Genomic DNA, 121,896 nt, shown 5'->3' on the forward strand with positions numbered 1-121,896 from the left:
AGGCACATCACTGCCACCTCACCTGTCAGTTTTAATGGCTTCCATGCTCCCTCACCTTCTCTTTCCCTGCTACCTCTCACCTCTACCACTGTATGTTGACATAATTAATATAGACAAACCTAAAATAGCTCAAAATTAAGATATTTCATCATATTTCTTATATTTTAATTTGCCCCCTTAACAACTGTCATTTTTATGAATGTATGAGGACTTTTTTTTTTAAATCATTGGAAATTAATAAAATCTTAAAATGTTTAAAATATATATCTTTTTCTAGTTATCTCAAGCTCTAATATATTTTATTGGGTAGAAATGGCTGATAAATTGCTATAGAGTAAAACAATATATACTGATCATAAACAGTGTAAATGCTGTAGAACGTTCAGTTAATGAAAGTTCTGGAATTTTCTGGAGTTCAATTATTAAAATATATAAATATTGTTCCACTCCTAGTTTATGAAAATAGAAAAGTTTGAATATGTTGGGTGCCTTCAAATAATGTCTTTGACTGACAACAGGGGTCCAGAAATCAAAAATATTGAGAACTGCTGGTTACATTTGGCTTAAACCAGCATAGGCTACTGTATAATACGCATTAATCTGACTGAATTTTATGCATTTTGTCGTATATATTTGGACAGAGACTAGCTTGACTATGCAAAAACCTGCTGTGGCTTGATTATAATTAGCCTATGCATGTAAACATGTGTGCTGCAGTGTAGAACCTGGATTTTAGAATTTATTAGCATTTATGTTTAGAGTTTCTTCTGTGAAGTTAATTATCTTTTGACAGGTGACAAAGCGACAACATTCTACAGCTTCTATTACAATTAAGTTAAACTGCTATACAGCTCACTCAGCACCTATTCAAAACAAACCATATTACCTCTATAATTTGTGGTAGACATTTCAGGAAAAACCTGTTGTGGTCAATGCCACATGAGTAAGAGAAAAGGTGTGGCGATTGCTGTAGAACTTTGTGGACCACTGATAAAGCTTATCTTGGAACCAGAATGACAGGCTTTCACACTTCTAATAACCCTCCTCCTAGCATGTTAGCATTGTAGCTCTGAGGTACATGAGATTATTTACCGAAATATTGTTTACATGTTGTATATTATATATGAGAGAGACAAGTACATACATTTTCTACACAAATGCTCTTACAAACCTGTAGGTTTTCAATTCAGAAGTCACTTAGTTTATAAAGTTGAACAAAACGTTGAATTATAACCCATCTTCCTGGAAATATATTTCTTTGTTGACATGCTGAATAAAAATGTATACCAATTACCACCTCCATCAAAGTGGGTGCCTGCAATACATGTTCCTAATAGCGATTCGATTTTCAAGGCCGTGGATGGCAGATTAGATTTATTTCCCGCACATAGTTAATCCACTCATCTCAGTGTCTCATGCATTGAGGAGCACTCATAATTGCAGCACGGCAAAGGTGCAAAAGTACCGGCTTACGTGCCTGTAAAGAAAAGGCCGATCTGCTGGAACAATGACAATATGGCTGGAGAATTAAACGCGTCACTGACCCAAGCTTTTTCCCTGTGCTCCTCGTCCCATTGTGCTAGGCTGATTGATTTTGACTGGGGTCACCTAAGCCCGTGCTGGGAGGCATGGTGCGCTGCGCACAGGGCTAAACGTTTACATGCATTCATTTAAACACACATGCACGGGCACATGCACACAGGCACGCGCGCATGCCAGGGCACACGGGGTCAGCAGCCTGCGAAGGGGTTTACTGTACACAATTTGTATGTGTTGTTTCGATTTGAGGGTTATTTGTGAGGTCAGTAATCTGGTCAGTGAGATAAAAAAACTAAAATAATTTGTATATATATATATATATATATATATATTGTATTGTAGTTCTTTGGAACTTTCTGAGCAGCACAACTGTAACATTGATAGTAAGAAGAAATGTTTTTTGAGCACTAAATCAGCATATTATAATATTGACTGAAGAATTATGTATGTGACACTGAATACTGGAATAATGCAGCTTTACCATCACAGGAAAACAAATACATTTAAAATATATTCAAATAGAAAATGGTTATTTTAAATTATAATCATATTTAGCAATATTCTCTATATTTACATATTACAGGACTTTCTTTTTGTTTTATTTTATTTTGTACCATATTGTACCTAATGTATTATATTATATTCATCCCCCTAAAAACACCCTACAGAATGTTTACTAGTACATTACAAAAGCCAACAAACAGCCAGGGTCCTTAACAAATATTAGAGATGCATGTGGGCTCCCCCCGCATTGATCTATTGATCTGAAATCAATAGAGGTGAAGTTTTCCAATAATTCATCATGAATTGCACACTTTCCTCACTGCAAGTCAAGTGAGAAAGACTACAAGAGATAACAAAATCTGTACCACTGAACAGCATTTTTTAAATAATATCCTGTTTTTTAATTACTAGTTTATAGTATTAATGTGCCTCCTTCATAAGTCACGAGGTAGAGATCTTCTGAGAAAGTCTGTGACATGTCTTAAAGGATGTGTGTGTGACCTGTCTTTGTTCCGTCCATTAGTCTTTGTCTCTTTCGAGGTCCGCAGCGCTGGAATAGAACACATGATCTTGGATGCAGTGGGCAGTTAAACTTAACAGTCACTGATGAATGTTTAATCCTTGTTAGAACAGTATAATTAACACCACAGGTCCAACTTGTTTACAGTTTTCAGGGAAATCCTCCCACAAATACTTGTCACTGCATATTAAACCGTGATAGGAGAAAGAAATTACACACTTAGCTTTAAATTACATTCATGGTTTTGATCAGCTATTTTCACTTTTCCCTCAACCATTCAAAAATGTGGGGTTGGTAAGATTTAAAAAAAAAAAAAAAATAATAATAATAATAATAATAATTCTAAACATGCAGTAATAGTGTGAAATATTTTAACATTTAAAATAACAGTTTTCAATTTAAATATATTTTATAATGTAATTTTTCCTGTAATGTCAAAGCTGAATTTTCAGCATCATAACTCTAGTCTTCGGTGTCACATGATCCTTCAGAAATCAGCCTAATATGCTGATTTGCTGTGCAAGAAATATGTTTATTATTATTGTGCTGCTTAACATTTTTGTGGAAACTGAGATGCAGAATTTGTTTACAGGATTCTTTGATGACTAGAAAGTTCAAAAGAACAGAATTAATGTAAAAATAGAAATGTTTTGTAACATTGTAAAAGTTGTTACGGTCACTTTTGATCAGTTTAATGTATCCTTGCTGAATTAAAGTATTAATTTATTGAAAAATAAAATAAAAATACAAACACATTTTCTGACCCCAAACCCTTGAACTGTAGTGTATTAAAAGCACCAAAAATTTGGGAAGTTTTTTTTTTTGCTATATGATGATGCCACTAGTGTATGGTATCTTTATGGCACATTTCAATTATTTAGTTAAATATAGCCAGTGAAAATGGAGAAAAAGTGTTGTAGCGTGGTCTTTAAGATGCAAGAATAACTGTTATCCTCCCCTTCACTAATTGCATCTCTATTGTGCCCACCGGTGCTGTGGCCTGCTGACTGACAGCTGACGGGCTGCTTTTGAAGAGATACCACATGGTGTGTCTTTTTAACAGAGACTGCAGTGCATCCCTGCAGCGTCCCATCCTGTCCTAATATAGCAACACTTTAGCAGCTTGCTGTTTAAATATTACTGCTTACTTAGATGATTGTTGTTGTAGTGAAGTGTGTAATAGCTTTTATCAGTACGTAGATGTCTTCATCTGAGTCTGCGATGAAGCCTTTTGATTTGTGTGCGCATTAAGTCTGTGAAAGTGCGCCGCAGCACGTTCTCGTGTGTGCTTGTGCATTTGAGTGACAGGACCGTGGGAGTTGTATTGAGTAGTTTAGCTAACTTTGGCACTCCTGACTTTGGAGCCCCTATTCATGCCCCGCCCCCCCCTCACACTCACACACGGCTCCACACGGACTCAAGGCAACACGCTTTGACTCACACGCTCATGCATAGGCGCACACTCTCACGCACGCAGAACCTTGGAATTCCAGTAGGGCCAGGAGGCAGAGAGGAGGCTGATGGGGGACAATGGGCAGGACATCTGTCATGCGTGGCTGCACTCCGTCCACTCACAATGGAGAGAGGGAACCGGCGAGTGGTGCCTTTCTTTCCTCTCTCTCCTTTCCGGGGAGACTTCTGCATATCACAATGGTCCTTTTGTCCCCTCGTTGCTTTTTTTCCAGCATTTAACCATTTAAATCTGCTCCTTTTCTGCCAGCCTTTCTTTTTTTATTCCTGAAAAAGAAAGCAAAATCAGAGAATCTCCCTTCAACTCCACTGCTCCGTACATGACATGCAGGGATATACATTTGTGTCTCTGAACTTTTAGAGAAAGAGAGGAAATCATGGCAGCATTATAGAATTACTTAGCACTTTCGAAATGTAGTTTTCAATTTTCAATGCAATTGTAATTAAATATATATTATTAGAATAAATATTTAGAATATTGATTCTGCTTTTCAAATTATGCATACTTTTTTTTTTTACTTTATTTCCAAACTCAAGGTCCATTAGATTTTTCTAAAGGATTTTCAAAAAAACCTTTATCCTTTCACATCGAGTATTCTCTCTCTCTCTCTCTCTCTCTCTCTCTCTCTCTCTCTCTCTCTCTCTCTCTCTCTCTCTCTCTCTCTCTCTCTCTCTCTCTCTCTCTTTCTCTCTCCCTCTCTCCCCCTCTCCCCCTGTCCCTGTCCCTCTCTCTCTCTCTCTCTCTCTCTCTCTCTTTCTCTTTCTCTTTCTCTCTCCCTCTCTCCCCCTCTCCCCCTGTCCCTCTCTCTCTCTCTCTCTCTCTCTCTCTCTCTCTCTCTCTCTCTCTCTCTCTCTCTCTCTCTCTCTCTCTGTCACTTTCTGTATTCCACCCTATTTCTCTCCATGGGAAGTCTCATTATAGACAAGCTTTCACACACTCAACTGTAGTCGTTTCTCCTTGGTTGATACCTTTCAGCTTATTGACCACCACATGCATATGAGCGACAGTCTTGCAGATAGCCAGAACTGTCCCGAGCACCATTGATTGGCCAATCCAGCAGCGTTTGTAGTGAGAGGCCTCTAATTACCAGCGGCCCTTCTCAGCTGCAGCTTTTAGCCTGTTTTCAACACACTGCCGCTCATGTAAATTGCAAATTGATTTCTCAACCGGCCTCCCTTTTTTAAGGACTTAAGGGGTTCAAGACAGTCCACCATTGATTTAAGTCAGACTGCAATGTTTTATTGCTGTCAGCCGTAAGGCTTTTCAAGGGGAAAACTTCAAGAAAGGCTTTTGGGTTTCGCATTCAAGGACTTTGGAAAAGTCTCAGAAACCTTTGTTCCTTACATCCAATTTGTCTGAAATGTTATCTAAAGCCAAACAAAGTGCGAGGTGAGCCACACAGGTGTGTCAGCTAATGAATGAATGCTTCTTTAAGAATTCGGAAGTTTGGAGTAAACTGAGGTAGATTGATTTACTACTTCAGCATGGACGTTGAGGCTCCCATGCTAGGCACTATAATACACTGACTGGCAACCCTTACTGCTGTGTACTGGGCCTGGCAGTTAATTGTTCCCAGCTGTTGTGGCTCAGGGAACAAAGACACTTTTGAAAAGGTGATCTGTTGATTGGGGCACCAGCCTGACTTCCTTTAATGGGATGTGGATCACAGGAAAGGTGGCATCTGTGTACAGCGTTGCTGGTTCATGTGGCCCAGGGCTAACACTCACACTGTAACAACAGTGGCCCATCTGTGTGTGTTTGTTTAAATCAGAGCGCATGTTTTTCATGTTTTAAAAGGCGAAAAACAAAGCAAGCAAAGAAGAGAAATGGAGTGATTCTGACGAACACTTTAACTTCTGGTGTGAAGGAGGGTGTGGTTGGGGGGGCGGTTTAGAAGTCAGACATGCAAGAGCCTTGTAAATCATGTGATTAGGGTTGGGGTTGGGTTTTGCAACCTTAACATTAGGGATGCACCGATAGGATTTTTTTTGGCCAATTCATTATGATATTTGTCACTTCCTCTATTATTTGTACTTTTGTTATTCAAATAGATTAGCGTTTTAAATGAGCAAAGTTCAAAAATGCATGCATTTTAAGGTATACAAGCTTATTGCTGCATAATCAAATAATTTCTAGTATTGAACATTAATTGGATCCATTTGACATTCAACTGGCCAACATAAATGCATAAATACAACAGAACAAAGATGAATAGTAAATAAACAGTGCTTTTCAGGTAGATCTAGTAGTATTCAGTTAGAAAAATAAAGCAATACAATGTAAAATATATACTTCATTGTATAAATTAAATATAAATTATTTAATACTTATTACATTTACAAAAGTAGTTTAGTCCAGAGTAGTGAGTGACACAGTGTTTTATTTCTCACCTGTTTACGTTCATTTAAGACATAACTGACAATGTTTTCAAGAATACTCGCCAAGACGGGCATTTTGAAATAATTTTGTTTGAATTAGAAGTGAAAGAGAGCTCAATTCAGTATTTGCGCACCATCTAAAACGCAGCTTTCCGGGCACGTGCTTTGAATGTGTGCACACACAAAATTTCTCACACCGTGAGTAGAATGGAGTTCTATTTCGCGTCTTGCCCTTGAAAATTTTAATTGATTTGGCAAGGCTTAATGCGTGCAAAGGATTTTTATGAGGATGCAGCACAGTGACAGTTTTGATAATTGTCCCGACTCATTATTGTCATTCACACTGGCACCAGGCAGTCTGTATTGTCACGCGGCACGCCCTGCTCTATTTTGTACAGCTTTTACTTTGTTTTAGCACGTATTTAATTATTTAATCTGTTATTCATGCTTTAGTTGATAGGCCAATGAAAACCATGCTTAAGTAAAAGTAGAGATACCTTATAGCTATTAGCCTACTTCATTACAAGTTACAAGTCACCAATTCCAAAGGCACTTGACTAAACGTTTCAGAGTATCTGCTTTTAACAGTAGGCCTGATTAAGTATTTTACTCATGAATCTTTCTCTTTTACAAGTGACACAAGCATGAGTATGGAAGTGTGTAAAAACAAAAAGATAAAGAAACATAAGACAGAGAACCTGAGTGAGTACAGGCAGACCCACAGAAGCACATGTAGAAAACATTCTGCTCACTTTTCTCTTCACACCAGGATAAATATTTAACAGGGCCTGTCAGCAAAACTTCACTCTGTCTTATCTCTCTCTGGGATGGAGGGAAGGAGTGGAGAAATGTTGGCTTTGTAGGAGAGAGGGATTGTCAGAGAGGAAGAAAAAGGGACAGAGAGAAAACCAAAGAAAATGAGACACAGAAAGAGAGAGAGAGTGACAGAAAGATTTCACATTCTAGACTTGTATGACTGGTTCATACTTCCCTTTGGGCCCGTGTTCACTATCAGACAGCCCGTCTGCTGCATGTCCTGACACGGCTGTGGCCTCCATTAGCTGTGAAGATGAAGCAAAGAACAGACATTAGCTGAAATGTTTTTACCATATGTTCATGTTCTTATAACTCTGAAGAAGTGCAAAAATGTTGCACAGATTATCAAAAACAAAAAATTAAACGTGTTTGTTTGTAACTGTAATTGGTGGCGCAATTGCTATTGTTTATACCTAGGGTTAGATATTTAGAGGCATATTTTCAGATGGTTTTTTTTTTTCATATTTTTCTTTCAAAATATACAAACATACAAGATTTTAAGATGTATTGACATATATTTTGTCACAATTTTTTCCAGAATAATATATTTTAATAGTACTGTCAAATCGCGATTAATCGATTCTAAAATAGGTTTGTTTATATATATATATATATATATATATATATATATATATATATATATATATATATATATGCATTCACACACATACATAATATATAATATATATATATATATATATATAGCCTATATAAATATAATATTATATATACACCAATTACACACATATTACACAACTTTTATGTTAGAATCGATTAATCACGATAATAATAATAAAAAATACATTTGACAAAACACTGAGGATGATTTTACTTTTTTTTTTTACTTTTACGGAGACAAGAATTGCTTTAAAAGAGGGACCGGAGGCATATCTATAGGACAGGAATATTATAGAGCCTGTACTTTGGAATGAAATCATTTTGGTTTTGAGCCAGTAACTGTAATCACCCCGAGCACTTTAGCAATATCAGACCACCTAGAATCATGGCAGTGAGTTTTGAATATGCATGTGGTTTAGTTTTACACTATGATGCATATCAGTATCATTATCTTTGCACAGTTTATTTGGATTAGCCTAACTATGTGCCAAGTATACTTTATCCCCAGATCAGTTTTACATTTTGAATTCATGATCGACATGAGTGTTACAGCTGATGGATGTCAGATAAGAAACTTCCCCATTGACTACAGAACCACACTTGCATAACAGTGAATATCAGTGTACCTCTACATTAAGACAGGCACATGACCTCATTCCAGACACCGTGCATTGTGTCGCTCCAGTTTAGACAGAGGAGGGATTTGAATGAAGTGGACCATTGCTGAAACTGAAACCGAAACCAGAGAAAGTAAGACAACACGAGCAGTCGGTCCAGGCTTGGGTGTCCGTATCCAGTATAGCTTATGGGTTTAAATAGGAACTGGAGCACTGGAATGGGAGCCAATGAAACAGTAGATCAGCAGGTGACTTTCCTCAGTATTCAAACACAGCCTGCGGGTTTAAGTCCATATTTCAGATTTTCTACATGATATCACAGTACTGCTTGACACAGTAAGCTTATAATAAAGTCCACTCTCTGTAAACAAATGCTAGAGCTATAGATTTATATTGCTGGCTCGATAGGAGGAATTGCAGTAAATGGATAACCTTGATATTAGAGGCATTGAGATGTGGTTAACAGTTGAAGCTGCCACAGCTGTGCTCGCCCAAAAGCAATTACGCTTTATAACATCTGCACAGCCACAGCTTCATAATAAAAAGTACTCACAACACCTGCGATGACCCCCTAGTCCCTCCCCCTTTCACAGGCCCATCCGGTGTGGATGCCATTCAGGGTCAGTCTATCCATGCTCTGTATTCAGAGTTATGTTAGGAAATCTCATAAACACAGCAGTCCTTTCTGACCACTGGTCATCAGATGAAGAGTCTACTTGAGAAACTCAAAAAGTCAGGGAGCTCTCTCAGTCTAGTTGCCTGTGAAAATCATTGCCTGACTTTTATTCTATTGTTCACATTATTTTATTTTAATGTGTTTATTTTAATTTACTCGTTTCTCTCCTAATGATGATGTCATTTTAAAAATGGTGAAATTAGAAGGTAACGGCAGCTTATTATCATTTGACCCGACTTGGTCGACCTGTAAAATGAGTTGTGCAATGTTATGTATATTAAAATATATATATATTTTTGTTGCATTCCTGTTGCTGCCATAATAATGGCCAATTTCAAAAGTTTATGTGATTTTTTCGCTATAGACGAGCGGTAATATTCTTCTTGTAAACGGTTTCCAGCATTTCACAAACAAGCCAATGTATTGAATATATCAAATACGTATATTAATTCTTTGTTTGACATAATGTGTGGCGGTCAGACACCTTTGACCTTGTAGATGTTTGTGACTGGACTTTATGCTGGCAGTTTAAGTGACTGACACGAAACTTCAATTTGTTTTTCAGTCGCACATTTTTTCTGCTTAAACCGTTTCCTCTTAAAAATACAAGGTTTGCAAAACAAAACAAAAAACAGTATAATAACGAATCTGTCAGAATAAAGGCTTTGTGTCTTGACAAACAGCAGGCATGAAGGGAACAAAAGTGACCCAATTTTCCATTGTGATGTTTGCCTGGCTACGGCTGTGTTGATTGTTTTCATGTGTTCAACGTTAGCCCTGTTTGTGCGTGTTTGAAATGAATGGTTGGCAATGAAGCTCAGTAATAAATACAAATAGAAATGGAATAGTTATTTTTCTTTCCCTCTTTTGAAAAACCCCATTCTCATATGGCCTTGTGTCAGTAGAATCAACTCATAGGCTTTCACTATGACAATTACAGTCACAGTCCTTTCTTCTCACAAGGCTCCAAATCCTCTGTTGTATTTGCAATTTCATCTGACAGTGCTCCAAACAGACCAGATCCCTTATAAATAGGAACAATAATATGGAAAATTACTTCTATGTTGACTCACTCCCCTGTCATTCTCTCCCTGCATGTTTTCTTCAATGTGGGGCCATTAAGCTATCAAGGACGAGGCTTGAGGCAAATGAAACACTGTCCAGAGCCGAAGGATTCCTGCGTGCCGAAGGGAGGACAGACGGAGGGAGCCCCTGTGATAGGATGATGAGGGGCAGACGCGGAGAAAAGTGTGCTATCAAAGCTGAAGGAATGCAGAAGTAGACTGATGCAGTCTGGAGTTCAGTCTGTCCTTTAAACACCTAATTACAAACAACAGGCCAGAGACAGAGAGACACTCTCCATACGATGACCTCCACATGGCAGGTTAGACACTGGGTAGAAATGGTCTCATAAGAAAATAAAATCAGGAATGAGAGATTTTTAATTTTGCAGTTCTTTCTCCAAGGTAGCAAAGAGATAACATCATTTGAGAAGTTAGCAGATAGTTCACTCAAAAATGTTAATTCTGTCACTCACCCTCATGTCTTTCCAAACCTGTTTGACTTTCCCTCATTTTGTGGAACACAGAAAAAGATATTTTGATATTTGAATGTGTGTGGTTTTTTTTGGTACTTTTGGACCCAAATGACTTTCATTTTATGGACAAAAACAGTTCTTCAAAATATCTTCTTTTCTGTTTTCTTTCTGTGCAACAATAATAATGCACAAGATTCATAAGCAGTTCTTTTAGCTGTTTGCTGCATATCTTCTTTTACCATTTATCTGGACAGGGCTTTCTGATCAGAAATGCAATGCTATTGTGAGTGCATTTACCCTTGCAATCTGCAAGTCTTATGAAAGAAAAACTGTTTTTGCAAATAAACCACGGTAAGTGTTTCAGGGTTAACCTCACAATAGGCTCATCTGAGCTGCTCTTCATACGAGGAACAAAACGTCCTTCAGAGAGAAAACGGTGGTCAAGCAAGGATTTTGCTCTTTTCTAGTATGCAGTGGGACGTGACTTAACAATGACTTTGAAGAGGTTAGTTAAAATCTAGAGTTGTATGGACTTTGTATGAATCTTTTATTGTACTTTTTGTAATTTTTAGAGTTTCAAAGCTATACTTTCATTTATTTATGTTCCATGGACACATTTTAAATGTCATTTTAAATAATGACAAATTTCCTTTTCAGGTAAACTATTCCTTCAATGAGCTCACCCTACCAATATAGTTTTTGATTTTTGTTTCTTTTACTTTACCAATGTTTTATTCTTGTTCTTCTCATATCTACTTTGCTTTTCTTCATGGTACTCTTCATGTTAAATCTTCATGGCCTTTTCTGTTTCTTTGACACCCACAGCCACCATCATGCATATATGCATCCATAATCGCGCGAGTGGAATCCGCATGCTGCCGCCTGTCGTTAGCTTGCCGGAATTTTGGGTTAGATTCACCGCCTCCATAGTGTGAGCGAGAGCAACATTCAATAATTATTGATCTGTGGACATACAACTTTTACTGGAGCGCCCATTTAATCACAAAAGCTGATTTATTGTTGCCTTTCTGACAATCCCATTAAAATGCTGTCTAGCTAATCAAGTCCATTCACTCTCCTGGAGGACTAATCTTTTACTGGGCTGCCAGAACAAATCCCTGTGGTAACAGGATTGCCGGGGAGTGAGGGGGACTGTTCATCTGCTTTGCCCCGTAAATGGGAAAATAGAGTTTACTAGAGTTTTGTGATTTCCCCCTCCGGATCCTGTTGAAGTAGCTACACAGTCATTGTTCTGTTATCATCATCAGTCATTATGCATTGGTTCTATCTACCATTCCTACATGAAGGATTGAAGAATTGTAAACCACATTTACAACTTGTACAACTAACTTTTCTTTCAGTCTATCGTATATATTTTTTTCATCAATTCAGTGCAACTATTGCACTCTCCCAGCTGATTTAGGTGTCGAGGCCCAGAATGTCTATTTTCACTCAAAACGAATGTCCTTTAAGAAAAATGTAATTCATATTTTAATTCTGAACAACTGACAATACTTATTGTTGCTTATACATTATCTAAGAAGCAGTAAGATCTCTAAGCCTTTGATTCAGTTGACCATAATCTATTGCTACTGAAACATATGTCTATAGGTATTAGCAAAACTGCACTAAAATGGTTTAAAAGCTATTGTTCTGAACACACACACAGTGTGTGAGTTTAGAAAATTATAATTCTCTTTTTGAGTTCCCCAAGGTTCCATTTTAGCTTCTGTTCTGTTTTCTATTTTTATCAATGATTTTGGCTTAGAAGTGGATTCCGCTAATATACATCTGTATGCCGATGATACAATTATTTATAAGCAGCATCTTCTTCAAATCAAGCTCTTTTGAACTTACAAAATGCATATGTCAGGTAATACAACATTCATTGTTACAACTGAAATTGGTTTTAAATAAAAAAAAGACAAAATAGATGTTTTTACTCATTCTAAGAAAACAGATTTCAACTTTAGATGGCAAATATTTTAAATGAGTTAGCTCTTATAAATATTTAGGCATATGGTGTTAGACGGAAAACTAGTTTTTAATGTTCATATTGATCATTTGCTGAAGAAGATTAAACCAAAATTTGGGTTCCTTTATCGCTTAAAAGAAATTGGTGGAGAGTACTTTTTTATCTATGGTTGATTATGGTGACCTTGTTTATATGCATGCGTCATCGTTCTTTATTAAGGAAACGTGAATCTGTTCATCATGTGGCTTTACGTTTTGTGTGAGGTGCAGACATATTTTTAGAATCTGTTTTAAAAGAGTCCTGTAAGTGGTTTTCTTAATCCTATTTTTATCAACTGTTTTGTTTGAGTATTGTTTTGTTCTTGTTTGTTGTGCTGCCATCTTGACCAGGTCTCCCTGGAAGAAGAGATTGTGATATCTCAATGGAATCTTCCTGGTTAAATAAAAGATAAATTAATTAATAAAAATAAAAAAATCAGTACACCATAGAAGGCTGTAAGCCAAAACATCTCTTGGCTTATTTTATCCTCTAATATGATTCAATAAGCTTTTCTTATTGAGCATTTTTCGAATTCAGTACTTTTTTTTTTTTAAATATATAGTTTTCTATTCAGTCATGCTATTGAATTATCTGTATTCGGGCCATTATGCAGACATTCTTATGTGGCTCATACATCATTGACAGTAAGCTGTCTTTGTGGCCGTTCTTTGACCTTGGAGTGTTTGTTGAAAAGCCTTTTTTGAGTGAATTGGTTTGAGGGCTTCCACGTTTGGACTATGCAGTATTTGCGCTCTGATAAGACGCTGTGCAGTGCTCTCCGTAATGGGTGTAGCAAACTTCACTGCACACGTATCTGGACCATATACATTCCAGAGTCATGCAGTTATCTGAACTATTTGGTTGGAGGCAGTGCAGGCTCAAATGTGCCGAGAGTTGTGCTTGTGTGGTTTTTGATCACTATACTGGTTTATAATTATGCATGTGCAAAACTGGTATTTTTTAAGAGCCTCCGGTTTGCGGTTAAAACGAATTGATGCTCCTGTTTGATATCAAACAAATTGATTCCAGTGGTGGCACACGAGGTCCTAAAGCTAGCTATAATGAAATTGTACTTTTAAAGCCTTCAGGTTCCTCCTGTGTGGATATATTCGAGGGGGAGCTGTGGTTTATGAGTTTTTCATTGTCTGTGGGGCTTCATCCACTAAATGAATTGAGAACCCAGTTGAGAGTGACAATGAAACGATGGAGATGCTTGGGCGAGCTTTAAAGCTTTACAGCAGAATTTTTTATTTAGCTTTGTATTTGAAATCCTTCTAAATAAAGATCGAACAAGGCGCATCTTAGGACATTAAAACTTTTACAAATCTATGAAAATGAAAAAGGTTTTGCATCTTAAAATCCTCACTTGAAAGATTTTAGCTTGTGAATATGTCTCACCGAATCGTTTGAGGTTATGAAATCACTGGAGTGAGATATAGGGCTATAAATCCAACTATGGAGAGCATATATTACACTGCCTTTTTCTTATGAAGACTAGGCCTATGTGATTTGTGCGTTGTTGGTGGTTGCACTTTTGTATTTCAGCTTCTCTGACCCACAATTCAATCTGATATGTCCATTGTTCTGATATGCAGGCTCTAGGGAGAGAGTTATTAAAGTAATGTGTAATATCGGCATTTTCCTACTGCCTCTAGCTGTGTTTATATTACATTATTTTATCTGAAGAAAACCTTTTCAGCCAATTGTGAGTGATGAAGTGAGTTCATATGTGCTTAGTGATCAATGCTTATTATAGGAAGAGGTATTGACTCCCTCTGCTCATTGTCACCTGATAGAAAGGTGATTGTTCCTCCTTCCATATGCATATTCTTCTGCCGATATTAGGGGTAAATAGCGAGAGATGATCTTTTAAAGGGAGGCATTTGTCCTCGGACTCAAGACATGGTGAATTATCGACCATCATCGCAGACAGGCATGTCGTGCTTCTTGTCTTGCAGAGATGCATACAAAGGCTGTCTCACGGGCCACTGCACTGACGTACTGCAACAAGCTCTTCATTAGAACGATATGCAGAAAAGCTGCCCATCTATTGATCTCACTGGTATTATAGTTCCTCTCGATGCTTGGATCTCATCTCCGGTGAAGCGTATCGTCAGCTGGCTGGTATTGTTACAGACAGGCAGTGGAACATGAGCTTACTGTCTCGACAGGAAACTGTCAGCCAAGCTTCCTCATTTTACCATTTTATATTAATTTCATTTGTTTTCTTACAGATCATCAGATTGTTGATATTAACGCGAACCATATAATTTGTCAATTGTTGCTTGCATGGTAGAATAAACCCAAGTAAATGTACCTCGCGATTTACAGCATGGGTTTCAGGCACTTGCTGCATTTACTTTCACTGCTTTGCACTAAAAGATTGTCAATCTGGGAATGGCCGCTGCCGTTGGAGTGCCAGTAAAGTCTTGTCGATTTCATTAAAAATGGGGACAGATGTTTGTCATTACCGTTATTGATAAGTGCATGGTCAATAGTGTGATTTATTCAGGAGGCACAGGCTAAGCTTTAGTCACAAGTTTTACTGTGGCTTGATCAATAGCGCACAATGAACAAGTACAAGAGCAGCAAGAGTGTAAGCGAAAGGTTTTGGTGCAGATCAGTCAGGGCCAATGACCGAGCTGCCTGGGCTATACATTATTAATAGTTTGATGGTCGTACAAGTTATAGTCAAGGAATAGCTTACTATTTGTACGTAATGAATTTGAAATGCTTACATCTGTCTCAAATAAACATTAAACAAAAGTGGATTAGGATTATGTTCAGTTTTTTGTATGTTAAATCAGACTCTTTAAGAATAGCTTAGTTGTCATCAGTCTAACTGGACACATTTAGTACCATGTCATGTGTTTACATGCTTCCCTAAGCCCTTCAAGCATGGTACAAAAGGGCTTTTGCTTGACATGAGTGACTCAGTCTAGTTTGTCAAGTCCAAAAGTAGATCAGAACTACATAGTGAAAATTTCCCAAAGACGTCACTGTGTTCAAGTGAATCTATTACACAATTCTTGACAGTGAAAATTGCTGGCGCCCCTTACCGCAGGCCCAAAGCTTGTCAGAACCTGTGTGGCCAGATCCAGAATAGAGCCTCAAGACACTTCAAAATGTAGGTCAGGCTCAGGTATAATAATGGCTTTAGTACATTATGAGAATAATATTCTCCAGATATTATGTCAAATTCATTTGACTAAAGGCCATTGCACTAAAGGCCTACAGACAGTAAATCTGTCTGAACCTACCCCTAAAACTAACCTTAACCCATGTTGTTACCTTATATTACCAGAACTTTCTTAGGCAAGTTCACTGTAAGTACATGTTAGTGTGCGTACTGTAAAATAAAGTTCAACCATATACTTGCATACTCTACCATTGAAAACTTTGGGGTCAGGAAAACTTTTGGACTTTTTTTTGGTGTGGAAGTAACGTAATACTTTTATTCAGCCTGGATTAAAAAAAAATTATCAAAAGGAACAGTAAAGACGTGTAGAGTTACAAAAACATGCGGTCACACTTTTTATTATCTGTCTTTAACTATACTTGCATTAGTATGGATACAGGTAAGGATACAGGTAAGGTTAGGGACAGGTTTGGTGGTATAGGTTTACAGGTTGGTTAAGGTGTAAGGGAAGGGTCAACCGTGTAAATGTAGATGTAGTTACAGATGTATTTATTTTTATTTTTATACAAGTACATTGTAAAAACATATATCTACACACAATAAGTGTGTTGCATCAAATAATGTAACTCGTAGTTAAAGTGGGACCATTCTTCTTTGATGAATAGAAAGTTTAAATGAATTTAAAACAATGTAGCACGATTTCCACAAACATATTGTTAAATGTAATTTATAATTTAAGTGCTTCTTGAGTAGCAAATCAGCATATTATAATTATTTCTAAAGGATCATGTGACACTGAAGAGTGGCGTAATGATGCTTTGACACATCACAGGAATAAATAACTGAAAATGGTTACTTTAAATTGTAATAATGTTTCACAATATAACTATTTTACTGTATTTTTAAACAAATAAATGTAGCTTTGGTGAGCATACGATAGTTCTTTTAAATATATATACATACATGTGATAGGGATGTTTTTGAAATAGACAAATGACATTATTGTCCTCATGAACAATGACTATTTGCTCTAAAGCAAATGTCTAGCGCTCAGTGTGCTGTGGGGGTGGCCACAGAGCCATCTGTTTGTCTGATCAGGTTGTTTCTGGATCCGCTGGACCAGTCTGACCAGAGACACATTCCTCTGACTGATATAGAGCCTGAAGATGCTGCATCTCTGGGTTCCAGCGCAAATGCAATTACGGCAGCCTTACAATGTCAGGGCAGACACGACCCTGACAGCGGCTAAAGAACGAGCAGTTTAAAGATTAAATTATCCTGCTGCAGCACCACTGCCTGTCTGGAGTGTGAGGGATGATGTAGAGCTGTCTAGAGCTGAGCTACATCTAATTTTCTCTCTCTCTCTCCCTTGCTTTTTCTGTGTATATCTGTGTGGTGAAATCTCTGTGACATTAATGTAAAATAAAGGGACAGTTCGGACAAAAATGTAAATGCTGTCATAGTGACCATGTCATTCATACTCGTATGCTATTTTTTTTCTAGGGAACCCAAAAGGAGACTTTTTTTAAAGAATCTTTATGCAGCTCTTGACAGTTTATAGTGCTTTGAGCAGTCCTAAAAAGATTATCCTTTAAAAATGCTTAATTTCAGTCTATTCATCATACATGGGCTATTGTAGAGACTTATTTTATGGTGGTGTTTTTTTGCTGTTGTTTTTCCCCCCGTCCCTTATAGCTTGAACGCTAAAGTCACTATAGCAAGAGCTGCGTAACATTTCCTCAAATATTCTCTACCATTAAAATATTTGGGCTCAGTTAGATTTTTTGTGTTTTTGAAAAAGTCTGTTATGCTCACCAAGGCTTCATGTATTTCTTCAAAAAAACAATTAAATTGTTAAATATTATTACAATTTAAAATAACTATTTTAAAATATTTTAAAATGTAATTTATTCATGAAGGCAAAGCTGAATTTTCAGCATCATTACTCCATTCTTCAGTGTCACATGATCCTTCAGAAACCATTCATTTAAATATAAATTTTATGCGTCTTGTATATAAATTTCTTGGAAAAATGTATTACAGACCCAATGCACTTGAATGGTAGTTAATTTTTTTATGTGCGTTCCACAGAAAAACATATCCTCTCGTAATTATTTGGAATGCAAAATATACAGTTAAATCCAATACAAAACATGTTTTACATGTAATACATTTAATACATTTTCCATATTTTTTTCCAAAATTTTTCTTGCTTCTTTTACCCTTTTACATTGATAGGACAGAAAGGAAGAGCCCATGAAATATGGCGAGAAGGGTTCACAGAATCAGGAAATGACTCGAGAGAAACTCTGTCCATTTGAGCCCAACACACATATTTTCCCAGTATATCCTGAGTTCTGTAAGCATTCTTTCTATTTAAAAAGATATTACTGTGATATGATTTGAGACAAGGCCAATTCCAGGAACCACCATGTTGTACAGAATTCAGTGCTAATGAATTTGCACCTCACCACTGACAGAAATCAATGGACATTTCTGTTTTACTGTCATATTCAGTATAGCTAAATGTATGGTTACGGTAAGAACCTCCTCCCATCCCCTGACTATTCTATAGTCTCTCCTTTACCTAATTTCATTCTCGAGTCTATACCTTACCTAAAGTCACTTTCAGAGATTAATTCATGTTAATGGCTCTTATAATGTTTGCAGTGTGGTGCACATGAGCCATGGGGCAGTCATGTAATGGAGGCTTATGAACTATTATTTCAATTGGCTGAAGGATAAAGGGACAAAGTGATCAGCTATATATCATAAGAGGCCCTTATGTAGAATATAGTGGTACAAGTTGAATGCTACAGGATCAAATCATGTCCAGCTATCAATCGGTGTATGCATGCTTTGGTAAGCAATGCGTAGTGACGACGATATGCAATTCTGTGTCTAGTTGGGGGAGGAGGGTTTGCTATGCATAATTGAAAATCATTCAGACAGTTGTACAGTTTAACCTTGAAACAGCACTGTCATGTGCAAGAAAACAGCATTAGTTGGTGCCTAAGAGTATGGGAGATGTCAGTGTGGTGTGCTGAGAGACTGGTCTTTTTATGTGAGATAACGTGCCTTTGTGAGTAATGCATTTGCTTTAGGGATCGCAATATTGATCGTATATAATTTGACTATTTATCAGCCTGTCTTATAATACTGAACTCGCAAGGCCTCACACTCACAGTAGATATCTTGTCTGCTCACCAAAGCTTTGCATTGTGTCATGCATATGAAGACGACCTTTGCTCAATATTTGCTTAGATTTAATGTGTAGAATCAATAGAAATATATAAGAGTAGTGAAAAACTAATTGAGGCAACCAGTGAAAATGCTTAATTTTAATGCTTTGCTTTTTTTGCAGTATTTCACTGTATTCTTAAATGTTGGTTCCACTCTTATTGCATCTATTTTTCTATTTTTATTTTTTATTTTATTAAGGGACTTTCCGAACTTTGTAGTATTTTAATATATTCTTAAATTTTGCTCTTACTCTTATTTGTTTTATTATTTTTTCATTTTATTTTAAATGAATTTCAGAATCTTGTAGTATTTGATTTTAGTATTAAATATTTCTTTTTGTGTTCTATTCATTTCTATATTGTCAGGTTTTTGACAGATGTGGTCTCAGACTTCTGGATCCCTCTGTATATTTAAAGCCATAGGCAATCCACTAACATTATCAAACATATTAGTGCTTCGAGAGATTTACAGAAGAACAGTTTGTTTTGCTTACTTCCAGGGAACATGGCTATGAAACATATTTCTAAATAGACTGGTAGTTAATGACTAAGACATTTTTCCCAGTTGTGTAAGCTTATGACAGAAGCTTAAAAGAACTGGACTGTAAGTTTGATGGCACTTAGGGGAGCTGATGAACAGTTTTGGGACCACTAATAGATTCTGCGCTCTGGCCAAATGGATCCCGTCTCCGCCCCGGCTTCTGTGTTGTCACTGTATTTTGTGGATCAAATAAATTATTGATGGATAGCTGATCGGGAACTCAATTACAGGCAGATTACTGAGGAAGGCGGACACTAGGAGACTGACGGCGTGATTGAATTAGCACCTTCGCACACAGAGAAAGTGTCCTTCAGACTCGGCCCTCCTTCCAGGACCGCATGGGGATCCCAAATGCCTCAAGCCATTTCTGCCCACCTCTTGTGTTCATTTCAGCACTCTGTGCAGGTTTGAGATGCAGTTTCTATAGTATAAGGACATTTGTTGGACCAATTATCATGTCTTTTGGATCAAATGGCCAACAGAAAGTTTTATTTTGATATTTTAAATGTGCATTTCCCCATATTTTCAGGCACATTTGCTTTGAAGGGCCTGCATTCATTGTGTCTATAATGGAATGATCTTACCAGAGGAGAGTTTTCAGAGGCATTAATGTTTGGATGTGTTAATAAGGAGCTATATATGTCTATGGATATGTTTACATACATTACTTGCACAGACCTTGGCACATCTGTTGAATATGTCTGTTGCAGCTGCTTCCATCTGAGCTTCAATAGGAGCACCAATGAGACAGACGTGGGCTGAAAATATATGTGCATAAGTATTGGCATTTATAGGATTCTCATTCATATAACATGAAATGTTGAATTGGAATCTTGCCTCCCAAGGAAAGAAGCTATTACAAAGTTAATGTGAGCTCCGGATAGAAAGCTAGAGGCTGAATTGGGTGCATTTATCTTTTCCGCTGGTCAGCAATTGAAAGGAGAAAAAAGTAAAAGAAAAAAAGGTTGCTGATACGAAGAAACACCTTTATTGAACAGATCAATTTGCTTCAGTCATCAGACCCCCCCCCCCCTTCTTCTAAGGAGTTCTATATCCCTTCAGAGTCAGAAATCCATTTGTATTTGTAGTTCATGCATTACGTGTATATGGCCTTTATTTCATCTAGATTTTAGTTTTAAAAAAATTTGTTGACATTTATAAATGCAAAAGCTAACATGTAACAGCAATGAACAAAACTTCAAATTCTATATACTAATGGATTTTTAATATTTTCAAATTGTATAAATTAATGTAATGAATTAATAAGCAATAATATCTATTTTTAAATGGCCTAGATTAGAAAATACTGTAAACTACAACGACAACAACAAGTTTAATACCTACTAAATATATTCAACTGAAATGTAACTTTTTTTGTAAAATGTTGCCAGAAAAACCTTGTAACCTTTTTTAAGCATTGTTAATCATCAATAATTTAAGTAATTTAATAATTTTTTTGCTTTCATTACTTTTAACTCTTTCTCTGCCATTGATGAAAATTTCTGTAAAAATGTCTCAAAAAATTCTGTCGTCACTGGCGGCGCGCAATGAATTCTGGGGTAGGCAAGGCCGCGAAGGATCTGTCTGTTGTATCCTTCATTTCATGGGAAATGCCACTTATTTGAAGCAGCCGTCAAATTAGGACAGTCATCGTCGTGTCGCGGAAATGCTATCGGCCTTTGAAGGATGCAGCCTCTGAATTTTTTTAATTTCTGGCTTTCCGTTTTTTCACTGTTATACGGTTGGAGAGAGAAGACAGAGAGAGAAGCTACACAAATGTGTATGAAGCCATAAAAGCTGCAAGCATAATAACTCAATTTAAACCAAAATGCTGTTTAAAGTATAGAGTATGTCATAATGCCAACTTCCCTAATTATTGAATACCTACTACCCATTTATCCTCATTCTAAATGTACTAGTCTCTTTTAGACTAGTTTTTACCTTTTGCCCTTGTTTCTCATTGTTTAAATTGCTAAGAAAATCCTAAATGAGGACTCCTGTTTGTGACATTCATTGTCATTGGAAATTCTGACATAGCTGGACAAGACCCCGGCTTTTGTTGCTACACAGTTGTGTCGGTGTTCTGGAATATCCTGAGACTTTCCTTGGTGTTTCTGTGCTTGTTCTTGGGCTAGATGGTGAACTCAAACGCAGTCTAGGGCCAGGGTTCTCAAGTTTTATCAAAAGCTTGGAGTGAGATCACATGCGGTTAGGGGAGGAGCCCTAATGGAGCCCCGCCCCCACCCCTCAATTTGACCCATTGTTCATAATTAACCAGCACAAATAGAAATTTTAACAATTGGTAAATCTGATAAATGACAGAGCAATTTATCACATCAAATATACTCTTTAATGTTATATTCAAAATTACAAATATACAAAAATGATAAAAATATAACAAATTGCTCCAAACTGTTTGGAAAAAACCAAATATTTTTGCAGTGTGTGTGTACGTACAAGAGTACACACTCCAGCTTATTTTGACAGGATATAAAATATTAACCAGAGCACTCTGCTTTAATACATGTAGCCTTGGCTTAATGTAACTAGAAAGACTATTAATACAGTATAATATACAATTTAAAATAAAATGAAGAAATACATTCACTCCTTCCTTAACATTTCCCTTAGTTTCAGATAACGTAAGCTAGCCAAACTGAGCCAAAGCTTCTGGCCAGGTTGCAAAGTAGTTGTAGAGCTTTTGACTGCATCAATAATAATGTATATGGGCTATATATTAAATGTTCTAGGCTAAAAATGTTACACAAGCTTTCTTCCAACTTACCTTCTCCATCACGTTGTGTGTCTGCGCCTTGTATACAACGTTATATATAAAGTTTACAGGACAACTTGGTTGGCATTGCTTTTTCAGCGTGAGAAATACACGATGTGAGCGTGTGAAATGGTTGAATTGCGTGTGTCTCACGGCCAATGCGTGAGACTTGAGAACCCTGCTATGGCATAGGATTCAAATACATACACATTTATTGATAGACTATAAAGATCATGCTGATGTCAGCTTTACTGACAGCCTTGGGCTAACAGGCACCAGCAATATGGCTCACCACCAAGTTTTCCACGCAGTGTGGGTGGGTTGTATCAGTGTCTCCGTCTCTCTCTCCAGACGCCATTCTGGCTCCAGCGACCCCCCCCCCAGTGTTTCAGCCTGTTCAATTTATTGCAGCTTCAGGCTCTCCGCTAGAGCATCAAACCTTCGTCTTGCTAGATATATTGTGCTCATGTCAGTCAAAATTTTCATATAGGTGAATGTTTTCAGCCACAGATTCTCTAACCATTGATCACTGCTGCTTAACGCTCTGCATCAGACAAACCACCTGACCGGTAATTTTTTTTTTTTGCAAACTGAAAAATATCCAATCAATATGTTGGCCGACTCGCTGCTCTGAAACTATCAATCACAGAGAAGCAGAAAGGAAATCAACAGTACTAGATAACGCTGCGTTTATGCCTTTTAAAGTCAATGTAAACAAAGTATGGACCTTGAATGGTAAACAGGCACTTTGTGATTTGCCAAGTACAATGACATTGATCGGATAAGTGGCAACTGTGAACTTCATGAATCATGCAAGTGAGAATCGGCTGGTGTGTATGCGAGCTGGAATGTGTCCATCTCTCTGTCCGTGACTCATCCGTGCCAACTCAGAGCTGCAGCTATATTTAGAGTTCCTGACATCAGGCGCTGTTGAGGGAAGAGCTGGTGGAAATGTTATCCCGGCACAATGGGCCAGTGGAGGTTTGAATGGACAGAAGGAGCTCAAGTGACACAGAGTTGCAGCCCAAAAGTTATTGTTCACATGTTGCCTAGGGGGGAAAAACTCAAATGTTTATGCGCCATGTTCTGTTGAGATTTGACGATTCTGACTGTTTTAGATTAGATTAGATTAGATTTCGAGAAGTGCAAAGAGCAATGTCTATGACATAAAATACATTAAAGTTCAAGGTTATGATGTAGAGAAAGTTGAGAAATGCAAATGACACACAGACAAGTGTGTGTATGTTAGAACTTTTTTCCTTTTTTTTTTTGAGACCGAAGATATAATAATTTTATATTTTTCAAAGAGGCCATTTGAAGTGTGTTATCAAATTTACTTTATTTTATTTTACAAAGTTTCTATTAGGGCCAGTGTTGGTTGATTTAGTTTTATTGAGATATACTTTATATATATATGTATATGTATATGTGTGTCTATATATATATATATATATATATATATATATATATACACATACATATATATAAATGTGTATAGTTTTAACTTAAGTTATTTTAGCACAAGTTAAACTAAATAAAAATAAAAATGTTGCTTTGGAAACTAGCTGAAATAAAATGAAATTTTATAAAAAAAAAAAAAAAAAAAAAAAAAATATTTATATATATATATATAATTTATTTCAGTGAACGTTTATTTTTAGTTTTAGTAATTACCCTGCCATTGACCAAATAACTTTTTTTCTGTATGACATTTAAATTGGTAGGTGAGTTATAAATGTACTAACATTTATATTATGTGAATAAACGAAATGATAGCTATATTTAATAGACACAGACTCTTAGTCACACATGAATGGCAACCATGCGAGTGGTTAGCCACAGTAACCAAAGTTGGACCCTGCAGCTAGTGGATTAGCCCACCTCTGTCTTTAATTAGAGGTCTAAAGCACTCTCATCTGACTCCTCTTTCAGCCAGAAGAGCATTTGCACTCTAATCAAGACCATTTAAAACCACATACTTCCACTGAAGTCTTTGTGAGTATAGTTTGCAATATTTCTGTAAGCTGGTTTCAACACAACTCTAAAAACACACAATATAACCAAATGTGACTAGTATCTCATGGATCAAATTGATTTAATTTATTTTTTTAGTTTACAATGACTCGTTTCCAAGGCTGCACCAGTCTAAACTAGACTGAGCATGTGTATTGTGTTTGGAATGGTAAAATCTAAATTCATCATAGGTGACCCATGTGCTGCCCTAAACGCCATGCCTGCTGCACTACACAGAAAGTTCATGTTTCTCCGTGGGCTGTCACATGTTCTCAGCCAGATTAGCAGCCTTGCATGGACGTGACTGGGCGTCTGTGGGAAAGGAAGGCGTAAAAATGTTAGAGTCCAGTTGCTTTTTCTGTTTCAGTCTGAAATGAATTCCCCCTGCTATTGCAGAAACTTGATACATTGCCATTATTCTATTAGACACATATTGCTTATTGGATAGTCTTTCATATTTTAGGATATTTCATGTTTTCAGTTATGTTGCAGATGTTTCTCTCTTTAAAAATAATTGGTCTTTATTGGATAATTTGGTCTTTCAATAATTTAAATAAATATTTATGTTTGAGTTCATACTGAAATCTTTGAATTTTGATGGCAGAATTTGTATCTTGTTGAATCTGAGCAGTTTGTGACATTTATTGAGATCACTTCTGAACCTTTTTATGACAGGAGTAACATTTGTGAATCAGGATCCTCTATTTTCTCTATTTAATCTCATTGCTGTCTATGATATACTGAGAAGAAATTGAGATATTAAAGAGATATCTTTTCTGTGTTTTTTTAACTGATAGAAGATCAGCAATGAAAGGCAGAAGTAAACAAAAAGAATCCCATTCAGCAGTTTCTTGCTTTCTATCTTCCTCCATTGACTCAAACCCCAACTGTGTGGTAGCACAGAGCATAAATAGCTGAGAAATGTCTTTTCTGAGGAGCCAAAGTGCTGGATTTAACCCCTCCGCACTGATCCCCCAGGCTGCTGCTTAATTCTTCAATTTTCAGCTGTTAGAGATAGAATAGGAATAATAAACATCTGAAACAGCCAGTAATAATCCATCTGACCCCTCTCCCCTCCTCTGTATGGCACAGAGGCCAGGCTAGAGTTTCAGTCCGTCCTAATCTCTGCCAAAGACTCTGCACTCGCCTGGCCGAATAATGACACCATATCACCAAACTTCAGCAGCCTGGGACTGATTATCACCACATTCATGTGCACACCCCCAAAAATCTCTCTCTCTGTCACACACACACACACACACACACACACACACACACTTTGAACTTTGACTACTGCGTATGTAGAACATGATAGCTTTTTGTATGAAATGATGTTCTACAAAATCATTAAATTCAGACTTGTCAAAATGTTTATTTTTTATGGATTTATTTATTCCCATGTGGAATTAAAAGTAACACAGTGTGTCATATCCAATGAGTTCTTCAAAAATTGTCTATTCACACTGATAATGTCATGCTATTGATCAAGTATATCAAACTAAATATGTTGTTTTTTTATCTTCATACATTTGTGTATAATCCTGACATTTTTCCAGTCTTGCCTTATGTAAGGCTTGTACTTTTTTCTTCTTCTTCTATTTTAAAGATGATTGCCTCTATTTTATATTTGTTCAGCTCTGGCAGAGAATGAACACATGTCTTCAGGAGAGGCATTCTCTCTGGCTCTAGAATGGCATTGTCTAATTATAGACTCATTTTATTTTAGGTGGTTGCTGGAAAAAGCATGACAATATTTCCTCTACCAGCCATGTGTACCACTCAGCAGTGTACAGCTGTCACCTAAAATGAGACCTGAAAATTAGCCATTTAAACAGAACAGTGCAGCAATAGCCAGGGTAAATCTGGCACACTCCCTAAAAGCTGTCACACACTCACACTCACACACTCAGATACATACACATATGAAGGTATTTAGAATTTCATACATCACAAAAATAGTTCTCTCTGATAAAAAAATGTCAGGATTTGCTGATGAATAGAAAGTGAAAAAACAGCATTTATTTGAAATAGAATCTTTTGTAACATAAATATAGTTGTCACACATGATCAATTGAATTCATCCTTGCATTTCTTTAAAAAGAAGGAATTATTCAAACTATTTATTTTTATTAAAAAAAAATTCTCTGCTAGAAATTGTTCTTTGTGAGGGTTATATCTTGTAAAATATTAATATATTTAAAATATATATACTTTTCTGCAATTACTAGGAATGTAATGGGAAAATGTATTGTCCATAAGGTGTGAGAACCCTGTAACACAGATGAGTGCAGCCTATTTTAGTTTAAAACTGAAAATCACTAGCATGTCATCTTCATTAAGGGGTTGTGCCGGAGTAGTCCTGCTCTTTTACTCGCTTAATGAGTACCAGCGGGGGAACACTGCAAGGCTTGCAGCTTCTCATTCAACCAAATTACTTATTACCCTGATTCATCACCGGGCCGTCATTCGTGCACCTGAACCCCCTGCACTGTACCGCCGGAAGATGGAAAAGCTGCTAAAAGCTGGCATGACCTCCAGCAATGAGGTCAGATTGAGATTTTCAGCGTTTTAGGTCATTAGTGGTGTTTCTCATCCATAGTGTTTGTTTTGGAGTCCTGCATTGAGTAAGCTCAGCTGCTCTGTTATTTTGTGCTTATAATCTAATATGCTCAAGATATCATGTGGTCGGCGAACATGTGGTGTTTGAGGTTGAACTGGGTGGTGAATTGTGCACACTTGAGGTTGATTTTATGAGTGACACCTGTCAAACTCACTCTATCCCTCTCTGTTCCTCCCTTTCTAGCTCTGATGTAAGACTGCTTTGTGGTCATTAGTGCCGCACTCAGCAGGCTTGCAGTAGCCAGACTGCTTGCCTCAGCATTAATGCTTCATTTTTTCTCTTCTGGTAGGCGATAGAGTGATGGGCCTGCATCCTCACAAGGCCCTGCCAATCTTCTCCAGTATACAGCCACTATCATATACCAATTATAGTCAGCCTGGGAAGAAGAACTGCACTGTTAATAGAGACTGGAGCACTGTTAATCGGTGTTTCCGCATGGCATTGTAAACGTTTGTATTTAGCATTTCCACTTTTTAAATGGTGGCTTGCGCACTTTTAAGCTACAAAGAGTTGAAATAAAAGGATGAAAATGGCCGTCTACCGTTTCACCCCGCGCTTTGTGCTGAGCTACAGTGATTTCCACTGGTGCGCCACTAAGAATAGTACCGGTTAAGGCTTTTTGTGAGGAAGTTTCTTTTGAACGGGGGTGGTGCTGAATGGCAGCATTATGGGGATAAAAGACCTTTGTTGGACAAAGGATAGTTTTATAGATGCTGATGGAGCAAGTTGCTGTGTAGAGTTGACTTGGTTACTGGTTGCACGGTGGGCTTTTTTCCTTAGGGGGTGTTGAACCTTTTAATTTTTTTTTTTTGCTCAAACAATTTCCCCAATGTTTTAAACACTGAAGTCTGCATGCGTTTTGTTTATAGGTGTATTCAGAGGCGATATAGTGATATGATGGAGATTTACACCACAAGTGCCATGCGACGCGTTACATTTGGATGCGACGGATTTGAGTGCACATTGCTAAACACAGTGCTCTAAAAACAGATCCTCAGCTGTGCAGAAATGCTCCATACACAACCTCACACACTCTTTACACTCCTCACAAATTGCTGATGAGCTCCAAAAATAAAAGCACAGGACTCTCCAGTCCACCTGTGAAAATGTGGGAGTCCATATAGAATGTAGGTTCCATTACTTCAGGCCTCTCCTATATGCTAACATGCTAAATGGTTAGTGTGGCAGCTGCAGTCATATCATGTGTTCACAGCACAAAAGCATTTGAGCTTTATGCTAAACTGAAACCAATTTCTAATGTTAAAATAAAATGATTCACTGTGATATTGAGTGAATTGAGTTGTTTCAGCATTTTCGTATATGTTGAAATAGGCGCTGAAGCTGAGCTGAATCGCTTGAGCATGTCAGACTGGACTTTGGTGTCAATAAAGTGTTCCTATAGCGGTCATGACCTTTGCTGATGCAAGTCCAGTTAACAGATACAAAAATGACAGTGATTGTCTTGAAATTTCAACCAAATTGAGGCAAATTTGACATAAAAGTATAAGAGTCTATTTGAAAGCTTCACGTATGCAAGTCTTTGATCTAAAATCCGCCTCACTTTAAGTTACAATGAATTGTTCTGTACTGATTTGAGGTGAAAATTATGCACTTTCATAATACAATGTTTTTATATATCTATAATTGTGAAAGTCCATTTAACAACTACTAAGTTAAGTCACTGATCAAGAAATGTCTACTAATGTGAAGCATAAGTTATACATTTTGATAATAGAATTTTTACCATAAACTACCAGTCAAAAGTTTTGGGTCGATAAGATTTTAAAAACAAATTTGAAAGAAGTCTCTTATGTTCACCATGTCCGTATTTATTTGATCAAAAATACAGTAAAACAGTCATATTGTGAAATATTATTACAATTTAAAATAACTTTTTATTATAATTTCAAATATATAACAAATTCTCAAGTCTTCAGTGGCACATGATACTTCAGAAATCATTCTAAAAGGATGATTTGGTGTTCAAGAAACATTTCTTATTATTATCAATGTTGAAAACAAAGTGTCTTGCTTAATATTTTTTCAGGATTCTTTGCTGAATAAGTTCAAAGTTAAAAAGAACAGAATTTATTTAAATTACAAATCTTTTGTAACATTATAAGTGCCCTTAGTGTCACTTTTGATCAGTTTTATGCATCTTTAGTGAATTAAATTAATAATTTCTTTTAAAAAAACACACTAAATTATGAGTTTGTGATCTTAAATAGTTTAGAAATGTCTTATTGGACTCACTTTAAGTTAGAATGAAACTTCCAGCAATAATTTGTGGCATAGTGTTTACCATATATATAGTATTGATCAGTATTTCAGAGTCGGGAGTAATTTTGCAATTTTCGACCAAAATAAACATCTTCACACTAATTCCCTCAGGGACTAGCCTAGCTCAGCCTCTGCCTTTCCCTCCACCACAACTAGCTTCTCTATTTCTCTCTCAGAAAAAGAATACAAGCCTGCACTCCAAGCATGATTGGTCAGCTGCCCCCACCCCATAGCCCTCCTCTCATTCTCTCTTTCTCTCTCTCTGCTTAAATAGTTTTAACAAAAAATAGAGAGAGAGGTAGGGAGAGGGGGATGGGGAAAGCTGGGGGAGGGTAATTGTGTATGTGTGTGCGTGCGTGTGTGTGTGTGTGTGTGTGGGTGCTCTGTTGTCACTGGTTGAGAGAGAGAGAGAGAGAGAGAGAGTTTAGTCGTGTCCCATATGTGGAAAAAAAGCATAGTACTGCACACACGAGCCTGTCTGCTCCAGGGATTATCTAACAGCTTTTGAATCTGATGTGGAAATGCAGGCATGAGTAGGTGAGTCTACCTTGACTATTAAACTGGACACTTTGCTGCTGTTGTTCTCATCTGAAGCTGTAAATGATTGAAAGTCTTAACTCTGCATGGCACTGTCCTCTACTTCTCCTGATAGCCTGTACTCTTCTTCTTCTTCTTCTTCTTCTTCTTCTCTCCGTTCCATTGCATTCTCCCTCCTTTAATGTGAAACAGCCTCTTCTGCATTCCCCGCACTGCATGCAGGTGTCGGTTTTTAGGCGAACGACTCTTGCTGTCTGCATGTGTGTGCATGAGTTTGGTATATAGATGTGTCAGGCTTCATTCTCAGCAAGTTTAGAGGTTGTTTATTTAGGATAGTATTTCAGTCAGTGATCAAATGTAAAAGCTTCCATGTCAAGTTTCAAATATTGTAAAAGCATCACCCTGGATTTAAGTTCCTTAGTTAATTTATCTCCTGAGTCTAACAATATTAGTTTCACACAATTTCTCATTTTTGCCACAAAACCAGTTACATGAAAGAGAACATCAACATACAAATATACTATATTAACTAAAGTTTTAAGCCATTTTAATTTTTGTATTAAAACCTATGCATGAACCTCTAAATAAAAATATACTAGGCTATATTAAATCAAATTATTTTGTGTATTATGTTGTGTACTCATTTACAGGTGTGTATATAAATGTAATAATGTAATAATAAACTGATCATTAAAACATTGGTGTGATTTAAAAATACATATTTACACATTTACAAAAAAAAATAATCATGTACACTTAAAACTATTTATTTAAATTTTAAGCATTATTTTGAAAAGAATGGTGTGTCAGTTGCCATTTCATTTCCTGAAAGCAGAGCTGGACGCCACGCTGTTTGACTAACATTATTATGTAATATTTTTCATTCATGTGTGAGCTATCCTACACGCTCACTTGAGAAGGAATGACGCTGTCCTTTGGGACACACCACACAAATTGTTCATGCTGCATTTTTAGATATACTAAATTCACTAGATATTAGATTTTAATTATTTATTTTTTTCAAATGTATTAATATTTGTGAGACATTTCAGAAACAGATTTTCGATCACTAATATGCTTCAATAATAAATAGATTATTGATATATTTTATAATAAATGATATATAATGCTATTTATTCATTAATTGCAAAATAATGCAATATGTATATATATGCGTGTGTGTGTATATATGTGATTGCCAATATATGGTAGTTGTTGTTTTTTAATATGTCTTCGGTTTAATATATCTTTTTTTTCTCATAGAAAAAAGAGATAATTGAGCCAGGAGAGTGTGTGGCAAGGGATGAAATGAGCTTAATTTTGTGAAAGCATGCTCTCTGGCTGCTGTTATGAGGCGAGGGGAACGGCTATGGTATGCATGGTGCTTTTTGTCAGGGAGATTTAGAAAGCCCTCTTTAGAAGCTGGACACGACCATACAATCAGCTTAATGCCTGTGTGCAGGCTCTTAATGAATACCCCTGTGTGTGTTCAGCCCACAGTGAGAGTCCCTGTGTCCGTGACTGTTTCACTCTTGCCTAAAATTGAGCCTTAGAGGCTCTTGATTGTAGGTTGCGCACTATGTTCGCATATATGCATCATAAACTTGTTTGTTTACATTTTAAAACAATCACATGGATTATGTAGTGCAGTGTATGCGTAAATTATGAACTTTAACCCCTCCTGAATTCTCCTCCTCCTCTCTTTTTTTTCAGGAACACGTTTTTTAGAGTCCCAATGTGAGTAGAGGCCAGAGATGGACTACAGCCGTACAGACGCTAACCTGGGTTTCTCCGCAGAACTGTTACCATAATCGAGACCAGATCCGCAGAATGCTGAGTCCCATTGTTCCCTATAGTAAGTGTAACCCTTTTGACGTCAAACCACAGAAAAGGCAATAAATAACCTATTGTCAACTTTAGACTAGTCAAAAATTCCCTTACGGCTACTTAGGTATTTGGTTTGTTGGTAAACCAGTTTGAACAATGCCACATTTTAAAAGATGTTCACCCCAGTGTCCTCATCATGATGTTTTAATGAAAATACCTAAAGTATATGTCGTGGTTGGTAGGACAGGTGTGGGGGTGAGCTCATGGCTCTACCAGCAGAAACCCTGTGGTTCTGCCAGTGTCATCTCACCATGATTACCCACCAGTGTCCAGCTTACTAGCATAGTTACTTCCTCTATCTCTGTCCTTTTCTGTCTTTCTTTCTCTTCTTTTCTGCCTCCCTTTCTCCAGCTCTCTTCCCCCTCCTCACTGTTCTCGACTGACCTAATAACTGACGTGTCCAGTTTTAGCCCCCATTCCTAACCCCCCTGCCAGGCTTCATTTGAGCTCCGCGCTGGCCCTCTCCAAAACAGCATTGTTTGTAGGCCAGCATGGGGTTTCTTCCCCCAGTTCTGCCTGAAGAGATGCTTTTTTCTCCACTCTTTAGCTCTTCTTCTCTGTGCTATATAGGCATGACAGTTACATGAAAAGAGGGAGGGAAATCAAACTAAAGGACCAAGGCACCTCAATTTGAGATGTAATCATGTATTAATGAGTCGCCAGCTTGAATACCTTTCAGCTGGCTTGCTAGGTTGTTGCAGCAACCGATTACCATTGATGTCTAATATGGTGTTATAATTCCATTTAGCGCGACATTCAGAGGACCTTTGTCATATGTGCCGATGGAATTACTTTTTGTGTCTGTTTTGATAAATTCATTTTGTCATGCAAATATTTAGAACTGCATTCTGTAGGCCTACATATGTTTAGAAGACAAGAAAAACTTGTTTTGATCAAAGGAAGAGCTTTTATATTTTGGGATAATCAGTACTTATCATAATTCCACATTTAGGTGGAATTCGGGTGAGTAAGATTAATGCAAAATAAGAAATTACTACTTTTATTCCGCAAGGATGCATTAAATTGATCAAAAGTGACAGTAAAGACATTTCTAATGTAACATAAGATTTCTATTTCTTGAAAATATTATCCTTAAAGAAATGTATCATGGTTTCCACAAAAATATTAAGCAGGTTAATATTTAACGTTAATAATAAACGTTTTTAACATTAATAATAATAAGAAATATTTTTGAAGGATCATGTGACACTGAAGACTGGAGTAATGATGCTGAAAATCAGCTTTGACTTTTACATTTTACAATATTCAAATAGAAAACGATTATTTTAAATTGTGATAATATTTCACAATATTTCTATTTTACTGTATTTTTCTTGTTAAATCATTTTTAAAGATTTCTTGTTAAATCATTTTTAAAAATCTTACTTTGACAGACAGTTTTTATATATAAATGATTTATTAATTTATATTTATAGTTTATTAAAGTTCTGCCTTTCCTTGTATGAATCAGTGATAGTTTCAAATCTGAAACTCTTTTCTGTCTAGTCTCTCTTTACGCACTTTATTTTCAAAAATGTCACAAAGCCCTGTCAGAATATTTAAAATTCTTTGAAGATCTAGAAAGTAGTTGTTTGTGTGTGTAATTTAGTGCACAAACCTCTTAACCACTGATTTGAGATGGCTAATGTCGCAGATCCTGATTTTCCAGTACTGCAGCTTGCATTTAGATTTTGGATGCATCTTTTTGTTTCTAAAGTTTAATGCTTATGGACTGTGCGTGCATATGTGTGTGTGAATGTTTCCCTGAGTGTCTAGTGTGATATTAGGACAGCACACAAAGGTGTTAGATATCCCTCAGAGTTTACCCTTTGAGTTTTTAAAGCCAGGGAAATTCCTTTTCCTCCAGGTCGTTCGCAGTCCCGATATGTCCTTTCTGTTCATTCTGCCTCATAATTCGTCTGTGCCGGAGCCAGGTGACTGTAGGGCAGCTTATGTGGTATATATGTGAATAGTGTCACATCCATGCTGGAATTTTCTTTGTGGAGCAACTGAGCATTTCTGACATCAGTGTTTATGTTGGAATCAAGAGGGCAGGCATGTTTGTACTCCAAATGTGCGTTTGAGCATTTTGTTTGATGTCTGTCACGTGCAATTACATATACTCTCATCGCATCCACAAACAAAAGTGTTGCATTGATGAGCATGTAGGAACCGTAAGCTGAAGAGGTTCAGAGTCAGAGCTGAAGGAAATCTGAGAGAGATTCCTGGGGCCATGGATACTCCTGGAGGGATTTGGTGCAAAGAATCTGTAATCTGCACTTCAAACACACCCTTAAATCAGTCCCAGGCCAGCAGGCCATGAGTGCTCTAACTCTTGTTGCTTGGGGGCCCTGCTGTCCAACATATTCCTTGTGTAAAGAGAAACAAGCATAGCCTCAGCTCGCTCGCTTTATGACCTCATTTCTTCCCTACTCCACACTAAAGGCCTGGGCAGATGAAGCACTCTAATTGCATCTGTTAAGTCATTAAGGCTTTGAGTTTGGTCTATAAGAAGGGGCGCTTTGGATGGCGCAGAAGGAGAGATTAACAACGAGCATCTAACACATCTATTCTAATGAGAGCGACAGGGTGAATACGCTTCTGGAGAGGCATGCGGACCCTTGAGTAAACAGGCAAGGTGCTGAAGTGTTTGTGTGAATGAGCGCGGGGTCATTAGCGTTGGGTGTGAATGGACTTTAATTAGGCCACAGTGCAGTCAGCGAGATGGAAAAGAATCTGCGGCCATAGGAAAAGCGGCTTAGCGATACACATTCTGCTTGGGACCCCCCTGCCTCAGCTCATCATCTCACCAACGTCGAAGACCGCTCATTAGGCCCGTTGCTGCCACAATTAGGCTTCCAATTAAGTCCTGGACCTTCTGAGGGTTATTGGGCATCAAGCTTGCAATCACTGCTCCAAGATATCACTTAAAGGGCTTGTCCATGGTTCTCTAATTAAAGGTATAGTTCACTCAAAAATGAAAATTGTGCCCAAACATGTATGTCTTAGGAGCACAGGAGGAGTTGTTGTTTTTTGCACATACAGTGAAAGTCCATAGGGTCCAATGTTGTTTTTGGACCCCGATGACTCTTATTACAGGGACAAAGCCGGTTGAAAACATTCTTCATAAAGCATTCCTGTAGCTCAAACAGTAGAGAATGGCACCGCAAAGGTCAACGATTCCCATGGAAAGCAAAAACTGATCAAATGCAAAGGAAGTCGCTTTGGAACGAAGGGTCTGTCAAATGCATAAATGTAAATATAAGGTCATACAGGTTTGGAATGATATGAGGGTGAGTAAATGACAGAATTTAGATTTTTGCATGAACTATCCCTTTAAGCTGGAGCGAGTTTTTTCAAATCAGGTATTTGCGTAACATACTTTATGTCCAGCGTTCAATCCAAGTCATATTTGTGAGTGTGCACACAGAACATCCCAACACGGTTGTAGGGTTATTAAATAAAGCGGCCAGGGAATTCGAGAGAAGGCACTGATACGCAGTCCGGACACTCCGTGAGGGGGCTGGGTGAAAAGGAAGGAGGGAGGGGGGGAAAGGAGAGAGATTGGAAGAAGGAGATGGAGGAGAACAGGGGGAGATGGAGGAGAGATTGGGTAAGAGGGACAGATGGAAGGGGGTGATTGGTCATCACAGAGCCTAAGGACAGCTGTTCTTTGATATATTAGTGGACACAATGACCTAAACCTGGCCTGCGGCCGCAGAAAATAGGAACCCTGTTTTTCTTAAAGGGGAGGGGTGCCAGGCATTTGGCCATTTGTGGACAAGAATTAGCTGGTCGGGGGGCGGGGATGTTGTTTCTAAAATTATGAGCATCTAATCATTCATTCAAACCACCAAGGCTATGGGTTTCTCTCATTTTCATTGCAAAATGAGCTAAAAAGTATTTATTAACAAATGAAACAGATATTGCACTTGACAACATCATGACACTTTTATGTATTATGTTTCATTTCCCCCCCGCATTTTTATTCTAGTCATCATTAACATGAACCCACAGATTGCAACTTACTGTGTCCCAAAAGGCAAAGCAAAAACACCTTCAAAGCTGAGAGATTATGGACTGCAGCTCACATGAATGACTAGAGAGAGAGAGAGAGAGAGAGAGAGAGAGAGAGAGAGAAGGGGAAAAATCAGATCATTCACTGCCACTCTAGCAGATAGGCTCCTTCCTCTTGGGACCCCACGGGGCCTGGCTGAAAAGAGCCACGGCGTCTGGCAGTGTGCAGAGGAGCAGGTGTGAAAACTCGTAAGGCCCACCGCCTCTTCTGCTATTACATCTTTTTAGGTCCATGAAAAGGGAGCAGATGAGCAGAAAGAAAGAGACAGAGAGATCATGTTAACCACACTGCTGTAACTAATGCATCACTTCATAAAAATTGTCATAGTTCTGCCCTGTTATGCATGCCTTGTAAATTATGAGGAGCTGCTGTCAGGATTTTTAAGGAAGGACCTCACACTACTTTCCTTATGTTCTTTATTCTTTATCTGATCTGCCTTCATCCAGGAACATAACAGATTTTCACAAGACATCGTAATTGATATGTTTTTTGTTTAGTTTTTGTTTTTGTTTAATTGGTATGCATCACCATTGCGCGCCTACAATATGCCTTTTTTCTGCCGCAAGGACAGAAATTTTTGAAAACTACATATTTTAAGTTTTTTTTTAATTATTATTATTATTTATATTGAAATATAGAATATCTCTTTATTTATTTGGATTTAAATGAAAATAAGAAGTACCAACACTGTACAGCCTGAAGAAAGAATGGATTTTTAAATAACTACCGTAAAGGCTTCGCATGACTCTAAAATGCCCAATGGGCTTACATCATTGACATTTTGCAGTTCCTCAGCCTAAAGCATTGATTCAGAGACGTCTGTATACAGAATACAAATCAGCTGATGATTAGAACGCTGGGTGCCATCTTATCTGCTCTGAGGTGATTAATTCATGTAAACACAATCCTCCCTCTGCAGTCTTTTCAACCAGATCTACCCTTTCTCTCCGTCTCTCTCATCTTTCTCCCTCTCTCTCCCTCCTTCATCTTTATTCTCTCTTGAAAGAGCCCTTCTTTTGTGGCATCTGCGTTCTTCAAAGGGAGTTCCACACATACCAGCACTGTGGGCTGAAGTTTCAGGACATAATTCCTAACAGGATGCTCACTGTTCACCCGTACAACTTCTTCTTTTCGGTTGTTTTGAAGTTTAACTGACAGAAAGTGGTAGTAATTAATCAAATACTCTGAACTGAGCAATCGTGTGTGTTGTTATTCCCGGTTGCTTCCCTCTAAAGTTGTCTCTTATTTCAACAGTGTTAGGGTAGCTGGATGTGTACTCTTTGCATTTGTCTGTGTGCTGTTTAGTGCAGTGCAGATGCACAGGGTCTCTTGAACAGTCTTTGTAGGATTTGATATTTGAATTTGCAATGAGGGGGGTGTCTTTAGTAGATAAACCTACTTAAATCTATGTGTGGGGTTAAGGGAATGGGTGTCCACAATAATACCTGATTGGATTGATTCAGCCTGCTCCTGTTTACAACTGGCCCCTGTGCAATCTGCCTGGTTTAATGGCCCCGTGTCCCAGAAGGCTTGTTGCATCCATGTAGGTTTTGTTCCTCAGGGCAGGAAAACAAAAGTGACGCGGCCTGAAAGTGCACACGGACCCCTGGGGAGCTGTGAAAAGCTGAGCATCCTCCGGCAGCCGGGCCTGCTCGGCTCTCACATTGCAGAACCTTCTGCTCCGACATCCTGCTTGTAGACGCATAGTGGCCGAGTCATAACTAATATTTTACTTTTTTAAAATCTAGAATGGTTTATTAAAACCCACTGATATTCACTGATTCCGTTTTTTTTATTTGGTTCCACATATATTTGTAAAATATCAAGATGGCGCTCACAAACAAACACACACGCACATCTCCAAAGGAACCCTCAATAAATCCCAGGACAGCACAAAGGCTGTCAGCGCACTGCTCCTGAATAGATTAATAAGATTTCCATAATTAGGCAGGCCTCTGACAATAGGATCCCTCAGCTTTTGTCTCAGGACCAACAGGATTGTCAGGCCAGGAGGACGTCTGCTGGATGGGCTGTGCAACAATGGACATACAGACAGTAAGGCGACCAGTGGAAACATCTGTCTCCCTGCCAGCCTCGGACCCGCACAGAGCCACCACGGCAAGCCACTCGTTGCTGCTCACACAAAGCAATGGCCAGGATTGCTCTATAGCTCTGTTTACGCATCTTTAGTTAATGATGTGTGATTAGAACTGGTTCTGTAGCTATAATTTAGGTTTATGTGTGTGAGAGGGAGACTGAAATGTTGTTGTGTCCATGTTGAGACACAAAATTGAGATAGAGCTGCACTTTTTCCAGCATTTCTTATACACTTGTGTTAATACTGTGTTTTGCCTTTTGGTTTATCGATCTTTATTACCTGTTCAATTCAGTCTCTCTTTTTAAAATAGTTTTTGTTTAAAGGTGCACTTGATCATTTATAGTTTAAACGGGGAATGATTTAATTATGGCAGTGGTTACTGAAAATTTAGCTTTAAAAAATTAGGTATCTGCTACTATAAAAATATATAAAAAATTAATAAAAAGTTTTTGCACTACTGATATTTAATTTGAGTAGTTAAAATGAATGTTATTAATATTAAATAATAGAATTAATCATGTATTCATCTTTATTTTATTTTGCATTGCATACTTTCTCATTATACATCAATACATGTTATGCTGCTAATGCTAAAGCAAGACAAATGTACAGTTTTTGTCATGCAAAAAGAACCTTAAAATGTAAATGGAGTTCAGGAGCTTGATGTTTGTCTAATCTTAATGAGAACATTCTTTGTTCTTACGTGACTGCTGCTATATTTATCAAAACGTATCATCTCACTCTCATTTGGCACATTTTATTAATAATTTTTTGGTTTGATACTGTCATTTATTCACTGAAATGAATATCCTTCAGTGGTCATTCCCACTCCTACCAGTGTAATTGGACCATCTATTCTCAAATGCCCAGAATGAGTTAATTTCAGCTGCTGTGGTGATTTAAATAGAAACACTTTTAACACATTTAAATCACATCTAGATTATTAGATAGTCCCTGCTGAGGCATAGCTCTAATTGCAGAACAGTTCATCTGTGGTTGATTTCATACTAAAGGGTAGTAGCCTAGTGTTGTCATGACACGTTTTCTAACTTCGATGATACCTTGAAAAATATTGATTATTCAATAAAAAAAACTGCCATATATGCTGTTATACGTTAGTGTTATTATTTCATAATTTGGGCAATTTTGTGGCAATAGCTTACACAGAGCACAGGGAGGCTTTATTTGAGACTTAAATTTACACACACAAAAAAGACAAGTGAACAGATACAGAACCGATTCTTATAAAATAAGAACAAATAAACAAATTGCAAATAAAATAAATACAATAGAATAAAATTAAATAAACATGGCTTTAAGTTTTTCAGGTGGGTCTACCAGTAGTATTTGGGTAAGAAATACTACAGAAATTAAATAAAGTAATCAAATGTAAAATAACACTGGATAGTTGTAAAAATGTTTACACTTCATTGTAAAAAATTAAATGCAGGTTGATGCTAAAAAATTAAAGTTAATTCAATCTAGACAAGTGAGTTTCTTTTTTGTCTTTTTCTTTGATAAACATGACAGACAGCAGCAGGTTTATTAGACTGCTGTCACTTTAAGAGCTTATGCACGGATCCAATATACTGTTTGTTACACAACATGCAAATTCTTTCTCAACTATTTACTTTCTCAAATGTGTTTACCTGAATACTCCCTAAGATGGCCATTTTGACATAATTTGATCGTTTAAGTGCAATAAACCACAAAATAGAACTCAATTTGGTAATCGTGAGCTGTTCGAAAGTTAGGTTTTATGTGCGCGCCACTTATATAGATCAGTGCGCCACTTATATAGATCAGTAGTGTGCGTGCTTTGGGTGTGAGCGTAAAAAACTTACAGGAATGAGTACATTTATGTGCAATTCCCGCAACCCACATAACACCAACACTATTAAACCGGAGCAAATGAGACGTGTTAGTTAGAAGAGGTGTGTATGTGCCAACTCGCCGTTGGAGGGAAGAGAGAGCGAGAATGTGCAGTATTGGGAAGTATTGGAATATTGGAATCGTTTCAGTTATTTCTGCATCGATACGTATCGGAATATCTATATTTGTGACAACACTAATGGGTAGCACTTTTAGCTGAATAGGACACTTAAAGAAAACTGTTCCTCTTGAAGAAGTCTTACCCAAATAGCACTTCCATTTCCAATTTGGAAACGGTTTCCCGTGTGTCTTGGTGCACACACACTCATGTATATTGATGGAGTGGACAGCAGTTTGGCCGCCTGAATGACCTCTCTAATGTCAAACCCCATCCTCTCACATAGACTCATGCGCGTGCATGCACATGCACACACGGCGGCCGGAGCGCCTGCTGTCCACTCCCCCTCCTCCTTTCCTACCCGTTGCAGGTTTTATGAGCTCCCCTGGGCTGCCATCCATCTCTGTCGCACACTGGCCCCATTATTGTGCTCCATACAGCACTTCACAAACCAGCCTGCAGATGGGATTGTCCTGCTGGATATACACTGTTTCTACTGACTGGACAATGACCAAATACTTTACCTGTGTTCACCTTGTTTACATATTCTGAGTCGTTTTTATGTTTTATCTTGTAGTTATATTAGAAATAGGGGTAAAGTGTTAGTTTGGACGTGGGGAACTTGAGGATCTAGAGATGAATATGAAGGACATGGTAATCCAATGGCCATCTGGTCTGTTGGTGTGATCTATTGGAATAAATAGCAGGCGTAATCTGAAGACACACATGGGAAGGTTTGGCTACGGGAGGGGTGAGAGTTTGAGAAACAGAAAGAGCACACAAAGGGGGAGGGCCAAGTTTTTGGGGGAAAACAGTAAGGGGGAACATAGCATACAGAACTGAGGCTTGATTTAAATGGCAATAAAGCAGCAGCTTGCATACTCAGCGAAATACACAGAAGCGCGAATAACACTTTCTCCTCCGATTCCAGCCTATGATGAAGATTTGCAGTTTATTCCATTTACTTCCCCATTTCCCCCTGTAGCCCTCACCCCAGGCTGATTCCTGACAGTTCAATAATGCCAAGCTATGTGTGGAATTTAGCTAATGCCTCTGGAAGGTGCAGTTGCAGACCTTAATGAAATGGCTGTTTTTAAAGCTCTGCTCCATGAAATTCTCAATACCAAGAACAAAATGCAATTCCAATTGAAGTATTAAGATCCTTTTACTATTAGAGACATTAATTATGCATAGACCTTAATAATTAACATTTAGATTTTTAATTGTTCATTTTAGAATTTCTTATGATTGCCTTTAAACTATGGTGCTGTTAATTGTATTGCAATTTTAGAAGCACAGAAAAGCTCTGAATAAAGGAATTTGCGTTATTAATGGACATGGCAGAGACTGGATGTGGAATTTTTTTTATTGAGGTTTATTTTCCACTCCTCATGTGCATTAAGACCCCCTTAGCATTAGGACAGCATAATTAATCACAGGAAAGCTGTCCTGGAGAAAGCCAGAGGACAGGGCATTCCACACTCCCAGTGCTTCATGGGAAGTGGCCAATGAATAGCACAACTATTTCGTCCACCCGTCCCAACCCCCCTTTTCCCCCATATTGGTCCCTCCCTCTCCCCCTCTGTTCCTTCTTCTCTCTCTTTCCCTCCTTCTGTCAAGCTGGCCATAGAGGCCTTTTGGAAAATTGCTTTGTGGATGAACTGTGGTGGTGGGAGGGGATGTATTGAGGGAAACATGCGCAGGGTGATAACAGTTTCTCCTTTGGGAGAACTGCAGATGGCAACATAAGGCTGCTACATGGCTTAGGGCTTGAAAGGAGAAAATTCACAGCCCTTCTCTTTTATACTTACTGCAGAAAAAAAAGACTCCCTCTGTGTGCATGCACACAATACCAAAAAAGTCATCTTGCCAATCAAAAGGGCAACAAAAAATCAGCCCCACAATCATCCATAATTTGCCATTAATCATTTTGACTTTTCTTTAAAAAATCACTATATTCATCTAATACTGATTTGTGAATGCTTGGAACATACACTTTTGTTATACAGCAAATTCTTGCATAATCTGACAAATTGCTATCTCCGGCAGGCCTATTGAAGATGCACTGGAACCCGGAGCATGCCCAGTCCCTGAGCCAGTGGCCTGAGCAGCATTTGGACGTGTCTTCCACCACCTCATCCCCTGCCCACAAGTCTGAGCTCTACCCCAGCCGCGGCCGTGGCTCCTACAGCTATGCCTGGGCAAATGACGACATCTCAGCCCTTACTGCCTCCAACCTGCTGAAGCGCTACGCTGAGAAATACTCAGGCATGCTAGACTCACCATATGAACGCCCTGCTGTGGGCGCATACCCTGAGCCTGGAGCCTTTGGGGCTCTCAACGGAGGCCAGAAAAGCGAATTGGAACCATGGCCTCTTACGCACAGCACTGATGGGGCATATTCCTTAGTGCCTCCTTCATCTCATGATGGTCTGTCTGGGCCAAAGGTGGTTCCCACATCAGCAGGCCCACCAGGCTCTGGCAATGTGTCAGCTGTTAACAGCAACCTTTCAGACTCAGGCTACAGTGGGAGCAGCTCCTGCAGTGGGCCCCATTCCAGTGACTACCCCCCCAGTTACAACGGCACCTACCTCTCATCAGCATACTGTCCCCAACCCAGTTCAGCACTTCCACCAACCTCGTTACATGCCCTTCAGCCTAACCCTACACTTCTCCCCAGTTACACACCTTCTGCGCCTGTGTATAACTACCCCCCTAGCACCTACCCTCACCAGACTAGCCTTGCTCCTAGCTACACCCACCCAACAGGCCCTTACATCCCCTCGGGTATAGCTGCCCCCTCTCCACTACCCTCAAGACCCACAGTGGTTGGTGGCAGCTATGGCTATCAGAACAGCAGTCTAGGGGGCTCAGAGCCTGGGGGCTCTCTGAAGAGAAAAGCATTTGAGATGACCCTGGATGAGGAAGATGGAGATAGTTCACGCTATAGGAAGTATAGCTATGACCCCATGAAAGCTGGGGGAGATTCTCCATATGGGGTTACTGATAAAGCTGAGTGCCGTGGAAATGGCTTTGGAACGGGCAGCACAGATCCTCAAACCTTTAAGCCTAGTAAACCTTCATCTCAGTCAAGCCTTGAAGGAGACGAAGTCGAAAAGTACAGTGGGCTAAAGCCCTTGGTTTCACCAACGTATGGAGCCGCAGGGGACTACAGCCCCCCAGCAGCCATGACTGGGGAGAACAGAGGTGCAGAGCAGGGCTTCTCCCAACATCGTTCTCAGAAGTGCTCAGATCCTATGAAAAGCATGGAGCCCCAAATGCTGGAGCTAGTAAGCCGAGAACTGCAGGATTGCAGTCCAGCTTTGCTTTGGAGTGAACTGGCTGGGAACTGTCACATCAAAGCAGCACTGGAAGAGGACCTGCTGTGGCCTGTCCTGCGACCCAACCCTGCCATCCGCCCACCCAGAACCGTCCTGCTGTTTGGCCCTCAGGGAGGGGGAAAAACCACACTGGCACGATCCATGGCATCTCAACTGGGTGCTACCTTCTATAGGCTGAGTGGTGCAACTTTGGCCTCTAAATTGAAAGGAGAGGCAGAGCAACTATTGATCACCCTGTTCTCGGTGGCAACGGCCCGACAACCTTCAGTGGTGCTGCTCAGTGAGCTGGAGTCCGTTGAAGAAGAAGGTCTCAGACAGCAACTGCAGGCCCAGCTTGATAAGATCCAACACGGTCAGAGCAGCCTGGTTCTGGTGGTGTGCACCACAAGACGGCCTGATTTGATCAAAGATCCCCTTCTGCGCTGCTTCTCCAAGCGTTATCATATAGGCCTGCCAGATGCGAGCACACGCAGACACGTGCTTCTGCAGGCACTGGTGCCCCAAGGCTGCAGTCTGGGTGAAAGGGAGATGTCAGCAGTACTGCAGCGTTCAGAAGGCTTCTCCGTCTGGGAGCTGTTGCAGCTCTGCCAGCAGGCTCTGGCATCAGCTTCTGCCTCGGCACCCGTGCCCTTGCACGGCCTCCCTGCATCTCTTTCTTCCCCTACCCTCCAAGACTTTGAAAATGCTTTCTGCAAGGTACGTCCTCACAGCACCTCCAAAGATCTGGACACTTGTATGGAGTGGAGCAAGGTTTATAGCCACTGAGAACCTAGTCAGCCACTGGTTGGGGACTGCTACAATTGTTTTTAAATACTTGTTGCAGCCAAAAGAGTGGAACTCGTTGAGAAATTACAGTTTATGAATGGGAGGCATTTTGGATTTAATGCATTTAATCTAGGGAACATGCCATTGTGTGTTGTTTTTCTATAAATATACATATACTTTATTTTTTTCCCAAAGAAATTAAATATTAGGCCTTTCTTGAAGGGGCATTTATTAGTTGCTTGGCTTATCTGATAGAATATCTGAATTATATTTTGGAATTTCACTGGAATTCCAATTAGCCTTGATCCTGGAATAAACCTGGAGGTTATAGATCACTTGACTTTTTCCTGAAAAAATACCCCCATTGATTGCAACTCTCAGGATCCTATTTATTGCCAGTCCACTCCAGTGGTGTTGTATCTTTTGCGTTGATTTACTTTAGAGATCATTTGGTGTTAAAGGGCTTAGGATTTATCAAAACTACTCTGTTTTTACCAAAAATGCTCAACAACATTATATTGTCCGAGTTACAGCATTCACCAAAATGTATTTACTGTTATGCAACCTCTTGGGAAAGAAAGCAACAGTATTTTGCAAAATTGATTGTTAGGCCGCGGTCATATCTTGTGCACTTTGTCAAAATGGTCATTTTACCAAAAGAGTATGCGTTGCTACTTGCTACCCAAAAAGTATTAAATTGCTAATCCATAGAAAGTCAGATAATAGAAAGAGACAGGCTTTTACTGCTGGTAGTGGTACACACTTCTTTCAGAACACTTTGTTAAAGGTAATACTTTTCCAAATACAATATCATGTAAACAACCCATCACATTCCTCACAATCTTGTGAGAGCCTTTGCTCTGGACCCTCAAACACACAAAAAGCAAGGGTCCATGAATGACTATTTCTCTCTTCTGCTTTACTCAGTTTATTTTATTAGTATATGTAGTCTTGTTTGAAAATACTCAGGAAGAATTTCTTTACCTCAGAAATGATAACTAAAGAATGTATGTAATCTTAGGGTCTTAGTAGTAAGCATTGAGGTTGGAGGTGAGCAACAGACCTGACACAGACATGTATACACACTGCATCTGTGCTGTTACCTCTTAGGTGAAACTTGAAAATGCTACCAAGACAAACAATGAATGTAATTCAGGTATTTCAGAGAATATCTGATGCCATAAATCCATGTTTTAACTCTATATGAAAACATTTTCCCTTATCCTAACCCTTTATTTTTGATGTAGATTTTTGATGGAGTGATGATTGTCTTCATGACGTGTTATTGTAGATGGCAAACCAGATGTTTGATTTTGTTGGACAAACTGTTTTTAGAGACCAAGGTACATAGGCCGTTTTTGAAGGACACTGACATATACTATGTAAGTACTCGAAGAGCAAAAAAATAATTCAAAAAACAACAACCCAAAGATCAGAATCAGATTGTTTTTTATAGCTAATCATGTCTAATCATAAATTGTGTTATTTGTATACATGTGTAATGTATACAAAATTGTAAACATGCTCATCAAATAGACAATCCAGATGGAGCAGCCTCTACCAATGTGAATTTTTTTTGCTTTTTCGTCTGTGAGGTACACAAAAGCTAGAGTTATCAAATGTCTTCAAATCACCACTGCTGACGAAACTGAGACTGAGTTCATTTATATTGTCTGTAGAATGGCTTTTGTGGATTGTTGAATTTCGATCAGCTGTGACATGACATAGCCTCTGATCACTCCTTTACCCCCAGCCCACCCATCTTAACACAATGGGTTGTCCCCTTGGTTGTTGGTCCTGTACAGCCTTGTGATGAGCTGATTTCCCACCCCCCATTCCTCTATATCACCACAGCCTTTTGGAGAAGCCATATTCTGATTGATGTCCAGTAACCCTATAGCACTGTTCGGCTCTTCAAGTACATCTGGTGGCTTCACTCATGCCATACAGGTCAATCAGAATGACCCCAGGAGCATATATTGATCAGTGCCGAAGAGACAGAAAACTACAGAACCTGGCAGACTCAGGGACACCCTAAGCACACAAATTCATTATCTTGTGTAGAAAAATTCAGCACCAATTTCTTATTCATAAAACCAAAGATACACCGGTTTTATTCAGAGATGATATAAGTAATTTATGTGTCTGATTTCAAACAAAAACACAAAAGATACTGAGCAATTGAACAGTTTGTCCAACGAAATTGTCATTAATTAGCTGTTTTGAAACTATTAGTACAGTAACTTTGTTCTTGGATCTTGTTCTTGTACATTTTCTGTAACCATTTCTACCTCATTTTTGCAGCATATTGTACATGAAAATATTTATTTCATGTCTTTTTTGATGTCTGTTTTAAAAATGTTCTTGAAATGTAATGGTCTACCTCAAAAAAGACTGTATTTTAAGAAAAAAGTATTACACAATATTAAAGAGAATATGTCAAAAATCTCTCATGGCTCAACTTCCTGTACATGTCAAGAAGTGGCAGATGGTAAGGGTGGATTGTTTTCTCTTACATGCACATGATCTCAAAATATAAGGTCAGTGAAACTAAGATTTGTGTGATAATGAGGGCCATGGCTATGAATAAACCACATACTGTAATAAGTACAATTATTTGAATGTAAGTAAATATTTACTCGTAGCTTCTACATGTTCAACACAGAAAGGGATCTTTTCCAAAGTTCATTACTATGTTGCTTAATTTCATTCAGTGTTTAACATTTAAATACTATTAAATGATCTTGATTGCTTCCAGTGTCAAATAAAGATGTTCAATCTGTGGTCAAGGGTTCAATACAGTTCACAAAGAAATGCATTTCAATCTTATGAAAAAAAGTCCATACAGATATGATGGGAATTGGTGTGTGTGTGTGTGTGTGTGTGTGTGTGTGTGTGTGTGTGTGTGTGTGTGTGTGTGTGTGTGTGTGTGTGTGTGTGTGTGTGTGTGTGTGTGTGTGTGTGTGTGTGTGTGTGTGTGTGTTCAAAGTAAAGGGAGATATTTTCTTTTAAAGAAATAGTTTTTTAAGGACTACAACAATGGCTGATAGGGACTACATGACATTACTCCCGGGTTAGTGACGTAATTTACATTTTTACATAAACCCAGCTACTGGGAACACGATTTATAGATTATCATGACAGAAAATGCTAATCAATGACTAAAAGATAACTACACATAACATAAGCTTCATAAATGCATATACTAACCATACATAAATGTCCTGTTGCATTCTATATGTTGTCACTTCTTCTTGAGTCCCTCCATCATTGTCTGACTCCGGTTTGAACATAAAAGGCTAAAAAAAAGTTTTAGAAACATTGCATGTGTGTGTGAGGTAAAAGGACACAAGCTCTTGTAGCTCCGCCCTCTGTGCCGGGAGCAGCATCGCATTTAAAGGTACACGCACAAAAACGGTGTGTTTTTGCTCACCCTCAAAAAGTGACAACTTTAACATGCTATATTAAAATATCTGTGGGGTATTTTGAGCTAAACGTTCACATACACACTCTGGGGACATCAGAGACTTATTTTACATCTTGTGAAAAGGGCATTATACCACCCCTTTAAACTATAAGGTATACATAAAAATGTTGATCCCCCATTATGACCCCCATTATGTCAAATATATTTTTGAAGTCTGGAGATTAATCTCAAATTTAATGTAAAGTGCTGATGTTTAAGTCTCTGATTAAGATGAATAATGCTTACACACAGTCCTTGCCCTCCAGTCTCTATTTGAAGGATAATTGTTCTCCAGCTGCCATAGAATAAAATAATATCCTTCTATTCATCCACTCAATAACACACTCACCTTGTTAAAGCGCTAAGGGTTAATAATATTTGAAGGTCAATAATTACCATGCACTGAACAAAATCTTCTGTGAATTAAGCTGTGGACTTATTAAAAAACATTTTTTTAATTATCCACTGAATATCTGAATACATTGCATTTAATTTATAATTAACTGGATGTGTTTTTAGAGTTCACTGGCAAGAAAAATATTTCTGCTGTAACTGAAAAGGGTGTAGAAAAAAAAAAGCTCAATTGATAGACTAAAGATATTTAGTTCAATATCAGTTGTATGAGCTCTAATAATTAAATGGCCATAATCAGTGGCAGTTAGACTAACACAGGAACAGTTTGCAATTTGTTAAAATAATGTTACCTAGCACCACATTTTTTTGTGAGTGTTTTGTTTCCTGTTGACTATTGGAAAATTTACTTGAGCAAGAAAAAATCCCCATCAATCCCTATATCTCTTCCACGATAACCCTCACCATAGCAACCATCCCTGCTGGTGTACTCTGAGTGATGTGACGTGGTCCGCTTGAACTCGACCTCTCTGACTCCAGAGCTAGAGCAGAATCTAAATTTACAGAATGACAAAGTGCACAGATTCAGCATTATGGAAAGGAAAAAAATAGCTGTTAATATCAGTATGTAAAAAAAACTGTCAAGAGAGACAATGGATGTTTATATCTAAGAGTGGTCTTGGCAAAAAGTAATCATGGGAGATTTTAAAGGTCAAGTAAATTTACCTCAGGTTGTCTTAAAATAGCTATATATATTTTGTACCATGCAAAACAGAGGAGTTTTGTCAATTATATGAAATGGCCACAACTATGGCACCCCAATATTTTTTTTATGAGTAAAATATATGAGTAAAGTATATTCCCATTAATATTTAGGAAATAATATTTAAATATGAGGAAACAAAAAAGGCCAAATTCCCTTAATCATCCATTACAATGAATAAAACCAAGGAATATACTTCTGATGTGCAGTAAAAGATTGTTGAGCACCACAAAATAGAAAGTGGCTGTAAGACAATAGGCTATAGCTAAAGCATTGATATAATGCTTATATTAATGCCACCATAAGGGCAATAATTAAGAAGTTCCAATCAACTAAAGATGTTACGAATCTGCCAAAGACTCTCCAAGGATCACAGATGAAGAATTGCAGTTGAGTCTTGGGGTCAGAAAACCTAAAAAAATAAATAAAATAAAAACGCTACATCATCACATGTGTTTTGGGAGGGTTTCAGGAAAAATCCTCCTTGATCATCCCAAAAAAAAAAAAAAAAACCTCCAGCATATTCAGTTGTCAGACACGACTGGAACTTCAAAAGGGACCGGATTTATGGTCAGATGAAACTAAAAAAAGAAATAGCTTTTTGGCAGACAACCCACCAGATGGGTTTGGTGCACACAAGGATAAAAAGTATACCATGCCCACAGTTAAATATACTGCTGGAACTTTAATGTTGTGGGCCTATTTTTTTGTTGGAGGTCCTTGACATCTTGTTCAGATACATGGTGTCATGGATTCTACAGATAAAAATAGATAAAAAAAATCAAAACCCGACGGCCTCTGCTAGAAATCTTATGATGGGCCGTGACTGGTTCTTCTATCAGGACAACGATTCAAAACAAACATCAAAATCAACACAAAATGTGTCACTGAGCACAAAATGAAGCTTCTGCCATGACCGTCCCATCCCTGACCTGAACCCTAGAAAATACAGTAAGTGGAGTGAACTGAAGAGAAGAAGCACCAACATGGATCTGGGAATCTGAAGGATCTGGAGAGATTGGAGGAATGGTCTCTGATCTCTTGTCAGTTGTTTTCCAAACTCATCCGGCATTAGGAGAAAAAAGGAGGTTGCAAAAAGTATTTAATGAAAGGTTGCCAATAATTGTGGCCAACGTGTTTTGGAGAAAAGCATTTATTTCATAATGTCATTTACCCCCCACTTTCAATTCTTTTACTTTAATGAAAGGTTAGATTTTTGCAACAAAAACATTTTTAATGGAAGATCACAAGGAAAACCGATACAGATTTATAGCCATCTTTGATCATATTTACCAGGGGTGCCAATAATTCTTACCACAACTGTACATTATATCTGGTTCAGATATGTTTTGCTGCATTTTTAAATGGCAATTTTCCTTCATGATTTCACATAAAGGTACAGAAAAGATCATGATGGAAACCAGAGGGTTCAGATGCAGAGCAGCGAGACTTCCCATAGACCCTGCCTATACCTCTGTTCATGACTGCTCGTGTCTTGCTCTCCTTTGTCCTGTCTAGCCTTGATACAGACAAGGTTGACATCAGAGGAGATCCCTGACACAGGGTGAGTTAAGGCTGCCAGCTGCTAGCAATCAAGTCTATTTAGGAGTCAGGGACACATGGACCCCCAGGGCCAAAACCGTAACTAGCCCAACCCTTAGCCCTAACTCCCCCCAAAACCCTCTAGTTACCCAGTTCGGCTGTATTGATTCCAGATGTGCTGCCATCAGTGCTGGGTCTTTACCTAAGAGGACCCTGAAATAATGACAAGCTGTGAAACAAATACAGAGCAAACAAACAATCTAGGTCAATCCACTAATAATTAGTTGATTTTTGACTTCTTTTTAAAATATGAATCTATTTATTTATTTTTACATAATTATGCTATTTAAAAAAAGATATAGACTACAATTTACCATTTTTAAAATGCCTCAATCCATTTCTGATAGCATGTCTGATAGGGTCTTAGAAAAGTATCTATTCCTTCGCATGTGTTTATTTTTTCCAGTTGTTACTTTTCAAAACAGCTGCAAATGGTTTGTTGTGATAGAAATTAAACACTTTGCACAACTATTATGGAATTTTTATTGATAACATTCGTTACTTCAGAATTCCATTTTGGGGTTGTCAAACTCTATCAGCGGGAGATTGATCAAGTCAACTCTGACTTTGTTTAAGTTAAAGCTGGAAATGAAAACAACCCCTGAAGCTCATACAGCATTCTGCTGACCTATCTCAACAGCCTCAGACAGGCCAAATGTATCATGATGGGTCAGGAAATGGGCTTTGATATGAGGAATGCCTGACAACCTTCCCTGCATGGCCGTGCTGCATATAAGATGTGTTTGGATTTAATATAATGTTTGAAACTTGTACATTTAGTATTATTTTACATCTAGTATGTTTTTCAGTTTTACCATTCAATTTTATTACATAACAACTTCATCAATTGCCCAACACAGATCACTTTTCACATTGGCTAATGACCCACTGCCCTCTAGTGGTAGCACAAAATAATGTTTTTTTTGTGTGTGTATCTTATGTTGTAATACTTAACTTAGCTACTGTTCTATACGCCTACTGATCTATTCTTTAGTCATAGTTCTCAAATATATTGGTGAGCAAAGGATAATGTTATTCTGTGTGTGAGAATTGAAATGATTAGTCGTAGCCTAGTATTGGCGATGCAGTTTCCTGACTTCAACGTTTCCTGATGTAAACGATGATCTGTTGCCAGATCCTCTACAAAACAAGCACTAAACGGATAAAACATAACCCCCAAAAGCGACGTTTCTCGCAAAAAGTACGCGTGAAAAAGCGATTTTATTTGTTTCTACGCTTCTTGGGAAGGGGGAACTATACAAAAAAAAAAACTTTAAAAAAAAAAAACTATTGCAAAAGAAGAAAACTATTATCGCTTAAGGGTCGGACATGGCAACATTTCACCTATTGTCGGGATCCAAAATTCATGAATTATTCAGAATTAGGTATATTGTCGAATACATTCATTGCTGTATTTGCTTATTTTAACGCCGTAAACATTGAATTGGTAGGCTATTTTTCTCAAAATCGCTAATTCTTTGGTCAAACATGCAGCACTGCCAGCTTTTATTTTTAGTGCATTAAAAATAAAAATATGCTTTGTAGATGTCTTTCCTGAGGACGGGCAAGAAGGAATTAGGCAAAAAAAAAGAAAAAAAAGAGCTTCTTTGAGAAGCGGAAACCTCTTACGAAACTCCTTACTGGAAATCAAGCGTTTCTAGCAGAAATGGCGTTGTTTCCCCGCCTACAAGTGACGTTTTCTCCTGAAATATAGGATCGCCTCTTTTGAACAAGCATATGATGCAAGAGATGTTGTCTTGCTAGCTCTCCAGGTTTTGAGACACAAATATATACTGGAGAGAGAGAGAGAGAGAGAGAGAGAGAGAGAGAGCGAGCAAGGCAACATTTTAGGCATCATATTTGTCATTGGTGATAAGCTAATGCAGTTGAATTTGTCCTTCTTTGGTTGAACACTAGTTTTCAGCACAATTTATTTTACATCATTAAATGTAAAAAAAAAAATTAGGCGAATTAGAATAGCCTATATACCATTTATAACGTATATATATATTCGTCGTTGGTAAATATTTATTCTTGGATATTTAAGAAGAGGATTTTCTCTCTTTCATTTTCTTTTTCCAAGTTCTTTAAGGTTTTTGCGACGCTAAAACATAAAGGCATACAAAGAGTGACAGGGAGAAGGAAAAAAAGCCTGTAAAATAAGTTGCTATTAGGCTAATGTTAAATAAAATCATTTCAATAAAAAAATAAAACAACATAATCTGAAAATTAATGAACATTCAGACGTAGCTACAAACGATTAAAATAGGGAGTATAAATAAAATATGAAGATATAAAAGTATGAAGATAAAAATGTGAACATTCGGATATAGAATTTTCGGTCACACGCATAAAACTGGATTTAAAAACAATTACATAGCCTATATTTTATGTATAGGTAAATAAAACAGACTAGATAATTATTTCAAATTCTGTCCAGCCGGATAAAGATTCTCATTCACCAGGTAACGTTAGAAGAGCTGCATCAGGATGGCCAATAGGCAGCAACTTCAGTGTAAAGTGAAAGTAGGTGGATAGAAAAAAAACAACAAACGCACACGGAAGGCGCAGACTTATATCTCTTTACGTGTGTTAAAACAACTGGCGTCGAAATCAGGTAAGTTATGTTCTCACATCATTGTATATTTTATCTATATAAACTACTTACAGTAAGTTTATCGCGACCTGAATTTGTATATCGCTTAATGTTATGAGGAGGGAACATGAGTTTTGTACTTTCCTCTAACGTTACTGTAACGTTACACGAAAATTCAAGCGAAGCGAGCAACCAGAACAAACAAAAAGAATCCATCAAAGTGTTCTATTACGACTAAAAATCCCACTTTATAATAATTTCATCTCAGTATAGTTGTGAAGTTGGTTTAACTATGACGTTATAGACTATTTAAACGACGCCAAAAAATTAGGCTGCATGGTCATGATATACTCCATGAAAAATACGCGAAAAATTGACTTAATGAGAATTCACATATTAAACAAGTTTCCTGTATCAGACAGAACTGAAAACAGCAAGGGAGGAAGGCCTACTGAAATGGCTAAAACCTAGTAGGCTAGACTGTGCGGAATGTCACGTTATATGGTGTAGTGAAGTGGAAAACGATGTAGCACGAGCACCTACATAAATTCACGCCCTGCTCTCTGTTCCCCATATGTATGTGGCATTGGTGTGTTATGTTCTTTTGTTCATTAGAGAGTGGTCTGGCCTTTACTAACTGTGCTCACTGTTGTTGTTGCAACATTGCATGTGCCAGTCTCAGTCTTAGGGATATATCACCCTCATGCTGTTATTTTTCATAAATATTATATGATTACTAATGGTGGCTTTGCTCTCTGTGGCCCTTTTACATGCATTAAAAAGGTTTAGTGACGTGTTTGTTTCTGTGCAAAGTAGATTAGATGGCTATCCATCTATCCATCTATCTATCCATCTATCCATCTATCTATCCATCTATCCATCTATCCATCCATCTATCCATCTATCTATCTATCCATCCATCTATCCATCCATCCATCTATCTATCTATCTATCTATCTATCTATCTATCTATCTATCTATCTATCTATCTATCTATCTATCTATCTATCTATCTATCTATCTATCTATCTAAAGTTTAATTAGGAAACTGTGAAATTATCTATCTAAAGTTTAATTAGGAAACTGTGAAATTACACACTTCTGCTCGAAACAAAAAAGTAGAATGTCTTTCCCTACTATCGTCTGAGGAAATAATAGCTACTTTTAAAGTTTTCAGTGAAGCCAGTAGTTCTCAGCAGTATTAGCATCAACAATGCTTTAAATTAATGACTAATTGCTTTAAATGCTTTAAAATACTATGTTAAGATGTAAGTGTAAATTTAAGTTTCTCTTAAGTGCAAGATAAAATGTGATAGGTGGTAGGCTACTGACAGAAAACTGCTAGTTTGTTCGTTTCTGTCATTTGTATATGACCTGTATGAATGCAGTCATCCATTCAATGAAAAGAGATAATAATGGGTAAAGTGGATGAGTGCTCCATGTGTCAGATGCCAACTGCTGTCAAAGTTTGGCTGGTTTGCTGTTGAGAATTTGAGGTTGAGAGATTGCTTTCTATTTTCCATTACAGCAAATTAACTTTATATAACTCTTTAAAGGAACACTCCAACTTTTTGGAACATTAGCTTATTGATAGCATAAATAGCAGATTTACGCGCGCAAAATATGCAGGCTTGCATGATTTCATAATCCCCGCATTTTCGTTGCAAAAAGTCACATATATCTTAGCAGAAAGTTGAAAAATGTTGCGTTTACTTCACACAAGCAGCCATTTGCCCTGTTTCCATGGGAACGTTATGAAGTGACGTAATTGCGCGACATCATTGAAAAGCTGTTTGACCACAGGCGGAAGTCGACGCTGGACAACCACTTTGCCACTGTCATTTTTACAGAAGTTTTAGCATATTCATTTTGTAAAGCTACAGAACTTGTTCGACTCATCAATGTTTTGTAAGTTTGAGCCATGTGTTTATTAAGGTCTGAAATAAAACAAGATGAGAACTTAAATATTCCCAGCACTTTATGTGATGTAGTATGCTTGCTTATCATAGGAAGTAATAAGAAATGACTCTTAACATTTCTCTTGGGGGAATTTTTCTTTCTTTCTCTTTTTCATCAAACCGCAGTTTTTGCAAGTTCCCGCAATTTTTGCAAGTTCCCGCTATTTTTGCAAGTCCCCGCAATTTCATCGCATAAAATTGCATAAATATCCTGCATATTCCATCGCATTTTTTAAGAAAACGTGCCGCATAATCAAGGATTTTTGCCCGCAACAATCACAAAAAAACTTCTGCGTTTTTCTGGAGGGACTGGTTATTTTGTCATTTATTGGCAGCAGTATGCTAGCTGGAGCCGTTTACCTCCAGTCTTTGTGCTAAGCTAGGCTAGCGGTGGGTGCGTCAGACAGAGTTATGGCACGCACGGAGATGAAAAGGGTATGGACTTATCTAACTCTGGGGGATACGGTCAATAAGCTAATGTCCCAAAAAGTCAGCGTGTTCCTTTTAATATTACATTTGCTTTTTCTTTTAGTCCAATAAGATTGAACAAAGAGCAAAACTCTTGCTTCTCAGATTTTTCCTTTAAGAAAAACACACCAGTATTCTCACACGTATTTCCTCTGTATTTTCAGAAATAATTTCAACTATGTCAGAAACTGAAGTGTGCAATCAATCATGATGAGACATTTCAATATGCACTAAAACCCATCTCATCAGATTTCTCCAAAACCCAGTTATCTGAGCTATCCCATTCATTTTAGATGCTTACAGTACAATTGTGCCTTTTTAATTTTTATTTCTCTTAATATAAACATCTGAGATCATGTTGATACCTTAATGAAACAGGACTATGAAAGAGCAGCCTTTGCAATAATAAAACAAAATGTTTTACTTGATTTTTCGTCTCTGCAAATACATAAAATAGGGCACTGATCTATTATTAAATACGATTTTTTTGAGAATATGACATTGCTTTGCAGCCAGTAGCACTAACAGTGCTGAAAAAGAAAGATTAATAAACATAAATGTAATAAGCTAAACATGAACAATTTCTATGTAATCCTTTTTTATGTTAGAGAAAGAACCGTTTTGTGTTCTTCAGATGATAAGTTATTACAGAATGCAGCTGTGACGCTTTGTCTGTGATCTGCTGCAGTGATCAAAGCAACCCTATAGACGTGATTTACAGGTGAAACTCGTGCGAAACTCGAAATATCGTGCAAAAGTTCATTTATTTCTGTAATTCAACTTAAAAGGTGAAACTAATATATTATATAGACTCATTACATGCAAAGTGAGATATTTCGAGCCTTTATTTGTTATAATTTTGATGATTATGGCTTACCGCTTATGAAAACCTTTTCACAATATTCTAATTTTGAATTTGGGGTTTTCATATAAGCTGTAAGCCATAATCATCAAAATAATAATCTATATAATTATTAGTTTCACCTTTTAAGTTGAATTACTGAAATAAATTAACTTTTGCACAATATTATAATTTTCTGAGTTTCACCTGTATTTGGCTACCCAATGATTAGCCTTAAAACCACTTCCATGAATATGCCATCTCTTATTTCCTCAAGATCTTTGTTCCTTCATTTATTTATTTTTCGCTCTATCTGCTACATAAATAAGCACTATGTTTTTACCAGATCAGTTTTTCCTGCACAGCTTCTGGTGTTCACACAATTGGAATCTAACACAACTATCTGTTGTCTCATACGTGATAGACTACATGTCATGCATGTGTACATTTACGAAAGAACTTGAATTTTCATAGGTCATCTGTTTGTTCTACATCCTGTAATAGCATGACATAGTTCCGTTAAATGGTTTATCTTCAGATATTATGTCTGCACATAGGTGTGGTCTTTTTTTTTCACCTACGCTGCACAAATCCCTTTGTCAAACATTAGAACTATAGTAAAACTTTGGAGCAAAAAACAACAACAAGAAGAATTGAGGAAATGCAGATAGGCTAGCCTATTATTTGGAACAGAGGGATTCCCAAATAAAGAGTCATGACCTTTAATGTCTTAATGAATGAAAATGTACACCTTATGACTTATTTAAAAAAAAAACTCTCAAAAGATCAAGGGATTAACCTAGTATTGAAGAAATCCCTGGAAAATATTTGTATACAATTTTCAGAAAACTGATATTTGATTTGGAAAAAAAGCTTTAAAGGAACACTCCGACTTTTTGGGACTTTATCCTATTCAACGTATCCCCCAGAGTTAGATAAATCCATACATACCTTTTTCATCTCCGTGTGTGCTATGAGTCTGTTTGACGCACCCACCGCTAGCCTAGCTTAGCACAAAGACTGGATGTAAATGGTTGCAGCTAGCATACTAATCCAAATAAGTGACAAAATAACGCAAACATTTTCCTATTTACATGTTGTGATTTGTATAGTCACAGAGTGTACAAAAAACAAAGTCAAATGAGACACAGACATATTTGAACCGTATAAATACTGGGAACTATATTCTCTGAAGGCGAAGCACTGCTACTTGGGCGGAGTGATAACCGCAGCACCTGAGACGCGCCGTGGTGAGGAGCAGAGAGTTCGTTCAGAGCGCGTCTCAGGTGCTGCGGTTATCACTCCGCCCTATATTCAGGGAATATAGTTCCCAGTATTTATACAGTTAAAATATGTCTGTGTTTCATGTGACTTTGTTTTTTGCACACTCTGTGACTATATAAATCAGAACATGTAAATGGGAAAATGTTTGCGTTATTTTGTCACTTATTTGGATTAGTATGCTAGCTGCAACCATTTACATCCAGTCTTTGTTCTAAGCTAGGCTAGCGGTGGGTGCGTCAAACAGACTTATAGCACGCACGGAGATGAAAAAGGTATGTATGGACTTATCTAACTCTGGGGGATACGTTGAATAGGCTAAAGTCCCAAAAAGTCGGAGTGTTCCTTTAAGAAAGTACAAACTGGCTATTTAAATAGACATATTGGTTTGTATTTTTGTAGAATTTTCATAAAACTAATTGGTTGGTTAAACTGATATTTAATTAGGAAAAAAAAAAAAGCTTTAGCAAAGTAAAAAAAATATATATATATATATATATATAGAGACATAGATAGACATATTGGGTACGACTGATCTTATCTTATGACCTTATGCGTTTTCCTTTATGGTGTTAAGGGATAGTCCACAGAATATATTTGCAACAAAAGTCAATGAATTCCAGTGTTTTGCATTTTTGTGTGAACTGTCCCTTCAAGTTTGAAAAAATCTTTTTTGTCCATTAATATTGTGTTGAACTGACACTAGTAGCTTGAAATCAACATAGATGCTATTGTAGAAATATTTTATTCATAAAGAAAGTGTGTTTGATAATAAGAGAAGTGAGTAGTATTTGGCTGGTCATGTGATCCCAATATGGCAGCCTCCATGAGGTGACCCACTTCATGTTACATGAAAAGCTTTTTTTTGTCTTATGATATAACTGTATTTATCTCATCTGAGTGTACATATTTACATGTATACACATTTAAACATTTCTAAAGTTCATTTCCTTAGCGATAAAGCTTTTCATGAAGCTCAAATGACTGAAAAAAAAAAAGCTTTAAGAAAGTACAAATCGGCTATTTAAATAGACATATTAGTTTGTACTTTTGTAGAATTTTCATAAAACTAATTGTTTGGTTAAACTGATATTTAATTAGAAAAAAAGAAAAAAAAAGCTTTAGCAAAGGCGAAAAAAAAGAAAGAAAAAAGACATAGATACACATATTGGTTACTACTGATCTTATCCTGTGACCTTATGCGTTTTCCTTTATATTGTTAAGGGATAGTCCACAGAATATATTTGCAACAAAAGACAATGAATTCCAGTGTTTTCCATTTTTGTGTGAACTGTCCCTTCAAGTTTGAAGGGGGTTCAAGTTATTTCATAACAAATGCTGATTAGCTGTTCAGTTTTATGACTTTTCTAATAACATTCATACACACAGCTTAAGCCTGGACCTAGTTTTTGAAAAGGTTGTAGTGTAAAAAATTCTGATAGTGATGCAAGATAAAATAAAAAGATATGTGATAGTCATATTTAAGACCAATCGACATCTTTTTCAGAAAGAAATGAGAAGTGACACAGTTATGGACATGATCCAGCATGCTTATGCCTGGGTACAGTTTGGTTTCAGTGCTTGAATCTAACACGCCACGTGTGCTTCAATGTATCCTGTCAAAATGATCTAATCTGTTCATTGGAATGTATGTTGGAATGAATTGTGTGTAAAGTATACACATATATTTACGGACACTGAAACATATAATATCAACATACTCACAGCACCTGTTTAAATCTTTTTGATGTTCGCAGAATATTATTATAAATTAGATTAATTATGTTTGATGGCATGATCACATTTATTTATTACAGTTAACACATTTCCCTCATATAACATTACTGGGTTTGTGTTTCTTAGAAGAAGGGTTTCCTCTTTTAGATCCTGACAATTTGCATTTCACCTTTAACTGTCTATCTAAACGTAGAAAAATATATGTGTTCATCGTATGTACAAATAATTAAGTTCCATTACAGAAGAAAAAAATTTAAGAAATGTTTTAGGTCAAGAATGACTAAGGTCAGAGGCATTATCATATTAAATTTGGTGTATACACCACAATAAAATATGTTCGAATCTTCTTACAATGCAGCATAGTTAATTAATGTGCTAAAATTACCATCTATGTAAGCAAACTTGTTATATTAGTGATGGTTGGGTTGCAGGGCTGTTGTTTTGTCAAACGTGCTGTGGTATACAGTGTCTTCTGTCCCCTTATGTTGGGGAGAGATAAGACAGACATGCTCTCTTTTCTCCCTTGCCCAAACAGAAGTCACACAGAGCAGTAATAACACACTCTGCTCTTTCCCCAACACATCTGCCTGTGCTCTTTACATGTAATTAAACCAGAAAATAACCTGAAATACAGCATGCTACAAAATGTTGAGCTTTATCTTGTGATCAGATGCTATTTATGAATTTCTAAAAATGACATTTGTTTTGCATAGAAGAATTCAGATTTCCAATTCAGTTTGTCTATCCCTAGAATAGGGAAGTTGTATATTTTCAATATATTATATCCACTGACAGTCTATAGAGGCCACATCTGTCAAGCTCCAAAAAGGACCACCTTAAATGTTGTCCGTACTGTTTGTAGTTGTATTCCAAGCATTCTGAAGCCACACAAGTACAACTATTTCTTTTACAAATTGAACTGAACCAATTCAGTGATCAGATGATTTTAGAAAATTTGGAATATAGAGGTTGACTGATGTGGTCATATGAACTGATCTTGAGAATTAGTAATCTTCATAGATTTCATTTTTAATGAACGATTCCTTCCCAAGGAATTGAAAATGCCGTTTTTTTTCAATGCGGTGGTAATGTTGTGATTTTTACTGTTGCAGTGTTTGCACACTATGGCGATGTGGGCGCAAATGTCCCCGCAGTTACAGTTCCTGCCAACTCAGATGCTGAGCGAACTCTATCCAGATACACTCCCTGTGGATGTCAGACATTATCTGGCCAACTGGATAGAGGAGCAGATATGGTATGACATCACTGTTACAAAAATCAAAATCATGCTTTTATTTTTATGTTGTATTACGCTTGACGCAGTACTTTTTTTTTCCATTAATTTTGTGTTGAACTAACACCAGTAGCTTGAAATCAACATAGATGCTATTGTAGAAATATTTTATTCATAAAGGAAGTGTTTGATAATAAGAGAAGTGAGTAGTATTTGGCTGGTCATGTGATCCCAATATGGCAGCCTCCATGAGGTGACCCACTTCATGTTACATGAAAAGCTTTTTTTTGTCTTCTGATATAACTGTATTTATCTCATCTGAGTGTACATATTTACATGTATACACATTTAAACATTTCTAAAGTTCATTTCCTTAGTGATAAAGCTTTTCATGAAGCTCAAATGACTGAGTGCACCTTTAAAATGTACTGGTGACTAAGTGAAATAAATAAATTGAAACTGAGTGACTACAGTGCTTTTTACAAGCTGATGCAAACAATTTAGTGTAGTTTAACTTCTTAGGAATTTCCATTAAGTGAAAGAGATAATGATAAAGCTGAATCATGTTCTGTCATAGTGACTCACAAAAGGAAGGAAGGTTGGAGAACAGCACAGGACAAGCTAGACTAGAAAGGCTTTCCTTGTCAGTTATATGGCCCTATGAAATCCGTTTTATTTTTCCCCAAATTACGTAATTTCTTTTTTTTTCAAAATTTCGTTTTTTTTCCTGTTTTTATTTTTTTGGACTAAATACAATTTTAGTAATCAAAAAGCATGTCTAATCAATCGAAATCATGAAACTTATACAATTTAACAACAATTTATTACAAGTTAAAAAGTACATGTTTAGGGCCCCATGAAATAAGTTTTATATATTTATTTTCTCAAATTGATTTTTAAAAAAACAAAACAATTCTGTGTTTTCTGTTTTAAGTTTTCCATTTTAATGGTTTAATTAAATTTCAATAATCAAAAGGCATGTCTAATTAATTGAATTCATAAATTCAAATCAAATGCAGGCATAAAACATTAATTTAATTTTTATCTTTTAATCGTATAAAGTTTTCACTTTTTTTTTCAAACAAGGTGCTGCACAACAGAGCTTTACTCTTAAAGTCTGCGTGAACCGGAAGTTGCAAACGACTTTTCTCCAGTGTTGTGACGTATTTCCAAGTGAAACAGAATATTGAACAGAGGGCAGGGTTTTACTTTAGCGCTCCTCCTCTCCATCTCTCCTCATAGCAGACTAACGGCTTGAGGGGAGCGTTTTCAACCCAAGCCGTCAAACCTACGTCATCAGAAAAGGAACGCCATTCCAGACCGGAAGTAACTTTTCAGACTTTGATTAAAGATTACCACGGCAAACTATTTTTTTCTTTGTATTAGCTAATTTGCACAGCTTAATCGTTCAACACAAGACTAGTAATATGCGCTAACAAAGTAAATAGGGTCCATTTTGATTTCATGTCGACTTTAAAATTAAAACATGGATGAAAAATGTTTATTCCTTACAAAATATATTTAAATATAATAAATAATGTATTATTATTATTATTATTATTATTACATTGAGACATAGCTAATCTCTACTGTACAACAGTAATATATTTCTGTCGCAATTTCTTTAAGTTAAACCAAACTTTTATTTTGGCGGGTTGCCGTGAAGACCTGTTTCTATGTGTTTATGATATGGCGATAGATTTTCACAAATGAAATGAATGGAAACTGAGAATTCTCTCATTAATGACTCACCCTCATGTGGTCTTTCGAAGGTCTTACTGGTCTGGAACGTAATTAATGACAGAATTTTCCTCTTTGGGTGAACTAACCCCTTTAAATGGTCTTTTTGCGGTTTAATATTCACAGACACTAATCTATATCATGATTTGATTCAAGTGTACTGTCCTGCTTTTTATTTATTCATCAAAAATCTGAGAAATTCCTTGAAATTCCACATTATACAGTAAAATTCGGTTTTCATGACTGGATTCTGCGACTGGACGTCCGCATTTTCTGCACCACGGAAATCATAGGGCCCTACAGTTACCAAAGATGACTTAAAAATGTCATGTCTGTGTTTGATTTAGGGAGAAATTTGATCTAGACAACATGGAGCAGGAGCCTCAGGCCCGAATACTGTTGGATCAGATGGTGCGTTTGCTGCAGGAGGTTGCCCAACAAAACCCTGATGTGGTGGAGAAGGTCAAACTACAACATCTCAGCAAGAAATTGGTGTGCACAACAATAATTATTAACACTCATAATAATTCATTAACACTCATAATTATTGCTGGCTTCATATAACTTATAAGCCAGTTAAAATAATGATCTTAAAACAGGAGTTTTCAAACTGGGGCCCTGGGGTGAGAAATGTGAGGAAAAAAAAGATTTTACAGAACTGCTCTGGAACAATATTTCTTGTGTCATTTTAAATTGAATTGGAAAAAGTTTCTCTTCATTTTTGTATATTTAACATTTCTCACTGCACAAAAAATACATCATGTACAAAATCAAAATTGTCTATATTTAATAATTTGCTTTGGCTTCAATACAGTAACAATATAAAAGGTAATTATTTATTTTTTACAAATAACAAAATGTCTTTAACAGCACACTTTTTCTCACACAGTGTAAATGGGTCCTTATACATGGAAATATATAGCTGCCATTATAGTTTAGGAGGAGAGTTCTTTCGCAGTACTCATATTTGAGAGCCCATGGCATCAAAAAGTGAAAACTCCTGCTTTAGATGATCTACATCACCATGTGGGATGTCCAGGACAGTTGTGTTATGTCAATACAAGGAGTTATTGCATTCCAAAAAATATAGTTTTTTTAAAAGATTCATTATATGCTATATAACATGAATCATGTTGATTTTCATTTCTTTTACATTGTGAACACTTATGGATCACAATATGGAAATACTTTTTACTATTGGCAGCCTGCCATGTTGACTTGTTTACATTGAACACACTGTTTGTATTTCTGACTATTTACTATGTAACCTCATGAATTATTCCTCCTCAGAGTGTGTACCAGACACAACCCATGCAACTTGTGAGGACAGTTCGAGATATGCTAAGGAAAGAAAGACAATTGTTAGGACAGGCAGTAAGCACAAAATAACCTTTAATTCTGAAGTATCAGAACATTTATGTGTTATATGTAATATAAATGTCCGTTGTGTCATTGCTCTTTGTGTCTGTGTGTTTGTCTATAGGGTATAGCCTTCCCACCCTTTCAGCCCATGTCTGTGGTTCCTCCAGCTGCCAATGGCACCCCACAACCTGTAAGGGACGATTTTAAGGCTGACGTGGACAATCTGGTGCTCAAAGTTTTGGAAATTCAGAACTGCAGACAATCTCTTCATCAGATGCAAATGGAAATGGAGCCCATGCAAGGTAGAAGATCCAAATCTGTTTTGAACAATGTCTAATAAGATAGCTTTTGGAAGGTTTCCATTGTGTGTCTGTGGGATTTTAGACGCCGGGATGGCGTCAATTCCCGGGCAAACGCCACCTTACTCCGAAACCCGGAGCCCGGCGTGACAATAGAGTACTTGCTTGTAGTTGAGGGAGAACAAGTACGTTTTGAAAATATAGTTTCAGCTTTACGCATGAACAAAACTGCTGTTGTTTTTTTGAGATCTGAATCATTGATTAACTCCTTATCAAGCGCCCCCCTTTTTTTGAATATACATGAAAATGCACATTCCGAACTTAAATGGTTGTAATTCAAGAATGCTTTGGAGTATAGATGTAAGATTGGTCTTTTTTTTAAGAAGACATTTGGCAGATTTTTGTAGAAGAGAAATAAATTAAGAAAGTTAAACAGCAAAAAAGTTATAGAAGTTTGAGTTTATGAAAATGTACAACGTTAAAAATTTTATTCATATTTTATATAAAATATATATTTTCAAAACCTGGAGGACTCTAAAAATGCAAAAAAATCAAAGGCACAAATCTGAACAAGTTGTGTTTAAAATTTTAGGTTGATATCTCAAAAAATAAGCTTTCAGTGAGATTTAGTTTGGGCGCAGTACCAAACTTTTTCACTAGTTGACATTACTGCCCATATAAGGGCACCTCCATTTCCATATGTTGTTTGAGGGATATGAACGTCTCGGTTACGTATGTAACCCTCGTTCCCAGCTGGTGATTGCACTGTAGTTTTTTTGCTTCGGAGCCAAGCCTGATAACCTGGCCACCCCGGCGGGCGGCAGCAGATGTGGCGACGGGACATACGTCTCCGTTCCCTCCTTCAGGGAACGAGGGTTACATACGTAACCGAGACGTTCCCTATCAGTCGGTCACTACGAGTATGTCGTGACCGACAAATAGGAATCCCTACCAAAGCGCCACAGCTGCTGCACCCCGTCCAGCGCCCTGTGCAAGCCTCTACACCTTCTTGCCTGGAAGGACGATAGGAGGAGGCTTACACAGAGTGAACCCGTCACTGTTGTTCTGTGATAACCCACACAGTGAGATTATTGGATAACACTGGGAAAGCGTGCCCGAACTGAAGGAGGGGAACGCTGCGGAAGCCACATTCTCAAGGAGTTAAGTGGAGATAACATATGGACTAACCCAAGGGTTGTACAGCATATGAGTAATGGGTGACTTAGCCCAAGGGAAAGACACGGGCTTCCGTTTAGGAGCAGCCGTGGAGAATATACACATATGGGATCCCCGTAGGGTCACACATATGGGACCCAGCCTATATCCGGTTCTCAAGGATTCAGCGGATACAGGCCTGGCACCGGACGCTCCGCCATGTCCGGGCCGAGGGTGTTTGGAGGACTCACAGGTTTTTCACACTGGAGAATAAGGGTGCACAGTAGGGTGCAGCAAGCCGACAGAGCCGGGCCTCTCAGTGCTTCTACCCGTCTAGGGTGAGAACACGGGAGGAGACCGGCTCTACACGTAGGCTATAGTATCTAGCGAACGTGTTAGGTGTCGCCCAGCCCGCAGCTCTACAGATATCTGTTAGCGAGGAGCCACGTGCCAGCGCCCAGGAGGATGCAACGCCTCTCGTAGAGTGTGCATGCAACCCGAGCGGGCAGGGCACGCCTTGAACTTGGTAAGCCAAGGCGATGGCATCCACTATCCAGTGGGCCATCCTCTGCTTGGAGACAGCCTTTCCCTTCTGCTGGCCTCCGTAACAGACAAAGAGCTGGTCTGAGGTCCTGACGCTTTGAGTTCTGTCCACGTACATACGCAGAGCGCGAACGGGACAGAGCAAAGCCAGGGCTGGGTCTGCCTCCTCCAGGGGCAGCGCTTGCAGGTTCACTACCTGGTCCCTGAAGGGAGTGGTAGGAACCTTGGGCACATAGCCAGGCCGGGGTCTCAGTACAACATGGTTGTCACCCGGCCCGAACTCTAGGCACGATTCATCGACCGAAAATGCCTGCAGGTCCCCTACCCTCTTGACCGAAGCCAGTGCAACCAGCAGCAAAGTCTTCATGGAGAGAAGCTTCAAGTCTGCTGATTGCAACGGCTCAAAGGGAGCATCCTGAAGTGCTCGAAGCACCAGGGAAAGGTCCCAAGAGGGTATGGAGGGGGGTCGAGGAGGATTTAATCGTCTCGCCCCTCTAAGGAACCTGACGACCAGGTCGTGCTTTCCAACTGTTTTGCCATCTATGTGGTCGTGATAAGCTGAAATAGCAGCAGCATGTACTTTGAGGGTGGAGGGAGACAGCCTTCGCTCCAGCCCTTGCTGCAAGAAGGAAAGCACGGAACCTATCGAACATCTTCGGGGGTCTTCTCGGCGAGAAGAGCACCACTCAACGAACAGGTTCCACTTCAGGGCGTACACACGTCTCGTGGATGGCGCCCTTGCAGAAGTGATGGTGTTAAGTACCTCTGGGGGTAAGTCACCTAGAACCTCCGCATCCCGTCCAGGGACCAGACATGGAGTTTCCAGAGGTCTGGACGCGGGTCCCACAGGGTGCCCCGTCTCTGAGTCAGAAGATCCTTCCTCAGAGGAATGGGCCAGGGAGGGACTGTCACGAGGAGCATGAGTTCTGGGAACCAAGTCCGGGTGGGCCAATAGGGAGCCACCAGAAGGACCTGCTCCTCGTCCTCCCTGACTTTGCACAAGGTCTGTGCAAGTAGGCTCACTGGGGGAAACGCATATTTGCGGAGGCCCCGGAGCCAGCTGTGTGCCAGTGCGTCCGTGCCGAGTGTTCCCTCGGTCAGGGAGTAAAACAGCTGGCAGTGGGTGGTTTCTGAGGAGGCAAACAGGTCTACCCGAGCCTCCCCGAACTCTCTCCAAATCAGCTGAACCGCCTGGGGGTGGAGTCGCCATTCTCCCGGGAGCACAGCTTGTGATAGCTCGTCGGCCACACGGTTGAGCACTCCGGGGACATACATGGCTCGAAGCGACCTCAGATGCTTCTGACTCCAAAGGAGGAGATGGCGGGCGAGTTGCGACATGCGACGGGAGCGTAGACCACCTTGTCGGTTGATGTACGCAACGGTCGCTGTGTTGTCCGTACGGACCAGCACGTCTCTGTCCTGTAGCGGCCTCTTTAGGCGGCTCAGAGCGAGATGTACTGCTAGCAACTCGAGGCAGTTGATATGCCAATGCAGTTGGGGAGCCGTCCACACCCCTGACACTGCATGCCCGTTGTACGTGGCGCCCCAGCCGGTGGCAGAGGCATCTGTGAATACCACAGCATGCCTGGACACCTGTTCCAAGGGCACTCCTGCCCGTAGGAACAAGGGATCTGACCACGGGCTGAAGGTCTGGCGGCACGCCGGTGTGATTGCCACCCGGTGAGTGCCGTGATGCCACGCCCATCTCGGGACTCGCCCGTGAAGCCAGTGCTGAAGCGGTCTCATATGAAGCAGCCCGAGCGGGGTTACCGCTGCTGCCGCTGCCATATGCCCCAGGAGCCTCTGAAAAAGTTTCAGTGGGACCGCCGTCCTGCCTTTGAACGTGTTCAAGCAGTTCAGCACCGACTGAGCGCGCTGCTCTGTGAGGCGCGCTGTCTGTGCGACCGAATCCAACTCCATACCGAGAAAAGAGATCCTCTGCACGGGGGCGAGTTTGCTCTTTTCCCAGTTGACCTGAAGGCCCAACTGGCTAAGGTGCCTGAGCACGAGGTCCCTGTGTTCGCATAACTGATCTCGAGAGTGTGCTAGTATGAGCCAGTCGTCGAGATAGTTGAGGAGGCGAACGCCCTGTTCTCTCATGGGAACAAGGGCCCCCTCCGTGACTTTCGTGAAGACACGGGGAGACAGGGACAGCCCGAAGGGCAGGACCTTGTACTGATATGCTCGACCCTCGAACGCAAAGCGCAGAAACGGCCTGTGTCGAGGAAGAATCGAGACATGAAAGTACGCGTCCTTCAGGTCGATCGCTGCAAACCAATCTTGGGGACGGATGCATCCGAAAATGCGTCTCTGCGTGAGCATTTTGAACGGTAGCTTGTGGAGGCTCCGATTCAAAACTCGCAGATCCAAGATCGGTCGTAACCCACCACCTTTCTTGGGTACAATGAAGTAGGGACTGTAGTGTCCTGACCTCATATCGGCTGGAGGGACCGGCTCTATCGCGTCCTTCGCCAGTAGGACTGCGATCTCCGCACGCAAGACATGGGCATCGGCTGCTCTCACTGTAGTGGAGTGGATGGCCCGAAACTTGGGGGGACGCCGGGCGAACTGAATCGCATAGCCTGATGGTCCGAATGAGCCAGCGAGACGGACTGGGGAGCGCTAACCAGGCTCGCAGAGACCGTACAAGCGGGACCAAAGGGACCGTAGGCGTACCCGGAGTGGGGCAGCGAGGTGGAACACAGGGGCTCGGTTTGGGAGGCTCTCTCTGGGAGGCGACCCGGAGCGGAGTGTGAGTGTGCTGCGCAACACTTACCTGGTTCCACGGGGCAGGAGGTGCAGGAGGCGGCTTGGCTGCGTTCTCGAACCGCACGCTGCTGCCCGCTGGCGATAGAGGAGGCGGGTGAGAGTGGTGAGGATTCTCTCCTCCCACTGCTCTCCGGGTCCTCTTCGGACCCAGAGATGTAAGAAACTGCTCTTTTATTGAAAATTTGGGTACCGCTGGTTTTGAGGCCAGCGGCAGAACACAAACAAAACGAAACTTCAAAACGATTTTCCATCCGGTCCTCTTCCGGGGGAGGGAGCGATGCGATCATCGTCTCCTGGAGAGCAGTCCCTTCCATCTCTGGGTCGCCCGTCCTAGGGCCGCTTTCCCTTGGACTTGCCGGCCTTCTTGGCGGGGCCCTGGACGGGCGGGGCGGCCTGTCTGCGACTGGCTCCACGGCGCCGTTTAGGTGGAGGCTGCTGCTGCGGCGCGGGAGCAGGGGCAGACGCAGGAGGACGCCCCCGGCGACGAGCAGACTGAGGGGCCGCGGGCGGTGGGGTGGAGGCAGCAGCTGACCGTCGCGGCAGGATGTGTCTAATGGCCTCAGTCTGCTTTTGTACAGCCGAGAACTGCTGGGCGAAGTTCTCGACCGCGTCGCCGAAGAGGCCGGCCTGGGACACGGGGGAGTTAAGGAACCGGAGCTTGTCGGTCTCCCGCATGTCAGCCAGACACAGCCAGAGATGGCGTTCCTGGACCACTAGTGTGGACATCGCACGACCCACTGACCGCGCAGTGACCTTCGTCGCACGAAGCGCGAGGTCCGTTGCGGTGCGAAGTTCCTGGAGAACCAGTGGGTCGTGACCACCCTCGTGCAGGTTCCTCAGTGCCTTGGCCTGATGAACCTGCAGCAACGCCATGGCGTGCATGGCAGAGGCAGCTTCTCCACAGGCCTTGTAAGCCTTGCCGGTTAGGTCCGACGAGTACTTACAGGCCCGGGAAGGAAGACACGGTTCTCCACGCCAAGTGGAGTTGGGGCACAGTTGCATAGCAACAGCCCGCTCCACTGGCGGGATACGCGTGTATCCCTTAGCTACCCCGCCATCAAGGGTGGTGAGGGAGGAGGAGCCACCAGAACGGTTTCTGGCAGTAAAAGGTGCCGTCCACGTCCCTGTGAGCTCCTCATGCACCTCCGGGAAGAAAGGCACTGGGGTGGGTTCCTGAGAACCAGCACGTGCCACCCCGAGATACCAATCGTCCAACCTCGAGGGTTCGGGACACGGTGGAGGGTTCCACACGAGCCCGACCCTGTTGGCGGCCCGGGAAAGCATGGCCTCTGAGGAGGATTGGATCGAGGCAGAGGCACGGGGACTCCGCCCCTTTGCAAGGACAAGAGTCTCGACCGAAGCTCCGAGATGGTCATCATCCCACAATGGGTACATGACTCATCCGCGAACGCTGCCTCCGCGTGTTCAATGCCCAGACACACGTGGCAGCGATCGTGACCATCCCGTGACCCCAGGTAACGACCGCATCCAGAAACACACAGATAGAACGACATCTTTTTTTTTCTTTTTTTTTAAAGACGCGTTCTATCTGTGTAAGCTCTTTCAGGGACTGCTCTCACTGGTGCTGAAACACGCAGGGGAGCAGTCACTGCGGACACAGACAGGAATGTGCACCTGTCTGTGCGCTGTCTCTCTCTCTCTCGCTGGCAGGTCTTACCAGCTGTGAAAACAGCTTTTTTTGTTTTGCTCAATACCAGAGAAAAAACTAACAAAAAGACAGATGAAGAGAGAAAGTAAAAAAAGACTGCTCGCGCTGCCGTGTTGTACCGCCCGCACCGGGAAGGAGAGGTCCAAGAAGAGGCTTGTATAAGTCACACTTTTCTGCAGATTAAGCATTGAAGTGCTTGGCTCCGAAGCAAAAAGCTACAGTGCAATCACCAGCTGCTCGTTATATACCCGCGCTGCGAGGCTGCGCAGCTGATGCAAATGATTGCACGCCAATGTGTATTGGCTTGTTAAGTTTCACTCGAAGTAGATTGGCCTCTCTAGCGAGATTCCTATTTGTCGGTCACGACATACTCGTAGTGACCGACTGATAGGGAACCATTATTTTTACAATTTTCATACAATTTATGAAGTAGAAATCCTATTCAGAAGTAGTGTTGGAAGTTTGGCAGGTTTTTAAATGAATTCAACCTCTAAGAAACACAAAAAGAACACGTATGTGCATTATAGCTCGCTGCCACGAATGGTGAATCACAAATGGTAAATCTATAATTTTTTTATTTATATTTAAAACATTTTCAGACCTTTTTTTCTAAAACAATTGAATGGATGCTATCTTTTGAACTCTTGGCATGAAAACAAACTGAGGTTTCTACCATTCTTTCATGATTTTTCATGTTCATCACTATTTCAAAATAAAGGTCTGAACACGCCTTAGGAGTATGAAAATATTCTTGTTGCAAATTGATAAATTACGGCTCCTCTGTAATGTATTTTAAAAATCAGTCATCACAAATGAAAACTAGAGATTTTAATCTTTCAAATGACATATAGTTTGTCAAGATTGGTTAAGGTTTAGTATAGGATATTACTGTTTAAAATATATAATGGCAGCGGGAATATGGGTTGAGGAAATGTTTGTTCCAGTTACCCCACTATACCACCTTTGATGTCATCACAAAAGAGTTGCTAAGATTTGGAAAAATAGCAAGCCCAGTGAGAATGATTCCTTTAGGCTGTAAAAACATAGCACTTAAACACATAATTTCTTTCCGCTGCTAAGTCTTAATGTTTTTGACTTCGCCGGAGCGTACTTTGGAAGTTTCGTTTCGAGTTAATCAAGGAGAGAACTCATACATGATTTACGCAAGCACTGAAAACCTGAAGTGCTTTGAATGTGGTGACCTACAGTAGGACACAAACGTTTCACATGCCCACATATGATCAGTGGCCGTCTACATTGCGTGGAGATGTTAACAATGCGAACCAATATCAACAGGATACAGAACAGAGAACTGAGACACAGTAGAAGCAGCCTCAGAAGAGGTGGGTGATATTCATTTTAATGCTGGGGGTATTCATACTGGTTTGCGTTGCTGAGACTGTAACTGATGTAACTGAGTGAAGCTCAGGGAGGTGATGAAGGATTGTGTGAACTCAAAGAAACACAAGCAGGAGTTTCTGAAGAAAATATGACTGATGAACTAGAGGAATTGTCCCAATGTACTGATGCTAGTTTGAGAAATGAAGAGCAGTGGTCAGATACATCTGATATGGCAAGAGTGGCTGAAAAAGATATGTATACTCTTGAACAGGTCAACTCTTTTTTTTTTTTTTGAAACAAAAGGAAAAGCAGGTGTAGAAGTCAGTGATTTTTTTTTTCTTCCAGATCTTAAAAAATGTATTGCCTCTAATGTATGGGCAAGGAAAAAAGTAGCCTTGAAGAGCTCTCACAGCAAAAGAGCTCCACAAAAAAACACATAACTGTTATTAGACATGGAAAACAAACAGGAAAAAAAAAACACGTATAACTAGGGGAAAGGCAAAAGAAAAACGCAATAATAATGATGACTGCTAATTATTTCTTTCTCTCCCTTTCTCATGGAAGTCTTGCAGGTGGGATCTCTAAATGTTAATGGGATGAGAGATGGGAGAAAGAATAGGTTACGTTCAGAGATTATACATTTGAAAGATATAGGTGTGTTTTGTTGTTACAAGAGACTCACAGTAATCAAAGCAATGAGGCTGAATGGGGGCTATGGTGGGAAGGAGAAAAAGTCCTCAGTCATGGGTCCAATTTGAGTACTGGAGTGGCAATACTTTTTCCCCCTATTGTTAAAGTGAAAATTGAGTTGGAAAGTTGATCCAGGGAGATTGCTGATTGTGAGGGCAGAAATTAGCAATCTTATTGTTCTTTTTGTGAATATTTATGCTCCAAATATAGGTGCAGCGAGAGAATACGCTTGTTCACTAAATTAGAAGAGTTTGTAAGACAACAACACGAAGGAGATCTCATTATATTAGGGGGAGATTTCAATTGTACTTTGGACTTTACACAGGACAGGAATAGTGAGCGTTGTGTGCATTGTGCTTAGCCAATGTGAATAAAAATCTAAACCTATCTGATGTATGGAGAGAACATAATCTGTTTACACGTCAGTATACATGGGTGAAGATTAGTAATGAGAAGGTTTCTGCTGCACGCTTGGATAGACTCTATATGTCACGTAACATGAGGAATAGAGTTCTAAATTGAACAAATTTTCCCACCTCAATGTCTGATCATAAATTTGTCACGAGTGTACTTCATTAAAAAGAATGCATAAAAGTGATTATTGCCATTTTAATGCTAAATTATTAGAAGATAATGTTGTTGTTTTTAAGTTATTTTGGGAGTCTTGGAAGAGTGAGAAGAATTGTTGTGAAAATTGCATTCAATGGTGGGAAATAGGGAAGGTACAAATAAGGGATTTTTGTCAACAATATTTATCTCATTCTTCGTTTTGTATTAAAAAAAAGTGTTTGGAATGTCTTGAAAAATAAATTATTGGTATTGAGCAAAGTAAGATTGCAAATGACTCTAAAAGATCTGTGGACTGAAAAGACTAACCTGCTGAGCTCAATTTTAAATGAAAGAGTGAAAGGAGCTCTTATAAGGAGTCGTTTTGTAACAACAAGAGATATGGATTCTCCTACTTATTTTTGTAACCTGGAGCATAAAAAAGGACAAGAGAAATTGATGTACTGTTTAAAAGACTGTAATGGTTGAGACACTTCTGATCAAACTGAGTTGCGTAAAATCGCTGTGGATTTCTATTCAAGTTTATACTCTGAATAATCAGGTGAACAATATAGAAAGCTGCTTTATGACCTTCTGGTTTTAACCTCAAAGAACAAACTTTTTTTTGTGACTGAACTTACCTATGAAGAAGTCACGGTGGCTGTGATGGGACTCTCTGCAGGCCGTACACCTATTCTTAATCAGCGACTGTAAAGTCACTCCTATTTACTGTATAAACGGCTACATACAGGTCTGACGTACTCTAGGGTTGGGGTGGGTGTGTTGGAGGACATTGGGGGAAGTTTGTGGCCCTGTGCAAACTACTGTGCACATGACATTGATGTGCATGAATCATGGTCACACACACATAGATATTGTAGCTATACAAGTTCTACTGCAAAATGTAACTGTACAATACATTTTTAACAAGCATCATCATACACTTAGCATTTTAGCATTTCCACAACCACTAGCTTTGGAAAACTGCTCAGCCACAAAATCTCTGGAAGTGCTGAAAATCTTATCTAGCGATCCTCACAGTGACTTCTGAAAATGAAATTGAAAATGAAAATGATTTTTTTTTTTTTTACTTTGACTACGCATAATGGAATTGAGACAGGAATTTAATTTTAGAATCATGTTGTCAAAATCAACCATTAAAAACCTTCAGTATGTGCAAATATTTACAATCCATTATACAACTCTTTTAACTTATAAAACGTCATCATTTGCTCCTCTAAAAGACTAACCTAAATCATTGATTGATTATCTTGCAATTGAATTGAATGATTAAAATAATTATCCAGTGTTTGTGATATCCAAGGTTGTGAAATGCCAAAACTGAAAGTCTGTAGTGTGACAATGCTTTTATATACAAAATTTATATAAACTGTTATGATGTTCTGCTTTTCCTAATTATGAGCCTTTAGCTAACAAAAAACATAATATTTGTCATTAACTACTAGTTGAACAGGAATAGCACTATGCTCATTTTCAGCTTCTGTCAGAGGTTGTTTATATTAGCATGTGGGCAATGGATGAAGGAAAGACAGTTTTGCTATACTTAAAACATGTTAGTGCTCCAGATTTTGTGTGTATTACTAATAACTTGAGATGTTATTAGAGTTATAGTTTTTTTTTTTGAGTTATAGTTTTTTTTTGTTACAGAAATGAGCTTGTAACATATAAAGTAAAATGTTGTGCTTATATTAATTGTTGATATGTACTGTATATGTTAATATTCAGTTTGTTTATTTATGTGCAGTGATGCAGATAATTGAGTACTCAGTTATTTATTACATTTATATCCAGTTTATTACTTTTAAAACGTATTCATTAATTAAAAGGCACTGTAATCAACTGTTTACCAAATCGAATGCAGAAATGATCATACTCCCTAAGATATAATCCCTTTCAGAATAATTTTGATTGGCCAATTAAAAGGTGCGCTTCCTGCCTGTCAACCATTTTGTGGGCAGTCCGTATATGGAAAACCAGAAGCGTGATAGATGAGCTTGGAGCAGTTGTTATGAGTTTGGAGGGTGTGAAATGCTTGCACAGCCCAGCCAAACATCCTAAAAGGGAAATGGAAGCAAAAAGCGATCGGACCAAAAGGTAGATTCAAGTAGAGAGTGAACATCTGTAAAGGTTTAATCTCTGGAGTGAGCTGAGAGTTTCAAAGTTTTTGATGCTTCGCTTGACAGATAAAATACCATGGTTATGCAAATACAAATTGGCTGGGTTGGAAAAACAGTGGCTCTGACAAAGCCCTACAACTTGTTAACATCTCTTGCAGCACCTCCAAATGTTCAGAATCACCTGTCCTTTAACCTTTTAGCGATCAATGCTCATACTAAATTCTCTGACATAATTAGGGGATAATTCACACTCTTTCAACCTTCATTGGCAGACCCAGATGCAATTTTCATGCCTTATGAGAGAGTCACTTGTTGCAATTTTATGATGTACAGGAAGTAAGCAAACACCACTTGTTTTAAACTGTACTCCGTAGTAGGTGATAACCAGAGATGACTAATTTACATAAATTTGTGAACATAAAATGAACACCATGAAGAACCGCAACACAAGTGAACTGTTCGTAACCTCTGGACTGGGTTATCATTATCAGGGCTTACATGCACACAGGCAAACAAGTGTCTCAGTATATCTAATGAATTTTTTCTTGTCTCCCTACAGATTCGGATCAAGCCGTTAGACCGAATCAGAGGAAACATCTTGAGTACAACTTTACAGTCTTTGCAAATGTAAAAAAGCTCAAATGCATGCTTGTACATCATAATAAGTTTATCAGTGTAAAGACAAAAGCAGTTATAATGGAGCTGTTTTTCACGGTTTGTATATCTGTGTGAGTTTACAGAAGCGTCTGGAGCTTCTTCGGGAGTCCGTGTACGCCCTGGAGCAGTGCCAGTCCTGTCTTATTCTCAGAATTAAGTCCTGGAGGTGGGAACAGCACCGATCAAGCATTGGCGTGCAATTCGATGACAACCTTGGTTCTCTGCAGACATGGTGAGGACCACTGGACCTTTTCGTTACAGTCGTATTACTGTATGAATGTTATCAGCTAAATCTTTCCCTGTAATTGAAGACCTTTCACCACCAAACTGGTTTTCCTTTTCAGTTAGTTTACTTTGGCTTCTTTTGCCATCTTGAACAGTGGGCTTTATGCCACGCATTGTTCCTTCAAGGTCACAGTATTTAACCACTTTTCACGTATTTGATGTTTTATTAAACGGTTTTTGAATCAATAAGTCATGCACTTTTGAAATGTGGACTATGATGAAAATAGTTCTCTTAGAGATCTAGTTTCACTTCAGGATTTAGATTAGATGTCAAGTGGGGACCCAACACAGTACCAAAACTGTTTATCATACAAAAGTAAACAGAAATGCCCTTACAACCAAATTATACATTTTTTAGTTAAATTTATTTATCACCATGAGCTGCTTAGGTCCAAGATTATGCAAAAGTTTTAATATGACATCAACTGTTTATCAACTGAAAAATACTGTAATATAAAATGCAAAAGAAGTGTTGTTTTTTTAATGTTGTGATTTGATCTTGTTGCTGTTATTTGAAAACTTCAACAGGTTTGTCTTCATGGTTTTAGTGTTTAGTTTCTCTTGACTTTTAGCGGTTCATGCGTAGACAAGGTTTCACACAAAACACATTGTTTTCATTGCGGCACTAACTACTGTATGTTTCTGTCATGACAACTCTCTGAGGGTTTGGTATGGTAATGGATATGACAATATTTATATATTTGGTCTTGGTGTGGAATAGATCTGCTTTGCTGCTGTAGAGCAAGGACAGGACTTGCTACTGCCAATGCATACATGACATGCTGCTGTGAATAAGACTGATGCTGATGCTGTACAATATAGCGTACATTTATTGCCCTTAGCAGATCTTTACATGTAGAGCTGGGGAAGGTGAAGGGTTTCTGAAAACTGCTAAGGCAGATGCTAACTGAGCATATGAAGTTTGAGCTACTTTGGCTACTCTACTGATACTGCAGGAACCAATCAGAAAATTATATTATCGCAAGTGTTTGAGCCTGCCCTGCGCCATCTAGAGTTTCATTACAGAACTTTGTATTTCTGTCTTAACAATTCTCTGAATGTTTGGCATGGTAATGGGTATGACAATGTTGATATATTTGGTCTCGGTGGAATAGATCTGCTTTGCTGCTGCAGAGCAAGTACGGGACTTTCTACTGCCAAATGCCAATACATACATGACATGCTTCTGTGAGCAAGACATGCTGCTGCTGTAAAATATAGCATACATAATATAGGGGTGTCCCTAGTGACTCTTTTTTATGTGGTGTTAGCTACATATATGCTTACATACCAGTGCATGCGTGCCACTAAACATTTTTTTGGGGGGGAGCCGTATGACTTGTGTGAGCCTATTAGACTGTGTGCCTGGGCCTGCTTTGCCAAACGGCTTAACAATAGTGGCCTATGACTATGTGTGTCTAGGCTACCACGCCGAATAGCTTAACTCTAGTGGCCTAAACTATAGTGAGGAAAATAATTATTTGATACCCTGCTGAATTTATAAGTTTGCCCACTTACAAAGAAATGAAGGATCAATCATTTTTATGGTAGATTTATTTTAACGGATAGAGACAGAATATCAACCAAATAATCCAGAAATAACACATTATATAAAGTTTATAAATTGATTTGCATTTCAGATAGTGAAATAAGTATTTGATCCCCTAGCAAAACATACCTTAGTACTTGGTGGAGAAACCTTTGTTGGCAAGCACAGATCTTGCACATTGAAACACATCTCAGGAGGGATTTTGGTCCATTCCTCCTTACAGATCCTCTCTAAATCCTTAAGGTTTCTTGGCAGTCTCTTGGCAACTCAAAGTTTCATCTCCCTCCACAGATTTTTTATAGTATTAAGGACTGGAGACTGGCTAGGCCACTCCAAGACCTTAATGTGCTTCTTCTTACTGGCAAACATACAAAATCAGCAGGGGATCAAATAATTATTTTCCCCACAGTATGTGTGCCTGAGCCAAAAAGACACAAACATATGTAATAAGAACTCATTTATGTGTGGATTTATGAATATCATCACATCCCCCACATAAACATGAGCAAATAGTATGAGGAAAGTAACGACTCTCATCTGTTTCTATATTTACCAGCTTCTAATGGCAGCTGCAGTGACATAATGACACGACTGATCGCTTGCCTTACGAGGACTTACAATGACAAAGATACATAACAGCTACAAGTGTATGCACTACTTGCTTTATGCAAGCACTATATAAGATAAATCACTATACAGGATTTACCCTATACTTTATCGACACTAATTGATAGGTCAAACAGCCACCCACAAATATAAATATTCTATAAATAGGCTGTCTTTGAGTTCAAGAAAGAACGGTTAAATTTGGTCCATTCAGGCTACAGAAGAATACCATAATTCCCCCGTTCAGTTAGGCCTAAGACATTGAGAGACACGCAGACCTGTAACAACCCAGCCACAACACATAATTGGGAATAACATGCCTTACCTTAACACAGAATGGATTTCAAGGACTTCGCGCGGAGATCAATGGCCTCCAACGTTTATATTTATTCTACGAATCTTTGAGTTAACATGTTCTAAACATGAGTGGAATTTGCACCGCAGCGCCACCACACCTTGATGCTCATGACAAGAATAGCATGTATAGTTATCTTTATTGAAGTGAATTATGTTTAAATCGCCGCCATGCATGAATTAATTATATTTTTGCTATTTTACACATAATAATCCACGATGATCACATCACACAAAACTGAAATTGCACGTCAAAATAACACATTGTCAATATTTTTTGAAAATTTCACAAATCACGTTTTCAGGGGAGCCCATGTCTTATTAAGGAGAGCCAAGCTCCCCCGTAGTTCGCACCCTTTGTACTGCTAAGACAAATGAGCATGCAAGCTCATTGTAACCAATCAGCTGTGCCCTATAGAGAATGATATGCATTTGAGTTAGGACTTATTAGCCTGCGCCATCTAGAGTTTCATTACAGAATCCTTGCAGCATTTGCACCCATATTTAATGTACTCTGAATCATATTTTGTTTCACTCCGCCTTGTTTTGTTGTAATGCATGTCTTGCAACCTGTTGGCATCTGCCTTTGGCCCTTATTTGGCCTTCTGTCTCTGTGTCTTCCACAATCTCTTTCTTACCTTTTCTGTTGCAGGTGTGAGCAGTTGCTTGGGGTGAATAGTAATCTGAAGCAAGAGCTCATGTTGATGAAGAGGGACCACGGAGAGGCTGAACAGTTTCACACGTGTCATGAAACCCTGACACTTCTGCTCCAGACTCTCGTACAGAAGTATTCAGACCTCTTTAAGTTCTGAGAAATATGAGATTGCAGTGTAGTTAGTTACTCATCATGCAATCACAACAGATGATTATGCAATCTTGTGAAAATGTGAGTGCTTTTTCTTCTAGCCTTTGATATTGTTCTTTCTTTGTCTTGGCAACTCAGTTCATTGGTAGTAGACAAGCAACCTCCCCAGGTCATCAAAACCCAATCCAAGTTTTCCGCCACTGTACGCTATCTGCTGGGAGAGAAGATAGTCCTTGGAAAACCCATCGTATTGAAAGCGCAGATTATTACTGAGGCGCAAGCAAGAAACCTGGGACAACAAAGTATCGTACCCAAGTAAGTATGCTGTCTTATTTAAATACACACTCAACACAAGTATCTATTAAGAATATATATATATTATTGTTTTTAAGTTAATTTTTTTGTTTAAAATAGATAGTTATTTTGTTTTATTACTGTATTTTATTGCATAATTTTTATAATTAATTGTATTAAATTAAGCCAATAAATTGATCGCAATAATTATATTAAGGATAACACTTTACAGTATGGTTCAATAAGGTAGCAAAAATTGTTTTTGCTAAATACATTGAACCAACGATGAGCAATAGTTTTACAGCATTTATTAATATAAATAAATTATAATATTTTAAATATATGTTAATTTTTTAGATCCACTACTGTATTCAGCTAGGATGTATTCAATTGATCAGTAAAGACATGTATAATCTTACAAAAGATTTACTTTTCATATAAATGCTGTTTTTTTATTTATTTTTTCATTCGTAAACAAATCCTAAAAAAAAAATTATCATGGGTTTCCAGAAAAATATCAAGCTGCACGGCTGGTTTCAACATTGATTATAAAAAAATATTTCTTGAGCAGCAAATCAGCATATTAGTATGATTTCTGATTAATCATTTTAATGGCATCAAGAAATGGCTTAAAAATCCAGCTTTGCCTTCACAGGAATAAATTATATTTTAAAATATTTCTCAATATTAATGTTTTACTGTATTGTTGATCAAATAAATGCAGCCTTGGTGAGCATAAGAGACTTCTTTCATAAACATTTAAAAAATATTATAGACCCAAGACTATTGAACGCTAGTGTATACTAATACATTTTTAACATTTCAAGATGTATAAATTAATCCATTTTGAACTATGCCCGTTGATGCCCGTCATTTGAACTATGCCCGTTGATAACGCCTCTCGTGCAGTAGAAATACAGAGCAGACTCCCCAGACTAATGTTCAATCTTAAAAGATTGAGCTTAGTCTGGTGATAGCCAGACTAGGAATGGGCAGTATTTCAGATACATGTATTAAAAATACGTATTTGAAATACAAAATACTTTTTTGTATTTTAAAGCCTTTGAAAAGAATCAAATGTAATTTGTATTTACCGGCAAACACATTTAAGCTTTGTATTTTTGTATTTTGAAAATACATAAAATACTTTGTACCAGTAAACCTCTTTATTAGGCTGCTGATTTCCTGTATCAACTAGTTCAGGCCCCAAACCCCAAATTTCATGCACGTCAGCTGTATGACTCCATATAGCATTGGGTGAGCAAATTTTCTGCATTGATAATCATAAGGAATACGATTTGGTGAGGATGTCATGATCGATTCTACTTGTTGGTTGTAAGGTTAAAACAGAACATCATTCAGATTTGTCTTCAGTTAACATGAAGGAATACAAGAGCAGTGGCAATGAAAAAGAGAACTCCTACGTGGTATTCGTGCACTGACACTTCATGTGCACTTGCGGTCTTGTGGACTTAAAATTAATTTACAATCACAGCAAATTTCTACCCGACAGTCAAAGGCCCTGTTCCAAAATAGAGCCCAAAGCCCTCGCGATCTTCCTCCGGTCCACACTTTCGTGACGTAACGCCGCTTTGACTGTCAGGAAGTCTGCTGCGGAGCACGCTTCAGTGCAGGCTCGGAAAAAGTCCACATCAAGTACGCTTGCAAGTACCCTTCTGAAACCTAAAATGACAAATGTGTGTCATTTTAGGTTTCTACGATCTTGTGGACTTAATGAACAAGACCTCAAGTGTACATTATGTGTGCCTTTTGGGACAGGGCCAAAGCAGTATTACATCACAAAAGTGTGGACAAGGGGTTAGGCTTCCATTTTGGACAGGGCCTAAGTAGTGTTGTTCACCACAAGTAATAGACTGCAGTGTAACCTGGTCAGAAATAGGTATAGAAATGGCACACAGATGCCTTAAACCCAGTCTTTTTGAAAATTTGGTGGTAGAGGTAGGTGAAATTAAGACAAAAGTTTCTAAGTAGTTACATGAAAATTCTGAATAGGTCCAGAAAGATTTCAGCCTAATAGTGATGCTAAATTGAATGGCCAATTTCACATGTATTTTGTGTATTTTCAAAAAACGAAATACTGTATTTAAATAAATAAAAATTCCACACAGTATTTGGTATTTTATTTTAATCTATTTCAACTGAGGTATTTTGCATTTTCATGTATTTATGCCCATCTCTATACCAAAGAAACAATACTGAACAGAAAATATGATGCTGAAGCATGTTGCATGTGCTGTTACTGTTATCTTTGATCTATAACTTAATTGTGTCGTAATGTTGCTTTTGTGGCTTTTCCATATGTTGAAATCTGCCCATACAAGCTGTCATACATGTCATACATTTGACAGCCTTTGTTGCTGTTCTTCTCAGACTTAAAGAGGAAGTGGAGGCACAACAAGATAAGCTAACAGATTCAGGGTTTCAGTTGAGCTGTTAACCATACAGAGGCGATACAATATTTTAGAGATCTAACATACACATAAAATATGTGTGACCGGGTGTAATGGAAGAAATACACACCGGAAGCAAGCTATGTGTTTTAAATCGAGGTTTTATTCTGACTGCTGTTTAAAATAAATAACAGCGGTCAATGGGAGCACAATTAGACAGATAACAGTCTAATTAAGTCAAAGGTTTGCCTTGTTTGAAAAGATTTCACAATTTAGATTTTCACAATCAGATTTCACTAATTAAACAAAAAACAGAAGTTTTGAAAACAGTTTACAATAAATTTGAAGATGACATAATGTCACGAAAAACCTCAAGCTTAACCAGTGGATCAATGCACAAATCCACAGAATACTTAACGTTAACCCAAACTGAAATACGGCGTAATGCACTGCAGCAGGTCAGATTTAAATATATTTCTCCAAACCAAAAATGTGTTAGATCTAATTGAAATACAATAACAAACTGGAATACGGCAGTGGCTGAGGTACAAAAGAAATAAAAGCACATTAACAAAGCCACAACCCACGTTTCACATATTACTCATGCAGTACCAGAAATATGCATTAAGCCATACAGTTATACTGTATAAATCACAGAATATAGCTTAAACTCATTAACAGATTTATCAAATAAACATGGCATCAGTATTTTACCACATAAATCATGAAAAGTACATACCCAATCCTTTACCAATCACCACGAGGTTCACTCGTCACACATGTGCTCCAAATAAATCTACAAGCAATGTACACATAAAATGTTCTTTAAACTCCGCTTCACAACATATGTGCATATTAAAGATATTGGAGTAATATTTACCCAGAAAGACGATAGTTTAAACCAGTAAATCAGATAGATGCACGCACAACAACATGAAGCTCTTCTGTACTCTGAAATGGCTTCTCTGGTCGCGCGCACGCATCCAACACTAGTGAATCATATCGCGAGAAGAGAGAGATTTCTTAAAGGGGCCACGAACATTTTTAACAAAATAGAAACCATGTATCTTTATACTACTTGGCCACATATGCAAATAATAATAATTTACTGTCTGTTTTTCTCCACTTAGTGAAAATGTTGGGGATCTTCTCAACTTCACGGCTGTCTTAGAACACAACACCGCCAGCAAGAGCACATGTGCTACCTTTAGAAACATGGTGGGTGATGATGAAAAATAGATGGATTTGCCCTGCTCTGTCACAAACAGCTCATTGAGAGTGTTGTTTTTGGCTTTATCTTGTTAACATATCGATATTGTCATGTTAAGTTAATGTGACATGTTTTCTCCTCTTCAGTCCATAAAGAAGATCAAACGAGCTGACAGGAAAGGCTCTGAATCCGTGACGGAGGAAAAGTTTGCTTTGTTGTTCAACACAGAAATAAACATCACAGGCTGTGAGAGCCCTTATAGCATTCAGGTGGTTGCCCCTCTTCTTTTACCGATTTATGTAATATATATATATATATATATATATATATATATATATATATATATATATATACACACAGTCAAACCAAAAATTAATCAGACACCCGATATAATGTTTGATATTTTTTTTACTAGTGGGTGCAGGACACTATAGTTCATTTATGTAAGTGAGGACAGCGAAATAAAGTAAACTGTGACATATTGTACTCACAAATTCTTCACCAGTAAAATTTATACAAATTTGGGAACAAAAATTATTCAGACACTTTGACCTGACCATGTTTTGCTTAAGTGTTTTTTCTTTAATTGCTAATGCGTCATTTTTACACCACAGACTGACCAAAATAAAGCATTGCTTGGTAACTGGTTGACCTAAAATAATTCTGTACATATATTTAACCTAATTAATTTGTGAGACAGTCTAACAGAAGGATTGCCAAAACCATTTTATTAACATTTTCTAAACTATAGCGAAGAAAACTTTGATAATGTGAGAAATGTTGGAGGTGTCTGAGAATACATTTTGGGTTGACTGTATATATATATATATATATATATATATATATATATATATATATATATATATATATATTGTGTGTGTGTGTATTTTACAGTATAAACCCACCAATAATCATGATGTACTTTATGCAATTAGTGTTAGTGACAATAAGAGTATAATTACCTGTAAAATATTTGGTAACACTTTTAAATGTTTCATTTGTTAACATCAATATTTTTCACAACTCCCAGTTTTACTCTTGAGATTTTCTTGTGGTGATTACACTGTCTGTGGGGTCTTTTTTCGGCTTGCCTTAGAAATCTTTCCCTTAAATCGGGACTGAAGGAGCTCTAGGACTGACTTCACTGCCCCATCAGTCTGCACCCCAAAGATTTGTTCAGAAGCTCTATGAATGGAATCAATCCAGTCCGCACCCCACATGAACCTCAAGTTCATACATAGAAATACTCATAATTCTGCTTCGCGCAAAAAATGAACAAGACTCTGTGTCTTGATGTTGACGCTATGTCTAATGGGAGCGTGCTGGCAAGCCTGAGGCATGGCTTCTCAGGGAACCGGGTTTGCATATGCTACCTGAGTCGTCCCCTTTCGAAGTGGAACTTCGACGCTGCATCTTGGTGTTGTTGCTATGGGGAACTAATACGCACTTCGCCATGCTGAAGGGGTGCTTGTCTCACTAAGTTGTGAGTATGCAGACACCTATTGGACATAGAACTAAGTGACTCTACGGAGCTTAGCTCGAAGTCAAAAGCGTGCCACCCCCAGGGCACATCCTATGTGACCTGCAAAAGATATATAGTAGCACTACACTGTGTGTGTGTGTGTGTGTGTGTGTGTGTGTGTGTGCCTGCATGCGTATTCTGACTAGTTTACTCGTTTTTTTATTTATAAAACACCATATACTTTCACCCAAACTGAATAATAAAAACAAGGTTAAATGGGTAAATTTTCTATAAATATTTTTGAGTCTTCGTTTTCTTTTCTGACGTAGCCTACTCCAGTTTTTGTTAAAACAGACTAGTCATGCAAATTCTGTGCATTTTGGGCACTGTTTGTGTAAAATCTTATTTATTTTGTCCATCAAAAGTGTGCTTTCACTTTAATTGAGCGTGAGCAGCGCAGCAAAAATAGACTCGGCGCCAAAACCCCCGCTTCACTTCTGCTCACGCGACGCTCCTGCTCCCGGTGGGAATGCACTCATTGATTAAAATGCACACCGGAAAAAATACGCGCCGCTCACGCTTGCGGTGTGAAACGGCCGTCATGCTTTTTCTGTCAGTGGTAGAGTACCAGCTACATGCGAGAAGTAGCGGTACACAAGAGAAAGTGCAGCTACGTTTAAGAGTAAAATGTAGAAGTGCCAGTACTGCGTACCGGTGAGTACCGCCCCACTTTGAGCACTGGGCGTTAGTGAAAAAAACCCCAAGCTGCTTTGCTTCATAGCAAGGGAACTACACCTTCCTCCCTACCTTGCGGGACAGGCCTCAGCCAAAAGCCCAAGTGCAGGGCTATAATGGGGGCACAACACAACAGCCGTACCTATGTTCAGTATGCCTTACTGGCATCTCAGCTATATTTCTGAGAAGGGTCCTAGGGAGCTGCCTACTAAAGGGAGCATACAAGCATGTAAAAACCTCAGTAAATAGACCTAACATAGACAATACATGAACGACTAAGTTTTTTTAATTTATGTAGTCTAACTCCATGATGCCCAAGCTCCAACCTCAGAGCTAGATGGCACCAGCAACATGCTCTCTGCTAGATCGAAAGATACCATACAGCAGATCGCTCAAGCTGGCAAACGAGGACTGAGAAAGCGAAATTGACCTGTGATCCCCACGATTTAAGTCTCTGTTGTGCTTCAGCAACAGCAGGACCCGAACCGCAAAGTGCATATGGTTGTCCCTCATCTCTCGAGAAGAAGGCAAAGTGTAAGCGGAGCTTCTTTACTGTGAACACAAGCCTCAAGTGCTAGAAGCACGTGCTCTGCTCCCACGCAAACAACGCAAAGGTCGCGGGTATGCGCAGGTGTCATGAAACGCACTTTTTAAAGCACGTGCTGCTTGGTTTACCCATAGTTCGTCTTTGATTATCACGTGCTACAAACAAAACGGCTCCTGAAGACAAAAAAAGCTGATGACGTGTAAAACAGGCACCCTTTTATACTTATGGGCACTCCGCTTGTGACGTCATGGACTGTCGTCCGCCAAAGAATCTTGCTGTGATGTTACACTTGCCTCAGACACCTGTCACGCTTCAGTTAATTACAATAACCCAATAGTTGGCAGAGTTTGCTTTATTTGCATTCAATTCTGTGATGACGAAATCCTGGAGGGACTGATGTATATAAAATGTGTGGTAACAGTAATAGCTAACTGATTGTCTTATTCTTCTCCCAGACAATCTCTCTTCCTGTGGTTGTAATTGTACATGGTAGTCAGGAAATCAATGCTATGGCGACCATCATATGGGACTGCGCCTTCTCTGAGCCTGTGAGTAACACAGAACAACCACACAACAGCTCTTTTGTTGTCCTGTGGTCAACCATCTTCAATGTTTTGTTAACAAATAGACAACATGTGCCTTGTGTTGTGCTGAATTCAGAACAGGATACCATTCGTCATTCCGGAGCGAGTGCCCTGGAACCAGATGTGTGAAGCTCTTAACAGTAAGTTCATGTCTGAGGTACAGACGACCCGGGCCTTGGACGCATACAACCGTCACTTTCTTGCACAGAAGATCTTTGACCAGACAGACATTTCTGAAGATTTTGGAAATATGCTGGTTTCCTGGGCTCAATTCAACAAGGTGCCACTAACGTGCATTTTTCACTTTGTTTATGTGCAATGATATACAATATTATGAGCATGTGTTGTCTAACAGCTAACTAGCTGATTCTTTTTCTTAGTTATGCTTTAATTAGCTCACTGACAGCATTTACATAGTGAAACAATCTTGGATAAGTTGTGTCTTTAAATGTATATAATTTTTACATGCAATTTTTATACCCCCCCGCCCCCCAATTTAAAAATGAATAAAAAAAAAACATTATTGTTAACATTCACAGAAGGTTTGACTGCAGAATTGGTGTGAATAATTATTTCTGTGACTGTTTTAACACAGGAAGTTCTGCCTGGTAGAAACTTCACCTTCTGGCAGTGGTTTGAAGGGGTTATTGAGCTTACGAAGAAATGCCTGCGAGACTATTGGACTGCTGGGTACAGTTACACTTACACTTGTTTTCCACTTTAATGAGAACTAGACTAGATAACTAAAGAGAACTACTCTAGAAATCTACTTCTCATTGCCCCTGCAGATTGATCTTTGGCTTCATTGGAAAACAGCATATCCATCGCCTCCTCCAAAGCAAAGTCAACGGCACCTTTCTTTTGCGCTTTAGTGACTCAGAAATGGGTGGCATCACCATTGCCTATGTGGGTCCCATTGATAGTAAGTCTCAAATATTTATACTGTACGATACACTGCTGTTCAAAAGAAGTCCCTTATGCTCAAATGTTTCATTTACTTTATCAGAAATACTGTAAAATATCTTTACAATTTAAAGTTTGCATGAAGTGAAAATTTGCCCTATCTATTTTCTAAGTGCATGTTCTAGATCTTATTGCAAATGATTCATCCATGTACTGTATATATCTTTTTTTTTTTACTTCGTAAGTTTTAATCAAAAAGTTATGCATCTTCTATCAGACTGCTTTCTAGTTATATATGCAAGAATTCCCCAATCATTTAGTTTGCTTAAACCCACCCCTGCAAGCTTGTCTTTATCTTTCTCCGCCAAGTCTTTTTTCTTTACTGAAAAACACATAAATTTACACCTAATTTCCAACATTAAATCTCCTAATGCAGTCCCATGCAAAGCATGCTGGGAACTACAGATCTACTGCTCTCCTCATTTAGTTCGGTTGAATCGCACTAGAGTTCGTTGTCCCCCTTGATACGGTTCGTTTGGGCAGGTGCGAATGCAGCAATCGCACTCGGGTGCGCACCAAAAGCGGACCAAACAAGGGTACCGAGGAGGTCTCGGTACGCTTTCAAACAAACTCTGGAGCGTTCCGTTTGTGGTGAGAACGTGATCTGACCTCGAACAGACCCAACTGCCAAAGAACTTCACATTTTTGGACTAAACCAGCTGCCGTAGTCAGCTGCGCTGTGTATTATTATGTCACTGTTTAGCAACAAAGTAGTCAGAGGGATCTTCAACTCCCACCTCCGGCAGAGCTTCCACCGGATCCCGAGGGAGGCTGGAGATATTGAGTCCGAGTGGACCATGTTCTCCACCTCCATTGTCGAAGCAGCCTCTCGGAGCTGTGGCCGTAAGGTCTCCGGTGCCTGTCGAGGCGGCAATCCCCGAACCCGGTGGTGGACACCGGTAGTAAGGGATGCCGTCAAGCTGAAGAAGGAGTCCTATCGGGCCTGGTTGGCTTGTGGGACTCCTGAGGCAGCTGGCAGGTACCAGCATGCCAAGCGGAGTGCAGCCCGGCTGGTTGTGGAGGCAAAAACTCTGGCCTGGGAGGAGTTCGGTGAGGCCATGGAGAAGGACTACCGGCTGGCCTCGAAGAGATTCTGGCAAACTGTCCGGCGCCTCAGGAGAGGGAAGCAGTGCCCCACCAATGCTGTTTACAGTGGAGGTGGGCAGCTGTTGACCTCAACTGTTGATGTCATCGGACGGTGGAAGGAATACTTCGAGGATCTCCTCAATCCCGCCGTCAAGAAACTCCTCGGTGGCAAGGCGCCGGGGGTGGATGAGATCCGCCCTGAGTACCTCAAGTCTCTGGATGTTGCGGGGCTGTCTTGGCTGACACGTCTCTGCAGCATCGCGTGGCGGTCAGGGACAGTACCTCTGGGATGGCAGACCGGGGTGGTGGTCCCTCTTTTTAAGAAGGGGGACCGGAGGGTGTGTTCCAACTACAGGGGGATCACACTTCTCAGCCTCCCCGGGAAAGTCTATGCCAGGGTACTGGAGAGGAGAATACGGCCGATAGTAGAACCCCGGATTCAGGAGGAACAGTGCGGTTTTCGTCCCGGTCGTGGAACACTGGACCAGCTCTATACCCTCTACAGGGTGCTGGAGGGTTAATGGGAGTTTGCCCAACCAATCCACATGTGCTTTGTGGATTTGGAGAAGGCATTCGACTGTGTCCCTCGTGGTGTCCTGTAGGGCTGTCACTTTTGAGAAAAATCAAATTCGAACGGATATCAAATACCAGCCTATGTATTCGAATATATTCGAATATCTATTCACATCCCCCCCCCCCGCGCGCGCGTGCAAAAAAAAAAAAAAAAAAACGTCAATCGAAACTTTACTAACAGTTTGCCAGTCATAAACAGGACTCCCAAAATTACACTTATAGGACTCGTATCTGCAAATAAACCTTGCCTTTACATGTGCATCTGCACGGTGCCGACCGGTTGTGCAGGAAAGTAGTCATACGATGTTGGACGCCTGGCGATGCTCTGGCCGTCTGCTGCGTTTCTGGGGCTGTTTAAACCTGGCCACTTCATGCGTTTTCTCAGATCGGATAGCTATCAAAACGATTCCATTTACACCTGGTCACATAGGCCTAAATGTGGTTTAAACCGGATCCGATCTTCAATTCCCGCGCTATATGCAGATTTAATGGATTTAATGTCACCGAAAGCAACATATGAGCTGCATTTTATTGATCATCAGCTAACATCAAAGACTGCAATAAGAGAGAGCGGCAGCCCTGGTAAGATCATTTCGTTTATTTACTTTTAATGAAGATTATTATTATTGTGTGTTAAAGCGCCTGCGACTTACTTTCACTTTGATTTGCGATAGTTTGCACATTGGCTTGGCGCTTGATGAATAGATCATCTGCGGTGATACGTGTTGCAGCGCGCCGTCATATCTGACTATAACATAGCCTACAGCCTGTAACACGCTTTCAAAATAACACGCTTTTTTAAAATAAAAAGCAAACGGTCTTATCATAGACTGTAAAAAATGCGCTAGACATGGCACTTTAAAAACCGAATAGTTTATTTGAAGTTCGATTACGGTTATTTCACGTCATGTTCGAATGCATATTCGAATATCGAATAAAAAGTGACAGCCCTAGTGTCCTGTGGAGGGTGCTCCGGGAGTATGGGGTCCGGGGTCCTTTGCTAAGGGCTGTCCGGTCTCTATACGTCAGGAGCAGGAGCTTGGTTCGCATTCCCGGCAGTAAGTCAGACTTCTTCCCGGTGCATGTTGGACTCCGGCAGGGCTGCCCTTTGTCGCCGGTTCTGTTCATAATTTTTATGGACAGAATTTCTAGGCGCAGCCAGGGGCCGGAGGGTGTCGGGTTTGGGGACCACACGATTTCGTTTCTGCTCTTTGCAGATGATGTTGTCGTGCTGGCCCCTTCAAACCAGGACCTTCAGCATGCACTGGGACGGTTTTCAGCCGAGTGTGAAGCGGCTGGGATGAGAATCAGCACCTCCAAATCCGAGGCCATGGTCCTCAGTCGGTAAAGGGTGGCCTGCCCACTTCAGGTTGGTGGAGAGTTCCTGCCTCAAGTGGAGGAGTTTAAGTATCTTGGGGTCTTGTTCACGAGTGAGGGGAGGATGGAACGGGAGATTGACAGACGGATCGGTGCAGCTGCTGCAGTAATCCGGTCGATGTACCGGTCTGTCGTGGTGAAGAAAGAGCTGAGTCGCAAGGCGAAGCTCTCGATTTACCGGTCAATCTACGTTCCTACTCTCACCTATGGTCATGAGCTTTGGGTCATGACCGAAAGAACAAGATCCCGGATACAGGCGGCCGAAATGAGCTTTCTCCGCAGAGTGGCTGGGCGATCCCTTAGAGATAGGGTGAGGAGCTCGGCCACTCAGAGTAGATCCGCTGCTCCTCCACATCGAGAGGGGTCAGCTGAGGTGGCTCGGGCATCTGTTTCCGGATGCCTCCATGACGCCTTCCCGGGAAGGTGTTCCGGGCGCGTCCCACCGGGAGGAGACCCCGGGGAAGACCTAGGACACGCTGGAGGGACTGTAACGCCTCAGTGTCCCCCCGGAAGAGCTGGAGGAAGTGTCTAGGGAGAGGGAAGTCTGGGCATCTCTGCTTAGACTGCTGCCCCCGCGACCCGGCCCCGGATAAGCGGAAGAAAATGGATGGATGGATGGATGTTTAGCAACATTAATGTACGTCTCCTCCTGTAGTGACTTGTGTGCGTGCATTAAAACATTATTTTCAAGCCGCATCCTCGCTTCATTCTCAAATGTTATTGTTTGCCTAAAGTGGTGTAGAACTATATAATTAACTATGACCAGGGATACAATCAGCCCACGCAGTCGTCTCTCCATAGTAAAAAGAGGCACGTTGTCTGCCCGATTTTCCTCATCTTTGTTTACTTCCAAGAGTTGGAATTTCCCCGCACGTTAATTCTGACCAGTCGTAGTGCAGTTATGGAAATGCGTTCAAGACCCATCTGGCCAACGAGTGATGTGGATGTTGTCACGTGACTGCATTTTGGTTCGTTTCATCAACTCATCAACTGATTCGGACCAGAGCAATCAGTGTGGTGTGAAAAGGAACCAAAACGCCTGAAAAATGCTACAAAGTATTATTTTTCGCCCTTGGTCCTGACCAAATGAACTGAACTACAGATGTGAAAGCACCCTAAGTCAACAAAAATGATTCCCAACAGAAAATTATTACTTTAGTAAAATATGTACTAATGTGAGTGGATTGATGAGTTGTGATTAAAATGTTCAAGAACTGTGTCATTTAAAAGTAATAAAATGTACTGTATGTCACACTTGTTTCTGCTCAGATGGAGGCAGGAAAGTCCAGAATATCCAACCTTTCACCAAGAAGGATCTGGACTCAGCTGGGCTTGGTGACCGCATACGGGATATTAGTTGCATCGATTATGTGTATCCAGACCTTCTAAAGACTGAAGTATTTAAGCAATTCTTTACAGGCAAGTAACATGATCTTTTTAAGATAATATCTATATCTTAAGGTTTCACCAAAAAAGAAAAAATGCACAAAATGTATCTGTATATTTGAATATTTCTTTAAAAAATGATGCATAACAGAAACAGTCCAATATTTATGCTTCTGTTTTCTTGTGTCCTGAAACAGTGCTTTCCCCCCCTAATCCTGATGGATACCTGCCATTCAAACTAACAACAGTAGTCAACCCGTAAGTAAAATGTATATCACGTTTCAAAGATTTTCTAAAGTGAAGCATAATTTAATGAGAACAGAGCCATTTTCTTATGTTAACAACAATAACTTGGGGTATATATAGAGAACTGCTTCTATATTAGGACAGGGAAATTAATTAAAGTCATTTAACTTGATTACAAAGTACTCAAGACATTGACAATATCCATCACATAATTATGTTTTCTTAAAAACCTCAAAGAGAATCTAGCTCCTCCACTTCCAGCATACCAGCTCAGACTGACCTCGCTCAGGATTTCTTTGACCCAGTCTATGGAATAAACATGTGCGTATTGGATCAATCAGATCTTCAATTAAACAATCAAACAGCCACAGATGTACACATTGTTGCAGTATTGTTATTTTTAAAAGTCTTAATTGTGTGGTGTATAAATGACCTCTTTTCTCCCCACAGGAATCAGAATAATTTCTCACCGTAAGTATAATTATACTTTGGCTTCGGAAGTTCATTCACATCTGTCTGCTCGTGGATCATGCATGAATGGAAATGTCGATCATATTTTTTTATCAGAAGGCTTTGTTGTAAACCTGCACATCAATGACATGCTTTGGAGGCATCCTAGCCAAAACGGTCTCTAATTTGAAACACTGTTAATGGACATATTAAGCTTATAAGAGCTCTCACTCTTCTACAAGTAGTGTTTGACATTAGCACATTGCTAAGCTAACAACAAAATACTTTAAAGGAGAACTCCGGTCAATTTTAACATTGAGCTGTCTTTAAACGATAGGGTATATCGCAGCCACCACACTTGGCGGGAGTTACGTCCTGCTCCTTATGTGGGTGGCTAGCATAGAAGTCGCTCCCCTCAGACGTCTTCAACTGAGGGCAGAGCCGCATGGTTCAGACTTGTTGACTTCACTGGGTTTTCAAGTGGGCACCCCACTTCACCGGTGTTTCGTCAACTAACCCACGACACCTCAATGGGGCTTGACAGCAGATCCAGCGTCCTGGAACTGCTCCCTCGGTCATTCAGGACTTTACCACTCAGCTCTGACCCCCACCCTCTCTGCCAGCCTGGTTTAGCCACCGCTCGCTCCTCTTCAACCACAGCCATCTGGATGCTGTCTCTGCCTGCTTTGCTGTATTGTTCACCAGGTTCTTGCGGGTTGCCCCTCTAACCCCAAGCGTCCCCAATGTCAAGTCAAGTCAAGTCAAGTCATCTTTATTTATATAGCGCTTTTTACAATACAGATTGTATCAAAGCAGCTTCACAGTGATAACATGAAAATAATACAAAAAAACAATTTCATCATCATCCACCTTTAAGGCAGATCTATAATATTGTTGAATATTAAATGTCCCCAACTAAGCAAGCCAGAAGGTAAGGCAACAGCGGCAAGGAACCAAAACTCCATCAGGTGACAGAATGGAGAAAAAAACCTTGGGAGAACCCAGGCTCAGTCGGGGGCCAGTTCTCCTCTGGCCAATGAGTGAACAGTGTATGAAGTTCAGAATGAATCAGAGTATTTGTCCAGTTCCGGTTGGTTGAAGTCGGAGTGGAGAGGAGGAGAGACTGGTTGACACTTCAGGTCAGCGGCGTCGTCGTGTCCTGGCGCTGGTCCTTCATCAGATCTGGATACGGCCTGGTTCCGGTGGACAGCAGTAAACCTCGGGATAGACAGAGAGACTAATATTAGCGTAGACGCCATCCTTATTATGATGTACCAAGTACATCAGGATTTACGGGAAGTGTTCCCGGTCCCGGCTGTTCTAAACTATGCAGCCTAATTATATAAGTCTATAATGTGTTATGTGTATGCTAGGCCGAAGAGATGTGTTTTTAGTCTAGATTTGAACTGACAGAGTGTGTCTGCTTCCCGGACAATGGTAGGAAGACTGTTCCAAAGTTTTGGTGCTAAGTAGGAAAAGGATCTACCGCCAGCAGTCGATTTTGATATTCTAGGTATTATTAACTGGCCGGAATTTTGAGATCGCAGTAGACGTGAAGGACTATAATAAGTTAAGAGCTCGCTCAAGTACTGCGGAGCTAAACCATTTAGTGCTTTGTAAGTGATCAGCAATATTTTAAAATTTATACGATGTTTAATAGGCAGCCAATGCAGTGTTGACAGAACGGGGCTAATATGGTCATACTTCCTGGTTCTAGTAAGAACTCGAGCTGCTGCGTTTTGAACCAGCTGTAGTTTGTTTATTAAGCGTGCAGGGCAACCACCCAGTAGAGCATTACAATAATCTAGCCTTGAGGTCATAAACGCATGAACTAATTGTTCTGCATTATTCATTGAGAGCATATGACGTAATTTAGATATATTTTTAAGATGGAAGAAAGCGGTTTTACAGATACTAGACACATGACTTTCAAATGAAAGATTGGTATCAAAGAGCACACCCAGGTTCCTAACCGACGACGAAGACTTAACAGAGCAGCCATCAAGTGTTAGACAGTACTCTAGGTTATTACGTGTGGAAGATTTTTGTCCAATAATTAGAATCTGTTTTTTCTGAATTTAGTAGTAGGAAATTACTAGTCATCCAATTTTTTAGATCAGCTATGCATTCCGTTAATTTTGTGAATTGGTAGGTTTCGTTAGGTTTTGAAGAAATATACAGCTGAGTATCGTCGGCATAACAGTGAAAGCTAATTCCATGTTTCCTAATGATATCTCCTAATGGTAGCATATACAGAGTGAACAGCAGCGGTCCTAGTACTGAGCCTTGTGGTACGCCATACTGAACTTGTGATTGATAAGACATCTCTTCATTTACTGCTACAAACTGATAACGGTCAGATAAGTATGATTTAAACCATGCTAGTGCAATTCCACTAATGCCAACATAATGTTCGAGTCTATTTAAAAGGATGTTGTGGTCAATGGTGTCAAATGCAGCACTAAGATCCAGTAATACTAATAGAGAGATACAACCACGATCGGATGATAAGAGCAAATCATTTGTGACTCTAACGAGAGCTGTCTCGGTACTATGGTACGGTCTAAATCCGGACTGAAAATCCTCGCAGATATCATTTCTTTCCAGAAAGGAACACAGTTGTGAGGATACTGCTTTTTCTAATATCTTTGACAGAAATGGCAGATTAGAGATCGGCCTGTAATTGACTAGTTTTGTAGGATCAAGTTGCTGTTTTTTAACAAGCGGTTTAATCATAGCTAGCTTAAAGGTTTTTGGTACGTATCCTAGAGACAAAGATGAATTAATGATATTAAGAAGAGGATCTATGACATCTGGAAGCATCTCTTTCAGCAGCTTAGTCGGTATAGGGTCTAACATGCACGTTGTGGATTTAGATGATTTGACGAGTTTGCAAAATTCTTCCTCTCCTATAGCAATGAATGAATCAAATTTTCCCTCAGGGAGACTACAATGCACTTCCTGATGCGATACTGTATTAGACGGTTGCATAGTTATAATTTTGTCCCTGATATTATCGATCTTATAAGTGAAGAAGTTCATAAAGTCATTACTGCTGTGTTTCTTGGAAGCTTCTGGGCTTGAAGCTTTTTTTTTCGTTAGTTTAGCCACTGTTTCAAATAAATACCTAGGATTATGTTTATTTTCTTCTAATAGGGTTGAAAAATAAGCAGATCTAGCAGCTTTTAAAGCCTCTCTGTAAGCAATCGAGCTCTCCTTCCATGAAATCCGAAACACCTCTAGTTTTGTTTTCTTCCAGTTGCGCTCCATTTTTCTGGCTGCTCTCTTAAGGGCCTGAGTGTGCTCGTTGTGCCACGGCGTTGGACTATGTTCTTTAATCTTCTTTAAGCGCAGCGGAGCAACTGTGTCTAAAGTGCTGGAAAAGAGAGAGTTAAAAGTTTCTGTTGCAATATCGAGTTCTTCTAAGCTATCTGGGATGCTGAGATGATGAAACTGATTAGGAAGATTATTGATAAAGCAATCTTTAGTAGCAGAAGTAATCGGTCTAACATATTTATAACACGGAGTCGGCTTTGCAGCCTTGGCTAAATGTAATTTACACGAGACTAGATAGTGATCTGAGATGTCATCGCTCTGTTGCAGTATTTCAACGGCATCAACATCTATTCCATGTGATAGTATTAGATCTAGAGTATGATTACGACAATGAGTCGGTCCTGACACGTGTTGTCTAACTCCAATTGAGTTTATAATGTCTTTAAATGCCAATCCCAATGCATCTTTTTCATTATCTATGTGTATATTAAAGTCACCAACAAGTAGTACTTTATCTGCAGCCAATACTAATTCTGATAGAAAGTCCGCAAATTCTTTGATAAAGTCTGTATGGTGCCCTGGTGGCCTGTATACAGTAGCCAGCAGAATTTTCAAACGTGATTTATCGTTTACACTATATATTTTTACATTAAGCACCAACACTTCAAAAGAATTATATTTACAACTAGATTTCTTAGTGGTTTTGAAAATATTACTATAAATTACAGCAACACCTCCTCCTTTGCGTTTCAGACGAGGTTCATGTTTATAACCGTAATCTTGTGGGGTTGACTCATTTAAAGCAATGTAATCGTTTGGTTTTAGCCAGGTTTCTGTTAAACACAGCACATCTAGGTTATAATCTGTAATCATATCATTAACTATTAGCGCTTTTGAAGTAAGAGATCGAATATTCAGCAACCCAAGCTTTATCATTTGCTCATTTGTATTATATCTATTTTTTATTTGTTGAAGATCAATTAAATTTTTAACCTTAGATGGGTTTGAACGTGTTTTTGATTTCCAAGTTCGGGGAACAGACACAGTCTCTATATGATGATATCTAGGTGAAAGAGGCTCTATGTGATGGGATTTATCTGACCTTGGTGACGTGAGGCCGCTAGCAGACGGTCGGTTAAGCCAGTCTGTCTGCTTCCTGACCTGAGGCCCAGATTGTCATGTTTTATCTCTAAGACTATGAGCCAAATTACTAGAGAGAAGAGCAGCACCATCCCAGGAGGGATGAATACCATCTCTTTTCAACAGGTCAGGTTTGCCCCAAAAACTTTTCCAATTGTCTATGAATTCTATATTATTTCGTGGACACCACCCAGACAGCCAGCCATTGAGTGAACACAATCTACTAACTATCTCATCACTCCGGCGAACAGGAAGGGGGCCAGAGCAAATTACAGTGCTTGACATCGTACTTGCAAGTTCACACACCTCTTTAATATTAATTTTGGTGATCTCCGACTGGCGGAGTCGAACATCATTAGTGCCGACGTGAATAATAATCTTAGAGAATTTACGTTTAGCATTAGCCAGCACTTTCAAATTTGCTTTGATGTCAGGCGCTCTGGCTCCCGGCAAACATGTGACTATGGTGGCTGGTGTCTCTATTTTCACGTTCCGTGTAATAGAATCGGCAATAACTAGGGCACAATCAGAATAATTCTCAGTGGGTGTTTCACTGAGCGGGGCAAATCGATTTGTTATCGGAACGGAAAAGTGGTTTTTTGATCCGCGACTAGAGCGATCCCTCACTGTCACCCATCTGCCCTGCTGCACGGGCTCTACTTCAGCCGGAACCGACTCATGTAAAGAGTTCACTAGGCTAGGCGCATCCAAAATAGTATCTAAAGCTCTAGCACTCTTCTTACTATTCTCGATTAAAGTTTGGATGCGTGTCTCTAGTTCTGAAATCTTCTCTGTCAGCCTGACTGTCTCCTTGCATTTATCACATATAAATCCTATATTGCCGACAGAGAAGGCTATGGTAAACATGTGACATGAAGTGCAGGTGACAATAACAGGAGAAGACATTACTCACCGTGTTTGTTGACTGATTCTTACTCACCTGGGCTTTTATGAACTCAAAGGCGCGGGCGCGCGAGAGAAAAATAAATAACTGAGCGCACGGGTGGTTAGCGAGGCTAGCGAGTTAGCGTGTTGTGCTGACAATAACGGAAGCTAGCAATGTCAGGTTAATCTGAGATGTTGAGTAAGCTGTATTTAGTAGTATAAACAACTAGAATTTATAATAAATGATGGTTCAAAACAGAAAGAAATACGAAGCTAATACGAGGCTTAGACGCAGCAAACAAACTCACAGCAGCAGCAGTCACAGCGAGGCAGACAGGAGCAATCGATCTCCGAGGATGTGCGAGCAATGCTCTCCAAAGTGACTGTCCCGGGAACCCCCTGCAACCCACCTCCACCGGTAGATTCCAGGCTCTCCAACCCCTCTGCTGGCTCTCAGAGATGAGGGACTGATACTTCCCTAGCTTGCGTTCGTGTGCCTCCTCGATCCTTTCCTCCCAGGGTACTGTCAGCTCTATTAGGGCCATCTGTCTTGTTGCCTGGGACCAGAGCACGATGTCCGGTCGGAGGCTGGTTACGGCAATCTCCTCTGGAAACTTGAGTTGCCTTCCGAGGTCAACTCTCATCTCCCAGTCCTCTGCCGTACCAAGGATCCCTAAACATCTGTCCTCCTTGCCTGCCTTCTCCCCAGGCCTGAGGAAGCTAATGAAGCGGGGGCCTTTATCTTGGGCCTTGGTTCTTTTCCGCTTCCTCTCCTTCTCTAGCCCATCGGCCAGTTGTGCCAGCACCTGATCATGGCGCCACCTGAACCTCCCTTCAGTCAGACCTGCCCGACAGGATGACAGAATGTGCTCCAGGTTTGCCGGCCTCTTGCACAGTGCACAGAAAGGATCCTCTGTCAGTCTCCATCTATGTAGGTTTGTTGGTGTTGGCAGGACATCATACACGGAGCTAAGGAGGAACTTTATTCGGTGCCCCTCCATATTCCAGATGTCCTTCCAACTGAGGGATCTTCCTCTGACACTTTCCCACCGGGTCCAGCTGCCTTGCTGTTTCATGGCTACTGCCCTGGCTTGTCTACTCTCTTCCTCCACAGCCCGGATCTCCTTCTGCACCATCCCTTTTCGGTCCTTTGCCCTTGCCTCCTTCCAGCTTGCTCGGGTGATGACTCCCAGGCCCAGCCTCCCCTGGGTCACCGTGCCCATGATGTTTGCATGCTGTAAGCGTTCCTCCGCTTCCCTCAGAGCTCCACTGGCCTTCCACTTCCGTCCCGTCTTCACTACGATGTTGGCCTGTCGCACAGCCTGATCATTACTGTCGCGCAACATCATGGCCAACCGAACTTTGGCTGTCTTAAATTCCTCCACGACTGATGTAATTGGCAATTGTAAGAGCTCAATACAGAGAACAATGACAAAAATCGGTGTTGCCTACACTGTGTTATCCTCTTTTTAAAATTTGCACCCTGTTGACTTCAATGGGGCAAGTTTTAAACCTGCTTTTAGTCTCTTAACATCCTTAATGTGTCATTACAAGTGCCCAGCCATGTGAGTGATTCTTTTAGAGTGAACACGGTGAATCTGACTGCAGTAGATGTGAAAGATATGAATAAAAATTATGTTATTTCAGCCAGCGCAAATACCTGTATTTACATAGGTTTAGTTACCTATGATCACGCGCGTGAACTCAACAATTGACTACTTTGGACTTCGACCGAAAACAGGATGTAAATACAGGTAATACTGGCTGAAATAACATAATTTTTATTCATATCTTTCACATCTACTGCAGTCAGATTCACCGTGTTCACTCTGAAGGAATCACTCAACATGGCTGGGCACTTGTAATGACACATTAAGGATGTTAAGAGACTAAAAGCAGGTTTAAAACTTGCCCCATTGAAGTCAACAGGGTGCAAATTTTAAAAAGAGGATAACACAGTGTAGGCAACACCGATTTTTGTCGTTGTTCTCTGTATTGACAGCACTCCAAATTTACAAAAAAATTAGCTCAATGTTAAAATTGACCGGAGTTCTCCTTTAAGGACACACAAAAATATTGATCGTTTTCAGTGCTAAATAAAATGCACTACAGTTCAAAGTTTTTTAAAGAAGTCTCTTAGGCTCACCATTGCTGGCTTTATCTGATCAAAATACAGTAAAAACTCTAATATTGAGAAATATTATTATAATTTAAAATATTTTGTACTGTTTTTTTAATTGTAAAATGTAAATTATTATTGTAATGAAAAAGCTGAATTTACAGCATCATTACTCTAGTCTTCAGTGTCACATGACCCTTTAGAAATCAATCTAATATGCTGATTTAGAAACCTTTTTTTGTTGTTGTTGGTGAAACCAAGATTCTTTGATGAATATAACCATGGTATTTGTTAAATGAAAACTTTGAAAAGTTTCTTTTGATCAATTGAATGCATCCTTGCTGAATTAAATGGTTGATTTATTTAATAAATAACACTGTTGACTGTTGTCATTCTATTGCCATTCCCAGGCATCCTAGTAATTGTACACCCTCATATATGTCAGACCCCGTGTCTGTTCATGGAGCAATCTACCCGCCATCCATGTAAGTCACATTCACATTCATCTTTATTTAAGAAATGCATACAGGTTTGGAACGACATGAGTAAATGATGACAATTTTAATTTTTAGGTAAACTATAGCATTAATGTCTTGGCATCAATCACACAGCTGTTCTTTATTTACGTTCTCATCTTTCTTTATTCTATAACAGGCCACCAGCTCCCTCGGACGAACCCATAGACATGGAGTCGCGTATGAGTAATTGTACACCCTCATATATGTCAGACACCGTGTCTGTTCATGGAGCAATCTACCCGCCATCCATGTAAGTCACATTCACATTAATCTTATATGCAAATCCCTTTATTTAAGAAATGCATACAGGTTTGGAACCACATGAGTAAATGATGACAATTTACATTTTTAGGTAAACTATAGCATTAATGTCTTGGCATCAATCACACAGCTGTTCTTTATTTATTTTCTCATCTTTACTTATTCTATAACAGGCCACCAGCTCCCTCGGACGAACCCATAGACATGGAGTCGCTGGAGGGAATTTTGGATCAATTTGATGTACGTCATTAAGAGGTACTTGGGGCTCCATGGACTTCCAGAGCAATTCACTCATGTTTCCTAAAAGGACACATTAACCAAATGTTCCAAAAACAAGTGTATCTATAGGGATGCATTTTTTCCTAAATTCATATTCAGGAATCAATGGACGGAGAGTGTCTTTTTTGGGGTAATTATCGCATGGATTATATAACACCTTGGCATCACACTCGCTTCCTCCCGCAAACAAAAAAAACACACTAAACATGCAGTTTAAAGGACCGTGTGTTTAACTCAATAATCATAGGGAATGTTTAATAGCAACTTGTATAATTTCTATAAGAAAGCAGGTGAAGTGTTGGCTAAAAGAGCTTTTGCGCATTAGCTTGTAGTGCATAAATTGCTTTGTCATTTCCTGCTTCGGTCTTATGAATACTCTTGAAAGCAGCATGGTAACTGACAAGTTAAACAGGATATTGTTTGCTATCAAGTGTTTGTATTTTTCCTTGACGGACCAAATAGATTACACTCACACATTTTTGTATACCGGAAGTTTTTTTTGATGATGCAGAAAAAACATATTTAGCATATTTCAGTGTGATTATGTCACCAGAGTAGATTAACAATATTTTACTCACAATGTCCTGAATGAGACAGATTGTTCAGGGCACAGACACCGATTTGGTGAGGTAAGCTGAAACGAATAGCATCACACGTGCTCTTTTAGACATAGGCATAGGTTTTATTAAACTATATGCAATTATTACTTTTGTACCATTTTCCATATAAGCAGTTTTTCATTCGGCTGTTTTATTTACATGAGTAGTTTGTAATGGCATTTTCAATATTCAGTATTCATATGATTCTACAGTCAGCTTTGGCCAGTAATGCTAAAATCACAGGGTTTTTTTTAATTGCATATGTGAGTTTTACTTAACTCTGTCATGTGTCATTTGTTCCTTAATGCCGGGGACACACTTAACGACTAGCTGAAACATTCTAAGACTGAACTGAACACACTTACAGACTGTTTCCAACGACTGGAGCAGATTTTAAACACAGACTGTGAACACCGACTGAACGCAACTGTCTCTGACCCCACGCGGGGCACGATCAGTCGTAAGTTTCAAATTACATTCATAATTGGCCTTGCGGTCATTAAGTGTGTCCCGCAATATGATCTATAACTCAATTTCGCAAACCTCTCATTACATAATTTATGAGTGTGAATCATGTAAAATACCTCTTGTGTGGTCAAAATTACAGTAAGTTTTCATATAAAAAGTAGGCATAATTCTGTCTCTACGTACTCTACAGTGTTCTATGTGTTCACTTCTTCTGTATTTAGTCCTTAGTGCTATAAGTCATCAACTTTCTTAAAATGTAATATACCATTTCCTTTCCATAAACTGTGATATTTTTTTTTTTTTTTTTTTGCCTTTTAACAATATTGTTCTATATCTTGTAAAATATAAATCTTTCATCTTAGTGCTTTGATTAGGAAAATATCAAATGGGATGTTTTTCAAAGGTGCCATCTGTAACTGTCTGTATGTATTTAGTCCTTTTTGGGGAATACCACACAATTCCGTCTCTGTTGTCTATTCAGATGATCTTTCTGTCTCTCTAACGGATGATTGTGCTAGATATACTCCTGCCTGATTATTGATCCTGAAGATTTCATCAAAATCCTGTTACCTGCCAAAGAAGAGCATAAAGCACTTAATGCATTTGTCATAAAAATGTCAGTTGCAATTTTTTTTTCATTTAATACATGTGACCAAATATGTAAAGCAGGTATTGTTTGTTTTTTCTCAAAGAAATATTCAAATTTCCATGTTAAAATCTGATAAATAAAGTCAAAATGCCACTCGAGACTCTTGGAATTCAATAGTTCTGGATTTCTATAAATGATTGTCTCATGTTTCATTAGAGTATAATTTTGCGTTGAATGAAGATTACTGTTAATTTAAAGAGAGTAAAAAAAAAACTAACAGTTGTTCATGAAATAAGCACTGTGGCATTATTTCAGACTCCACCCTCATTAAATTACCAAAGAAGAGACAATTACTAACTTGAAATGATTATTTATACTCAGCTAGCTTCAACAGTCAAAAATGGTCATCTTTACATTTTACACAAGACCTTGATGACAAAATGATATCTGATTTTCATGTAAACATTGACGTTTGTATGAAGAAAGTCCATTTAATTAAATGTCTTCAAAAAGAGCGTGCTTACAGAGCCCTATGGTGAGCCCTCTGGTGTCCCTTCAGTCAGATCTTGAACAACAAGACACTAGTAGAAGAGTGGAAAGAGTGCATGAGGAAAAGAGTGACAGAACACCTGGGTGGAGTAATTGCCTTTTCATTCTATCAGATCCAAATGCTACAAGAACATTATTTAAATCCAGACATCTCCGTCGCTCAGCAATCCTCTAATCGCAGGCCAATGAGGAAGAGGTGACTAAATCCCTCTCCATCTGTGGAAAACAGAAACGGTCACTGTGTCCATGATGTTTTCAACCAATTTTGCTCATTAGCGAGGTTTTAAATGTCTGTGAATGTAAATGAATTACACATATATTCTCTTGCGCGGGACAAAATATCATTGCTTTTGCCTAAGTTTAGCTATGTACACACAAAATAATGCCAAACCCGCTAATCTAAACAGAAAATGTATGCATGCAGATTTATGACAGAAAAAGTTCATCGGAAATGCCTGAAACAGTAGTTTTGAAAATTACATGGTTGGGTGGGTTGGGGGGGGGGGGATCAAGTGCTTGAATCAGGTAAAAGATATGGTATATCAATAGACTTGTTGAGTTTTGCGTGTTTATATATATTTATATATATAAAGTGTATTTATATATGTATAAGTGCCATCTGAAATTTTCTTCTAGAATGATAATTTTTATCAAGCTTGTATGTTTATGTTCAGTTATTTCACTTTAATGTAAATTAAAATTACCTATTAATTGTCATTAAAGTGAAATTACTGAACTTAAAAATACGAGCTTGATAAAAATGCTCATTTTAGAAGAAAATTTCAGATGGCACTTAGAGGCTTTTGCATCTGAAGTCTTCATATATATATATATATATTAGGAATTATGTGTGACTGTGCTTCTTTTAAAGAAACACATACTGGGCCATTAGGCCACAGTTAAACGATACAACAGCTTGAGACAGACTCGAAGAGGGATCCAAATTCCCAAAGGATTTATGAAGCTTTTAGTCATGAATGAACATCCACCTAACCCAAGATTTAAAGGAATGTTTCCTTCATTTTGGGAGATAGAAAAAAGAACATTGCATTGATACAAACACAAGGCGAATGGTGGAAATGGAAGAGCCAAACTGGAAAACACACACACACACACCAAGCACAACTGAATCATGTCGACTGTAAATAGAATGTAAAGAAATCTGTTGCAAAATGCTAATAATATTGTACACGTGTCACATCTCTGAAAAATCAAAGAAAAAATAAACTGAAATGAAATAAATGTGTGAGATTTAAATCCTGTGAAACTGGAAAGCATGCAGAAGTCCACTTCTAGCGTAGTTCACTCTTAGTAGACTAGAAAGGACAGAGGTGGCCACCTGATCTGGCTCCCTATACCTGGAGGTACAGAGCGCAGTCCTCAGCAGGAAGTCCTCTTCTTACCCTCATTCTTAGTCCTTGGGAAGGGGTTATAGTGTCTCGGTTGCCATTGGAAGTGTGTGTGTGATTCTCCCTATGGCAAACTGGTAGGTGTGTGAAGATGAGGTGTGTGAAATGATCGTACGTATGTGTTGCTTCAGGGATTCAAAGTTTCCTGGCAGTGTTTATAAGGCTTGTGTTTTGAGCTCAATCGGTTCTCCTCTGGTCTCCTGCTGGGCTTCGGCCTCGGGAGGTCGGTTGCCCTTGAGCGTGGCCAGTCGCTCGGACAGGCCGCGCATGCGTGGGAAGAGCATGAAGTCGTACAGCAGGGCGCCCATAGCACCGCCGATCATAGGGCCCACCCAGTAGACCTACCAGAACAGACAGAAAACGGTAACGTTTATGATTCAATACGCAAAATGTTTCTTCATCTGAATATGATGGAAATGTGCCTCACCCAATGGTTAATAAAGTTCCTAAACAGCACAGCAGGGGCAAAAGACCTGGCAGGGTTCATTCCAGCTCCAGTGTAATACATCTGCAATGAGATTCATGTCAAGTCAAATTTATTTTTGTTTTCCACAATATGTTTTGTTTCAGCTTTACAGAATATCATGATGTTAATGTTTATAATATCTTAATGTCTTCATTTAGTGGATTTTGTGACAATACAAGCAATTGAGATATGCTATGTAGTATTAATCGCCCTACCCAAATTAATGTAAAGAGCTGGGCGATAATATGGCTACATTTTGTGACGAAAAAAAAAAAAAGCGCTTTTCTAAACCATTCATTTCATATAACCAATAGTGCCAGTGATCTTCAACTGGTAGGTCTTGATCCAAAAAAATGTGTATAGTTATAGCAAATTAAATATTTTACAAGAGAAAATCTTGATTAAAGATTCATGCCACTGGAAGGGATAGTTCACCCACAACTGAAAATTCTGTCATGATTTATTTACTCGTTCTAAACCTGAATGACTTGCTTTCTTCTGTGGAACGATCCCAGCTAATTACTTAATTACTAGTGTTCGTTTCATGTGCTAAACAAGTAAATCTCACCTGAAGTTATTTATGCATTTACTCTGTTAACATTTTAGTGCTGTTTTGCATTGGAAAATCTGGGCATGCGGTAAAAAACAATGCACAAGCACTGCTTTTAAGACTGAATCTGTCCTGTGGATGGCCTCTTACCCCCAGCAGGTGACCCACAAGCACTGAGAAACCAATGGACAGGGCAGCAGACCCCAGTCGCCCGTTTCGCCTCTCATCCGTCACAGCGAAGACACAGACTACGAGTTGCAGAGTCAGGAATATCTCTATGGTGGTGGCCATTCCCAGACTGATGCCTGGCTGAAGCTGAAAGCATACATACAAAAAATGATCCAAAATACATTTAATGTCCACTATTTTTTTTTCATGTGAAATGATCTCTATGGTTTAAAACATTGATCTATCAGCTTGTATCACTTGTAAATAAGCCAGTATTTCAACTACTGAACTCACTGATTCAAATACACCCTCTTACCGTGTTCAGGGCCAGATTGCCTCTCATGTTGCTTGGCGTGACCCCATACAGCACAGCGGCTCCAGCCAGCGCGCCCAAGCACTGAGCACAGATGTAGAAGAAAGCACGAAACAGGGACATCTGGGAGCCAATCAGGTAGGCGAACGTGACGGCCGGGTTGATGTGGCCACCGCTGATGTGGCCGATGGACTGGATGAGAGTGGCAGCTGCCAGCCCGAAGCAGAAGGCAACTTGAAGCACGTTGTGTGGCCCGGTGGTCCAACGCAGAGCTGCTCCCAGCCCGAAGAACACAAAGAACATGGTGCCGTAGAACTCGGCAAACACAGCCCGCCAAAAAGACATGGACCGGAACTCCCACATGGCTGCTATAACTCAGAGGCGATGCCAAAAAATATGGAGGGACTTGAGCGTGAGAAGGAGAAGAACCTCCAAGAGCTTCCTCTCAGATCTGGATGTGTTCCCTTTGAACACAAACAAAGGCGTATAAACTATGGAAAACCGAGCATTAAATCCTCTATAACCTACAGAGAAGTTCGCGTGAAAAGCAGCCCTGCTTCACAAGACTGAAATCATTTGCTCCGTTAATTTCTATCTTGTGGTTTTTGTCATAAAACCTTAAGTGTGAAACTGGCAGGTGATCTCTGCATCTACGTGAAAGTTCGAGATGATATTTAATAAAAGAACGCGGATAGACAAATGATGAGCATGTCCTGCAGACATTCAACCTCTCTGATGGGGAAGTGAGAGGCCACAGGGGTTTTTATAATGACCGTGACCCTCAGTGACACTATAATCCTTTGGCTGAATTGTGGGAGGGGGCTGCAGACAAAACAACAAATCAAATCAAAAAGTTCTTAACCCTTCTCTGTCCTCCGCTTCCTTTTAGCTCATGATCCTCACCGTTTTTGCCATTGAGGACCGGTGAAATGTTAAACGAATCTTGGTGGGAAATGTAACTCTCAACCTAGTTTTCAACTAAAAATAAACATCTGGAGGAGAAAGGTCATAAAAGACATAAAATGTTCCGAAATATAAATGTTTTAACAACAGGCGAAAGGGAAATGGTGTATTAATAAGATGTGGGAACATGATGACATTTAGAAGAAGAGCCGCTGAGGATCACTGTCCCATCCCAGCCCACAACAGAGAACGGTGTTTAGGAACTGCCTCTTCTCTGGCCCCAGCTACAACACTAGGGCCCCTAAAAGGGTCTAGAGCCCTTCACAGTGTGGATTAAGTGCTGACACAAAGAAACAAACCCTCTCATACAACAGAAGGAAGCCTCACACGGATGTAACCTTTCATAACTAACACTCCACATGAAAAGTCTATGGGTTAACAACAAAAATAACATAATTAAATATCACATATGAGGCTGTATATGCACAATGCATAAATGTAAAATATCATATTTGCCAGATGTTTTTATTCTGCTTCGGTTTAAAATAAAATAATACATTATTAAATGATAAAATATATGCATAATATAAAAGTATAATATAATATTTGGCAGATGCTTTTATTCAAAGTGATACACATTGCATTTAAAATAATGCAATGTTAAGCTTTGGATGAATGCATTTTAGTACACATTGTGCCACTGTATCATTTCAAACACTTTGCTTGTGGCATTTAATAGTTGTGTCATCATCAACACACAGCACACCACACAATCTGCATGCTTGTGAAACCATTTTTACTGTAACCACATGAAATATTGACTTTTCCACAGCACACAATGAGGGCTTTGCTGTGGCACCTCCATTCCCTGGTCAGGGCAGAGCCAGTTGGTTCTGTGCAGAACTGATTAGGCAGAGTTTTACATTGTGTGTGCTGGCGGGACTGCTGGCCTGAGGCCCAATAAAGCTCTGGAAAATCCATGTTTGGTGGCAGGAGGTGATAGTGGGGCGAGGGCAACACTGAGCCTCTTCTCTGGGCAAACACGGTGAGCTAAAGTCTAGTGAAAGGATACTGCTTCGCTTGTGCTTTTGCTCTTTCATTTGGGATGAACCAAAATGCTGGCCGCAACAGTTTCTGTTGCCTTTGATTCAATTTTTTTTTGATGTGTGTGTGTGGTCGGGCCATTGTCTCAAATGATAGGTGCTTTATTTCCAACTGTTACTAGAGGAAGAAGTGTGATAACTGGTCTAAAAGCCAAAGTGTAAACTGTTTCTATACTAACTGTAGGCATAAACAATTTTAGAAAACATTAATTGAATATCAGATTGCAAGCTCTTTCAGTTACAATCTTTTCAGTCATACTGTAGGCAATACAATGTGGTCCTTTAAGGCGAAGCACTTCCTTAACCAAAGATGGGTATTAGCTAAGCAATCAAGGTATCATATATCTGAACCCCTCTGTATCCAATTTCATGTTTGGTGAGATAACCGACCAGGCCAGTTGCACTTTCTGTGGAAGCTGGTGATTCCGGTTAGGTTGCAAGTTGCAGTAGCTCTGCAACGCCGGCTCAGAGTAACCGACTTTGTGTACATCTATTGTGGGCAGGATTACTCCACGCCATTGCCTGCTCATGTGTCCGTAAGCCGCCTTTTGTCGCACAGGAGAGACAGCTCAAAACCGCTGGCGTGAGGACTTTTCTATTACCTCTGGTTCAGACTGCTGACACCAACACAACCTCCCATACCACCACTGTCTTAAACAAAACGCTAGCTCAGGGAACTCAACCCCCTAAAATATTCCAGGCCTTACAGATCAACTGTTGATCTGAACATACAGTCCCTCCAGATAGCCTACCATTCATCCATCATTACATCTCCATCTGCTGTATTAAGTTATTTAGGGCAGTTATTAAGAAGAACCTGGTTTCATTTTGAATGCACAATAAACATCCCTGACAGTCAGTTAAAACAGCAGATGCTTATTAAAAAAAATAATAAAAAAAGGATTTTCCTACTCAGTGTTTTTGTGTCGTTTTACCATGCAAATGTTTAAACATTTTTAAATCAAGAATATCAAAAATATCTATCAGTGAGAAAAGAAAAATATATGTTTTTTCCCCCATTTGAATTAAGTTTATATTTCTGACCCCAATGGCAGATATTCTTTTCTTATTTTAAGCTAACGTTAACTTAATTTTGTTTTCAGAAAGCAAGACTTAATATGCTGTGCTAAGTAATTTTGCTTATCCAGTAAATCTTGATTTAAAACATAATTTCACTGTTAAAGTCATCTTTTGTCATTACAAAACCTCTAAGCTCTCTAGAGCTTCTTTAGGAAGCCCTTTAGTTGGACTCCAGAACCTCAGGGCGGAAGATAAGTGCTCAATGGAACCCCTACCTTCTTACATTAATGGTCCAACTAGAAACCAGACCTCAAAAAACATGATTGTGATCAGGAATTTTTTTCCTGGAATCACTGGATCCTTCCACCTAATGTGGTAAAACAAGAATTTGGTGAATAAAAAGTAATTTCTTAAATTCTGGGATGAATAGGCTACTGAATAACTGATTAATTAAAGACGTTGTGGAATGGTGAACGTTTTCAATGTGTGAGCAAAACTTTTAAAGAACTCTATAATACACCGAGTTTTGTTTTCATACAGATTTTTAGCTTTAAACACAGATGCAGTCCCGTCGAATGTAGGCCTAGTATCACTTCTCAAAAACGCGAAGTGCAGTTTCATTTGTGCAGGCCTGTTTAGCAGAAATTAAACTACAGCGACATCTTGTGGCAGCACAATAGCTTTTTTTTCATAAGCAAAACGTTCCGGAACCTCAGACGCCTATTTATTAGGAATGCTCAAACAAATGCTGTCCTGTCATCGATTGATAAATCCACATTAAACAATATTTGTTTTAACAGTGTTCACGATAAATCTCATATTTAGAATTTGAGGGTTAATTGTGAATGCGATAACACGGTATCTGCTGCCAAAAACAGACAATATTAGCTGCTACTATAATTTAATAAACACAAATATTGGATGATATTTCGCTTTAATACTGCTGAAAATTATACTAAATTATGTACAAACATAGGGAAAAAAAATATCCAAAGTGTTGTAAGCTTTGGATGAATGCATTTTATTACACATTGTGCCGCTGTATCATTTCTAACACTTTGCTTGTGGCATTTAATAGTTGTGTCATCATCAACACACAGCACACCACACAATCCGCATGCGTGTGAAATCATTTTTACTGTAACCACATGAAATATTGACTTTTCCACAGCACACAATGAGGGCTTTGCTGTGGAAAAAAAATATCCAAAGTGTTGTTTAGAGACAGTTTATTAGAAATATGTAGACAAAACCTCACTCAACTTAAATTTATAAACCTGAAATGACAGGTCACAACATAGTTTTCATCTTTTACTCACACCTGATATTAAGAGTGCAAACACAAATTGGTCATCTATTGATAATGTTTTTTTTTTTTAATCTGTTGATAAGTTACCCTTTTGTTCTGTACAGCGATGAGCATATTTTTAATCACTTGTCTTTACATATATGGAAGAAACCAGTGCACGTGTGCCTGCTACACGTCTATGTGTGATACAAAACAACAAATACTAACTGCCAACCTGAAATGATTTTGTCAAGCAGTGTGTACAGACATGACTATGCACTTTGAACATGTTGGATTGACACACAAACCTATCTGAGGGTCAAAACTGGAGCTAAAACACTTAAAATGGGGGTTTGCAATAAATCAATGAATATGCCATTCTAATTTCAAACACAGCACTAGTGAATACCAAATGTCTTGGCTGGCAACGAAGCATCTACCTTAAGTCAATGCTTCCTTCGAGGAAATCGGAGCTTAAACACAAAGGAACCAAAAAAAAAAATTAAATAAAATGTACAGTTTGACTGAGAGGGAGAAGGCAGAATATGTTGAAAAAGTCATTCATGTCCTTTTTTCATTACTACAAATTACAATGTCTACATTACATGATGCAATAACCCCACTGACACTGAGGAAAAAGCCCAAGACTTAGAAGCCATTGAGTAAACTGACCATAACTGGTGTCCACAATACATCATTGAGAGCTCGTAATTGTCCATGCAGAACAGTAAAGTAAAGTGTGTATGTATTGTCGAGGGGCTAACGTTGCCATCATCACAACAGTAAAAATTCATCTTTGTGACTTTTCCGAACAGTGAACAGTTCCGAAAACGATGCAGTTTTTAAATGGCTACCAACTCAAACTTAGTCTCTCTCTTCATTTGTGTGTTAAATGAAAATTCTTGCTTTCTTATGCATGACGGTTTCCTGTTCCTTCACTCAAGGTCTGGCATTTCTGAAAATTTAAATAGATAAAAAAAGTTAATGCATTTCATTAGAAATTTTTAACCAATAAATGCGGCATTAATGTATAAAGTTGTAGCAGCTAACATTTTTAGATTTTCTAAATAATGCAAACAAACAAAAGTCACACAAACTTACTTTCGTCATCACTATCCACAGACTCTTCCTGGAATTGGAAATAAAATCAGGTCAAACACAGAGAACATTTCAGCAATGCCGCAATTATAAAAACATTTTTATTATTAGGTTATTATACAATAAACCAATAAATAAAAAATAGTATTATGTCTTCAATAATTCTCTCACATCATCTGCACCGTCCACATCTGGTAGGTCATCTTCCCCTCCCATGTTGTTCATCATCTTTAAAATCAAACAAACCAGATAAATGAGTATGATTTTTTTCCCAATTATACAATTCAAACTAATTTTAGATTATTAATAGCAGTAAATATGTGCTCATTAGCAGTTAATTAATAGCAGACATGAACCTCTGAAAAGCGATCGAAACTGGACAATTCTTCATCCGAGTCATCCTCCCAGTCTTTCCAGTTATTGAAGTCAACACTGAGCCAATTGAGCTGCACAAAGAACAAAGAGAAACCTCAATTAACACAAGTGATCTTATTGCTAAATGGAGTTACATTTTAATCGTTTAAACGGACCAAACACTGACCTTCGCCTTCTCTTTTGTTAACCTTGGCCAAGACTTGCCAGATTCTGCTTTTCTTAGACAGCAAAACACAGACCTGTCTGTGCGTTTGTGTTTAGAGTCCTGCAAAAGAATAATCGAGTTCTATGTACCTCTTAAACCAGTGAGAACACAATGAGCCATGCAGATTGAGCTCTTACAACCTGAATTAGACCAGAAACCATCAGGTGGAGTAGCGTTGTCAAACGTACTACTACTGGTACCGGTCGGTACACACACACAAAAAAAAAACCTTGACGATACCAGCATTTCTGAAGTATCGTAGTACCGAGTACCAGGTATTTTTGGTACCCACTGATAGACACTGCTTTCAAACGCTGTCTTTTGTGTTTGTTTGAGAGTTCTCCAAGTGTCAAAGGTTTCTATTTACAGTGTTGTTGTTTTTTTACAAGCGTTGAGCATTATAGCCAATCGCAATGCATGAATACAATGGCCTATCAGAGTTGCTAGTCAGTAAGTTAGTCAGAATCGGCTTAACCCCGCTGAAAAAGTTTTTTTTTTTTGTTTAATGTGAGCTCACGAATCCTTTCAACACAGTGTGTAAACATGAAGTAAATAAGAGATTCATTGAACAATTAACATCTTTTTTTATTATTCACAAGAGTGCAGAATTCAGTGAGCTTGCACTTTACAAGTTTAGTTTTTCATGCTGCCAAGTACACTGCAAAGTTTTTGGATCAACAACCAAATTTGAATGAGGAATTGAAACGGAAACTGATGATTGACAGTGAAAAACAATGGATAAGACAAAATAGAACAACATTTTTTAAAGTACTTAATTCAACCGTTTTTGCTCTGGTAATAAAATTGGTATCGAAAACCGCAAAATTGTACTGGTATTGGTACTACTGAACTACTGCAATGTTGGTACCGTGACAACCCCTAAGGTGGAGTACTTACATTTGGGTCAATGGACTCAAATAGTTCTACTTCATTATGGTGTTTCATGTTATCTGTTCCTCCAACACAACTAAAACAAAAAATATAGCATATTACAATTTAGAATTAACTACTATAGCACTATATTGTACTTTAAAACACTAAAGAGGCAAGCATTCAAATTTGCAATGCAAATACTAACTTTTTAACTGAGTATCTAATTTATATAAATTTTAACCGAGTATCTTTATATTGCATCAAAACATTAGATCATATTATATTTTGTAATAGCAATTTGAAAATGGAAGTACCTGAAATCAAGCTTTGTTTTGTTAAATTTAACTTGGACATCTTTGCTGTCTTCTATACAGAATTCAATGAAGACGGCCTCTCGTCTGTCATACCACTTGCCAGTTGCCGGCTGCCTGTAAAACAAATGGAATTAAAACCAATATATTTGAAAGAGCATGCAGAATTTAAGGTTATACAACACTTCAATATGACATTGAAATAAAGCAATGTTGTTTAGTTATAATGGGAAACATGGTGAACTAACCAACCAGCTGAGTGCATTTGTTAAAAGGCAAACTCCAGAACTCCACACTAAAAGCACAGCTCTAAATTAAGATGTGCGAGCAGGAGGCCCTGGCGGGGGTGGAGCAACAACGATGTTACCGTGGAAACCAGTTTGTATTGACAGGCAGGTCCATGCATGGCCTCTTAATCTACCTTGGGCTTCACTACAATAAAAACAATGAAAAAACCAAGCCCCTGCTAAAATATTTGTTTCTAATATTTTGTACTGTATTTTAAATGCATGAACTATGGCTACAGATAAGTTATTAAGCCATTAAGAGTTAAATGGTGGTTAATTTATTCATACCAATGAACAATATGCTGCAATGTTTATTGCAGGTAAACTGGTGTTGAAGATATGCCGATATTCTGGTTATGATTATTGCATGTTGCAAAATTAGTCCAACCTGAATTTGCTGGTCTTACATAGTTTAAGATGGTCTCTGTCTGTGTCTTGTCAAAGTGGTGCTCAGCTGGTTTAGCTTGGAGGCTGGCTTATCACCCACATGATCAGATGAAGTGACGGACCAAACCCTTTTAAACCCATCCAACAAACCAGCCTGGGAGACCAAACTAAGACATTTCAGCAGAGCAACTGGCTGCCCAGCTGAGCACCAGCTTGGAAGACTAGCTGGACAAACTGAAAACTAGGCTTTAAGACCATCTTAAACATTTAAGACCAGCAAACCCTTTTTTCTAGCTGGGTAATTTACACCCTGCAAACCTTAATCTGCGTAAAGCTTTATCTAGGGCGTGGAAATTGCTAGAACCTTCTACAGTCATGCAGATTAATTATTGAATTAAGAAGAATCAAGCAATACCAAACTGAGCTGCAGCTCAACATTGCTCAATTCTCATGTTAGCTGTACTGCTACAATAACTTCAGGCCGAGACAATCTAGCAGCTAACCAGCGAGCTAAGCTCTTCTGTGCAAGCAATGTGCGCTGTTTCCACCACCGATTAAGATTTTTCTATGCTATTTAAAACGTATTTCAGAGAATGACTAGTATTATCTTAAATGTCCATATTTTATAACTGCCGCATGTGAGAAAATCTGATGTTTACCTGATAGAGGTTATTAATACATTTGCTAACTAGCTAAGAAGTTAACTTAGTGCATCCTTATCACTGCCAGTCAAACTCACATGTCGATATCTTCTTTCAGTTTACACAAAAATCTGCGTTGACACTTTCGTCCTCTCGCCTGTGGTAGTGTTTTTAATTGATGCTGTCAGTTCAAAGCGAATGCATAAAGACGGAAGCTAGCTGTTTATGCGCCGCTCCGTCACCCTGCACAGGAATCGCGCGTGTCTGTCTACTCACTGGCGCGCAGTGACGTCATCTCAACGTTTCTAGCGACTTCTGCTGCGAATGCGTCTCCATAGTAACGCAGACCTCGCTCCGCCTCGACAGTACAAGATGTCACGAAACGATGATCCTGGACCATACAAACATAGACATATTATGTCTATGCATACAAATCATACGAATAAATAATGTGATATATTGCCAAATATTTGTTCTTCTATTATATTTTATTTTCCTTTATCTAGAGTCAGAATTAGACTTTATAATATTAAAAATACAAACAATGATAATAATAGCTATCTATCTATCTATCTATCTATCTATCTATCTATCTATCTATCTATCTATCTATCTATCTATCTATCTATCTATCTATCTATGTTTGTTATTTTACGTTTTAGTGTTTACTTTTTTATTATTTTATATTATTAAAGTTTTGCCTTGCATACAATATTGCCAAAGCTTCAAAACACAAAAAGTGTCAGCAAACAAACAAAATAATCAATCAAACAAACAAACACATACAGTATAACAATGGTAGTGATGTTATGAAAGTATGAAAGTAGCCTAATAATTGCAAATGATTAATCATTCAAAATATCTATCCCGTGGATATATACAGAAGGGGTTAATCAGAAAAAGCACAAAGGTCAAACAATACATTTACAAGACGATTGATGATGTGGTGGTCTTTAAAGAGCGCCACACAGTGGTCACATCCTGTAATCCCTAATCCGGCTCAGCCAACGACCACAAGAGTGACGAACTTCCTGCCTCTATTACTGTGTATTCAGGGCATTTTCACTGTAATTACTGAAAGCGAACTATGTGATAACGAAATATGACATAGAGACGCCGAGTTAGAGTCGCGAAGGAGCTAAAGGCAAAACACTTTCGTCGTGACAGTCAACGATGTTCTTTGTATGCATGTTGTCTTCTTTTGGCCAAGGACGGGGAATTGGGAAACCACAAAGAGACTGAGCTGGTCTGTTGATCAAGCGAAGTGTCATCTGAACTTGAATAGGATATCCCAAGCATAAATTATCATAGTTTTTCTTTACGGCACGTTCAATGCAGCGGTCGTCTGTTGACTTCCTCGTCGAGTGGAAGCAGGCATTCTCTAGTTGCGGTAGGTTCCCTTTATATTCATCTCGCCCGGCAAAGTCACTACAGAAGGTGAATTCATTTATTACATGAGCACAAAAGGCTTTGTCACTGTTTTTTTTGTTTTTTTCATTATTGTTTTTAATGTAGCAAATGCTTAGGTTAAGGCAACTGCCATCATCCTTTTCTTCGTGTGTCAGGTTTCTGGACAATCCGCTAAATATAAACAATGTCTTTATCTACTAACTTGTATATTTATTTTCTCTAAAACAGGGAAATAGGCCTGTTACTGCAAGTAACGAGAATTTATGGGATCACAAGGTAATTTAGTTTCAATAATGTAATCACTGCCAAGCATCAAGTGACATTCATGAGCAGGTAGTGCAACACAGAATGATCCTTTGTTTATACAGTGAACACATTTCAGAGCAGCTGATGTGGTTCTGCACAGCTGCCTGTTGGTGTTGAACGAGCTGATAATACTCAGCACAGCCTATTCATGCAAGAAACTTCATTGTCTAGAATATTCCACCCTTCTGCTGCACAGCCTCAAATAAATTGGATTGTGAAAGGGTAAATTATATTATAACGATTAAACCTTCTAATATAATCCTTTTTTATAAGAGATTAAGCACAGGGAGCTTGTAAGATCTGACTGAGAAGAATCTGCATGCTAGCCTGCAGCTCTTGTCAGGTGTGAAGTATTGTGAATTTATGCAGGGTTGACTCATTACACGTGTATTATTCATCATATGTTTCTCCTGACAAGGAAAGAGGGAACCGGTAACAAGCACAAGCTAATTTTTAACTTCAAGAATTGTAAAAAGGGTGAAAGGTTGAGCATTACTGTAATTGGTTAGTGAACATGGCATCAATCGGTTACAGCAGTATTTAATCTAAAACTGGTTTAATTAGCATATACATTTAAAAAAAAAATTTTTTTTACAATTGTTATGCCATTCTTAAAACCTCATATAATTAATATGAAAGACTACATCAAATAATTTAAAAATAAATTAGTTTCTTTGTTTTTTAAAAAGCTAAAAGGCTTTTTAAAATGAAAAAAAAAAGAATGACCAGACACCTAAAATTTACACTTTTCTTTTAAAAAGAAAAAGAAACATGTATGTGTATGCGTATATAATATATAACATTTATTTATTCAATTTTAAATATATATTTTTTACTTTTTAACTATATATAGTTCATTTATTTTATTTTATTTACCAATAATATTGGGGGGAAATGTGAAGTAGGCCTACCTAATGGTACAGTATAATGTAAATGTAGCATAATGTAACACAATAAAGCACTAAATAATGGCAATTTTTTTAATGTTGGCCATTTGAACTACTCTTGCAAACTGATCTCTTTTCCTCCCAGTTTCATCTGATGAGATGAGCGTGCGCGCGGGGCAGGGCAGTGACGAGGTGCTGGTGTCGCAGGCGGTGTGGGATTACCTTGCAGCCGCTGGACGGCCCTGGTTGGTCGACTTCGAGGACAAGCAGGGACTAAGCGCAGACATCATCCGACGCGGGGAGCGTGGCGGCTGCTGTGCCGTGCGGCTCTCCCCGGTGGAGGGCAGCAGCAGGGCCAGAACTGGGATGATGGATGGGCCGGTTTCTCCTGTTACACGGAAAGCTTTCATTGACTTATGCCGCTGTGCCCGGAAGGAGATGACCAAACAGGAGGCAGCTCCTAAGAGGAAACGTTCTCTGTTACCGTGTGTGACGGCAGTGGAGCCCGACGGGGAAGGGAGCTTGTTGTCTCCGCCTCCCCCTCAACCACGGCGCTCACAAAGGCAACAGCAGAAATACAGGAAAAACGCAGACATGGAGACCTGTGTGGTTTTACCCATGCAACATGAGGCAGTGGCAAGGACGGGGGCTGAATTAGCCGTCGGTCATGAAGAAGAGAGCACCGTTTGCTCTATCTGCATGGGCGAAATTGTGGAAAAGACAACTCTGGACAAATGTGGCCACGCTTTCTGTCGCTCCTGCTTAGAACAGGCGTTTCAAGTAAAGAAGGCATGTCCTGTGTGCAGGCTGGTGTATGGTCAACTTATCGGGAACCAGCCGGCCAATGGGAGCATGATGGTTGAAAGAGACCAAGACCTGGAGTTGCCTGGCCATGAAGGTTATGGCTGCATATGCATTATTTACAGTTTCCCTCCCGGTTTGCAAGAGGTAAGTACTACTTACCGGCGGATTACAACAGCCGAGTGTTTTGCATTCAGAGAACCACAGACCAGATTTCATTATACAGCGCATAAAAATTCCACACAAAAACTGTAATCACACACTATTATGTTTTAAAATTCTTTCAGCAAGAGCACCCAAACCCTGGGGTGAGGTACCCAGGCACAGACCGGGTGGCATACCTGCCAGACAGCCCTGAGGGAAACCGTGTCCTCTGCATGCTGCGGCGGGCGTTTGAGCAGCGCCTGATCTTCACCATAGGCACCTCTATGACCACTGGCATGCATAACGTTATTACCTGGAATGATATCCACCACAAGACCTCCATATGGGGCGGACCACGATGGTATGCAGTTAAATCGTTTCTTGCTAAATTCTATCTGGGAAAACCAGTTATACCACAGGCATCTCTTCACTGGAATTGCTTTTTGACTTGAACATGACATTTGTTTTGGATAAAACCCAACCCAACCCAACCCAAAAGATATATTCAAAAATCCAAATAATAAATGATGCACTAAATTGTTAATTTTTTTTTATGCTGTAGATTTATCAGGTTCTAGTCATTCTGATGTACTAAACCTTTATGATCAGAGCAACTTGAGTAAAAATGTCTGAAACCATGATCAGCTTCCATAGAACAAAATAGAGGAAATGTTTTTGTGCCACGTTTTATGTTGCCATATGTTTGTTTGATTAATTTCACACAAATTTAAACTGACCCCAAACATTTGAACAGTAGTGTAAACTTGTACATTGGATTATAAATTAATTTAATACCTTTTAATATGGAAGGGATAGAGAAACATTTAGCTTTCTAACTTCAGCTTTAATTTAATTTAACTTCATTGATTTTTTTTTTCAGCTTTGGTTATCCAGATCCTACATACCTTTCACATATCAGCCAAACAAAGCCTTGAGGAGATGCCAGCTACATTTTCCATCCTATAGCACCTTTATATCGTGATAGGTCTAATATAAAATGCATTTACAAGTTGTTGTTTTTTTCTGGCCAAGGACAGAGATGTTACATATTGTAAATATTGTATACATAATATAACATTTTGCAACGTGTTGCATTTTAAACCTGGCCTATAATGACGCATATAATGCCACATTTATTTAACAATTTATTTACATAATTTACAAAGCCATTAAAATAATAATGAAGGATGTGCAGAGACACACTACTGTTTAAAAAGGTTGTTAAGATTTTTTCAAAGTTTTTTTAAAGGCTACATTTATTTGATCAAATGTGCTGTTAAAACGTGCAACATTATTACCATTTCAAATAACTGTTTTGTATTTAAATAGTTCAAAATGTTATTTATTCCTGTGAAACCAAAGCTGATTTTTCAGCGTTACTCCAGTGTCACATGATCAAAATGACAGCATTTATAGAATTATTGAAATAAAAATATCATTTAGTAACATTATAAATTGAATTTCAACTTTGAATTAAATGTATTCTTGCTGAATAAAAGTACTAAATACTTTGTATTTTTAAAATGTATTTAAACTCTTATACATTGGATTATAAATTAATTTAATACCTTTTAATATGGAAGGGATAAAGAAACATTTAGCTTTCTAACTTCAGCTTTAATTTAATTGAACTTAATAATATTGATTTTTTTTTCCAGCTTTGGTTATCCAGATCCTACATACCTTGTGCGGGTGACCGAGGAACTACGAGAGAAAGGAATAACGGCTGATTGATTTGTTTCTAGCACTTGAGAAGTTTCAAAAGGATGGCAAACGTGTGCGCTTGACCAGTCTTTTCACAAACCCACTGTGTCGAAGCAAGCCACAGTCATCTGCTGCAGGACGCCGTTTTCACAATGTTTCATTTCAATCTTTATGTTTAGCTTTGATCTTTAGTTTACCTGAGTGAATACAGTATTTCTGTGGTACAAACCTGGGGTGCACTTTACTGAGACAGATTGTTCATTATTCTCAGCTGAGATTCAGATACCCACTGGACTGCTAAAGTGTGAATGTGAAGGTGTACACGTTTCCATATCTGCAGTACAACCTTCTTCTTCCCTTTTTTTTCACTAGGCTGCTAGCCTCCCTCTTCTAACTCTGTTTCTTCCATCTAAACTATGCTTAATAACCTTTTTAGTTTATGGTAACATCTGGGTGGAGACAAATGGCATAGCACAGTTAAATGGGTACAGCTGGGACAATCCCGTACAACTTTTTTTTCTTTTTCTAGTAATCAGCACTAAGAGGCACTTTGCAATGTAGGTAATCTTTTTATTATGAGAATTTAAAGTGGATTCTGCCTGATCTTCCAGAGTGCAGGATCTAGAGAGGTTATTTGTGGGCCTTTCTAATAATAAGGTCCTAGTAAAAGAGATGCAAGTCAATTTCAGTTTGTCCTAGCTTTCATCCTTTATAACTTCCATTATTGTCTTTCATTTCAATACGATGTGCATAAAAAGTCATATTTTTGCTTTCCGTTTATTGTATTCAGTTTCCCCCAGTTTGTATTTTTATGCTGTTTACAGATTTTTGAGTTCGTCCATTTTGGATGTTAAAACTTCTGTCACATATATATAAAATGATGTCAAAACGAAAGGGCGTGTGAACCACTTAAACCAAACTAAAAGCATAATAGCTCAAAACTTTGCTGTTACCATTGTGTTTATGCCTCCGACTGAAAAGCCTAGCTCTGATTTTATTGTGAAGAATCAGCAGAATCGTCCAAAGTTTGCTGAAGTAGAAAAAAATTCAATAACACAACAAATGACTCTCACAAAAACATGCATGTCTAAAATCAAATGTAAAATCAAAAGAAAAAAAAAAGATATTTATATATTGCATTTAGCTTATTTTAGTGCCATTGCAGGGTTTTGTTTTTTGTTTTACCCATTATTCTCTGTTTTTCTTTATTATAACACAGCATATTGTTATATTACAGTGAAACAGTAATACAATTATAATTTTTTCGTCACAAATTAAAGATTTTACTTTTACTTATTTAAGTTTAAATATCTGAAATTTACATTTGATCCCAAAAAAAGTCTGAAATAATTTTATACATTATGTTTATAATAACTAACAATGCAACACACACACACACACACACACACAAATAATTGGCTTTGTTTTCTTTCCAAATACCAAATGTAAAAACTATTTTTTTCTTCTTTTGATTTTTGTGTGAGATATGACCCGGGTTTGTGAGATTCACCCAAATGGCGGCTGTCATTCATGAAGCAGTTTTATCAGATTTGTTTTGTATTTCTCTCATTGAAATGTTATTGTGCCTTCTGCTAAAGGTCACAGCCTGTTATTACTAACAGTATACTCATTAGTATTGGTTAAACCGTGTTCTGATCAATATGAAGCATTAACTTTATAGCAGTCTTTCAGCTTTAAGCAAAATGCATCATACTTTAGAAACCATGTCTCAGATAGTTTTGCGCAAACCAAATCATTTACTTTGTGTTAAGAAGGTTTCTGTGTTGTTGATTACGTTTTTCAGTATCTTTAACCAGAAAACAGTATCAGATTTGAGTTTTTCTTTTATATCATATTCTCGTTCTCCCACCTTTATGTTATGAAGGACCAATTCAATCAGGATTAGTAGGACTTAAATGTTACTGTCATGCAAAATTCTATGCACTTCAAAATCAGATTTATAAAATCGACCTCTTCAGATGACTGATTGTTCAAATTAAATGATTTGCCTTTATAGTTGTGTTGATTTGTATTACATAATTGAATTGTATGCTACAAATAAAAATGTGCTTTACATTTTCATACTTGAATAAAGGGATTCTGTTCTGTTAGACAGTGTTCTGTTTGTTCTCAATGCCTCGTGTGTTTATCTCTGTAAATGGCAGTGATTCACTGTTTTGTAAATATGACCTATCTTCTCAGGATATCAGGAATTTAAGCTGTCATGAATTACTGCTTAAGCTTAACAACACCTTTATCATGAGTACATCTTGTGTCAGGCATGTACTACATTAATGGATCAACTGTAATTTCAACATTATCCATAAAAGCTTTAGTATATTATGTTAAAGAATACCTTGGTATTAGTAATAATTGCTTATAACTAAAAGGAGGGTGAATTCTAGTTGATTGGGACACTATCGAAGTTTGTTGTGACTGGC

The 121,896-nt window shown here is 39.0% G+C and overlaps 5 protein-coding genes and 1 long non-coding RNA gene across 12 annotated transcripts in view; 3 read left to right on the forward strand and 3 right to left on the reverse strand.

Annotated features, from left to right (window-relative positions):
- Positions 1-45,833, forward strand: part of fignl2 (fidgetin like 2) — a 51,569-nt gene extending 5,736 nt beyond the window's left edge. For 2 of the 5 annotated variants that reach the window (XM_079588139.1, XM_079588140.1), the window contains 3 exons: positions 10,263-10,523; positions 31,549-31,690; positions 41,938-45,833. In XM_079588139.1, coding sequence (XP_079444265.1) covers positions 31,666-31,690; positions 41,938-43,994 — 2,082 coding nt within the window. In that variant the 5' untranslated portion in view covers positions 10,263-10,523; positions 31,549-31,665 and the 3' untranslated portion in view covers positions 43,995-45,833. Of the gene's footprint in view, positions 1-10,262; positions 10,524-29,641; positions 29,836-31,548; positions 31,691-41,937 lie in introns of those variants that run through there. The other 3 variants (XM_079588142.1, XM_079588143.1, XM_079588141.1) reach the window with 3 other exon arrangements.
- Positions 45,834-52,608: 6,775 nt separating this feature from the next.
- On the forward strand, positions 52,609-102,480 carry stat6 (signal transducer and activator of transcription 6, interleukin-4 induced). The gene is made up of 22 exons (XM_079587741.1): positions 52,609-52,793; positions 60,170-60,312; positions 62,379-62,523; positions 63,322-63,405; positions 63,515-63,695; positions 75,103-75,170; positions 75,284-75,432; positions 78,647-78,781; positions 78,938-79,114; positions 82,635-82,722; positions 82,861-82,983; positions 85,914-86,006; positions 86,119-86,322; positions 86,638-86,732; positions 86,831-86,964; positions 91,311-91,460; positions 91,625-91,685; positions 91,911-91,994; positions 92,124-92,144; positions 99,954-100,028; positions 100,198-100,311; positions 100,496-102,480. The coding sequence occupies exons 2-22, from the start codon at positions 60,182-60,184 to the stop codon at positions 100,572-100,574; spliced, it is 2,391 nt and encodes a 796-aa protein (XP_079443867.1). The 5' UTR covers positions 52,609-52,793; positions 60,170-60,181; the 3' UTR covers positions 100,575-102,480.
- On the reverse strand, positions 81,911-82,477 carry LOC306985469. Its single transcript, XR_013794807.1, has 3 exons — positions 82,385-82,477; positions 82,244-82,300; positions 81,911-82,044 (listed from the first exon to the last, which is right to left on the reverse strand). It is a non-coding gene; the product is annotated as an uncharacterized lncRNA (long non-coding RNA).
- A 1,260-nt stretch (positions 102,481-103,740) lies between the features above and the next one.
- Positions 103,741-106,449, reverse strand: mipa (major intrinsic protein of lens fiber a). Its single transcript, XM_079587746.1, has 4 exons — positions 105,716-106,449; positions 105,382-105,546; positions 104,643-104,723; positions 103,741-104,556 (listed from the first exon to the last, which is right to left on the reverse strand). Exons 1-4 carry the CDS (start codon positions 106,073-106,075, stop codon positions 104,371-104,373), a joined length of 792 nt encoding a protein of 263 aa, XP_079443872.1. The 5' UTR covers positions 106,076-106,449; the 3' UTR covers positions 103,741-104,370.
- Positions 106,450-109,505: 3,056 nt separating this feature from the next.
- ptges3a (prostaglandin E synthase 3a (cytosolic)) lies at positions 109,506-114,596 on the reverse strand. Its single transcript, XM_079588546.1, has 8 exons — positions 114,302-114,596; positions 112,892-113,005; positions 112,602-112,671; positions 111,666-111,764; positions 111,481-111,570; positions 111,296-111,352; positions 111,128-111,155; positions 109,506-110,981 (listed from the first exon to the last, which is right to left on the reverse strand). Coding segments are annotated over exons 1-8 (480 nt in total). The 5' UTR covers positions 114,304-114,596; the 3' UTR covers positions 109,506-110,961.
- A 533-nt stretch (positions 114,597-115,129) lies between these two features.
- Positions 115,130-121,573, forward strand: dtx3 (deltex E3 ubiquitin ligase 3). 3 transcript variants are annotated; one of them, XM_079588755.1, is made up of 5 exons: positions 115,130-115,593; positions 115,842-115,889; positions 116,952-117,754; positions 117,895-118,112; positions 119,410-121,573. In XM_079588755.1, exons 2-5 carry the CDS (start codon positions 115,877-115,879, stop codon positions 119,483-119,485), a joined length of 1,110 nt encoding a protein of 369 aa, XP_079444881.1. In that variant the 5' UTR covers positions 115,130-115,593; positions 115,842-115,876; the 3' UTR covers positions 119,486-121,573. The 3 variants fall into 3 exon arrangements, with proteins under 3 accessions (XP_079444881.1, XP_079444879.1, XP_079444880.1); XM_079588753.1 differs by lacking the exon at positions 115,842-115,889 and having other exon boundaries at positions 115,152-115,593; XM_079588754.1 differs by lacking the exon at positions 115,842-115,889 and having other exon boundaries at positions 115,388-115,593; positions 118,632-121,565.
- Positions 121,574-121,896: the final 323 nt, after the last annotated feature.

This window comes from Phoxinus phoxinus (assembly GCF_949152265.1).
Source record: "Phoxinus phoxinus genome assembly, chromosome: 18".
Classification (NCBI taxonomy): domain Eukaryota; kingdom Metazoa; phylum Chordata; class Actinopteri; order Cypriniformes; family Leuciscidae; genus Phoxinus; species Phoxinus phoxinus.

What these genes read in the sequence shown, in the direction of transcription:
- ptges3a (XM_079588546.1), bottom strand. An exon ending in AAAACAAAGCTTGATTTCAG is followed by an intron (nt 112,672 to 112,891) that starts GTACTTCCATTT and finishes TTTTTGTTTTAG; the next exon opens with TTGTGTTGGAGGAACAGATA. An exon ending in TAACAAAAGAGAAGGCGAAG is followed by an intron (nt 111,571 to 111,665) that starts GTCAGTGTTTGG and finishes TTCTTTGTGCAG; the next exon opens with CTCAATTGGCTCAGTGTTGA.
- mipa (XM_079587746.1), bottom strand. Translation starts at nt 106,075, where the DNA reads ATGTGGGAGTTCCGGTCCATGTCTTTTTGGCGGGCTGTGTTTGCCGAG. An exon ending in TTGTGGGTCACCTGCTGGGG is followed by an intron (nt 104,724 to 105,381) that starts GTAAGAGGCCAT and finishes ATCTCATTGCAG; the next exon opens with ATGTATTACACTGGAGCTGG. An exon ending in GGAACTTTATTAACCATTGG is followed by an intron (nt 104,557 to 104,642) that starts GTGAGGCACATT and finishes CTGTTCTGGTAG; the next exon opens with GTCTACTGGGTGGGCCCTAT.
- dtx3 (XM_079588753.1), top strand. Translation starts at nt 115,536, where the DNA reads ATGCAGCGGTCGTCTGTTGACTTCCTCGTCGAGTGGAAGCAGGCATTC. An exon ending in GCAGGCATTCTCTAGTTGCG is followed by an intron (nt 115,594 to 116,951) that starts GTAGGTTCCCTT and finishes TTTTCCTCCCAG; the next exon opens with TTTCATCTGATGAGATGAGC. An exon ending in TCCCTCCCGGTTTGCAAGAG is followed by an intron (nt 117,755 to 117,894) that starts GTAAGTACTACT and finishes AAATTCTTTCAG; the next exon opens with CAAGAGCACCCAAACCCTGG.
- stat6 (XM_079587741.1), top strand. Translation starts at nt 60,182, where the DNA reads ATGGCGATGTGGGCGCAAATGTCCCCGCAGTTACAGTTCCTGCCAACT. An exon ending in GACAATTGTTAGGACAGGCA is followed by an intron (nt 63,406 to 63,514) that starts GTAAGCACAAAA and finishes GTTTGTCTATAG; the next exon opens with GGTATAGCCTTCCCACCCTT. An exon ending in GCAATCTACCCGCCATCCAT is followed by an intron (nt 100,029 to 100,197) that starts GTAAGTCACATT and finishes ATTCTATAACAG; the next exon opens with GCCACCAGCTCCCTCGGACG.